The 118,628-nt window shown below is 41.1% G+C and overlaps 1 long non-coding RNA gene and 4 pseudogenes across 1 annotated transcript in view; 3 read left to right on the top strand and 2 right to left on the bottom strand.

The window, feature by feature from the left end:
• LOC147158231 (uncharacterized) overlaps nucleotides 1-4,399 on the bottom strand; it is a 5,697-nt gene extending 1,298 nt beyond the window's left edge. The window contains exons 1-4 of the long non-coding RNA XR_015090847.1: nucleotides 1,914-4,399; nucleotides 1,660-1,822; nucleotides 1,209-1,269; nucleotides 74-139 (exon numbers count right to left, since the gene is read on the bottom strand). This is a non-coding gene — a long non-coding RNA (uncharacterized LOC147158231). The remainder of the gene's footprint in view (nucleotides 1-73; nucleotides 140-1,208; nucleotides 1,270-1,659; nucleotides 1,823-1,913) is intronic.
• Nucleotides 4,400-15,747: 11,348 nt separating this feature from the next.
• Nucleotides 15,748-17,498, top strand: LOC147158230 (uncharacterized; annotated as a pseudogene).
• Nucleotides 17,499-17,527: 29 nt separating this feature from the next.
• On the top strand, nucleotides 17,528-20,576 carry LOC147158229 (uncharacterized; annotated as a pseudogene).
• Nucleotides 20,577-21,755: 1,179 nt separating this feature from the next.
• LOC147158228 (uncharacterized) lies at nucleotides 21,756-78,930 on the top strand (annotated as a pseudogene).
• Nucleotides 78,931-96,587: 17,657 nt separating this feature from the next.
• LOC147158227 (uncharacterized) lies at nucleotides 96,588-100,461 on the bottom strand (annotated as a pseudogene).
• Between the last annotated feature and the right edge of the window lie 18,167 nt (nucleotides 100,462-118,628).

The raw sequence follows: 118,628 nt of genomic DNA, 5'->3' as shown, positions 1-118,628 counted from the left end.
TTTATATATTGTGCTACGTCTTGCTTCTGAAAAATGTATTTCAACATCAACATTCAAAAACAAATCTAGTCACCTGGTCAACTTGGTCTGTGACAGCTACATCTTTAGCTATGTCTTCAGGTTGTGCTTCATTTGAAACCTGGTACACATGAAGAGAAAAATACATATAAAATTAAATTCTTAGTAACACGACTGTACCTGTGCATTTACACAGTTACAGTACATAAAGAACAATGAATAGGTTAAAGTATTGTGAATGCAAATACATTTTATTTGCTATTTGAAAAATAAATAATCCGTCAGCACTAGTGGTTTGTGTAAATTGGTGACGTCTATTTTTCACAATGAAACAATTAATAGAAAATACACAGTCCTCAGAGTGTCCATACCAGAGTATGAATTATGAGGACTGTATGTGTAACTCCAAACCCCTGAAAACTTATTTTACATTCGCAGTGTGTAAATACACTGTCCTCAGAGTGTCAGTTATTCACAACTACGACATTGTGAAGACTATGCACCTGTGAGGTCTGCACAGTATTGACAAAACATGCGACATGGGTGTTTTATACAGTGATGGAGATTATTTTGACATTGAACATGGACCTAATATATATATCTATATAATCTAATTAAAGAAATACACGTACGTGCAGAAAAATAATCATGCTCATTGTGATCTAGTCTTATCCAAATAAGTTATTTTTTGTTAGTAATGCTCCTCGATACAATTCTCTTGTATGGCGATGCGCAATTAATGTTGTCTCTGATTGGTCAAATTCAGACTCAAGTAGGGCCTGGCAATAAATCAAATTAATTGAATAAATTAAATTTAAATTGAATCGTTGAAAATTTGCTAAATCGTGAAATGTATTTTGTCTTCTGGATTATTAAAAGCTGTTGTTATGTTCTGTTACATCCAGATGTTATTGTGAGTTGTAATTTTGCACAAGTGGTGGCAGAATGCTGGATGGTTGGTTTAAAATACTTTTTATTTTATTTTTTGGCCATATCGCTTAGCCTCAGACTAAAGTATACAATTAATCCAATATTCATTTGTTGCACGTCTTTGCAATACACATATTGCATGAGTCATTCGTGCGGCAAGATATTTTCCACATATTGTGCAGCCCTAGTATCTCCACCCTCCACTAATGTCTTGCTTCGGAAAACTGATTTCAACAACATTCAAAAAGAAATCTAGTCACCTGGTCAACTTTGGCGCAGTCTGATAGCTGTGTCTTCATCAGGTTGTGCTTCAGTGGAAACCTGGGGCAGATGAATAGAAAAATACCAATACAATTAAATTCTTACTAAGACTAGACTGCTATAATATAATTTCATGTAATCATGAATGTGCGACCAGTAATTCTAGTATGTCACATGTATGACACAATATCCAAATGTCATAAGAAATCACGATATGATAATTAACATGATATTGTGAGGTTAGCGATACTCACGATAACTGTAAAAGTAAAATAAAAAAACAAGTCACAATATTGTAAAAAATAAAATAAAAAAATAAAAAAATTATATTGAGAAAAGAATGTACTTTTGCTTTTGAGTTTTAATTAATCTTTTATGTTTTGTCAAACCTTGCACGATATCCCCCCAAAAAAACAAAATTAAGTGTGACAACACACCATATAAACATACCATAGTGTTTTTCCATTGTAGCGAAATTCAAACATGAAAACCTTCCGGGCATCATGATACACTCTCAGCCTGTTTTCACGTTCCTGTTTGCTTAGAACTTCTCCTCGATATTCAGTAGGAAAGTCTCTCTTCTGAAAGGAGCAGGAACTGAACACTCCTCGACCTTACAAAGAAAAAAGGATACAACAGAAATATTTCATTATAACAATAATGAAAACTAGACCCATACTAAAGAATATTTTACCAATACTCACCTTTGAATTAATTAATATATTTTATGGTGAAGCCATTCTTGTCTTTACCTAAGGATGAAAAGTATGCTACCTCTTCTTTGGGTTTAACTTTTGCCCTCTGTGGCCTCATGACTGACATGTCTCACTGAAGATAATGATCTAAAGCTATAGAAAAAAATGAGTTTCAATCAGTTTGATAGGTAACTTGGTGCAAATGTCTTGAAGTTGACTTTCAGTGTACCATAATAGCCTGTGCAGTGTGCAGTAAATGTGCCAACGAAAATAAAATACAGTGGATAGCACAGCTCTGCTAAATATTTGCATAAATTAAATGTAATGAACACTAACAGACTTTACTGAAATATTTCTATTGAAAGAACAAATTTAAGTAAACACAAATGCAGCAATTTACCAATACTTCATTTATACTGTACTGGTAATACTAAGCCATTGTATATTTTCACATCAAAAACCAGCCTGTTATTGATTTCCTCTTAAAAATTGCAATTAGCATTCATCTTACTCAACAGACGGTTAGCTCTGCTATGCTAACCGTCGCTAACAGAAGCGTAGCAATTCTAAATAATTAGCTGCATCCATCATAATCAACAGATGGTTAGGTATGCTAACGTAAGCTTAGCTGCACTTACACTGGACTTGCATTATAAATCATTTTCGCGAAAGAGGGAGCAATGTACACAAGCGACCAACAACAACAGGAAAAATTCGAGCTTCAAACCTACCTCATTAGCACAGCTACACGCCATCACATTTCGTGAAGTAAATAGAGCCGGGGGCGGTTCTCTATCGGGGCTGCTAGATGACGTCACTTCCGTACTCAGGGCAATATAATAAATCTCGTTCAAATCAACAAATTGGTTCAGTCGTTGGATTATGAACTTTGTTGATAAGAGTGGCTATTGTTCTATGATTTACAGTGTCAATAAAAAAAAATAGATCACATTTAAAATGAACCCCAAAGGCTCATATATTAAATGAATTACCACAGACGAAAACAAAGGATATTATTGCTAGAATTATAGATCATTTTGTAATCATAAAATGTGATTTCAGTTTCAGTTTTTTAAAAAGGTTTTTTTTTTCATTAACGAAAATGTTTTTTTGCTTTAGTAAATAAAATAACCTTGCTGCTGTCATACAGTTGCTGTCCGAGGATGTTTTAGTACTATACTTTAGTAATGGATGCATGTGTTTTTTGGCAAAATTGTGAGCGAGCCCAATTCCTTGGCTGAGAAGCAACCCTGCAAATGAATGGTCACATGATGCTTTCCTTTTGGCATGAAGCAGGACTGATGGTAGCGCTCACCTTTTCTTCTCCAGACAAGCATTTTTCCGGATGCCCCAAACATTTGGAAAGGGGGTTAATCAGAGAAAATAACTTCAACTCTTTTTTTCTTATTTTGGTCTGTATTTATGGAATCCCCTTTTCACTGGTCACACCAGGCCATCCTCCAAAAGTCTTACTCCCTCACCATGGGTGTAGATGCACTCATACCTGCTTACTGCCATTCCTGAGCAAGCTCTACACTGGTGGTGATGTCCTTATCCCGCAGCTGAATCAACTTTGGGAGATAGTCCTGGCATTTGCTGGATTTTCTTGGGTGCCCTGAAGCCTTCTTCACTTAAAGTTTGTAAGGTCACTAAAGGAAATTACTTTAATTTTCATGGCAAATAGGGACTTTGCAATTCATCTAATCACTATAACATTCTGGAGTACATGCAAATTGCCATCATAAAAAAACAATAATAATAAGTCAGCACTGGAGATTTTTAGAAAATCAATGTCATTCTCAAAACATTTGGCCACTGGTGTACAGAAAGATGTTACATTGTAAAGGCAGGGTGGGATGTTAAATGATGAATCAATATACGGCACTGACAGTTTCTCTGTCTCTGCCTCCAGCTGTTCAAAGTGATGTGATAAACAGCTGTTAACCATTGTATATTTTCAAATAAACAACCACTGCAAGAATTAAATGCTGAAATATATAATTAAATGTCATAGTGTATTTCATTATTTAATTTATCTACTTAGGAATTGGTGGCTGCAAAAAAAAAAAAGGCTCTGCGTCTACAGACAAACATTCACAATACACAGCATTTTGAGAAAAAACGGAATTATGGGGACATGTGCGTAATTGTGGGGACAGGTGACGGTCAGCCAATCAAATGCTGTGAAATATACACTGGTGTGAATAATTCATGAAGTGGTGCATTACGAGGACCTTCCTACAGGGGGCGTCATCAAATACACAAAAATACACAAATTCATGTAATTATGGTTTACAAGGACATTGGCTAAAACTTTGGATTTAAGCCTTCTACAGCCCTAGAAGCACTTCTGCATTGAATGAATTATGAGGACATGGGCTGTGTCCTCATAATTCAAAATGTCCTCGCAGTGTTGCGTGTATTCAGGTGACATGTCCTCATAATACACAAAGGCAAACACACCCCCACACACACACACACACACACACACACACACACACACACACACACACACACACACACACACACACACACACACACACACACTGGGGGTGGGGGGTGTCTGGGGGATTGGGGACCTGGTGGCGGCTGGGGCTGGGTTGGGGTGGATGGGGGGCGGGGGGTCGTGGGGGGTGCGAGGGTTGGGGGCCGGTGGGGTGCCTGGCGGGCCTGCAGTGCCCCGTCCTGCTGCGTTGGGTCGGGGGCGCGGGCCGTGTTGGGGTGGGGGGCGCTCCTGCTCCTGGGTTTGCTCTCCGGCCGGTGGCCCTGGCGGGGCCCGGGGGTCGTCCTTTGGCGCTGCCGCGGCCTGGGGGGCCCTGAGGTGTTGCGCTTGCTCTGTCCTGGCAGGGGTCGACGGCTCCCCTCTTTGGTGGAGATTTTCATGCATGCCAGATCCACCACACCAGCATCTATCGAAACTCAGACACAATCTGCTTCCTCCTCAGGTCATTGAATCGGTGGAGGCTGGTGTCTGTGGATCTCACTCGGCTTTGTCTGTCCTTCCTTCCTTTCCTCAGTCTCTCCTTCGGTCTCCCTGATTTTTATTTTTTTTGGATTTGTTGGAATGGATGTTTCTGGGGTTGGGGAAGAATTCTGGTGGGTGGCCCGGTGGGTGGTGTCTGGTCAGTGCTGGATTTCATCTTCCTTGGTTTTCTTTGGTCCCAGTATCCGGGGGGCGAGCCCTATCGCCCTATCGCCCCTCGGGTCTCCTGACGGCGGTGTTCAGTTTAGGTGAACGATATGGGATTTTTTCTAATAGGTTTTTGGTGAGCTAACAAATACACGCACGCACGCACGCACGCACGCACGCACATACACATACTCACCCACATAAAAAAAAAATATATATATATATATATATATAAAAATAAAAAATAATTTAAAAAAATTGTTTTAATTAAAAAAAATAAAAAAAGAGCAATGATGATGACATTACCGAATGAACAATACTGAGCTCAAAAAAAATAATTATATATATATATATATATATATATATATATAACTGTGAAGAAGCCGCGTAGGAATCAAGTGGCTGTCCTCGCCGGAAAACAATGTCCGTGTTAATTACTGGACACGAAACAACACGACACTAGAATGAATCGTTTTAATTCCCAAACATCGTTGTTTACATTTTAATTCAATAATTGCCACAAAACCATAAACACAATTATATTGAAACTTTTGATCTACTCCATTAATTAAAATCTACTTGACCGAAGATTTAGTTTTTACAGTGTACACATCTACCAAGAAGTTCTTAGTTTTAAAATAGTTTCTTTCCCCTGGTGTACAATATAAAACTGTGCCTGAGAAAAAGGTAATATTTCTTAAAATAAAAGTTAGTTACTTGCGGCCATCAAAACTCTTGGGCCATAATATCAAGCTCTCATACACAATTCCCATATGAAATGGTTTGACAAGAATGAATGATGCTCAATTTGCCCTATTGAATATTTAGTTTTAGCATTAAGGCACATTTCATTACACAAAAACTGGTTTATGTCTGGTTTTAATATTTGGTTTATGCTAGTGTGGTTGTATCGTGTAATGTATTAATTTCTGATTTTATAATCAAAGTCATCTCTGATTATGTAGATTATGTTAAAGACAGTGTTTGGGATCCTGTTTTAACCACATAGAGCAGATGCAGAAAGATGTGCAAAAGCTGATACTAATATTTCTTGATTGTTGAATACAACAGACTGGCATGTCAGGACCATTGTCCGCCTGGAAGCATACATGAGGATGTAAGGGCACTCTATCCAGTTTGGCTCTTTGCAATTTGGTTTGTCCGAAGGTGCCCAAGAGCGTTGACGAATGGCGAATGACGGACCAACAAAATGTTGTCAATTGCCTGATCTCTGGGAAAATGTGTTACTGTCTGAAGTAAATACAAAAGAATGTTCGTAATTGTGTTATACGTTACACGTAACAATGTTCATAAGGTCTTTCTTCAAAGTGTATTAATATGTAGGTTTATTTACAGCATAAAAAAGCTTTAATTCACCTGACGTTTTGGCTAACTGCTGTTGTCATCATCAGAGGGTCATGTAATGTCATTGTTATGTTATAGCTGCTTTTTGCGAGTATTGTCATAATCGTGCTAGGTTTGTTTAATCTTTTCTACCTTTATGATGAAGCAACAAGCAACAGTATTTAGTCTGGGAGTAATTCAATACGTATACATACGACGGTGTTTTAGGGCCACGTATAAATCTTTTGTTTTGTTTCAAAGTTGCGACTTTATAAAGTGGCGAATTTCTGACTTTATAAAGTGGCAAATTTGCAACAAATAAACCTTCAGAAACTTACGAGAAATACACGTAGCGTAGCTATAGTCTAATGTGAGGATTCGTTGGTGGTTAATGGGACACTGTTTTTAAAATGAAAAGGCAGGATGATGGATTAATTCTTAATTTAAACTTTACTCGTCATACACGGCAGCTAGAGTGACAACACCTTATCAGCTGACTAACATTAACCAATCAGAAGCTATCATACTTTAGGTAAATGCAAGTGAAAGACGGATTCGACACATCAACTTAGCTACTTGTAAAAAAAAAAAAAAAATGTATAAATGTGTAAATAATTCTGGAAACATAAATGTACAAGTAAATATACATTTTAACAAATTAACTTAAATGCGGGCAGCACGGTGGATGACTGGTTAGCACGTCCGCCTCCCAGTGCAGAGGACGTGAGAGCGAGTCCGGGCTTCGGCCTTCCTGGGTGGAGTTTGCATGTTCTCCTCGTGCTTGCGTGGGTTTTCTCCGGGTACTCCGGTTTCTTCCCACATTCCAAAGACATGCATGTCAGGTTAATTGAACACTCCAAGTTGTCCATAGGTGTGATTGTGAGTGCGGATGATTGTTCGTCTCTGTGTGCCCCGTGTTTGGCTGGCAACCAGTTCAGGGTGTACCCCGCCTACTGCCCGAAGCCAGCTGGGATAGGCTCCAGCACCCCCCGCGACCCTTGTGAGGACAAGCGGTTAAGAAAATGGATTGATGGATAACTTAAATGCTTGATCCTCAGGGTCTGGCCCTTCACAAAGCGAGGCGTCTTTGTCGCTGACCGAACCCGACGCTTCAAAGAGCGAATACTTAACATCATATGGATAATATCTGCTAAAGCAATTACTATCTCCTTATTTGAAAACCTGACCGAAAAGTATTGGCAAAAACATCTGTGTATTTCTTATAAGTTTCGAGGTTTTTTTTCCCCCTCGCAAATCTGCGACTTTATTAAGTGGCAAATGTAGGGGGGGGGGGGGGGGTATTGCCTCCACCCTCTAAAAAATATATATTTATATGTGGCCCTAATATACTGTCATATATAAAATATCCCTGCCTCCTGATTTTTTTAACCACTTCACCTATTCATCAGTGAGAAGAATAATTGAAATAATAGTGTCTATTCATTTGAGTATTTTATTTAACTGAGTCATCAACCATACTTCACTTGTCAGGACCTGTTAACAGCTTGCAGGTGATTTGCTGTGGAGCAGATGCATGGATTGCATGCAAGTAATAAAGCAGAGCCTAACCTCCAGCCCATATGGCCTTGTCTGAGCTGCCCATTTCCCAACAGCCTGTCTCTGCAAAACCTTGTCCTGTCCATGAACCATCACTACTCCAATACCATCATGCCTTCCTTCTTTCAAACCACACGCACATTATTTTTAAACACTGGGAAACACCAAGAGTTTCCCTCTAGTTTATTCTTTGCAAAGTACAGTAACCATCTGAAAATCAGCACTCAATAAAAAAGGTATACATATTGTATTTTGTTTGGGATCCTTCTCACCTGAGCTATCTATTGGTTCCCAATTTTTCAGAAATCCCAGTGCTTTTCCACATCTAGTGCCTTATTAAGAGTCATACTGTTAAACCCAACAACTTCCTTGGTCAAAATTCCCAAGGTGGCATTGTTTGGCTTTCTTTTGATCCAAAAATCTCTTAAAGGGGAAGCCAACCTTTTTCTTTTTTTTTCCTATGCAGCCCCACTAGTTTAAATGTGGTATTCTGGTTAATATTGCGTTAGTGGAATATGAGTTAAGCAACAAAATCCAGCCGTTTTTATCCATCTCAGGGGGCGGCTATTTTGCCACTTGCTATCGACTGAAGATGACATCAATGTTGCTCGGGTCTCAGGAAACAACCAATCACAGCGGAGCTTAAAAAAACAGTTAAGCTCTGATTGGTTGTTGCCTGAGACCTGAGCAACATTGATGTCATCTTCAGTCGACAGCTAGTGGCAAAATGGCCGCCCCCTAAGATGGATAAGAACGTCTGGATTTTGCTTCATAACTCATAATGTAATATTAATCAGAATGTCATGTTTAGACTAGTGAGGTCACATAAAACATATTATTGTCAAGAAATGTTTAAGGTTGACTTTCACATTAAGTATTTTACCTCTGTCAGAAACATTTATTTATGTTATCATTTGTGTTCATATTTTCAGATTTTTCTGCACTTTGAATGGTGGCTGTAACATGTGCACAGTAAAAAGCAGGGTTGAAATGTAAGGGTCAGCCTCTCCCATATAGGGGGCTCTTACTAGCTTTTGCTGCACCACCGACACACGGCTAAAACTGGTCCATATCAATGACACAACTATGCAATTTTTTCCTGAACTGCAACCTACTGTCGACTGAATTAGACACACACACACAGATCCTACGACCTCAGCTTGTGAACGTAACGACTCACGTGTTTTCTAAGTTTGGTCACATGATGTTCTCAAAGCAAGACCTGTGGGCATTGTGACATCAGTTTCAGGCGACATAAGGGGACAGTACAGGACAAAATGACAGTGTTCCGAGATGGATAAAAACGTGGATTTTTAATATGAAGGACCAAAGTGCCACAATTAAATAAATACATACACCATTAAATGTGTCATGAATTCATTTAATGTCTCTTGTATTAATTAAATATGGAATTAAATAAATCAATACGGTTCGGATAAAGGAACACACACATAGCTGGACCTATGTAAGGCTTACAGGCAGGCAGTCTATATTTAGCCATTTGTACGTGGCTGAGGCCGAGGAAGACTATACTTGGTCTTACAGACAGTAATCTTTTTAAGTTTCTTGCAGGGTCTCTAAATATAGAAGGCATGAGGACAACCTGTGCTAAGTGTTATTACTGTATTCTGGAAAGCAACTGAATCAGGAATTATACACACAGTGTTTCCTGCTGTACTTCTACTACTAGAGATCATTGTGTCAATAGTAGTATTTTTACTTCAGCCATGTACATAGTAAATGTTGAGATACCAAAAATAAAAAACACCATGTAGTTACATACACTATTTAATGGCAGTTTTCCTTGCTTTATTTTTTTGCAAGTGACATATAACACCTGATATATAGGTTATATTATGGGGATTGGGGTTTAAGTGTGTGGTTTCTGCAAAGCATATACAATACAATACAAATCAAAGAGGAGCGATTGCATGGCTATAATACAATGCTACTCAGCTGGGCTACTTAGTGATACATAAAGTCCAAAATAGAACAAGTACCATTAACTTAAATGAATATATGACTTAGAATTACTGAGAACCTTACATTGAGGTACCTACCCGCGAATGCACGCACACATTGAGAAATGGGGATTTGCATCAAACCTTGAACATGTAGCGACTAACTTCGTCTGTCTGTCAGTTAGCGTGGGTCTTAACAAGCACCATAGGTGGCCAAGAACGTGCCTAACTATAATTGAAACGTGCCAATAAACTGACCAACAGAGGGCGTTGCAACCTCACAAACAGTTCAACCTGCCTTTTTCATTCATCCATCCATTTTCTTAACCGCTTGTGCTCACAAGGGTCGCAGGTGGCGCTGGAGCCTATCCCAGCTGGCTTCGGGCAGTAGGCGGGGTACATCCTGAAGTGGTTGCCAGCCAATCGCAGTCAACCTGCCTTTTTAACAAATAATAATAATAATAATAATAATAATAATAATAAAATGTCAAAATGAACAAAGCGATTTATAAATTAAAAACAAATTAAAACCACAGTTCACAGATACTTGAATTTACTGTACCACAAAAAACATGGCATGATTGAAAAGGAAGAAGTAGCCACAAAGAAGCGGAAATGGGCTAGAATAAGGAGAGTACGAATTTTATGAGAGGCTATTGGCAATAACAATCACCCTAATACACTGACTGCACCTGGGAATTTTGGTGGAAGAGAATGTTTGCTTTGTTTCAGCCACAGCAACATATTACATAATTAAGTTTTATTGTAAAAACACAATAAATATGTGCAGTATATATTGTATTATACAGCTTGCTGGCATAAAGGCGACTACAGGCTGGCTGGGTCTTGTTTACGCTTAAAACCTAGGGACATTTATCTTTGTTGCTGTTTTATTCCTCGCTAGATACCATAACTCTTCAGATCTCATTTGTTCTTAAAAATGGGCACTAGCACACTTCTCCGTGCTTCAGGCGTCTAACCACTCTCAAGAATTACATTGTACAACGAGGTTAAAAACTTCACAGCCACCTAGATGCGTACATGCATTGTTAGGTACAGTAAGCCATGAATAATTAACTTCCTTTCCCTTCTTTTATCCTTTAAACTGACTTTCTAACTTCTCCCTTGCTAACCACTGTTGCCACTGAACCATTTAATTGTACTAAGATATTCTAGTACAGCTATTGTTTAAAAAAAAAAAATTCTGGTTTTGTGGCTAATACAATGGGCTCCTGCAATAATGGTGGATCCGCTGATGGAAAGGGCCCTAGCTCCAGATGGTGTCAGCAGCAAAACAAAAAAACTATCCTCATTTTAGATATCAAAAGGGTTTTGTTGATCCTGTTTTTTTTGTGAGTTTTTTTTTCCTGTATGAAACAGGTTTAAATGACTCTTTGTCACCCCCCTTCACTATATGGATACTATACTTATACTGCCAGTTCATACTGCAGCGTACTCATTCATTCGGCTCAATTTTATCAGTGTGTGTAAACAGACATTCAATGCCATTTACAATGCCCCCCCACCCCAAGATTCCCTGTGAAAAATCTGTGGGAGGTATTTGTCACGTAGGCCTGTGCACCTAACATTATTTTTAGCCAGGCCGTGGGCCGTTGCTTCTTCCATACTGTTGCAGATTAGATTGACAATGCCCACAGCAATTTAGTAGCAACCAAGCCACACATTTTTCCACTTAGCAATCATTGCTTTGTTTCTTACACACGGCCATAATATAATGCTGGCCAAGGTCATTCAGTGGGTTCAACCAGATTGACCGCGCCAAGAGGCTCTTTGAGACCAGCCTAGAGGGCATCTGGGATGCTAGACAAAAGGTGTTGAGCAGTGCCGTTCAGGAGGACGGTTGGGAATCCAAGCCCATAGTACTCAGCAATGCCGGGTCGAATGGCAGCCGCAGACTGTGCACGCCCGCAGAAGACTCCAATGCCAGCTGCAGAACTTGCATTGTCAAACCGTTGGATGGCGATGTACGCCCTGGATCGTTTATATTGTCAGTTCTGCATTATGTATGAGACGATTGTAATTTTATTCATCAAGGGCCCACTGTGCTACTTGTTGCAATAAACAAGTGAATTAAATGTATGTAAAAATGTTGTAATGTGTTTTTAATAAGAAAAATAGTACTATAGTGTTGTTGTGTGTAAAAAAAAATACAGTAATGAAATAATTGATAGAATGGAAAGACCTTAACTGTTATGACCACTTTTTTTCTCTCTCTTTTATTTTTTGCTTCAGTTCAATGGACATTGTGCTGCTCCTTCTAATCATAAACATCTTGACAACTTGGGGTCAGCGCACTACAAAGAGATATCTTAAGGTACATGAAGGAGACTGTCACAATTAATCAGTAAGCAGCAGAAATTTTGGTCGTTCTTCACAGACGATCATATATGCCTAATTCCACTGTTATATTGTCTACATGTGTTGGTAGACTGTGTTCAAATAGCCATTGCTTTAACATTTTAATGTGCGACACTGTCATCTATGGCATTTTGCTTTGTTTGTTAGCATTAAGCTAACCAGGCTTATCCAAAGTATCGTGTAATTATTGGGGGGTGCATGATAATACTATTTTCAACCAATACCGATAAACCAATAATTTAGAAAGTGCCGATGTCGATAACCGATAAGTAAGATGATCATTGCAATGAAACATGATTATATGTATAGGTAGTGTTGTAAGTGTCAGCCCGCAGTGCAGGTAAATGTCCCAGGAATGGGGATATAATCGCTGCTGGTGTTTCTGCAGGTTGACGCTTTGTGGCCGTGATCGGATAAAAAAAAAAAAACTGGTTTCCACTTGGTCCACGTTCCACTGGTCCAAACAACAAACAAACAAACAAACAAACAAACAAACAAACAAACAAACTAACAAACAAACAAACAAAACCCTCTGAATATCTTTAATTTTATTTACAACCTCAAGAGAATACATAAAACTGATAAATAGTAATTCTGTGTTGCTAAGTAGTGAGCTGAGTTGCTCGAAACTTACCTTTTACAATAATTGACTCTGTTCCAGTACACACAACTCCCTTTGGTGACATGTCTAATGCTCAGATGGCCATGCTTGCAAAGAGATTATAGCAGGGTTCGGCAGAGAGTAAAATAGCCTGGCACATAATGGAAAATATCAATATTTAGTGTTTATACACCCAGAGTGGATGGTGATATTATTTGCTCTAAAACCAATATTAGCCTTTAGATGGGATTTGGGGCCTTCACTGAACTAAACTTGAACTCGCAAAGCTCCTCACCAATGGTTGAATAACATTCTCCTAGAGTTCATTGTAGAAACATAAGCCTGCATTACTAAGTCTGTTTGGGAAGCACTGGCCAGTAGTGGTATATCGTGGGTTGCCAGGGCCCAGGACGAGGCAATATTGCCAATTTTCTTCAAATCTGGGGCCATTTACAAACCCTTAGTCATTTTGAACAGTCCAGTGTTTAAGCCCTTTCCCACAAATTACATGCACATACACTTTGGACTAGGTGCAAGTCAATCACCTGGGAAAGCTAGAGATAGATACAAAGGGCCAACATCGGCAGATGCTAAGGGCTCTGGGTGGAGCCAAAAATCAGGTGAAAACTCAACTTCAAAAGGAAAAAATATTAAAATTGAAATTTATATTAAAATACATTAGGGAGAGGGAAGTCTGGGCTTCCCTGCTAAAGCTGCTGCCCCCGCGACCTGACCCCGGATAAGCGGAATTGAAGACGGAACGGAACGGAACATTAATACATTTTGTCCAGTACTCCTTGCATCACTGTCATGGTTCTCCTGCATTTGGGTCCTCAACCCCACGCTCAAATGATATTTTTTCTTGCAAGTTTGCGTAACCCCATTCGCCTACCAAGAAATAAGATGAAAAGAGCACCAAAGTAGGGGTAAAATACAGCAATTTCCTCAGGTTCACATTTATATTTTGCCTATGATGCCCCCCCCCCCCAAAAAAAAAAAGAAGCAAGAAAATAAAACTTTAAGGGGGAAAAGCCCTTTAATAAACTGTTTCCTTCTGCCATCAGGAAAACATTATTGTAATTTGAGGTGCAAAACTGCCAGAAGAGTTTTTATCCAACCGCCATAAAACTGCTAAATAGAAAATGAAAGGGACAAGTGCAATATACAATGAATGTGAAATTAATACATTTTAAGGTTTTTATTCTTCTTCTTTTTTTACTTACTGTATAGTTTTTTATTCTTTGTTTTTATTTCTGGCTGTGCATTTTTGACATTTCGATCGGTGACAACATCTGGGGTGTTATGTTTGCTGAATGACAATAAATTCTAGTGGGACACAAATCACAGGCAGCTAATAAGGACACAATACGACATAGATAAAAACAATATAAACCATTATATGACTCTATGACTCTTTGACTCTTTCTTAATGTCTTAAGGTTGTGGAATACATGTCAGTCTATTGATATTCTGCCCTATTTGCTGTGAAAAACAACCAACGTGCACGAATGATGAGTTTTACCATTTTCACAAAATTCTCCTTCCTTTAGACAAACCTTTTTCCACAACATAATGCATGCCAGGTTGGTTTGGACAAAATACAAAGCACATGATGAGGACTTCCTGTCACTGTTGTGTTCTTTACCTTACATCAGTAAGTGAGGAGTATGTGGCTACAGATTTTAACCCAATCAAAGAAAGAGCCCCACAGGTCAGGGAGGTGCTCATGGGATTATGTTTTATGTCTACATGCAACCAGAGCAATGTCACAGATTAAATTACCCTGTAATCACCATTTGACCTATAAAATATGCCGTTGTGGTGAGTAGGGGAGCAGGCTGACCTAGACTTTCATAGCTAAACCCTTCGAGTACTAGAAAAGGAATTTCAAGGACACAAAGGAATGCATTTTGTCAGAGCACACAATGATAATGACAATGTATCCTAATTGTCTCCCTTACGGATTAATATGCAGATGCATGGCTATAAACTCAAATGTTTGTGTCCCAATGATCCTATGAGCTAAGTTGTCCAGGGCTTGAATACCCTGTGAGAGCCATCCACGCCAAACAGGTAGGGATCAGACAAAGCACGGCTCCTAACCCCCATAACGACCAAAAACATTGGACTACGTGGATGTGGGTCAATGGGAGGCCCTTCTTCAGGGGCCATGCATGGAGGGGCTCAATGGCAAGCACCTGGGGCTGGGCTAAAACCCATTGGGCCCGGCCAGACATAGCCCAAAAAGACAATGTTGTTTCCTCTTCCGGTGGGCTCAGCAATTGTGGGAGGAGTCAATGGGATCAGTATATTATGTGTGGTCAGATCCCTGACTATGACATGTAGTCACATGACATGCAATTGGCTAGATTATGCTGCATTTGAGAAAGGTCAGAAGTCTGAATTATCCCAGTTGGATTTTCCTAGTTCTGACCTTAAAGTGTTGAGGTGAAAGTACACAACCAAAATGGGGGATAGCAGAGGTGTGGACTCGAGTCAGACTCGAGTCATGAATTTGACGACTTTAGACTCGACTTAACAAAATGTTAAAAGACTTGCAACTCGACTTGGACTCTACCAACAATGACTTGTGACTTCACTCGGACTTGAGCCCTTTGACTTGAGAGGACTTGTTTCTTGGGACACAGCGCCGTCATTCAGACATGTCAGGGCAGCCACAAAGGCGCAAACACACGCGAAGGATGGTTTCCGTCGTTATCGACCGCTGTGTGTTTGGTATCTTTGATGAAAGAGGCAGAGCTAGCATGTGTGAAGAAACGACAGTTGTTAGAAAAAGAAATACGGGGGACATATGGGTTGTCTCCAAGAGGGAGAAAAGTCAGACAAAACTGTAGAAAAGTGGATCAGATGATGGTTAAAGGGGCCAATTTGAATGTGTTTGTGTCGCCGACGGCGCCGCCACCATATGCTGAGCCGCCCACGGAAAATGTGTTTGAGCCCATTAACCCGTTTACTGATTCCCCATATGTAAATGCTATTCAGATGCTGCAAAATTTGCAAGCTCCCCTGTTAACTGTGAATGGGGGAAGTCTCAATGTTGACTGGAATGGTGAAAGCTCTGACAGTAACCCTCGGCTGCGAGAATCTGTAGTGCAAGCCGTGGCTGACGGCTTGGCAGCTGGTGTAACCGCCTCTGTGAGACAATTGGAGGAAAAATTGGACAAAGTGTTGCATATGAATGATGGGCCGCAGGAGAGACTGACTCAAGCCAAAGCTTTCGGCTTGGAACTGACTAGACACTCTGAAGTGCCCCAGCTAATTTGCAGCAAATGGCGTACAATTCTTGCCTGATTTGAAAAAGCTGCCGACGATGAACTGAAAGAACAAAACCGTATATTGAAGGCTGAACAAGATGAATTGTTTAGGCGACGAGAGCGAGACATGACTAATGAGACTTCTTGTGCATTGGCGAACAGCTATCGCATTGTAGATATTCAAAATCAGCTGGCCGACCTGAGATGTGCGGTCAGGACAGCTTCAGGGACACGCCCTGATTCTGCATTTGACCACACTCACGACATTAGTATAATCGGACGTCTCTCAGACAGTACTCCCCAAAAACCTGTGACGCGTTCTCGGGCAGTTTTTCAAGCCCCCATGTTGGCTAAGGTTGACCCCGCTACGGAAAATTCTGCCACGGTTTATAAACCCTATTTGCCCTCTGACTTGAGTGTGCTGTTGCAGAAACTTCCCCCGATGCAGGTGGGGGGTGAAAATTGGTTGAGATCTCTTCAAAGGGAGGTTACAGGTCAAATTTTAACTGCGGGGGATGTGCGCGCGCTCTTGACGCAGGCGTGCCCTCTTTCTCAACTTGAAGTGTTGATGACTAATTCAGGAATGTCCTCTTTAATGGATGGTGAGGCTCTATCACGTGATAATTATCTGACACTGTTTTCAGTGCTTGGCGGACTGTTTCCTATTCCTGAGGTTGTTATTTCTGACTTGATGTTCGCTCCAAAAGCTGACGGCATTCATTGACCGTGCCCTTGTGGAATATTCGTTGAAAACTGGACACTTGCCGACTGACTCTGCACTATATTCGCAAGTTTTTAGAGCAGCGGTGCTGAAAGGTGTCCCTAAGTCTGTTTTGCAGGCCATGGAAGTGAATCCTGATCTTCCTGGTGCAGACCACACCAGATGGCTGTCTCATCTGAAACACCACCTAAGGAGGTATGCTAAAGATATAGAGTCAAAAACTGAAAAACATAGGAATACTGAATTACAATTAGCAATTATGCAATTACAAACTTTGAAGAAAAAAGAGGAAAATATTGCTCTCCCGGCTTCTACTGTTGACCCATCACCTACTGTTATGTCTGAGTGTATTATGTATCAGTCAGGTCCATTCATGGGCCAAGACCAGTACTACAACTGTGGCCGCGCTGGACACTGGGCTAATGACTGTCGTCAACGCCCACAAGGCTGGAGAGGCAGAGGGGGCAGGCGTCAACAAAGAAGGCGCGGCTACAACCAGCCAAGAGGACGTGAGTCACAGAATGCTCCACCCCACCTGGCTCCACCCCAGCAGCAGTATCCGCCTGTGCCAAACCATCAGCTCCTGCCGCCACCTAGTGGACAGTTTCCGCAATGATGGGACCCTGAATTCACATGCCAAGGTCTGCAGGAACCTATGATTGAACTGACGGTAGGAGGAACTTCTTTATCATTTATGGTCGACACTGGAGCTCGTCACTCTACCATTATGACATTGCCACCTGAAAATTCCCTCACCGCCGAAGGCATTTCGTTGGTTGGATTCAAGGGAGAGTAAACTATCCTGCATATGACAACTCCTATACACACCAAGTGTTTCACACAAACTTTGTTGCACTCCTTTGTGTTTGCACCGGACTGTCCAGTGAATCTTTTGGGAAGGGATCTTCTCATAAAAACTGCTCCATTAATCCAGTGTGGGACAGACGGGCTCACTCTTCAGTTTCCAGATGGACATACTTATTACTGCGCTGGTGACTCCGCCTCCAACGTCTCAACACGCCATGACATGCACCACTGCTGACATCTACTGGGCAAAGATTGACACTGATTCCTCCGGCTGGAGGGTTGCTGAAACTTTTTGGACACTTTGGTCGTCTTGGGTTCGTAATCTCAGGTCATATGATATGGTATCTGACTGTATGCATTGCACTCTTTTCTATGACAGATGTGGTGATGAGATATACAGTGAAGCGTTCCGAACAATTGATGACAACGCCTGGGAGTTGCGTGTGGATGATCTGTTTGCAGGCAAACCCGGTGTGGCTTATTCTGTTGCTCTGACTGAAGAACAATCACGATGGTATAGGATGGCGAATCCACCTGATCCATCTATGCCTCCGTGCCATCCTCATCTTTCACTGATGGTGTCATCCCAGCACACGGCGGAAGATTTGGGTCCATTTGTCCTGGCCTGCACAAAAGCAACTGATTGGCAACACTCTTTACATACAGACTTACTGTATTCCAAATCTCTTGATGCCTATTGGATTAAATCTGATTTGTTTGTATCTATGTCTGTTTTAGAACATCAGCTTTTGGACCGACATCATGGAAGAGAGACATCTGACAGCGAGCTTGCTGGTGATATGTTACAATCCTTGCCTGCTGCACTGTGGTTTACTGACCTGACTGATGAGTGCCTATGTAATGTTACTCCAGTAACTTTTAAATTGAAACCCGACTCCATTTGGGTACCACAGTACCCCATGAAGGAGGAAGGACGACTTGGCATCTCAGTAACAATTGAAGGTTTGCTTAAAGCGGGGGTTCTTTGCAAAATTTATAGGTCTGACTACAATACTCCTATTTTCCCAGTAGAAAAGAAAAATACTGGTAAATTTTGAATGGTACATGATCTACGAGCTATTAATGCTGTAGTTTTGACCCCTACACTGCCGGTGCCAAATCCTCACTCGACTCTGTCGCAGATCACTCCATTACAAACTCATTTTACCTGCATTGATCTTGCTAATGCATTCTTTTGTATCCCTCTTGATCTGTCTATGCAGAAGTATTTTGCATTTTTTACGTGGAATAATGAGTGTTACTCCTACACCAGGCTTCCTCAAGGTTTTGTGTTGTCTCCTTGACTTTTCAATGCTTCCCTTCGACAGTTGCTGTCATCTCTCCAACTTCCTCCAGATGTTCTTTTGGTGCAGTATGTGGACGATCTACTCCTAGCTGCACCATCCGAGGCGTCCTGCCTTCAAGCTACACAGCTCCTTTTGAGCCATCTGGCTTGGGTGGGTTTGAAGTGCTCCAAAGGCAAACTCCAAATTGCCCGACCTCAGGTTTCTTTTTTGGGTCGTCTTGTCTCGAGACAAAGAACAGGTATGTCTCCGTCACACAAAGATGACATCTTGCACCATCCCAAACCGAAAAATGTCAAACAAATGTTGGCTTTTCTGGGTCTTTGCAACTACTCCAGACATCGTGTTCCGGATTTTGCGGAACCGACTCATTTTCTCAGACAATTAGTGAATGAAAAAGGAATGAGAAACCTATCACATGTTCTTTTTTGGACTCCAGCTGCTGAAAACTCTTTTGTTCTGCTTAAACAGTTCTTGTCATCAGCTGCGGCTCTTGTCATCCCTAATTACAACAAAATGTTCTTTCTGGATGTTTCTAAAAAAAACAGCAGTGTTTCTGCTGTTCTTTTTCAGAAAGGGGAAAATGGTAAGAGACATGTTTGCCTTTATGCATCAACGCCTCTTGAAAAATATGAACAACGTCATCCTCTTTGTGCAGCCTTTGCTTTAGCATTAGCTCGCCTGATTCAGAAAACATCTCATATTGTGTTACATCACCCGCTGACAGTACGTACATCACATAGTACAGTGCAGTACGTAACCAGCCAAGCATTTACTATGACATGAGAAAGATTGAATCAGTCCTGACACAACCCCACATTTTGTTTATACATGAAGGAATTAACATGGCAGAGGGCCTGTTGGAGGGACAACCCCATTGCTGCACTCAGCGAATTTTGGAAGAAAACTCACTGAGAAATGACCTTTACGACACCCCACTTGACGACCCAGACTTGACGTTAATTACGGACGGCTGTTGTTTTAAAGGTAATAAAGAACTCCAATCAGGTTTTGCGGTAACACAAATGATAGGAACAACTTTTGACCTGATAGTGGCAGAGAGACTCACAGGGCCACAATCAGCTCAACGAGCAGAAATAGTGGCTCTAACAACTGCACTAAAGATAGCACAAGGAAAGACTGGAAACATTTACACTGACTCTGCGTATGCACATGTGGTTGTGCACACCACCATGGCAGAATGGCAAATAAATGACTACATGACTGCAACAGGGACACCTATTAAACACCATCAAGACATCTTTGCTTTGAAAGATGCCTTACTACTGCCTAAAGCAGTAGCTGTGATAAAATGTAAAGGACATTCAAGAAATAATGATTTTGTGTCAGTAGGAAATAATTCAGCAGACAAGGCGGCAAAGGAAGCTGCGGGCTACAGCCCAACACTACAATTGATGGTGAGCGAAGGTGAATTAGGAGAAGGACAAGAAATAACCACAGAAACAATTAAGCTGTGGCAGGAAAAGGCAAGTCCAGAAGAAAAAAGTGTGTGGATGTCCAAAGGGAGAGAAAAAGATGGAGCAGTTATATGGCAGAAAAAAGGTAAATATATTCCATCCCAGAAACAATTGAAAAATCTCATTTCTGAAGCCCATGGAATATGCCATGTTGGTGTAGAGGAAACATTGAGACGACTACACACCTAGTGGCATCCCTACATGAGACAAATTGTTAAAAGTGAACTGCAGGACTGCAGTGTTTGCAATAAATATAACAGTATGCCTACATCTAAACCTCCTCTGGGCACTCACGATCCGGAAGTGACTGCTCCGGGGCAGGTGATTTCGATGGATTTCACTGACATGATAAAACCAGTGGCAGGATACAGATATTTGTTGGTAATAGTGGATTCCTTTTCAGGATGGCCTGAGGCATATCAATGCAAATCTGAAACAGCAAATGTCGTGGTAAAACATTTGATTAATCATTACATACCATCACATGGATTTCCCAGAAAAATTAGATCAGACAATGGAACCCATTTCAAAAATAAACATCTACAAGCAGTAGAAAAAGCATTGGGGCTAAAACATACATTTGGTTCAGTGTATCATCCCCAATCCCAAGGACAGGTTGAGCGAATTAATAGAAATATTAAAGAAAAATTGGCTAAAGCACTGGCCTCATCCAATTTAAATTGGCTACAAGCTCATGTTGCATTAATGAATGTGTGAATGTCACCAAACTCAGCCAAAGGTTGGACTCCGTTTGAGGGTCACACAAACAGACCATTTCCGGCTCCAATGGCACCACTGGGAGAGTCGCACCTTGCATTACCTCCAGAACTCAAACAGCTAGCATCTACGTTCTCCGAGCTAACAAAAAAACAACCAGATGCTCCTTCAGAAATAAATGATTGTGAATATGTATGGTTAAAAGTGACTAAACGAAAATGGTCTGTACCCAGGTGGACTAGACCCCACAAGGTGACGGAGAGGACATCTTGTGCGGTTCGCCTGCAAAGAAAAGGGGACACTTGGTTCCACATCTCGTCTACACGGCCCGCCAGATCCGCCTCAGGCTCAGCGATCCCACCACCGTAGGACCACCTGACGACCCGACCGGAAAACCACGTCTACTGATCCAGTGTCCAGTTTTCCCTATTGAGGACATCATTCAACAAAGATTGAGTCACATTTACGGGCAAAATAATCCCGGTGACCAATTCTAGGACCTCGGGCAGTCTACCCTGGGGTCATCAAAGAAGCTGACAACGCCATTTTCTTATTCAACAAAGAACGTTATCTCGAGATGGCTTCAAAAAGGGAACGCATCTCCATCTGCTGCTACATCACGACACTCTTTCTCATATTGATTTTTCTGCCAATCTGGTATCTCTGGAAGCCCCTCAATACAACCTTGAACGTAACCACAACACATCGTATTAAGCGAGGTATTGATTCTCCACTCTCCATTCCCTGGATCATATACTGGACTTATAATAACTCAATAACAGTGACAGTGGCCCCAAACACGAACACCTCTGTTAGAATTCCCATTAGGTCTTTGAAAGGATTTAGGAACACTAAGCAGACTAAAGGGAAAGACTGGGTAAAATACTGGTGGTATTTGACAGGACATGTTTTACGGCTAGACTGGAGTACTCTTATAACTACCCAGGACGGAAGTCACTGGCCACCGGGAACTAGTGAGGAGGCTATTTTCTTTAGCAAAAGGGTAACACTGAGAAAACTGGGAGGTCTACTCGAATTGACTTTTGCTCTTCCCAATGGAAATATACGGCCGCCTAATGCAACTCTATATAACACTTCCTGTTGGGGATTATTACTATGGGCATGGTTCTCCGGAGCTGACCCCTATTTTCCCATTTTAGTTTGTGTCAATAAGACTATGGGTAACTTAGAACAACCAAAAATTACTAATTACATGAAGGTGACCGGGGTGAAAGCTGTTAGCGTACCGCTCGATGGTGTATATGAGTGGTTCCGTGTTATGACAGGGTTGTCCGGCAGCAGTAACAATTGGCTACTGCTGGCTAACGAAGCGGCCTGTGCCACTAACGAAAACTGTGTGGTATGCGTAGGACCACGACCTCTATTACGAGTAATCCCTGCTAAAATAGAGGATCACTGTGTAATGGAACTTATGAATAAAACTGTCCCCAATGCCAATTGCTCTAAATGGGATAAGGTGTATCCCCTCGTAAAATGGCAGAAAAACAAACCAATATTTTCAGACAAAGTTGCGGATGGTAATTTCTCATGTATTAAAATGTCAGGAACAGGAGAACAATTGGGAGAACTAAATCACATCACTCACTGCATTTCGGCAATAGACGTTGGACAAATGTTCAAACCTCAATCGAGAGGGGACATGTGGTGGTGGTGTGGCGATAACAGAATATTTGATAAGTTGCCTTTGAATAAAACAGGATATTGTGCTCTCATCACCCTCCTACTGCCAGTACAAATCTACCCCAACTCTGTTGATAACCTTCTAAATATGATTGATAATTGGCAACCCAAATTTCCTCCTTCTTTTCGAAAAACCAAACGGTCCTCTTGGCAAGAGCAGAATGTTCCCACTTACATTGATGCAATTGGAGTACCAAGAGGTGTGCCAGATGAGTACAAATTAGCTGATCAAGTACTCTCAGGGTTTTAATCTACAATTTGCTGTTGCTGCACCATTAACAAAAACGTAGACAGAATTAATTATGTACATTATAATGTACAAAGGCTGGGAAATTGGACTCAAAGTGGTTTTGAGGCTGTACACGGCCAGTTGGCTGCCACATCTTTGATTGCATTCCAAAACCGAATGGCACTAGATATGTTGCTGGCAGAAAAGGGCGGAGTCTGCTCAATGTTTGGAGATCAGTGTTACACCTTCATTCCTAACAACACTGCACCTGATGGAAGTTTGACTATTGCAATTGAAGGGCTTCGTACACTCAATAAGAAAATGAAAGAACATTCAGGTGTGGATACTTATGTATGGGATAATTGGATGGATGTGTTTTGGGCGCTATAAAACTTTAGTTTCCTCTATTTTAATATATATCGCTGTATTTGCTGCTTTGTTAACCACATGCGGGTGTTGCTGTATTCCATGTATTCGTTCCCTTTGCCAAAGAATTATTACCACTGCTATTGAAAAACAGGACATACAAAATAAGTCTTCTTATATGATGATTGAGTCTATCGTTCCCCCAAAGGAGCCCACTGTTGCGACATCCGACGAAGAGGACGAAGATCCCGCTGGAATTTTTCTATGAAATGTTTATTATCAACATTCCCTCAGTCGGACTCTTTTGAGCCCGACTGAGGGAAAGTTGACATTTTATCATTTCAATTTAATTATAACTGTTTTGATTTTAGTTACAACTGTTTAGATGTAGTCATAACTGTATTAACTTACTCAGTATAGCTTGATGAGTGTACTAAATGTGACGGAACGTTTGAAGATACTTTCTTCCTCATATCTGAGGAAGAGAGTGTGTTAAGAAAGGTTTACTGTGCAAAGTTGTGTTTGATCTGTGGATGTGTCTGTGCTGTCACAATTTATGCTAATTTTTAAAGGACCTTGTCTGGTTCCACATCAATGGGCCAGTATCTGGGTTTAAACTCAATGTGTTTTAATGATATGCTGTAAAAATGTAAAAGTCTTATCTGCTTCCTTCTGTCTCATGTGTATTGAACTCAGGACTGGGAGAAAAGGTGGGGGCTTAAAGAAGGGGGGGGGGCTGTATCCTGTGGAGGGGTGAAGGAGGCGTTGTCGAGATAGTATAAGAATACTGGGAGTCCGCTGAAAGAGCACGCAAGCGAGGAGCAGTTTGTGCTTTTATAAACCCGCTGTGTCCAGAATATTCTGCAAAATAAATCCTTTGAAAGAAACCTGATTCACCGATCTCCATTCTGATTTCTGATCTACGAAACACGCGGAAAACTTAAGGATCGTTTTCCAACAGTGCCTAGTAGCTAACTGTTAGAGTTAGCATCGGGTGCCTGGCTATCAACAGTACCGGTAGTTTGACAGCTGTTTGGTTTGCTTGTTTTCTTTACTTTGTTCAATATTGTGGACCTATGTTACTTTGTAATCCACTCTCCCTGTTTAAACAACGGCAGAGTGCCTTAAATTGCACTTGATGTATTTTTCATGATTAAAAATAAATAAATAGAACTTTGCCTTCATTTATAATTATTTTATAAAACACTAGCTTTAAATAACAAAAAACATTCAACATGTCCAATATGGCCATTTGGATTTCAGGAACACAACTTCAAGTGCATTACAAGTGCAACGTAAGGCAGGATACCTCGTTATTTTATACATGGACTATGTATAAAATAACCATGTATCTTGCCTTATATTGCACCTAAAGTTGTGTTTCTAAATCCTAACGGCCATATTAGACATTTAGAGTTTATTTTATTTTATTTAATGGGCAAAAGTATTTGATAAAATAAATTAAGACATAAGTTAAGCTCTATTTATCTGATTTCAGTTTAGTTTTAGTTTTTTTAAACAATCCGATCCGTGACTTTTGTGATCCGTTGCACCACTAGTTGTTTGGGTACAAAAACTTCGAGGTGGTCAACAAAAAAATAATTGCAGTATGTCCAAGATTAGATCACTGACGGAGAGGCAACAACTTTAAACTTCGTTCAACATCTGAAGTTGCACAAAGAACGGTAAGTAAGCTAATGTCAGTTGTTTATCGGTTAATTATTGTTACTAGTTGCAAAGTTAATGAGCCTGTAAACTCACTGGTAACACATTGCAAACACGGCAATCTGTTGCATCACTCTGGGTTCACTCTCTGAGTCCCTGACTCCAACTTTGATGGTCACCCGAAATAATATAATCTGCGATGTTGTTAAAATGACTCGATAGGACTTGAAACTCAATGTGTAGGACTTGTGAATCGCTTGAGACTTGTCAGTCTTGACTCGGGATTTGTCAGTCTTGACTTGGGACTTGACTCGGGACTTGACTCGGGACTTGAGGGCAAAGACTTACTTGTGACTTGCAAAACAATGACTTACTCCCACCTCTGTGGGATAGTGACAAATTGTTTTTTATTTTGGTCCTCAAAACACATTTTGACCTCCAGCAAATTTACCTTCTCGTAATTTTGCTTCATTTATATATTTATCTTATTTCATAAGCATTCCTTAAAGTTTAGTAGTTTACTATATAATTTTATGCAAGGAGATAGTGGCATATTGTCACGTACGCTAGCTATCTAGTTTTATACTTGATTAAATTGTGTTTTACCATTAACAGTCTGTGTTTCCATAGTGGTCACCATTGTAGAGTGACGTGACGTTGAAGTCAGGGTGCTTTTTTTTCCGACTTTGCAAGTGGGATTTCCGAGTTCAAGGGGGCGTTGAAGTATGAAGAATGCAGCATTAGAACAACCTGGAAATATTAGGGCAATATGCTCCCAGCACTACAGATGATAATTTGGACTTGATAAGAGTGCTGTAGACTGCCAGTCAGCAATATGAATGACGGTTCAATCACGTCAGCAACAGCAGACTAAGTTTCACGCCTGCTAGAACCTCGTCTAACTATTGTTGCAAGAAGTGTAACTCGATGTTGGCGAATGGGTTGAGCTGCAGGCAGACCGATTCTGAGCTCCATGTGTGGTGGATGTCATCGTATTTCATTCATAAATATAACAGCTTGCATCAAACCCTCTGAATCATTGCAGAAATCATTGAGCACATTCCTATCATATGTATTATGAATTTTTAAAATCATCTAACTGGCCACAGCACAGCTCCGGAGGGTGCGCGCTGTGAATGAGGGTCACACGAGAACATGCACGATCTGGGGCAAAGGCAGTCCTGCCTCATGGGTCTGTGATCTACCTATTCTGAGTTTACGTCACACCTCAAAAATGAGGACCTTACTCCGTGAAATGACGCTCTCCGCTCATTGAAAAGCATTGGACTTTGGATTGTTGAAATTTGATTTGTGAGGATTATTTTGATTTCAAAAAAAAAAAATTGATGAACTGATTAATATAACAATCTGCCTGGTTTGTATACTAGTCACAGGCAAAAGTAATACAAACAGCCATTTCTATTGACCGTGTAAAGGAAACATGTGCATTGTGAAAATACCAGAACTGCCCGAATGTTCGGAATTGTCAATGGCCAACTTTTTATCATCTTCCCATTGACGGGAAAGGGAATGTGCCTCATTTTGTAACCGTGCGTACATACCACTTCGGCATACTTGCCAACTCTTCTGATTCAAGCGCTTTATGTGCAAATGTGTGTGTACATATGTCTAAAAATTACATTTTTAAATCAGCTTAATCTCATCTTTGAATTTTGATTAATCACGATCAATCACTTAATTAAAAAAAAAATTGCCTGCCAAATTTGACAAGTGTCTATTATGTATTAATTATTTCGGCAGTTAATGTTATGAGGATGTCTTCAACATTTTTTGATCCACTGCACACTCTCAATCTCCTCGTTTTCTAATCAGTTAATTACTTGCATAATTTAAAATAGAAAAAAAAATGACCCCAATATTTTGACATGACATATATTCTGAATGTCATATATTCTGAATGTAAACATTTATTAAATGCTTTACTTTTATGCATGTAGTTTGGTTGACCTTGAAAGGTCTCACATTATTCAACTTTTCAACATACTAAAATAGTTCTCAAATGTGTAAAAGACATGTCTGTGACATAATTCGTCAAAATTGACTTTGGATCTAATATTTTTGCTGTCCCTAAATCAGCCAAAAAACGCTCTGTTCAAAACAGCCTGTTTTAGGGGTGTGTCACTTTTATGTAAATAGCTGCACCAGGCCACGCCTAGGCCATACCCTTTTCTCTCGAAGGGGCAGTGATTTCGGTCATGGTAGCCATGTGCTAATGTTGCAAATCTGCCGCACACGTTATTTTGCCGTGAATGTCTCAGATTTGCCGTGAATACTTGTAGACATATACATGCGGTTATGAATAACACAAATGTGCACATTTAGGCACCTGCACGGTCACAACGTGCAAGCTGTCTCGTCGAGGCCACTTAGCGGCCGGTTAGCATCACAGAGTCATGTCAATTAGGTGGCGAGTTGCCAGTCACGGCAAATTAACCACCGCAAATTGTATCTTACAATACGCAACCGCTTCATATTATCCAACCACCATCTGCTTTATCATATCTGACCTCTTGTAACCAAACAACCTCCACACAACAAATGTAGCACCCACTTTAGGCACTAAAAATACACCAGTAATATGGTAGAAGGTGCACATCTCTTATTAGAAAGGATAGGAAGGAAGGTTAAATCAAAAATGTTAAACTTACATCTTTCACGTTTGTAGTCGTGTCACACTGTTGGGACCAATCCATTATATTTAAACGTGTTGTAAATCTAGCTCTGAACAGGCTTTCACTAACAAAACAGTCCTTTGAGAAATGATGTCGGTACACGTCCTTCAAAAATAAAATTAATCCACTGTCTTCTCAAAGACTTGGGACGAAGGAAGCAACCACTTTTTCCTGATCATTGTTTCCCCTTTACACGGAGCATTTGCGAGCAGGAGGAGAAAAAGAAAGGAGCAGCCAGCTTCTCAAATTTCAGTGGGCGTGACAAACCTTTACCAGAGGTGGTGCCACTAACCCGAGGGGGCTAGGTCGAGTGCACTTCCGTGTCTTTTTGGCGTCACTAAATCACGGAAATTTAATCTGCCCGTTTGAAGCACACAATAGAAGAAAAAAGATCTCGCAGTTCTGTAGGAGGTGCTCATGATGTTTATGGAAGACGGTCGTTAAGATTACTTTAAAAACATCTCTCTCCCCTCATTGGGCGGGTTCCGGAATTTGGTGTTCCGGAATTTGGTGTTTCGTGTTATGGTGTGGATGGATAGAACGGATTTCAATGACGACGTGCGCCTATGCCGCTGGATTGCTCGTTGCCTGAGGGGAACGGCCATTTCTCATGCAATGATATGGAACGTGCATGGAACGGCGGCCTGGGTTCTATACATAGTATTCACATGACGTCACTGACCCCCACCTATCGACTCAGAACGCCTTTGGTGTGGCAAGCAGCCAGCAATACAACACCAGCAAATGCTGAGGAGTTACTATGATTCATTAATTTTGTTCATTAATTCTGGATTTTCACAAACCGCTTCACAATGGTGCACACGTGTGCCATTCACAGGTGCAAAATTGGGCTAACAAAGATGTGAAATGAAACTTCTAGATAGTATTCACATGCCGTCATTTGCCCCACATTGTGTGCCGGTCCATGGAATGTCAATTTTTGAATATAAATTACAAAGATACATCAAAAGGATTTCCAAACGACAAAGTCTATCAAAGAGTGTTCTGACCATTTTGATTAAGGTAAGTGTCATTGTAAGGTGGTAAAAAATGCTTTTACCATAATGCGATTGTGACATATGTGGGCCGCTAGCCGTGGCTAGCTCAGGCTAAAAATAGATTCATGGTCAAGATGTTCGAGTTTGAGATCTCTTCAAATACCCTCCTCAAGGTCTCCTTGTTGTTGTAACATGCTAGCGCCAGTAGCTATAGCGCGGTCGGAGAACTAGCTAACTTGGTTTAAAAATAACCCGAGATTCTTCACCTCTAATTCACAAATGATAAATGCACAAAGCAACCAATAAAAGCCGAAAGTACAGAAGACGCAAGAATGTCTGTGTTTTGAGAGCCATTCTACCTTAGAGCATACGTTGCCATGTAGTCCGGTCCGGGCTTTAGTATCGGCAAATGTTTGTAATCCAATGGATTCTACTAACCAAACATTTCAACATGTACCGCTGCAAACAATCTTGAGCTAAATCTTCTGCATACGTCTTGCTTACACAAATAACGTTAGAGGAAGCTGGGGGTGACATTCATCAATACCAAAAGAACATTCGGTGTAAACACAATAGAAGCAAAGGTGACTCCCTGGAAAGTTGCCCCAACATGAGGGGCAGACTCGCGATCCCGTGACGTTAGTGAAGACTATGTTTAGCTATAAAGCTTTGTGCTTAAAAAGACTTGTTATCTCTTCAGGAGGCAGTTCAGACACGAAAGCAAGTGGTGTCTGGGGGCTTGGGGGCCTGGGGGCAGCTGGGGCTGGGTTGGGTGGATGGTGGGGGTGGATGGGGGCGGGGGGTCGTGGGGGGTGCGTGGGTTGTGGGCCGGTGGGGTGACTGGCGGGCCTGCAGTGTCCCGTCCTGCTGCGTTGGGTCGGGGGCGCGGGCCGTGTTGGGGTGGGGGGCGCTCCTGCTCCTGGGTTTGCTCTCCGGCCGGTGGCCCTGGCGGGGCCCGGGGGTCGTTCTTTGGCGCTGCCGCGGCCTGGGGGGTCCTGAGATGTTGCGCTTGCTCTGTCCTGGCAGGGGTCGACGGCTCCCCTCTTTGGTGGAGATTTTCATGCATGCCAGATCCACCACACCAGCATCTATCGATCTCACTCGGCTTCGTCTGTCCTTCCTTCCTTTCCTTAGTCTCTCCTTCGGTCTCTTGAGGTCTCCCTGATTTTTTTTTGGATCTGTTGGAATTTAGATGTTTCTGGGGTTGGGGAAGAATTCTGGTGGGTGGCCCGGTGGGTGGTGTCTGGTCGGTGCTGGATTTCACTTTCCTTTGTTTTCTTTGGTCCCCTCGGGTCTCCTGACGGCGGTGTTCGGTTTAGGTGAACGGTATGGGATTTTTTCTAATAGGTTTTTGGTGAGCTAACAAATACACGCACGCACATACACATACTCACCCACATACAAAAAAAAAAAAAAAAAGAGCAATGATGATGACATTACCGAATGAACAATACTGAGCTCTTTAGAAAAAAGAAAAAAAAAGAATATAAGTTTCATCATTATTCACAAATCTGTTTAAAACAGTGGGGAAATTAGCTTTTTGCAACATGGCCCTGGTTGATCTCTTATACTCTGTTGCCAACAGCTGGCCATTTTTTGTAATAACTACCATTGCTCTAAGCGACCTTTTCAGGTCAGAGGCTGCATCAAAGCCTTCTGTATGCTCTAGCATAAATAAATTAAAAAATTTAAAAAAATAAAAACATTAAAAAACGTAGAAATGCGTTTTTGGGGACCATGACAATATTTATAATAGAACGTTTTTATACGTTTCTCTCAAATTAGTTAGAACGATTTACATCATTATTATTGGGGATGGGCGAGTACCGATACCAGGTATCGGTATCATCTGTGCCAATACAGGCCATATTTTAAGGTGTTGGTACTCATGGAGGCTGTCTATACTAGTATCTGCCGACCTCTCGTGGCCATTTTACAATCAGATGCTAAAGGTATACATGTCTGACAGATGCGTATTAAGATGCAATTCTCTAATTATTATATGTTGTATAATTCTCTAATTATCATATGTTGTCAGCAAGCTTTCTGATGATACAAACCTTTTGAAAATATGATATACTACTGTAGATTGAAAAGTTATGAACATCTTTCAGCTGTTTTTTTTTTAAACTTATTTTTTCCTGTGCATTGCCTGAGATCCGTCTAACAGGTCTAACCCATTTTGAGGGTAATTAGGCACTCATTAGGTAAATTAGGGCACTGTTTTTTAGGATGAATTCTGATTCAGTTGTGCGAACAAAAAGTACACACGTGTCATGAATCCGACAGTTTTCCGCATGTACTCAACTTGTGCACAGAGTATGAACATTCCTACAAATGTATTAGTAAATGAGGCCTAATGAGAGGAGTTGCTTCAATTGGCAGCAAGACAAGTCAGCTGTCTTCACGCCCACAATCATAGAAATTATTATTATTTTTTTTTTAAATGCACCACATTACACCGTCTTTGGTCTTTATGGTATGCAAAAATACTACAACTTAATTTAGCCCGCCCCTGCGCAGATTTATACCGCACCCCGTGTCACACTTGCACTGGGCACGAAAATAGAGCCCAAGAGCTCAACAATTTAACACTAAATAGTTCTCACACTTGCACTGGACATGAGAATAGAGTCCTGTGTTTCTTGGATAGTTTGGGAATGCTTCTGGATCCCCTGAAAGAGCTGGATGATGTGGCTGGAGAAATTAAAGGCTAGTTTTTTTTAAGTTAGGCTTAGCGTGTTACATTGAGTATGCCCTGTTTAAGCTGTTGCCCTTGTGACCTGACCCTGGATAAGAGGATGAATGGGTGAATGAATTGATGAATTCATTTTGTGATTGTGATGCATTTTGGAAGCAAATTATGTTTGTGTTTATCTATTAGGTGTTTTAAATCAACAGAATGAATTAGATGTACCAGTGCATACCTGTGGTATCAGAGCCAGAACCCATTATATTTTCTGAATTGTCAGGTATTCCCTTCGCCTGCATTATGCAAACATCTCCTCCAGCTGTTAGCACAGTGTAGTTTTATTAACAGCTGTTTAGACTGGCAAGTTTAAAAATCCTTTATTTTATTGTCAAAAAAATGATTTAAACCATAACCTAATAAGAGATCAAACCATTCATTCATGGTGTGTGTGAGCCTTAAGCTGGGACAATGGTGACATCCCAGTGTAATGAAATAGTGCTCCCTTGTGATAGAAAGCAAGTATTACATTACCCTAAAATATTATGAAAGTTAATATTGATTGATTTTGTTCAGCCCCACATAAAATACACATTTGTACTTAAATTAAACAAATATTAAATAAATAAATAAATAAAATAAAATAAAATAAATAAATAACCTGTTGGGTAAATGTTGGATAAAGTACATATTTGTATTTAATTTGGTCTAGAAATATCCATTGTTGATTTGTCTTTATATATTAATCTCAATCGCTGATTCCTGCCCAAATTGTTTGTGCAAAATCAACCACAAGAATTGCAACATGGAATGTAAGGACACTATCAAACAGGGAAACTCGCCCAATTATTCAGAGAATTCAAACAATACCAATTGACAGCAATGGGCATTAGCAAAATTAGGAGGACAGGAAGCGGAAAAATAAATTCTGAAGAATTAACAATTCTTTACTCTGGACATGATGACCAGCATATGTACGGAGTGGGGATAGTGCTAAACAAAGAAGCTAGTTTGGCACTGATTAGCTGGAATCCAGTAAATGAAAGAATCATAACAGATTAATTCTATAAAAAACTTCAGGAAACAGTGAACAGGATACCAAGACATAACCTATTACTTCTGCTTGGCGATATGAATGCGCAAATAAATCAGGAAAGAGAAGGCTTAAAACATACAGTTGGACCATTTGGATCCTCCAAAAGAACTAATGACAATGGTGAAAGACTCATTTTATTTTGGAGTGTAAACTCATTAGTTATTGGTAACACCTTTTTAAACTCTTTTACTGCCAAATACATTAAAAGACGTTCACTATGTTTTTTTTTTTTTTTTTTTAAACGGGTGGAGGAAAGCCTTGGCCAGCTGTGCTGAAAGTATCAAGCAGATCTAGTTAATATAATGACTATTTTTGGCCCCTAGATGGCAGCGATGACTCTCTTTGGACAAGATTGGGTAGGCGTCAGTAGAAGACGTGAGGCGGAGCTAGAGTGTTGAGGGGAGAGTGGCTGATGAAGCGAAAATGGTGACCGGTTGCAAGCAGCTCACGCTTGAGCATTTTTTTCAAAGACGAAAAGCATCAACCAATGCTAAAAAGCACATTGATGACGACGATGATGATGATGGTGACTCCGAGCTTGACGCCGAAGTTGGAAGCGTTGACGCGGCGGCTATGATCACGTCATAAAGCCTCACCGGCTAGCAATGCTAACGGCGGAAAACGAGCACTTCTGCACAGGCGGACGTTCAATCAGACGATGAAGAGTAGTCGAAAAGCATCGACCAATGCTAAAGAGCACATTGGTGATGACGATGATGATGATGGTGAGTCCGAGGTTGACGCCGAAGTTGGAAGCGTTGACGCGGCGGCTATGATCACATCATAAAGCCTCACCGGCTAGCGATGCTAACGCCGGAAAACGCGGAGCACAACCGAGCACTTCTGCACAGGCGGACGTTCAATCGGACGATGAAGAGTACCCCGAGTCCAATGCATATTCATCAGAGGAGTGGGCACAGTCTGATCACGGAGAATACACTGGTTCTGGACTATGAATGGAGTGGATAAGATGGATCAGAACATCGACCACCCGGTATAGGAACGGAAGTACATGAGGAAGCCAGACGTAACACCACCGTAACGTAACCGTATCATGATCCTGATAGTAGACTTGATGGCAACATGGCCAAACACACACTGCAGTATATACTTGCTATTCCCCGGAAAAAAAGGCCGGCAAGAAAGTGTAGCGTCTGCACGCGAAGGGGCAATCGCAGTGAAACTAATCTGTTGTGCAAATCCTGCTGCGTCTCCTTGCACGTAGGGGAGTGTTACACAAAAAGAAAAACTGTAGTTGAAACATCCACATAATTATAAATAGTACCACAGTTGCACACATTTGTAAATAGTTTGCCAAATTGTGTCAAATTGTTACACTGTTGAATGTAAATAAACGTATTTTGCTATCAAAAAACACTGTTTCATTGTTGGTGGTAGTGTTTTACATAAGTAAAGCACTGTTTAGATGTTTGTGGCATCATTCATGGAAAAAATGTGTCAAATTCACTAGAGTGCATGAAATAATATCGTTTCACTAAAAGCTTGATTTCTCCGTATTTTGTTTCAAAACAGAGCATTTGGGTGAAACTAACCATTTTCTATTGTTGATTACTGAAAAACGGAATAAGGTAGAAACAAACTTTTTCTGATGAAAGATGAGAGTTCAATCTTTCATTTGGTAGTATGTGTGTTTCCATAGTCCAAACACAAAATTTTCTGTGGACCTTGAAAGATCAGTCAAAATGCTTAAATCGGCTGGCACCCACAGCATCCCTTTTCTGAAAACGTCTGGCAGTCAAAGAGTTAAGCATAAAAAAATACACAAGAAGACATGGAGATCGCCAGATCGAAATACATTCAATGAAATCGATTATATCTGCATCTCTAAGAGATGCCGTTCGTTGTTACAAGATGTCAGAACTTACAGAGGGAGAGCAGATATTTTATCTGATCACTATATTGTGATTGCAAACCTAAAACTGAGACTGAAAAAACAACCGTCAAAATTGTACTAGATTGAAAAGTTGAAAAAACAAGACGCCGTTGCAAATAAAAATTTAAAGCAAATTTGAAGTACTTGGAGATAATAAAGATATTGAAGAGAATTGGAGTTTGCTGAAAGTTTGTGAAAAGAATGTGCTGAAGAAACTATTGGTAGGAGAAGAGGACATTACAAAGAACGGTGGATATCTGAAGCAACTTGGAAACGGATAGATCAAAGGAAGATTTCGAAAATAAAAAGGGATAAAGCAATAAGTACAACCGAAAAATAAGAAACAATTACAAATGACAAATTATTGAACAGGGAGGTAGAGAAAAGCTGCAAAAACGATAAACAAATGTGGTTTGAAGAAAAGGGCCATGAGGTTACAAGGAACGATATGAAGACACTCAAGTGACTTTAGAAACAATAAAGGATGCATACTGTATCGTCTAGGGATGAGCAAGAACCAATACCAGGTATCGTAAAGGTGCCAATACCAGCCTTATTTTAAGGTGTCGGTACTCATGACGGTGGCCGATACCAGTATCAGCTAGAAACTAGAGGAATTGAAAATTGCCATTTATTAAATTTTAAGGAAAAATACTATATTGCGATCTATAGGTCTTTCTTTTAAATTATCTGTCTTTTTTTGGCGTGGGGGGGGGGGAGAGTTGGTTATGAACTAGTGGTATCGGTGACTAATCAAGACTTGAGTATCGGTCTGAAATTAAGTATCATCCCTAGTATTGTCTATTGAAAAATTTTGAAGATGAATGCGTTATTGAGGTAGATTTGAGTCAGACATTACCATAATTTAAGTGTCACTCTAAATATTGACTTCCTTTAAGATGTAACAACAGGATGCTGAAAAAGGCAAAGACAGAGGGAAATGCCCATTGCTAGTTGTGCTGGATTGAATGAGATGTGTGTGTGTCCAAACTTTTGGCCTGAACTGGATATACAGTACAGGCCAAAAGTTTGGACATACATCATTCAATGTGTTTGCTTTATTCTCATTACTATTTATATTGTAGATTCTCACTAAAGGCATCAAAACTAAGAATGAACACATATGGAGTCATGTACGTAACAAAAAAACCCCACCACTACTACCACAGAGGGGCAGCTCTGCCTACGGACAATTAATCAAAAGCTATGATTACAATTAAACTTAATAAATCAAGATAACACAATTGAAAGTACTACTACGGGCTAAAAAAAGTACAAATCTGTTCTGGGAAAAGTCAAAATTCTGAGGAAAAGAAGTCAGAATTTCTCAGATGCCTGACTTTTTTCTTTGTATTCTGAGACTCATGTCTGATTTCAGAATAAGAGGTGCCGTACTGCAAAAAAGGCTCACAAAAGAAAAACTGTTATACTGTATTATAAATACTGTATTATAATTTCAATAATTGCTTGTCTCTCTGAGAGCTGACCACCACTCTTTCAAGGATTTTACTGGAGGTCCGGATTTTACAATCTCTCTTTTCTGCAAATGTTAAAGTCTGGTCCATCTTTGAGGCGATGAAAGCTTGGCTGGGGGTTGTATTTTTTTTTCATTTCTTCAACCAGGAATTCTCTCTCAGCCTCCAAGTTCAGCCTCACTCTGCCCCTCAAGAACTGCTGTAGCCAAGTATTCTGAGTCCGCCTAATTGTATACTGGTTTATAATAAAAGAAAGGAGCCAAAAATGAAAGTCAGCCACAGCATTCCCTTTTTTTTACTCAGTGAATCAGCAGAAAACTTCCACCACTCCCCAAAATACAGAGCCCACTTTACGACACCTCTACTCACAGGCACATAATACAAAAAAGGTGATAGCCTAAATTAAACAAGTGAAAGTCTGTTACACTAAACAGTCCTATAAAACACAAAATGACAGAAAAACTCATCAGTGGCGGGGAAGTAGGCCTAAGCTGTCCAATAATAGACAGACCTGACACAACAAGCCCAAGGTTGAGTCGCACACGGCATCTCTTTGTTCAGGACAAGTCAAAATGCTGCGAGCTAGCGGGTGTTAACACCCATTGAGAAAAGGCCAATGTTTTCCTTGGCTTCTTTGTACAACGAGCATTACCGCCGCCTATTGACCGGCATGAATGAGTGTTTGCTATTTATTGTTGTAAGTGATCTTAACTTTAAATGAAGTAATCGTCACTCTTAAACACTAGTTACTTTGCATTTTTAAGCATGCAAGTTATTGTTACTTAATAAATAATAGTCATGAAGGCATATTTTTGATAACCTAGCATATATATATATATATATATATATATATATATATATATATATATATATATATATATATATATATATATATATATATATATATATTGTTCTGTTATGGACATGAGGAAATCTGATATACAGTATGCTGCAACTACTTGTGTCACTTGTACAATCCTCTATGTTTGTTTTATTTCATTCTGTACAGATTAACTGTTTTTTGCTTTGTTTTGTTTTTTTAAATCAGATGGGAAAAAAACAACCCCAAAAGCTCCTTCCACACTCCCACTGCCAAGTTCCCATAGGATATGACAGGCTGTGGACCCATCAGTAATGCAAATGAGAAATTCCATCATCTCTCATCATGCATGTGCATCAAAATCATTGTAACACACAGAGATCTGCATGTCTTTGTACTTGGCTGAGGGGCAAGGCTGCCTGAATAAATCATTCAGAGGGGGCATGCTATCAGACTCCTGTCAGACCGCTCAGCAGTCTCCTTTGGCTGAAGCCCTCGTCCCCTTTATGGCGAAGCAGCGTTCACCTCTCTGTCTGCAGTGTGTGTGTGGAGGGGAAGGATGCCACACATTATATCCCATTTGTCACAAGATGAGGTTGACAATTCTATTCAGGATTTACAAGTCTGGCCAAATATTGTGCTTTTTTTCCTGTCTATCTAATCTTCTTAAAATATAAAACGTAACATTTTAATAATTATCTTGAGTTGTGTAAAGTAAAAAGCGAAAGTAGCTTGGAGACGCTGTCCAAGATGCATTGATCTGAGAATATTGACATCATCGGAAAAATAAATACAGATAAACAAAAGAACAATTATTTTTCATGTACAATTATCACCTTTAAAAAGGCATTTTACCACTTGCTGTCAACTGAAAATGACATCACATGTGTTGAGGGCTCCTGCAACAACCAATTACGGCTCAAGGTAAGCCATAATTGGTTGTTACCTGACACCACACTTCGTAAGGCTATCACCAATGGCTACAAATTACTATTTGGAGGGAGTGAGCAGCTCGGTGAGCAGGAGCAAGCGGGAGCGGTTAGCAAGAGTGGCTAGCAACAACTAGCTGTAGCCGCTAACAAGACCGACTAGCGGGAGAAGCTAGCAAAAGTAAGCGAGAGCACATCAGAGGGAGACAAGTGGCAGGAGCCCGAATCACATGACTCAGTGATGACCACATGCAGGCCCCAGCTGTGGAAGGTAAGAGGCGGTTGACCCATTGGGTCCGAAACTAACTGCTAGCACCACCAGAAGCTAACTACGTTTGTGCAGTTTTTCTCCTTCGGGTATTAGAAGCCGGTAGCAGAAAGATGGCAGTGAAACAGGTCAGCCCCTTGTGAGACGCGGCACGACTTATGAAAAATAATTATTGATTACTTGACATATGATTATAGTAAAAATGTACGTTGATGTGATAGAGCATATCATTTTTGCATATTATTTAAATTAATAGCGTTTTTTTAAAATGAATTAATTATTGGTTCACAACCAGATGGCGCTAAATGATACACACTGTCTCTTTAAATAGTGCAAGTACAGTTTTTAAAGATTTCATAAACTTTTTAAAGATTTCATAAACTTTTTAAAGATTTCATAAACTTGAATATATCTAGTATTTTAATTAGTGCAACATGCATTTACATAAGCAATTAAATCTGTGTCACAGCAGGTACGCCAATACCAATAGAAAACCATTTCAGGCAGCCAATATTCTTTCGGCAATGCCGTCCTGTTTGGCTGCATTTGTGTGTGAGAGAGAGAGATGAGAAATGAGAGGTTACTCTCCAACAGGTGAACCAACAGCTGTTAGAAAATGGAAATTGTTTGTTTACATTAAACCATCAGCCAAGTGATAGCGACTGTGCTGAGGGAATACAACTCTGAACCTCCAGTATGACTAAGGCCCCGTCCACACGAAAGCCAGTTTCAATGTATCCTCACAAGTTCCTTACCGTTTAGGCTGTTCGTCCACACGATGGTGCGGTTTCGCAGCTTGAAACCGATCACTTTTGAAACCGGGCTCCAGAGTGGAAAGATTTCAAAACGCGCCCCGTACGTGTACGTCTTGACACCATATGCAGGATACTCCTTCAGTGATGACGTAATGGTCGCAGCTCGATGACGATGCATTGTCGCAGATTGATGACGTATGCGCCAATTCTCGCGTAACTGCGCGCAAAGCGTCAGTCTGTAAACAACAGATAGCCGTGTCGTAGTCATTTTGCGCAGCCTCCTTAGCTTGCTTATGCTTTTCCACCAAAATATTCCATCCATCCATTCATCATTTACTGCTTATCCGGGGTATGGTCGCGGGGGCAGCAGCTTTAGTAGGGAAACCCAGACTTCCCTCTCCCCAGCCACTTCAACCAGCTCTTTAGACAGGATCTTAAGGCGTTCCCAGGCCAGCCGAGAGACATAGTCTCTCCAGCTTGTCCTGGGTCGTCTCCGGGCCCTTCCGCCGGTGGGACATGCCCGGAACACTCTCCAGTGAGGCGTCCAGGAGGCATCCGAACCAGATGCCCGAGCCACCTTAACTGGTTCTTCTCAACGCGGAGGAGTAGCGGCTCGACACTGAGTCCGGGATCTTGTTCTTTCGGTCACGACCCACAGCTCGTGACCATAGGTGAGGGTAGAAACGTAGATCGACCGGTAAATAGAGAGCTTTGCCTTTCGGCTCAGCTCCTTCTTTACCACAACGGATACAGAGTCCGCATCACTGCAGACGCTGCACCGATCCGCTGTCGATCTCCCGCTCCAACCTACCCTCACTCATGAACAAGACCCCAAGATACTTGAACTCCTCCACTTGGGGCAGGATCTAATCTCCGACCCGGAGAGGGCACCCCACTCTTTTCCGACTGAGGACCATTGTCTCGGATTTGGAGGTGCTGATTTTCACCCCAACCGCTTCACACTCGGCTGCGCACCGCTCCAGCAAGAGTTGGAGATCACAGCTTGAAGAAGCCAACAACACCACATCATCTGCAAAAAGCAGAGATGCAATGTTAAGGCCACCAAACCGGACCCCCTCAACGCCTCGGCTGCGCCTAGAAATTCTGTCCATAAAAGTTATGAACAGAATTGGTGACAAAGGGCAACCTTGGCGGAGTCCAACCCTCACTGGAAACGGATTTGAATTACTGCTGGTAATGCGGACCAAACTCTGACATCCGTTGTACAGGGACCGAACAGCCCGTATCAGGGGGCTCTGTACCCCCTACTCCCGAAGCACCCTCCACAAGACTCCCAGAGGGACACGGTCAAACGCCTTCTCCAAGTCCACAAATCACATGTGGACTGGTTGGGCGAACTCCCATGCACCCTCGAAGATCCTGCCGAGGGTGTAGAGCTGGTCCACTGTTCCACACTACACTGCTCCTCCTGAATCTGAGATTCGACTTCCCGACAGACCTCCTCTCCAGCACCCCTGAATAGACCTTACCAGGGAGGCTGAGGGGTGTGATCCCTCTATAGTTGGAACACACCCTCTGGTCCCCCTTCTTAAAAAGGGGGACCACCACCCCGGTCTAATGGATCATCGAACTGCGGCCTAGGGTGCCCTTGTGCCAAGTGCACATATGGACACCCCTGTGTTTGAACATGGTGTTCGTTATGGGCAGTCCGTGGCGAGCACAGAAGTCCAAAGGCAGATTACAGCCTTGTCACCAATCAATCACAGGGCATAATTATGATGACGACTATGATGTTTATTTGTCTATTTTTATGTACAGAGCTTTGTTTCAATTGCAGTTGTTGTTGTTTTTTTTTTAAGCATTCTATAAATAAAGATGAGTAATCAATGATTTAGTTTATAAGATTCACAGTTTTAAATGACACATATCTAACACTGCTAAATATGATTACATTTTTTATTATTCCACTAAAAGAATGTTTCCCTTAGTTGCGATAACAGTGATAATCTGAATTGGGGGGAAAAGTGTGAATTTATTTTACTGGTTTAACCACCATCTGTCACTAGAGGGCAGTCACGTGTTATTTCGTGAATATCAAACTTCCGCTATGAGTTAAAACAAAGCTGTGTTTCCATTCAAAATGGTCATGAAGGAAGGACCTGATCTAATTTTATGGCCTCTTGATAAATCTTAACAGAAACACTTGAATAATGTTTTTGCACCATTAAATAAATTATGTAATTTCCAATGCAAACTAAATCTGACACTGGTAAAGGTCAGAATTTCTATTCAGTTTTGTATAGATATCTACAGTTGTGAGTCTTCCACTGGCCAGATGATGCCTCCATACTATCAAGTTGCTCTTGTCCATCCAATTAATTCTTACCCACGACCAGTCTCATCTCTTCCGACATGGCAGGACAGGGCCAGCCGTGATGGATTTGACATTAACGGGAAATGAAGCTGGGGAGATGCGACGCCCCAGTCCAATAGTGGCATTTGTCACTGGCTTGGTCATGCAGATTGGGCGAGCCTTGCTCAATGACTAAGATTAATGATGACGGTGGCTCCGTCTTTGTCTCCCTGTGTGGCTTCCCTGAGCACAGCCCAGTCTCCAATACGATCAGTCTCACATTAACCTCGCATCACAGACATAACATACAACTTGCTATCTAAATATGGCTTCTTCCTTGCGTTTGCATTAATACTGGGGTGACAGCTAAATGCAGGATTATGTTAATTAATCCTGAACATGGCTTCAAGTGAACCATAGCTTTAATATAGTGTACGTGTTCTGTAGGGGATGTTTTGTCTATTTGATTGGTTGTACAGTATTCTGGTGGGCCAGGTTTGTAATAAAGAAATTGAATAACCTTAAGCATCATGCACCAGTGCACAGAAAATGGCTTTTCCCTGACAGATGAGGTAGCCAGGGCAGGCTCAGATGGATGGTGGATTGGGCCGCTTGTATAAGACTTCAGGGATGCAGCACATTCTCCAGGTCATCCATCATTGGGTGACACATCCACTTACATCTGCACCACACATACATACAGATGTAATCCTCTGATTGATCAGCAATCTACTGATTCGAACACAGTGCACGATCAGGCCTGCAGTCTCTGCCTTGTCCTTCTGTTCTGTATGCTGTGCATGGATGCAAGTGTGATTTAATAGGTATTTAAGTGAAAGCTAATAGTTAAAGTTCACCTGAGTAATATTTCAAGAATAAGTTGGTGTTTTTCCTCAAATGTTCAATTACAGAACTAAAAAGCAAGACTAACCTCAACTCAATACTTAGTGCATTACTTTCTTTTCAGATAACCTGAAAAATCGCATAAATATGAACACAAAAATATTACCTTTACAAAATAACATTGCTACATTTTGGCACGGATGTGCCGAGGGGGTGGGCATGTATCCCCATTGCTCCCACCCCTGTCGACGAAAAATTTTAAATGGCGCTGACAGCTTTGTCTCAAAAATCTCCTGTTCGCAAACATGAACTTTGTCAATCCAAACTAGAAATTATTGCTGCTTTAAGAGCACCATTTATTTTTCTTCTATATCTTTTACTGGATCTTATCTGATTGTATTGCATCTAATGTGATGATGTGAAATGTGAGGGTGGAAATCTGAAAACATGTTTTAGCAATGAATTTCATGTCTGAGAGGCTATAGCCTATATGTATGTGTAGCTATTTTACAGTCTCACAAACATACTTAAATGTTTCTACAGAGGTAGCAGCTCTGACCTCTCAGGGTAAGGCATTCCAGAACACTGGAGCCCGAATCGAAAACGCTCTTGAACCCGCGGACTTCTTTTTGGCTCTTGGGATCACCAAAAGACTAGTGTGTTGCGAGTGAAGGTTTCGTGTCGGAACGTACGGTACTATTAAACCTTGAAATCGCATTTTTAGTGGACCGGAAGCCAATGCAAGTTGGCTAGTATCGGGGTAATATGATCGAACTTTGTCGTCCACGTCAAAAGTCTAGCTGCAGCATTTTGTACTAACTGCAGACTTTTAAGACTGGTCATGTGAAGACCAGAGAGTAATACGTTACAGTAGTCGAGGCGAGATATAACAAACGCATGAATTATAATCTCTGCATCACCATCAGACAAAATAGGACGAATTTTTGCAATATTGCAAAGGTGAAAAAAGCCGTTCTAGTAATATTTTTATGTGCATTTGAGTCATTTTGGCTAATAGGTAAGACAATTATCGAAGTTTGGAGAGGTGTTCGTAAACAGATGCCGATGACGAGCGGGACAGACAATCAACATCTCAGTTTTATCTGGTTTAAGGAACAAAAAATTGAATGACATCCATTGTTTAATGTCGGCGAGGCACGACTCCAGATTACGACAGTTGTGCGGATTTGTTATTTCTAGAGGCAAATACAGTATAATTGAGTATCGTCAGCATAACAGTGAAAGTTGATGTTATATTTACAAATAATATCACCATGAAACCATGTAAATGCTAAACAAGAAAGGGCCAAGTAGAGAGGTACGAACAAAATCCAGAGAGCGCTAAGCCTGAAATACCAATACAAGTTTGGAGGCGTTCTAGTAGTATGTTGTGATTGATGGTATCGAAGGCAGCGCTAAGATCGAGTAATAATAATATTGACGAGGTATTGGAGTCCATTGCGAGGAGAAGATCATTAGTCACTGTAGCAAGGGCTGTTTTAGTAGAGTGATCGGCCCTGAATCCCGACTGAAAAGGTTAATATCGATTGTTAGCAGCCATGTAATCATTCAGCTGTTACGCGACAACTTTTTCAACTTTTCAAGTACTCTAGCTGGATTCTTAAGCTTAATGTTACGAGTGATGGAGTCACCTATAACTAAAATGCGGGAGGCAGTAGACCGAGGTGAAGTAGGGCTAGCTAACGGGCTGTTATGCGTCTGAACAGGCTCATTACAGTTAGCAGGCCGTTTAGGGCTAATACTAACTGGACTAGTAGGTCTGCTACAACCCACGCAACTGTTATGTCCGCCTCATCTACAGTTACCAAATGAATCTAGCAGGAAAAGCCTCTCTGTGAGAAGGATGCAGTTGGTGCACGAAGTCGTACTTACATTGCATGAAGTCATACTCATGAAGGCCTATACTGTAGTCGGTCATAGAATTTGAGATCGAAGGCGGTTCACAAGTCCTCACAACCCTTAAGACATTTCTTTTTAGCAGAACCTACCCCTCTTAGATCTTTTTTTTATAACTAAGAAATGCACACCGCTTTCGTCTCTACTTTGTAGCACTTTGATATCTTGCGATGTAAAGGGCATTATAAATAAAATGCATTATTATTAATAATAATAATAATAATAATAAATAAGGCATCAGGTTCATATAACACTTCTCTAGACATTTTAGATCTTTAGATACTCTAGACACAGACACTTTACAATGGAATGAATACATTATTCAGGCACTCAAACATTCACACTGTGGTGGCGGTAAGTTACTTAAGTAGCCACAGCTGCCCTGGGACAGGCTCACGGAAGTGTGGTTGCCAATGTGTGCCTATGGCCCCTCCAACCACTACCAAACATTCGCAACTTCCATACACCAGTTCGAGTAGCATTATTATTATTATTACTTGTATATGTTCCGCTGTTGAAACTTCCATTCTGTATGCGCACCTGAGCACTCCCTATGTGCACCCCTGTGTAAAAGTAAAATTTACAGTATAATAACATTATAGAAGCAATATAACAAAAACAAGAAAACACATCATACACTGAGCAAAGCTTTAGCCCACAACTATAATGTTGTTGTAATCATGCTTATGCATGTAATTTTGACAAATGATTAGCAGGAAAAAAAAAATATTTGGTTGGATTACACACAATATATAAATAATTAACTTTGCATTGGTGATGTATGGACTGATTAAATTTCTGACTGTTAGTGTCACTGGCATTATTTAACTGTTTTCATTTGTGTATAATATGCTTAGGTTTGTTGTTTTGGCTTTGTGTCCTGTCTTGCTTGTTTTGGTTTTGTTTGCACCTGTACTGGTCATCCTGTTCCCTTATGTCATCCAATCATCTCCCCCAGCCACTTGTGTCTTGTCCAGGTGTCTCTTGTTGTCTCGTCAGTTGGCTTGTATTTAGTTAAATGGTTTCATTCAGTCTTTGTTCGATCATTGTCGCTGTCACACCCATGCCATGTCCTGTCGTCATAATGTCCTTGCTTAGCCGTGTTCCTGTTTAGTTTGTTGTTTTGACTTGTGTTTTGGGATATTGTCGATTTTGTTATTTTCGCCAAGTACCTTTGTTTTGTGGAAAACACTACTTCACCTTTATATTTTTATGCAGGATCGTGAGTAGTCGGCGGTAACAATGAATACACAGAGACTTGATATGCTTTGCTAGAACAACTGTCTTTTATTCCCCGCAAACAGCAATCAACATTTATACTGTGCTAGGATAATCGTACGTTTTATCCCCGCAAACAGTAATCAACACCTGCGCTGTGCTAGAATGATTATACCTTTCATTCCCCGCCAACAGCAACAATCACAACTCTATTTGCTTGAATTATTACACCTTTTATACCCCGCAAACAGCAATAATCACAACTTGCTTTGCTAGAATTATTGTACCTTTTATAACTCGCAAACAGCAATAATCACAACTTGCTTTGCTAGAATTATTGTACCTTTTATTCCCCGCAAACAGCAATCAATACACTACAACGGTAAGCAGCATAATATGATCATCATCAGCGCTTACCTTGACACTAGCCCGGGGAGCCTACGGTCCGGGTGAAGCGAGCTGCAACAACGGCTGGGCAATCGTACGTGTTCCACAGCTGACTCCGTCCGGACCGTGTGCCGCTCCGTCTTTTATTCGTTAGCGTGGAAAACCGGGCTAGCCAAGCCCTTTCTCAGACACTTTCAAAAACATGTTTTGCAAAGCAGGGAAAACTGTAGTAAAAACAAGGAAGAGTTCCCAGGCTGATCCCGCCCTTTATTTACAAATTGTTGGGCACCTGGATTCGTACAACAGTTCAGGACAAGAACATATCCTTATATAAGAGGTTACATGAGGACATATCAAACCATGTTTTTTTCCCCTTCAACCTTGTTTGGCTTTTTCTTAATTAAATCCCTTTTTTAACTACATGCTGCTTTTGCTCCCTGCATTTGGGTCCTCCACCAAACTCCACCCTCCTGACACCTCCTGACATTAACACAAACCAGTAACACAACCTGCTAATTAACAAGCAGATACAAATAATACATACAGTACTTTAGAATAAAGGCAGTGGATTTTGTGCCAAATTTTTTAGACATCTTTTCCTAAATTAGAACAACCTGGGGAAATAAATTTATTACTCTTATTTTAAATTATTTGTGAATCAAACTTTTGTTTTCTTGTTTAGTTCATGTGAGATTAGGAATCGGGGACACACTACAGCTGCTGCATGGTTGGAGGAGTCATTATCTTTTATGCATATTTGTAAACCAGCCATGCATTTGCCCAGCACATCCCAGATGCTGTTGGAGTCATCTGCCCAGCACACACCCTGCTGTGGCAAAATCTCTCTCTCTCTCTCTCTCTCTCTCTCTCTCTCTCTCTCTCTCTCTCTCTCTCTCTCTCTCTCTGAGGAGAATGACATTGTCTTTATATCGGGCTTCAGGAGAGGGTAAACAATGGTGCCTGCCAAGAGGGCCCAAGGGATGAGTCCTAATGTGACTCGGGTGGTGGATCAGAGCAGAGAGTTCCCTCTTTGTCCCTTGGGCATATGAATGTTAATTAAACATGTGCTCAGCCTTGGATATTGAGTAATTGGACGAAGAGCAAATGTCAAGTGTTTGTTAATTTTAGTGTTATGCAATGGTTTATACTGTGTGATCAGTGGAGGGCGGTGAGCTTGGGCTTTATGGTGTGTGTGACCTGGGCCGAGATTAACACACGTTGTCATGATCTGCGTTTTTCTGGCAAGATACGTTTTTGTTTGTCCTCATTTTTACAATGGAACAGATCATTTCTGTTTCTTTTTTTCTAGATTTTGTGATTATCTGGTTGTGAGTGGGTGTTTGTGTATAGGGGCCGGTCAGAAAATTAAGATGCGTTCAAGACTGCAGGCATATCTGATTGCATTCAGGTTCCTCCGGAGGCCGGCTATACGCAGGGGCAAGAGGGGGCACTGCCCCCTCAAATAAATGTCTTGCCTCCTCAAATCAGAAGTTGAGAAATCACATTTTTAATGTACGCGCAAAATTTATGTTACACGCAGACAATTACTGCTGTAGCAGAAATGTCAGCCAAAAATTTGACACAAAGACAATATAGTTAGTATCAGCTTCCTGGCTCAGTCTCATCTCTTTTTGCCTCCGTTGTGTGAATATTTACAAGTTTGTCAGTGCACACGCATACATACCCCCGTGCTGCCCGGCACGAAGCTATATCGGGGTTTAGAGAAACACAGATGGCCGCCGGCCAACCGCCATCAAGCCCAAAATAATAAATTAAGTACAAACATTTTGCATCAACACTCAGCCACATAAATAAAATATTGCGATCATGATTTTGCAACTGGCACACAAAGCATGCCGCTAAGCGTAGTGTCAGTGTTTGGCCGCCTGTCGTCTCTCCAAGTCAACGGCTCACTTCCTCACTCCCCGGCGTCCGAAACTGTCGTCCCTTAGGCAGGATTCACCACCGTTGGGCTGGGCGAGTAGCAATGCTCCGCATTGACAGCTCATTCCAATGAAGGGGCTTGGCAATGGATGCGTGCTCTCGTAAAAATCTTTACCATTAATTTCTTCCATTAGAACATATAGAATTGTAATTATGATTCAGCGTTGTTGTAAAACACTACAGTGAATCCTCGAGTTACGGACGAGTTCCTTTCCCACGCTGGCGATGTAACCTGAATTTCGACTTAAGTCGGATTTCACAGTTTAAGTCGATATTTACATCATAATACTTTGTACAGTAATTTAAAAAAAACATGTTTGTGCCACTCGGAAGATGCCAGAGCCAATATTTTGTGTTTCCACACGGACATTCATTGCTGACGGACGGCAAAACGGAGCTAATGATAGCTTAAACACGGAAATGTGACGCGCCTGATGGCGAGCTGACCTGTTCGATGGACCCCCATAGCTGGAGGTAACAACACAACTTTAAATAACTTTAAAATGGCCTGATTACTGTGAGAAATTTACAAAAAAGAAGGTGCTACGGACGAGGCACGGGCGCCATAAATTCGCATATCACTCGAGGACTTCCTGTATTAAGTTTATTGTATATAATTGTATTTGTATGACTTTTGTTACAACAGGTGGGGGCTTTCTTGCCTCACATAAATCCGGAAATGGGCGTGTACCGCAGCGTATCACTGTCGATCATACATGAGTCCACGTCCACTGTCCACATCCACTGCATGTGACAGACTGAAGACAAATGGCCGGTGTTTGAGAGACCCCTACGTAAAGCCCCTCCCCAGGCTGTTCTTTGCTCTGCTCTGTTTCTTGCCATGCAGAGTGAACCATGTGCAAAAATATTTTTTGGACCTCTCTAGTTCACTCTACAAGTTTTTTTCTGCACCACCATGTGTCCAAGAAATATGATGCACTAAATCTTAAAAGGCTGCTTGAAATCTGATGGACAAGCCACTATGGTAACTATGGCTTAAGGTGCCTTGTTGAAAATCAAGACCATATTCTCACTATCCTATCTGAGATGACAGAGGATGACGCTGCAGTTGATCTATGCACTGAAGCATCAGGCCTGCTATGTCAAATTAAGAGACATCACTTTTTTTTAGACTAGAAAGTTTCTGCCTGGTGTCTTGAAACCAGCAAATGCAATTCTAAAGTCTCAGTCTGTGGATATGTGCAGTGCTTCTGATGTTGGTGTCACACTGGAATCCCTAAAAAACATTTGGTCAAAGTGTGGTGCTCTCAACTTTGGGCCATACAGAGTCTGATGATCCTACCCATAATCCCAGTCAGTCTCTGGAATGAGCTCTGCTCAAATTCCTTCATAGGGCCATTTCAGAAATGGAAACTAGATTTTCCCAGAGGAATGTTGAACTGATGAAAGCCATATCTAGTCTTGCACCCAAATCTAGTGCATTTCAGATTCAACCCAGTTGCATCCTCTGGGTGTGCTGGCTGGCACGGTAGCAGACAAAGTAAGTCTGAAAAGTGAAATCCTTGTGGCAAACAAGATGTTTCTCAAGGAATGTCCAAATGAGACGGACCTGAACTGTGTGTAAACACCTGCAGTAGTACAAGGAAGCCTTTCCTGAGCTGGATAAATTGTATGTAACAGCCCTGGCAGTTGGTGTGTCTTCAGCAGCTTGTGAAAGTTCCTTCTCCACATTGTCACAGGTTCTAACCCCTTATCGTTGCACCATGTTACACAAGAGAAAGAGGAACTTGGTGATCTAGGCTCATGAGAAGTCCATAATAAATAACTTATGAATAAATTAGTTTGTGAGAGTTTTGTGAAGGGAAAAATGGAGATGTTGTTGTAGCGTGGAGTGGAGAGGAGTGAGAGAAATGAAGGAGTGAAGCAAGGGAAATGAAATAGTGAGAGAAATGAAAGAGGAGTGGTGAGTAAGATTTTAGAACTGTTTAACTGTTAAAAAAAAAGAGACAAAAAAATGAAAGAAAACATAAAATGTTTGTAACTGTTGTATTTTATAAATTCGTTTTGATTTGAGAAGTATATTTTGTTATTATTCATAAGACTATCTTTCAGTTTTGTAAATATTTATTATAGTGTGTGCAGTCTTACTTGAGGTTAAAATTGGTTTGAGAATTAGGCCATCCAGTTAAGATATATGCATTGTTGTTGGTTGATAAAATCTGGATGAAGGATATATATTTTTTATTTTTAAGTTTTCCCCCTTGAGCGATTGCCACTTTGCCTCAGTGACCTTCAGAGCTGTACTAGCAGGAGCTTAATCTTCAGGTGGGACACCCAAGTTGGACAGGTCTGAAGGTAGAGGCCTGACTAAGTGCAATCCACTTCTCTACGTTGGAGCTGGCTACATAGCTAACACCCCAATTCATAAACAAACAAAAAAAAAACAGTGTTACTATAAGCACGGGGAGAAAAAAGTTCTGGCACATGATATGTACATATGATGCCCCCTTCACATTTCTAACTGCCCCCTCAGATAAGCCTTCTTACAACCCTTCCCTTCTTCCTCAAATCTTTAGGGCTGACTGTCCAGGCTGTTTTTAGCATGTGTCCAAATCCGATCTAGCCCTATTCAGAGTGAGCCACATTATTGACCCATCTGACAGATTGCTGTAGCAATGGATGTGAGTGGAACATGTGCGCTGACCTCCACCAGCAACCACATTTCCCTTAGGATATCACATACAGTATACAACAGTCTGGTCAGACATTAGCTGTGTTTCCATGACCGTGTTTTTCGTAAAATAAAAGTAATATTTCTACTATTTCAATAAATGCTGAGATGTGCAAAATTAAGGCATTATGTGTCGAGCCAGGCTATTTGTCACAGATGTTCAGTATACTAGCATTATGGGTATACATGACCTGGATGGTCATGCTTTGTCGACTGTCTTCGGTTCCTGTAGAGGTTTTCTTTTCTCAACAATTCCCTAATCAACATTGTTTCAATGAATAATTTAAGTACCTTGAAAGAGAAGCTTGGGATACACACATTCCATCACCAGTCACTCTCTGAAAAAGCCAGATGCAAGTACTGTCAGGTCATTTTTTACCTAAAAATACACCGGTAAGTAGTGATGGGACTTATGGCTCTTTGACGGGAGCTGTTCGATCAGGAACCGTTCACTTAAAAGAGCCGTTCAAAATATAATATAATTATATTTTTAGCATTATTTTGAATTATCAATGTTTTACTCATGAAATCAACACTGAGGTTAGTGATACATAGCAATTCATGTCATAGTTAGTGTACAGTATACTTTAAGTGTGTAGTTAAGACATTAAACATCCATCCATACATTTTCTTAACCGCTTGTCCTCACAAGTTTGCGGGGGTGCTGGAGCCTATCCCAGCTGGCTTCGGGCAGTAGGCGGGGTACACCCTGAACTGGTTGCCACCCAATCGCAGGGCACACAGAGACGAACAGCCATCCACACTCACAATCACACCTATGGACAATTTGGAATGTTCAATTAACCTGCCATGCATGTCTTTGGAATATGGGAGGAAACCGGAGTACGCGGAGAAATCCCATGCAAGCACGGGGAGAACATGCAAACTCCACCCAGGAAGGCCGAAGCCCGGACTTGATCTCACGTCCTCTGCACTGGGAGGCGGACGATCTAACCAGTCATTCACCGTGCCGCGACATTAAACACGGTCTTCTAAAATATTTTAAGTTTTAATGACGTGGGTGGAATTCATGCATACATTCGGCATGATGGGAATTTTGCCAAACATTGCTTCATTTTGACATGGAATAGCCTGAAAAAATAACATTCAATAATGTTTTATTCTCTTAGAATATAAGAAATTATAAATATGTACAACTCTTTGCATACATTGGCCAGCACGTGTGTACACTGCACCAGAGATGTTTTGACTGTCTAGCTGTCACATCTATCAAATCTACCCTGTAACCACTCACTTCTACTCAGTCACAAGCAAGGGTTTTTGTTTTTGTTTTGTTTTTTGTTTGGGGGGGGGGGGGCAAATTGTAGATTGCAACAGTTTATTTGTGCACCTAAAAAAGAAAAGAAAAAGCAAAGCCAGAAGCCGGGCTGAATTTTCAGTGCATGTCCGCAACCTGGAGGACATCTGCCGTACATCATTTCTTGTCCTGGCAAGTTCCTGGCTTGCAATCCATTTCACTGAATCTTTAGCCCTTATGCGCTTTCCTGTTGAAAACTTCAACGTGTCCATCCACAACAGCTGTAAATTAAAACACACACATAAATAATATCACAGATTAGTATTACATGATATGTATGTGATGTCTGCATACATTTGCATTTAATCTTCAACAGTTGGCTTCTTAATATTTATTCAGGTGCATTTTTTTATGTGCAATACATTTTATTTCAATCATTATTGGAGTACATGTTATGTTCTTATACCTAAGCGCAGTGTCTACAGTTAAACTCTGCATATTACAGTGGATTACAATAACTTCATCCATCCATTTTACAAGCAGCTTATTACTTGATTTGGCTAAATTGTTTTTATGAATATTTGGGGTCCATATACAGTAGGTGGTGAGTAAAGCTTTTTTTGTTTTGTAAGTAGGTAGCTTTGCCATCAGCCTGCTATTGCTTTATGTAACTACAGTGGAACCTCGGAGTTTGAACGTCTCAGAACTCTTACAATTCGGACTTCAACCCAAAAATCGGAGTAAAAAATGCCCGAGTGTTTGAGCTCATTTTCGGAGTTCGAACACCCAAGCAAAGCAAGCTAAGCCGAACATACCTTGAAAACGGTTAAATTGATGCACTACTCATTTCCAGTCAGATCGTGAATACTCCCGAAGGTGCTCCATACTCACGAGTGCATTTTGATTTTTCCACGACAATTTTCTTCGCCATGGGCCCAAAAGAAAGACAACAGTGCCAGTGGCAGCAAAGAAAAACATACATTGCTACAAACCACAGTTGAATTAGGAAGCAGTGGTAACTACCGTGACTACTTCTGTAAATACTGGCACGAGCACCCCCCTTAGCTGCTTAGCAACAACGTGCCTGACATTAAACAATGCACGCAAGGACCGCTTAGTAGTCTAACAATATGCCCAATGTAAAATACACAAATTCAGCACTGAACTAAATCAAGCATTAACATAGTATTTATCATCCACTGACACCACAAAAAAAAGGTAATGTATTTATTTTATTGTTTAAATACTGTACAGGGTGTAAATGTAAAAAACATAAATAGAAATTAAAATAGGAATTTTCCGTTTTTGGAGCTTAGGAACGGATTAATTGCATTTACATCATTTCCTATGGGAATTTTTTTTTCGGAGGTTGAACAATTCGGACTTTGAACACTTCGCAGGAACGAATTATGTTCAAACTCTGAGGTACCACTGTATAAAGTGCTGCTAATAATTGTTATACCGGTAAGTAAAAACACAAGTGTTTGTGTGAATAATTGAGTGGTACTTTCTTAAATTAATCCTTTTACAAATATTTAGGTTAGACACACCAAGTGTTGTTTTTTCACGCCAAGTGGAATAAGATGATCTTTTGCAACGTGAACCGTGTTTGTAACTGGCAATTCATCATCAAGCGTTACGGAGAGTGGAATAAGATTAAATTTTGTTACGTTAACGTGACTTTGCGGTGCTAACGCTATTGCTAATGCAGCGCTAAGCTAAGTCCCGGTGAGGTGTTTGACTGGACAAAACGGCCGTCACGGCGTCGTTGCAAACTGAACGTGGACATTTCTGTTATTCATATGCGCTTGTAAATGTCTATAAACAATCGTGGCATTCCCGGCAGGGCAGGCCAAGAATTTGTTGTTCCGATTGTTCACGGCAAAATAACACAAGAGATTTTCCGGTCGCGGCAAAATAACTACTGACTAAATGACACAGTTACACAATTAAGATGCTGGCAAGCGCCACACGAGGTAGTGAACTAAATGACAATATTACAAGTATTTCTGTAAGATTATTGTCGTATTTACCTTCTTCTATCTGTGGTGAGCTGACTCCGGTGTCCATGAGCCGTGACGTCGAATTGGCCGTCCCATTCACTCGTCAGTCATTTCCAGCTGCTGCTGTAGTGATTCATGAGCATTTTATAGTCTTTGGTGTAACTTTGCAGCTTCTACAGACTTTTTGGGGGTCGTGTGAGCATTTCCCCCCGTGCAATTCAGGGTACACACCAAGTCAAGTCAAAATACCCTCTTCAGGCTTAGGAGCTTAGGTAGTACCGCTCAGCACCCCCCCCCCCCCGTGAATTACAAAGAACTGGGAAAAAACTACTAAGTACAGTAACAAAGTATTTGTACTTCGATACTTCCCATCTCTGCCCAGAGCACTTCACTTAGTACAGTGTCTGAAGCACATAAAAGAAAATGTGATCAAGTCAACCGGAGATTATGGGCAAGGCCAGATTGGGCAAGGCATGCCCACTTTTTTCATACTTTTGTGACAGTTTTGTTTAGCGGTGTGCTCTGACCTTTTTCGAATTGAATCTAGGTGTCTTGAGTCAATAAAAGTTGAGAAACACTACTTGGACCATTGTTAGTGACCCAGACTTTGATATTTCGTTTACATGTTCTTTTTTTAGGTAGGTAAGGAATATTTTCCTCTCAAATGAATAGTTGTCTGCCGCTCAGAGATTATAGCATCTCTGTCATTAGAATTATTTTTGCTGTAATGCACTAAGAGTGAACCCTGGGATTGTTGTATTACTCCCAGACCTGACAGTCCAATCTAATGAGCATCAGCTCCGTCTAGGGATGCTAACCGAGTCTCCCAGCTCCCCTTTGTGTGGCTGGACATGTGTCTAACTGAATGATGAATGACCCTGTTTCTCCTCTTATAATTGGCTCCTTGCTGCTTGGCCTGAGACTGGCTGCATGTCTGCTGGGCAGCCACATCCATCTGTCAATCACCAACCTGCTGCTGCCTGCCTGTACCTCTGATAGCTATGCTAATTCACAGCCCCTGAGTCTCATTGGCTGAACATTTGCTGGGCCAAGCTAATCCATTAAAGCTGTGACAGTAATAATCTCTCCCCAAACACAGGGTTCCCCGTGTGCTAAACGTTATTTGACCGTTCCTGTCACATTGCTCTTTGCTGGGCACAGAAGTTAGGTGATGGATGAGTCCTACCCGGGCTTATTCATTCATCACGTTGGGACTTGCATGTGTGTGTGTCTTCTATATTTGAAATGTTCTGATGGTAATTACTTTCAATTAAAACACAACAGAACTTTCTGGTATTTCAATTGGGGTACAGTGTTCTTTTTGACTGTATTATTTATTTTCTGTTATTTTGTATGAATTAATACATGCATTTATTTCCCCATTGCATGACTATTAAATGCTTATTTTGACACAATATCAGTGGTTGACAAATATATTGTCAAGTATAGATGCTTAGTGGAGTGTAGGAGTGTTTGTTTATATGTAATTGCACTGACTCCAAGTGATTGATGTCATCAACCTGACCATATATGCACTCTGAAGCACACCCCATTACCCTTGGTGGTTTATTTTACTTTCTTGTTAACAGCTGTGGAGGTATAGCATGTTAAAGGAGTCTGCTCACCATATTAAGCACCTAAGTACTTAATTCTGTAGTGGGATCTCTAAAAGCTAACATAATTCTGTTCTGTGAAGATCACCAATTTGTTCAAATTCACAATGCCCATATATCTCTAATAGAAATAATCTGTTAATGGGTCAGACTGTCAGCATTGTTAAATCTTCAATACATGTGCAGGCAATGCTTAAATAACATTTAAACATTCTTAGCGGTCAAACAGGTAAAACAATTGTTAACCCCTGTTGATAGTAAATGTAGAAATAATAAAATGTCATATTGTAGGCTACTGAGCAGCCAGGACAGAGACGTGTGTGCTACTATCTGAGCTATCTGAGCTAAAAAATGTAAAATAGCCAAACTCAAAGCAAAGCAAATTTGTGGAGTAGATACTCACTGATTTGAATTGTTGTGAGATTTGTGTTATGTTTCAGAGCACTGCATTAACTCTCACACTTGGAACTCCGTTTTTGTGCATATTGTATTGATATATTTCCTAAATACCAAACTTTGCAACTTTTGCGGAATCTGATTTGCCAGTGTAGAATGTTCAGTTGGATTTTATTTTTTTATGCAAACTACTCCACATGTAACTTCATTGCAGGTATTTCGAATATGCCAGGCTTTTTGGTTTGAAGGCGTGCAAAGACATTTTCCATTTGATTCAACATCCAAAATGTTTCATATTCGCCATTTCTATCTCAAAGGAGCAGTCCACAGGATCTAACTTTTCTTCTATTTGACTTTGACCTTTTATTCTCTTTCCTGTCATAGAAACTGAAATTATTCCGATCTCTATAAAAGAATAACATATGATGTGACCTCCATCAATCCATCCATCCATTTTCTTAACCGCTTGTCCTCACAAGGGTCGTGGGGGTTGCTGGAGCCTATCCCAGCTGGCTTCGGGCAGTAGGTGGGGTACACCCTGAACTGGTTGCCAGCCAATCGCAGGGCACACAGAGACGAACAACCATACTCACAATCACACCTATGGACAATTTGGAGTGTCCAATTCACCTGCCATGCATGTTTTTGGAATGTGGGAGGAAACCGGAGTACCCGGAGAAAACCCGGATTTGATCTCACAACCTTTGCACTGGGAGGCGGACGTGCTAACCAGTCAGCCACCGTGCCGCATGATGTGACCTGTAATACTAAAACAGCAACAGACAGCCACATTTGGTTGGACCAACACAAAAACATAGGTCACAGCAAATTTTGCTCAATATAATCACCCCCAGATGTCATCCTATTGTCTCTTGTACCTTGCGTACAAGTATATGCTAGTGGCACATGCCTGGCAATGTTTGATTGTCTTTCAGCGTTGCAAGAAATGAAGACAAATAACAAATAAACAAACAAACAAAAAATATGTTAAACACATTTGTTGGGGCCGGGGCATACTGTCAGATTATTCTTAATTATATTTGTTAAGCATTGCACAGCACCAGAACTAACCCAGATTAACTGCAATCTAAAAACGGTTGGGTCAAAAAGGGACCCTATGATTAACCTAAATGTTTTGTTAATCATTTAAACCAAAAAGTTGGGTCAAATGAATAACACACAAAACAACCCCAAAATTAAGTTTTGGATTATTCTTTTGACCCAAATTCTGCAGGGTTTTTCCTGGCTCAAATTGAGGCAGAGATGGTACCATCCTGACATAATGGGTGATTACCGATACCAGGTCTTATTTGAAGGTATTGGTACTCGCGGCCGACACCAGAAATTATATGAATTCACATTAATTTCATGCAATGTTAAGGAAAAATTATATTTTGTGGTATAAAGGTCGTTCTTTAAAATCATCTGTCATTTTTGGGTGGGGAATTTTATTTACTAGTGGTATTTGTATCTGGTATCAGTATAGGTGACTACTCAAGAGTTGCGTACTGGTAGGAAAAAAGTGGGAAGGATCGTCTCCTGTTTTTTCCAGGATTCAAAATATGAATTTCCATTGCATGATATGGCGACTTTTTAAAGTATAGTCCATTAAATGCACATAAGCTTTGACATATAGATGAAAAATGTATTTCCAGGTTTAACCAGCAAGACAACGAGACGCCCGACAGCCAGCCAGCGTCATGTCAAATATGCACGATATATATACAGACGACAAACATTTCTATTTCCACCGTGGATGAAATATTGACACTACAGGCACGCAAAGCTCACCGCGAGTGCTCAAATGGAACACAACCACCAGTCTCATTTATTTTGACCGCGAAGAGTCAACGGCTAGGCATGACCGCCGGCCGGCCGAGCGGAGGCTCTGTGCTGCGGCTTGGCTGGAGCGCTGATTTAAGTGGATGGCTGTGTTTGCGTCGGCCACAACCCGCGGCATTTTTATTTATATTTTTTTTAACTACGATCAGTAAAAAGTCATCACTAGTAAATATTGTTCAGCGATGTTGTAAAACAGTATAATGTTTATTGTATATACTGTGTTTTATGACATTGGCGATGGATGGAGAGTGCCACCTCTGCATCAAAACCAGGAAATGGCCGTGTGCAACGGTTGCTCCGTGATGAATCAAGTGGGAGATGGGCCAAGATGGCGCCGTGAGAGGACGCGTTTTACCGAGCTCTGCTACCAACGCTATTTCTGTATGGTAAAATGTTATAGATCATCTGCCCCTGGAAAGATAGAACGTTAGAAAGTTGACTCTGCTTGTTTGTGTGTAAAATGATGAGTAAGATGCCAAGCTTGGGCACTGAGTAGAGGAAAACGCGTTCTAGTAACGAGAAGGCCTTGACATCCTGCAGCGAAGAAGTTTCAGCTAAAGCGGCTAATACTAATCACAATAATCTCATGGACAGTTGCCACAATTATGCGTTGAAAGAAGATTTGTCCCTCAAGGTGATGGATGAAGACGAATTTGATGCGAATCCAATTACCCCAAGTAAGTCACCTCCTGTTAAAAGAGGCAAATGTGACGACGTCAGTAGTGAATTCGGTGACTCCAATGATGTCCCAAGTATCATTGCTTCACTTGTACAGCTGATTAACATGAGGTCCGATAAGCTTGAGTCACTAATTCAAGAAAACAAAGTTGAAATTACGTTGCTGAAGAAGGAGGTCCGCTCCATCGGAGAGGAAATTAACTCAATGAAAAGTAAAGTTGCTCAGGTTGAGCAGCTCTACCAAGAAGAGAATAAACGTGCTGACAGTTTGGAAAGGAGAGTAGCTGACATGGAAAGATATTCTCGGCGCTGGAACCTGCGAATCAACGGCATAGCGGAATCCATTAAGAATCTGCAGGTCCGAATGGAAGTGATCAAAATCTGCCAGGCTGTCTTGCCCGAGGATAAAAAACAACTGCCAGAAGTGATTAACATTGTCCATTGCATTGGCTCCAAGAATTCATCGAGGCCCAGAAGCGTGATTATCCAGTTTTCATCTCGGGTTCATAGGGCGGCGGTGTGGAAGGCTGCTAGAACTCACGATACCTGCGCGACAACGGCCTGCGTTTCGCTGAGCACCTTTGCAAGATCGACAGAGAAAACCAGAAGAAATTGTGGCCAATGATTGAAGCGGCTCGCAAGGAAGGAAGAGCAGCTTACTTTATTGGTGGCCGTGGTTTCATTGAAAATGGGGAAATCCCCCCCCCCACCTTGACAATGTTTGGACATTGGGATTTCGTTTTTGATTCTATAAAACCTAATGGGGGCATGTTCATTCTATGAATAATAGGCAACTTTTCTCCAGATGGGTTGGGTTTCATTTGTTTCTAGTCTAGATGTGAAAGCCTTAGTGATAATTTTAATATCAGTGTTAATTAGTGAAATCGGACGGTAACTTGATGGAAGAGTGGGCTCTTTTTCTGGCTTTAATAAAAGTTTAATTGCTGCTGTATTCATGTGTGGGCGTATGTAACCATTAGTTTTAATTTCTGTTACTACTCTTAAGAATAGTGGAGCAAGCATTAACCAGAAGTTCTTAAAAAATATAGCCGGATAACCATCCGGGCCAGGTGCTTTGCCATTAGGCATACTATCTAGAGCACTGTACAACTCGTTTATAGTAAGTGGCGCATCTAACATATCTTTATATTCAGTCGTTAACTGAGGTATATTTAAGCTACTGAGGAATGCCTCAATATGCTCAGAGTTAGGCTTGTTAGTTTCTGAGTATAGGTTGCGATAATAGTTATACAAAATTAGATTAATTTCTTCTGGTGATTGTGTGCATTCACCAGTTTCCCGATTGCGTTGAAGTTGGTTTGCAAGAAATTTACCTGATTTGTCATATTCAAAGTTGTTGTATCTCAATTGTTGTATTATAAACTCTGTCTTTTTAGTTAGCATATCGTCTAACTGTATTTTTGTATTTTATAAGTCAGTCCATATTTGGTTATTTGGGTTTATTGCGTACTCCGTCAGTTGTTTAATTTTATCTTCCAAGTCTTTTTCTAATTTTTTATCCTGTTTCTTTTTATACGATGAATATGATATAATTTTACCTCTAATTACTGCTTTCCCAGCTTCCCAGATAAGAGATGGAGATAGGTCTGGAGAGTTATTTATTTCCAAAAAGTCTGCCCACTCTTTTCTTATAATTTTGTCAAACTCTGCGTCGTTTAGCAGTGAGATGTTAAAACGCCATGTCGGTGGTGGTTTAAAGGTATAATCAACTTGTAGGGAAAGGGAGACTGGTGCATGGTCACTAATAATAATATGATGTATTTTTGTAACAGTTTTATCAGCAATAGAGTTATTTGTAAGAAAAAAATCAATTCTTGAAAAGGACCGGTGCACAGCGGAAAAATAAGGTAAATTCCTTCTTATTTAGGTTTTTAAGTCTCCAGCTGTCGACGAGGCCAAAGTCATCCATATATTCCCCTATTACATTTGTAGATTGTGATCGCCTTATACATGTTGTTTTATTAGAACGATCTATTAATGGATTTAAGACTGTGTTAAAGTCTCCTCCAATAATAATAGTAGAGTTCGCTGCTAATTCAAACAGCTTAGAAAAAAATTCATGGAAAAAGGCCGGATCATCATTATTAGGGGCATATAAATTACCAAATGTATATATTTTATTAAATATAGTCACCTGAATAATAATGTATCGGCCCTCTGGGCCTGTTATTGTATTATTTAGTGTAAATAATAAATTCTTATGTATGAGTATACAGACTCCTCTTTGTCTACTGTTATAAGGGGCAGAGTACGCTTGGCTTAAATTCTTATCAATAAGTAATTTTTCTTCAGATTTTTGTAGGTGGGTTTCTTGTAGGAGGCAAATATCTGCTTTTAATTTTAAGAGATGGTCTAAAGTTTTTATTCTTTTTGCCTGTGAGCGAGCACCACAAACATTCCAGGAAACCAGAACTAATTTATGCATACAAACAATATAGACTCAGTCCTGTGTATATATCTGTATAGGCCATTTGTCAATACTGGCATGTTATCAAAGTGGTTAGGTGATTTATGTAATTTGTGTAAAATATGAGGTAACGTGTAAGTAAATATAACAGTGAAAAAACGGGTAGGGAGGTGAAAGTGAAGGAAATTAGCAGGGGATTAAACATAACAATACACCAGTAACTGGTAACCTAAGCGAGATTTTTTGTTTAAATATACTTTAGATATAGTTGTGTATTAATATTATATTTATAATATAGCCTAAACATAATGAGTATTCATATTTTAGGTTTTATAATCACATATACAGTATATGTATACATCTAATAATCAAACTAAGTTTAGTTCCACCAATGCCAATTAGAACAGCCAGGGAGTGGAGTTGGGGTTCCGGAATAGTTGGCCATCGATATATAACATATCAGCGGTTATCGTAGTCCGTTTACCCTCCTGCCTATTTTGTCTCATTATAGGAAACGGTACCTTTCGCCGCTCATTAATCTCTCTCGGGAATTGATCATTCATTCCAAATGAGATCCCTCTCTCTCGCCTGTGCTACTCCTCCGCCTGTGGCTGGCCTTGTACAGTATTTTCCCTTTGACCTTGCCCGCTTCCTCTCGCTCTCTCCTTCTGGCAAAGCGTGTCTCGACAATCTGCGTGTTATTTTTAGGCCCCCTCTCCTAGAGGAGATTATTTCTATCGTAACATCGCTTTCTCAGAAATCACCTGATTGTCTATCTATTATTGAAAAAGAAACACTTAAAGAAAACCAAAGTAAGCTTGACAACTTATATATGCTTAGAGCAAAAGGTGCCTTTATAAGATCGAGGCAAAAATGGATGGAAGAGGGGGAGAGAAATTCGGCATACTTTTTTAGATTAGAAAAGTCACAGTCTCAAAATAACACTATCCGACAACTTAAAATTGACAATGTTCTTTGTGATGATCCTAGACGAATTACTACATACTGTTCTAATTTTACCTATATACCTATTTACCAATACTTCTCAGTATTGTAATAGGAGTGCATCTGACTTTTTAGATTCAATTGAGGTGAATAGAATTGATATCGCAGATAGAGGGATGTGTGATGCTCCTTTGACTCTTCTAGAAATTACGGATTCTATCAAAAATCTTAAACTAAATAAATCTCCTGGGGTCGATGGAATAGTGTCAGAATTCTATAAGATATTTGCTGAGCAAATGACCCCCTTTTTCTTAAGTGTTCACAGAAAGTATTAATAATGGATCGCTCCCTCCTACTTTAACCCAAGGTCTAATTACACTTATTCCTAAACCAAAACAAGATGTGCTTTTTCTTGATAATTGGCATCTGATTTGTCTTTTGAATAATGATTATAAGATATTAGCAATTGCTCTTGCCAAACGACTTAAATTATATAGATGAATCTCAGTCCGGGTTTATGAATAATAGGCATATAGCTAATAATATTAGGCTGGTATTAGACATTTTAGATTATTCTGAATTGATTAATGACAATAGTTATATTCTATTTCTGGAGTTCTATAAAGCGTTTGATTCAGTGGAACACGAGTTTATTTTAAAATCCTTAAATAAATTTGGTTTTGGTATTTTTTTTTCGTAAAGCTATTCACACACTATATGCTAATAATAACTGCTCTATTAAATTGAGTACTGGTACCACTCCTCGTTTTGACATTAAACGGGGAATCCGACAAGGATGTCCAATTTCTCCTTACCTCTTCCTCATTGTTACGCAACTTCTAGCTAACCATATTAAGTCAAGCACTTTAAAGGGAATTAAAATTGCAGAGCGAGAAATATTTATTAGTCAATTAGCCGATTATACCACTCTTTTACTCAGAAACTCTGACCAGATAGCGTCTGCTCCGGATATCATAAATGTGTTCTCTAGGACTTCTGGACTATACCTGAATGTAAATAAATGTGAGCTTATGGCAGTGAAAGACTCTGCTGTTGGCTCGATTTTGAACATTCCTGCCAAAGACACGGTTACATATTTAGGAATAGCTATCATTAAAGATGAAAAACACAGAAGTCCCCTGAACTTTGCACCGATTATTGAAAAAACTAAAAAAATATTTAATATGTGGCTTCTTAGAGATTTATCTTTAACAGGTAGAACCTTGATAAGTAAAGCAGAAGGTATTTCCAGACTTACTTATGCTGCCCTTTCATTGTATGTAGATAATAAGACCATTAAAGACATAGACCAGATGCTTTTCAATTTTTTATGGAAAAAATCTGTGGTTATGAATACGTATGAGAAAGGGGGACTTAACTTCTTAAATTTTGACTCCTTAAATAATACATTTTAAATTAACTGGATTTGGTATTTTCTGAATAATCCTGACTCAATGTGGAACTGTATTTCGAACTATGTTTTTTCCAAAATTGGTGGATTAAGATTTCTGTTGTCATGTAATTATAAAATTGAAAGGATCCCCATTCGCTTATCTAACTTCCATAAGCAGGCATTGCTTTCTTGGTCACTCATCTACAAGCATAACTTTTCACCACACCACTACTCTATTTGGAATAACCAAGACATTTGTTACAAGAACAAATCCTTTTTTTTTTTTTAAAGACTTGGTTTGATCATAAAATCATCTGGGTGAATCAATTATTTAACAGCAAAGGAGTGTTATTTACTTATGAGGAATTTCTTCTACACTTTCTGATGCCTGTGATGCCTAAACAATTTGCTGTAGTTATTTTTGATGCTATTCCTTCTGGTGTATTAATGCTGTATAGGGGTCACATTGGTGTTGTAGCTGACACTCCTATTGCTGATATCACTGAATCACCAATTGGTAGATTGTTTCAACCCTTCTTGTCATAAAAATATTCGCAAAATCCGTGCTCTTTTCCAAGCTGATAGTGTGTCTGTGTTACCTGCAATATCATACTGGAACTGTCGTGTAAAGAAACAAATTTGGACCATGCCTCAAAAATTATTTTTAGTGAACAAGGTAGTGTCTTTCAAAATTATTCGTGGTTGTTTTCTTGTGAAATCCTTTTTTTTAAATTTGGTTATGATATGGATCTGAACTGCTCCTTTTGTAGCTCCCAATCAGAGACTCTTGTGCATCTGTTTTGGAAATGTTCTTATGCTCGCAAGCTATGGCAAGACATTTGCAAATTTATTTTGGACAATATCTTTTGTAATTTTTGTGCTTTCGTTACCGAATGTTTTGCTTGGATTTTTGAACTATGACAACTCATTTGAAAAAGACTATCATTTGATTAATCTTTTAATTTATCTTGCTAAGTTTTATATTCATAAATGTGAATGTGTAAAGTCGAAACCTATTTTTTTTTCTGTTTTTGAAAGAGATGGATGTATATTTACAGTCCATCTCTACTTCCAAAAATAAGAAGGCTATCAAGACCTTAAATTTGTGTTCTCATTTTGGTGTTTTTAATATTTCTTAGTTTAAGACATATTTTTCATTTTATTATGGGCCTGCTGTGAAGCAGGCACATATTACTATCCTAGAAAATGGGTTTATTGTTGTTTTTTTTATATCATCTTCCACAGATTTTTCCGCTAAAATGCGGCCCGTACTGTAGATCGCACCGGGACAAATGAGGTATCAAACGATGCGGCTCGATCTGACTCGCTGCGCTATTATTTTTCTCGGAATTCCCAGTTACCATGGCGACACTATTCCCAAAAAACTCCCCAAAAAAGTCCCATTGGAATGAATGGGAAACCGAAAATGAGCACATCAAATTGACTACTACTAAAATTACTACAAACGACAAGTCCTACTAATAATACTGTCTCCAACATGTTAAAGTCCAATGTGTGTGCGTGAATGTGCATGTTTCTTAAAGTGACAGTAAGATACTTTTAGTTTATGTTGATTATGGTTAACTTCCACATTTCTTGACCGATTTCAATCGTTGAAATTTTAAATAAATTTAAATGTTCAGCTCATTTACATTGAATTTTTTATTTTATTTTAAAGACACATTATTATGGGCCTGCTGCGAAGCAGAAGGCACATATTACTATCCTAGAAAAAGGGAAAAATGGTTATTATTTTCCGCAAAAATGTGGCCCGTACCGTAGATCGCACCGTCACAAATGAGGTATCAAACGATCTGACTCGCTGCGACATTATTTTTCTAAGAATTCCAAGTTACCATGGCGACGCTATTCCCAAAAAACTCCCCCAAAAAAGTCCCATTGAAATGAATGGGAAAAGGAAAGACAAAATCACACATCAAGCACCTTTTTCCAAGACACGCTGCGCGCGCATACGTTATCCAACCGATATGAATTTTAGCTTATTTTGTTGCAATTTTTCCCATCTTTAGCTCACTGTCAAAAAAAATGTAAGGAATGAAAGCTCTCCCCCCTGTGCGGGTTCAAAGACATTGAGCGAAATAGCCTTTTAACATTGGTGTGTATTGCGTTGGCTTGAGTGGAGCAATTAGCCTTTGAGTGGCGGGAACTGTTAACATTGTTAACATTTTTTTACTGTTTCAATTTATATTTTAACCGTTTTGAACTTAGATATAGTTGTGTAGTAATAAGAAAACAGTTAATTCAAATGTTACTCGATGTATAGTGTCTTTGTCTATTCCCTGGGAAAGGAATGTCTAATAAGGTGACTGTTCTTATCTATAAAGGGGTATATGTTTAGAAGAGTGCAAGACTGTTCATAAATCATCAGGTAAAGGGGTCAAGAAAGGGCCGGAACTAATTATTTTCCTACATCTGAAGTGGACTAAGATACGAGCTGAAGATTTATTATCTGTTTTTTGTATTTCACTCTTCCCACAAGGACAGGAGACAGGAGGGGGAGACTATTTTCTGTAAACACTGTTTTTGTATAAGTTGGGATGAGTCCAGAAGGGGGGACATTTAGGAACCACTTCTGATTCAGTAAGGGTCCTTTATGACTTCAGACATTTCTGAATAAAATCTCTTGCAAGAAAGCCTCTTCACAGATCTCAACTTTGAGTTTTATTTCAACACGCAGAAAACAAAAAACGTTTTCTATCAGAACCAAAACATCTATTTCCAAAAGTTTCACTTCAACTCGTCACCATGGCCACAATCTTTGCTCACTAGACATCAAATTCGCACATTTTGTAGTCACAAGGGTCTGCTTTCAGACAAACCCACTTTTATTTGGCTAAGGTGTCATTTAGTACCTTTATTTCACTTTAAGCGAGGAGAAGTCTGACTTTTTCGCCTACCTTTTCCATGTTAATTTCGGCGCCTTTCTCTCTTCATTTTTTATAAATCATAAGTTTTCAACCTGCTCTAATTTGGTCATTTTTCATCCGATTAAAAAAATGAGAACATGCTCGCGTTCCCCAAACCCTTGCCGTTCTAATCTGCATCTTCAACCGTTAAGTTGTGAGAGGCTTTTGTTCGAGGTGTGCATATCTCATGCTTTTGTGTTGAATGTGTGTGCGTGATGTCTCCATGTTCAACACCAATGTGGTGCGTGAATGTGCATGTTTCTTAAGATACGTTTAGTTTATGTTGATTATGGTTAACTTCCACATTTCTTGACCGATTTCAATGGTTTAAATTTTAAACTGTTCAGCTCATTTACATTAAAAAAATACATTGAAAAAAAACGCAACATTATTATAATTTTTTTTAAAGGCAATTGAACGGACTGCTATTTAAATAGTGCTTTTTTAGCTATACTGCCTGGTCTCTCACGTCTGCATAGCAACTGCCTCAACCAATCATCTCTCTTACTGTTGAGCTCAACTCTCCCCCTTTTTTTCTTGGTGTACTCAAGGCTTGGCCTATGTACGACTACTACTATTGCAAATACTATTACTACTACTACTATCTTGGACATATGATTAGGTACGCCCAGGATTCTGGTCAATTAATTAGGTACACCCTGGATTCTCGCCACTCCGCCCACGCAGGGCGGCGGCCATCTTGGCCAATTAATTAGGTACACCAAGGATTCTCTCCCCTCCGCCCACCCAGGGCGGCGGCCATCTTGGCCAATTAATTAGGTACACCAAGGATTCTCGCCACTCCACTCGCCCCGGATGGCGGCCATCTTGGCCAATTGATTAGGTACGCCAAGGACTCTCTCCCTCTCGCCCACCCGGGTCGCCGGCCATTCGACTACTACTAAAATTACTACAACTACTAATACTACTACTACTACGAGTACTTGCTACTACTATACTACTACTACTATTGCTCCAAGTATTGCGTCTTTCCACCTTGCAAGAGTCAGCAGGCCCATTCAAAATTTTCGCGGACATTTTTCTAGTTATTATTATTATTTTTAAATGAAATGGAATGGACTGCTATTTAAATAGTACTTTTTCAGCTATACTGCCTGTTCTCTCACTTTTGCAAAGCAACTGCCTCAGCCAATCATCTCTCTCACTGTTGAGCTCAACTCACCCCCTTTTTTTCTTGGTGTACTCAAGGCTTGGCCTATGTACGACGACAACTATTGCAAATACTATTACTACTACTACTATCTTGGCCAATTGATTAGGTACGCCAAGGACTCTCTTCCCCTCGCCCACCCGGGTCGGCGGCCATCTTGGCCATTTGACTACTACTAAAATTACTACAAACGAAAAATCCTACTAATAATACTGTCTCCAACATGTTAAAGTCCAATGTGTGTGCGTGAATGTGCATGTTTCTTAAAGCGACATTAAGATACTTTTAGTTTATGTTGATTATGGTTAACTTACACATTTCTTGACCGATTTCAATCGTTTAAATTTTAAACTGTTCAGCTCATTTAAATGTTTTTAAATACATTTAAAAAAAAAAGCTTGGCCAATTGATTAGGTACACCAATGATTCTCTTCCCCGCGCCCACCCGGGGCGGCGGTCATCTTGGCCAATTGATTAGGTACACCCAGGATTCTCGCCACTCCGCTCGCCCAGGGCGGCGGCCATCTTGGTCAATTGATTAGGTACGCCAAGGACTCTACCCTCCTCGCCCACCCGGGTCGGCGGTCATCTTGGCCATTTGACTACTACTAAAATGACTACAAACGACAAGTCCTACTAATAATACTACTACTACTACAAGTACTTGCTACTACTAAAAGTCCTACTACTGTACTACTACTACTATTGCTACAAGTATGGCGTCTTTCCACCTTACAAGAGTCAGCAGGCCCTAGTTTTTATTAAATTTTTTTCCTTTATTGTTATTGTGAGATTGTTGTGTACTGTGATGATGTTTGTTTGCTTAATGTTTGCCATGTTTGGCTTGTGATTTCAATTTGTTCAATTTGTAAAATAAAAGACACAAAAAAAAAAAAAAAAAAAAGGTTGCTCCGTGATCTGTTTCTACTTCGGTACAATAAAGTAAAAAAAGAAAGAAAAAGAAGCTGTTTCTTCTTTGGTTGTTGCTTCAAGTCTTTCCGGTGCACTGCTGTTGATATAGTGCCTCCATAATGGCGCAACGCTGCAACTGCAGTTGAAATACGTTGCTGCCAAGCTGGAGCGCTGCGGCTGTGTTGAGCCATATTATAGCGTATTTCCACTGGAGCCCAGCACTGCACTGCTCAGCTTGCTGGCGGGTGAGCTCAGCCCAACCCACGCACGCACTGTGTTTCCACCTCCAATATGCACCTGGGACGCTGGGCGGAAGTAGCGCAAAACCGGCTGTGATACAATAGTAGAGCGCGGGAAACAACACATAACAAAAACACGGAAGCCATGGAGGACGACGCTGCCCGGTATTGGTTTCTCGTTCTATTTTTTGTGGTGCTTCAGATGTGGCGCTTCTTCAGAGCTCGCAACGCAAGGAGGATCGCCGCCACAAAGAAAAGGACAATGTTTTATCGTCGGAAGGCCCTCGAGGCTATACACGCTGATAGCAGTGGGAGCAAAGAAGAAGGTGAACACTTGTCGAAAAGGACACGGCTGGTAAGTAGTTTTTTTCCCCCTCGCCGATGTCCATTACTGATGGCATTACAGGACCGACCGCCCAATCAACTGCCGTGGTGTTTTATGTCATGGGGTGGGCTCACTCTGAGCTCGCTCTTGCCCAACGTAGGCGTAGGGCCGCGAGCAGCTCAGCACGGTGCACTTCCGACACGGTCAGCTGTAATGGAAACGCTCTCCAACACCATGCTGGCTTCGCACGGTGCGGTGCTGGGCTCCAGTGGAAATACGCTATTAGAGGAGGAAGTCGCTCACGAGATGCTGTGACTATCGCGAGACCTACAGCGAGACCAGAAACCCTAACATGGCGGCGCCCTGCTGCTAAGATAGAACTAGCTCTATTATACTAAACTAATCCAAATTTAACCATCATATATCTTGCCTTTTCTCTTCTCTCTTTCATCCGGCAGATCTGCAATACCACCCAATGTGGAGGACCTTGAACGTTTCATCGACGGATATTTTTACAGCTGCGCGATGGAGGATCCTGCCGTCGAGAAACCATCGAAGAAACCCTCTTCGAAGAAGAGGAAAAACGATTCAGCGACGGACACGGACGACCTAACCACCACCACTACGGACGTTTCGGTCAGTGTGCTGGAGTCCATAAATAAAAAACTTGACGTCCTCGGCCTCATCCTCGAGGACGTCAAAGAATTAAAAGTAAGTATGGAATTTATCAGTCAGCAGGTAAGTGTCCTTAAACAGGAAAATGCCGAGTTACATTCTACACTCACGACTGTTTCAGCCGAGCTGGGAACTATGAAAAAAGAAAATAAAACGCTAAAAGAAACAGTTTTAGATGTACAATCCCGTAGTATGCGGGAGAATTTAATATTCTCAGGTATATCTGAGAATACCTCTGATAACCCAGAGGTTGAGATAAAAAAATTTATGACGAATTCATTAAAAATTCCTCAGGAGACGGTAAATAACATCTCTTTTGACCGGGTACATCGGCTTGGAGCCCGTAGAGGCAACAAACCCCGTCCTATTATTGCCAAGTTTGAGCATTTTAAACAGAAATTATTTGTTAAAAGTAAAGGACGGGAGCTTAAAGGGACCTCATTTGGAATGAATGATCAATTCCCGAGAGAGATCAATGAGCGGCGAAAGGTACTGTTTCCTATAATGAAACAAAATAGGCAGGAGGGTAAACGGACTACGATAGCCGTTGATAAGTTATATATCGATGGCCAACTATTCCGGAACCCCAATTCCACTCCCTGGCTGTTCTAATTAGCATTGGTGGAACTAAACTTAGTTTGATTACTAGGTGTATACATATACTGTATATGTGGTTATAAAACCAAAAACATGAATACTTATTATGTTTAGGCTATATTATAAATATAATATTAATACACAACTATATCTAAAGTATATTTATAAAAAACAAAATAAAAAAAATCTCGCTGGGGTTACTGGTGTATTGTTATGTTTAATCCCCTGTTAATTTCCCTCACTTTCACCGCCCTACTCGTTTTTGCACTGTTTTATTTACTTACACGTTACCTTACACGTTACCTTACACGTTACCTTACACGTTACCTTACACGTTACCTTACACGTTACCTTACACGTTACCTTACACGTTACCTTACACGTTACCTTACACATTACCTTACATGTTGCCTTATACGTTACCTCATATTTTATACAAACTATATAAATCACCTAACCACTTTGATTCTATCCTATAACATGCCAGTGGTGGCAAATGGCCTATACAGATATATACATAGGACTGTGTTTATATTATTTGTATGCATAAATTAGTTCTGGTTTCCTGGAATGTTTGTGGCGCTCGCTCACAGGCAAAAAGAATAAAAACTTTAGACCATCTCTTAAAATTAAAAGCAGATATTTGCCTCCTACAAGAAACCCACCTACAAAAATCTGAAGAAAAATTACTTATTGATAAAAAATTTTAGCCAAGCGTACTCTGCCCCTTATAACAGTAGACAAAGGGGAGTCTGTATACTCATACATAAGAATTTACTCTTTACTCTAAATAATACAATAACAGACCCAGAGGGCCGATACATTATTATTCAGGTGACTATATTTAATAAAATATATACATTCGGTAATTTATATGCCCCTAATAATGATGATCCGGCTTTTTTCCATGAATTTTTCTCTAAGCTGTTTGAATTAGCAGCGAACTCTACTATTATTATTGGAGGAGACTTTAACACAACCTTAAATCCATTAATAGATCGTTCTAATAAAACAACATGTATAAGGCGATCACAATCCACAAAAGTAATAGGGGAATATATGGATGACTTTGGCCTCGTCGACAGCTGGAGACTTAAAAACCCAAATAAGAAGGAATTTACCTTCTTTTCCGCTGTGCACCGGTCCTTTTCAAGAATTGATTTTTTTCTTACAAATAATTCTATTGCTGATAAAACCGTTACAAAAATACATCCTATTATTATTAGCGACCATGCACCAGTCTCCCTTTCCCTACAAGTTGATTATACCTTTAAACCACCACCTACATGGCGTTTTAACATCTCACTACTAAACGACGCAGAATTTGACAAAATTATAAGAAAAGAATGGGCAGACTTTTTGGAAATAAATGACTCTCCAGACCTATCTCCAGCTCTTCTCTGGGAAGCCGGGAAAGCAGTAATTAGAGGTAAAATTATATCATATTCATCTTATAAAAAGAAACAGGATCAAAAATTAGAAAAAGACTTGGAAGATAAAATTAAACAACTGACGGATGAGTACGCAATAAACCCAAATAACCAAATATGGACTGACTTACAAAATACAAAAATACAGTTAGACGATATGTTAACTAAAAAGACAGAGTTTATAATACAACAATTGAGATACAACAACTTTGAATATAATAACAAATCAGGTAAATTTCTTGCAAACCAACTTCAACGTAATCGGGAAAAATCGCTTATAACGGCTATTAAAGGTACAACTGGTGAATGTACACAATCACCAGAAGAAATTAATCAAATTTTTTATAATTATTATCACAACTTATACTCAGAAACTAATAAACCTAACCCAGAGCATATTGAGGCATTCCTCAGTAGCTTAAGTATACCTCAGGTAACTACTGAATATAAAGATATGTTAGATGCACCACTTACTATAAACGAGTTGTACAGTGCTCTAGATAGTATGCCAAATGGCAAAGCACCCGGCCCGGATGGTTATCCGGCTATATTTCTAAAGCACTTCTGGTCAATGCTTGCTCCACTATTCTTAAGAGTAGTAACAGAAATTAAAACTAATGGTCACATACGCCCACACATGAATACAGCAGCAATTAAACTTTTATTAAAGCCAGAAAAAGACCCCACCCTTCCATCAAGTTACCGTCCGATTTCACTAATTAACACTGATATTAAAATTATCACTAAGGCTTTTACATCTAGATTAGAAACAGTAATCCCGACAATCATTCATAGCGACCAAACAGGCTTTATTAAAGAGCGTCACTCTACTAATAATATTAGAAGGCTCTTTAACCTTATTAGTATGTCACAGCGGCATGATAAAAAGGCAGTTATTATATCATTGGATGCAGAAAAAGCTTTTGATAAAGTTAACTGGTCCTTCCTCTTTGCTGTTTTAAATAAATTTGGCTTTGGGAAGTCATTTATTCACTGGGTGTCAGTATTATATGATTCTCCTAAAGCTACTGTTACTACTAATGGGATTATATCTAAGAGTTTTACTCTACAGAGAGGCACAAGACAGGGATGCCCACTGTCGCCTTTATTATTTGCAATATTTATTGAACCGCTTGCATTAGCCATACGCCAGGAAAGAATGATTCAAGGAATTCACTCTGGGGTAACAGAACATAAAATTAATCTATATGCCGATGATATTTTACTTTATTTAGAAAAGCCTGCTATTTCATTAGGGGAAGTATTTAACTTAATAACTAAATTCTCACAGTTATCAGACTATTCTATTAACTGGACAAAATCAACACTTCTACCTATTACAGAAAATTCATGGAACCCTGCAAGCCAGGACCCATACTACTCATTTCCTATAGGTAATTTAAAATACTTAGGCATAAAAATCTCACCTAAATTAACTGATTTAGTTAATTTAAATTTCACTCCACTTCTGGATAGCATTTATAGTGACTTGGAGCGCTGGAATAATCTTCCTATTTCTCTAATAGGACGAATAGCCACTATTAAAATGAAAGTTTTACCCAAAATAAACTATTTTTTCTCAATGATTCCATTTAAACCTACGGCTAACTGGTTCCAGTTGTTGGACTCAGCCGTTACAAAATTTTACTGGGAAAAAAAAAGAAGCAAAGATTAGTCTATCTACTCTTCAGAAAAATAAATCCAAAGGAGGTCTAGAGGCACCAAATTTTATGCACTATTATATAGCCAACCAGCTACAATACATTATTTTATGGGCACAACCCAATAGAGATACTAACTGTTGGCTGGAACTAGAACAGAAGGATTGTAATAACCTCAGACTCCTAGATTTACTCTTTATTACAACATCGATTAAGCGCCATAACTGCTTTAAAAATCCAATGATTTCCGCCACCCTGACTGCCTGGTGGAAGGCACTAGAAATGACAAAAGCCAAAGTGGAGCCCAGCGGGCTTTCTCCCCTATGGCATAACCCCGACTTTCAAATTAACAACCAATCGTTTTATTTGAATGTGTGGGAGCAGAAAGGAATTACACATCTCCACCATCTCTTCTCAGATAATATGTTTATATCATATACATCCTTGCTCCAAAAATATAAAATAAAAAACGGAAACTTTTTACATTATTTGCAAGTTAAAAGTATGATAAAGAAACAAATTCCAACACTCCAGGGTACGCTCCAACCGCCTGTTTTAGCTAAAGATATTACCAAGCTTTCTCCGACAACAACAAAAAAACTCTCAAAAATATATAAGTTACTTTCATATACTGATAAAACGTCTTTACCCATCTCAAAATGGGAAACAGACTTGTCTATAGCTCCGGAATCTGTCTTTTGGATTCAAGTTTGTGAAAATGTTTTTAAAATGACAAAACACACAAATTTACAACTTATCCAATATAAAATTATTCACAGAACATACATTACTCAATATATGATGAAGAAAATGGGACTCTCAGACTCCGACATTTGTCTCCAGTGTTTACAAAACACTACAGACACTTATTTTCATGCTTTATGGTTATGTACTCCGGTTATGTGTTTCTGGACTAAAGTCTTAGAAAAACTTTCCGCTGTCTTGGACTGTAGGATACCGTTCTCTCCAAACTTGTGTTTGCTAGGTGACTTAACAACAATTGACTTACCACATAAACAATTTCAATCTATACTTGTAGCCCTTACTATCGCAAAAAAAACAATTCTTGTTAACTGGAAAAATAAACAAACTTTGAATATCGACCAATGGTCTAACCTCCTCATAAATCATATTTTAATGGAAAAAATATCTGCCTCAAATAAAAACCAAATGTCAAAATTTAAAGAAACATGGTCTACGTATATAGAATTTTTTAACCTAAACTTGGATTTTAATTCTGCCTGTTAGCGAGAGCCACAGCAGCGTTATAACTTGCATTGATGTTTCTGTATTAGGCAATTTGTAACTAATGGTTGTGTTTCTATAGTCAGGAACCCGGCTGCTGCCAGCGGGATCGAGCGGATTCACCTCCGATGGGCACCAGGGGTTGATATTCGGATTCACGGCATGCCAGTGGGTTAATTCTGTGGGTGCTGTCCCCCCTGGCGGGGAGTGGGCGGGTCTGCCCCTCTGTTGGCTGCTGGGTGGCGGCTGCGTCTTGGCCGTTCCCTGGGTCTCTTGGGGGGTGCTGCGTTGCGGGGCTTTCCCTGGTGTCGGGGGCGGCGCCGTTCCGGCGCGGTCCGTCGCTCTGGGCCCGGCGACGCGGTTCGGGGCCTGTGGGCCGCCGGGGTGCCCGGTGGTTCCCTCTCCCCTCCCCCTTCCTCCCCCTTGCTGCCTCTCCCTCCTCGCCTCTCCCCGCCCGTCCTCCGCCTCCCTGTCCCCTCTCCCTCGTCGCCCTTCCTCCTCCTCTCCCCCTCTCCTTGCGTCCCTGCCGCTGCCCCCTGCCCTTCTTGTCGTCCCCTTCCCTCCTCCCTTCCCCTTCCCCGGTACGCCTTCCTTCCCCTCCCCTGGGCCGGGGGCTCCATCCATGGCCCGGGTCTCGGTGCTATGGGGGCCGGCGGGGGTGGCTGGGGTTTGGTGTCGTGCCCGCCCCGCTCCGGTGGGCGTCCTGACACCTCGGGCGGGACCCAGTATCCGGGGGGCGAGCCCTATCGCCCCGCCGGACGGGTCCCATATGCCCGCCGGGGTCCTGGTGGGGTGGGTGGGGGCTTGGTGGGCCGGTGCGCCTCCTGCCCCCGCCCGGTTGGGGGGGGCCCCGCTGGTCACACCTCTTAACTCACTACACTAGGTTTGCACAATACACTTTTATAGACATATAGGGCACATAACACACTTTGGGGGGTGGGGTAGGGTGGAAACACCGTCTTCACCCTACAACTCCCCTCCAATTTTAATACACCACACAACTTGTGGGTGGGGGGGGGGGCTTGTGGGGGTGCCATCGGTTGGGGGCCGCAGTATAGAGCAGTGCTGCGGTCCCCTGTCCGTGTCGCCACCCGCCCATCCCCCCCCCCCCCCCCGCCCTATCTATTTTTTTTAATGCACCACATACACTCAGCAACATGCTTGAGTGGCGGGTGGATCGGAGCGTGGGAATATCATTTCCATCGGCTCCGGTTCACCTGCTCCTAATTTTAATGCACCACACACACACACTTGTATATACACTGGGTGGGGTCACATTCACGGTTTAGGGGTAGAGTTCGCCAGTCCGCGAGCTGGCGGACTCAGTAACAGGGGTTAATTTTCACAAAGAACGCTGGGGTGCCTGGTGGGCCTGCAGTGCCCCGTCCTGCTGCGTTGGGCCGGGGGCGCGGGCCGTGTTGGGGCGGGGGGCGCTCCTGCTCCTGGGTTTGCTCTCCGGCCGGTGGCCCTGGTGGGGCCCGGGGGTCGTCCTTTGGCGCTGCCGCGGCCTGGGGGGCCATGAGGTGTTGCGCTTGCTCTGTTCCGGCGGGGGTCGACGGCTCCCCTCTTTGGTGGAGATTTTCATGCATGCCAGATCCACCACACCAGCATCTACCGAAACTCAGACACAATCTGTTTCCTCCTCAGGTTATTGAATCGGTGGAGGCTGGTGTCTCGGATCTCACGCGGCTTCGTCTGTCCTTCCTTCCTTTTCTCGGTCTCTCCGTTGGTCTCTTGAGGCCTCCCTGATTTTATGTTTTTTGGATTTGTTGGGGTCTGGATGTTTCTTGGGCTGGGGAGGAGTTCTGGTGGGGGGTGTCTGGTCGGTGCTGGATTTCACCTTCCTTGGTTTTCTTCGGTCCCCTCGGGTCTCCTGGTGTTCGATTTAGGTGAACGGTATGAGATTTTTTTTCTAATAGGTTTTCTGGTGAGCTAACAAATACACACACGCACGCACGCACGCACGCACGCACATACACATACTCACCCACACACACAAAAAAAAAAATATATGTATGTATGTATGTATATATATATGTATATATGTATGTATATATGTGTATATATATATATATATATATATTTAAAAAAAAAAAAAAAAAAAAAAAAAAGAGCAATGATGATGACATTTCCGAATGAACAATACTGAGCTCTTAAAAAAAGAGAAAAAAAAAAGAAAAAAAAAAAAAAAAAAAAAAAGGAAATACGCTATTAGTCGCTCAGGCTGGAGGCGGCGAACAAATTAGGTGGTGGTGGCCGCCTCCAAATTTTCTACGTAGAAAAAACCCTGTTCTGGTTTATGCATAATCCAAAAAGTTGGGTCGTGCTAAAAATAAGTAAAGCAAATAATATAATAATAAAGAAAATGAATACATAAATACATGTTTGTTCAGTGGGTTAGTCATTTGACCAAACTTTTGGTTTGCAAAGTAAATAAATAACCTAAAACATTGGGCCTGCCACCCCCCTCCCTAAAATGGGTTGTTATGTGAATTTTTTGTTTGACCCAACTTTTTGATTGACATAAATCAACAAAAACACTGACTACGTTTACATGCAGGCAATATTTGGGTTTCTGGAACGGAATAACACGTTTACAGCCGCAAGATGACAGAGTTACCCCTGTATACATGCCGTTTGGAATAACCCGATGTAAAGGACCAAAGCACGGACGACGTCATGGCAGATATAGACGTCGTTTCCACTTCTAACGGTCAATAAAATACATTATATTCATGTCACTCACCACGCTGAATAAGTAGTCCGTTTCCTACTCGCGCCAGAAGTGCTGTTCTTGTCGGTACACACCAGAAGCACGGACTTACTCGTTTGGATAAAGTGTGTGTGCCATCTAATGTTCCTACACGTGTATTGGTGAACACTGCAAGCTGGTAACAAACATTGTTTAAGCTTTACGAGTGATGTCGTGTCACAAACTGGCATTTTCGTCATAGAGGCACAATATAACGTGACAACGCCGCAGAGAGATCAATGTATTCAAGCGAGGCCCGTGTAGGACGTCATTACTACAAAGACCAAGATTCCTTGCGAGTAAAAATAAACGAAGAAGAGGAAAAGGAGACGAAGAAGAGATTGTGAGCATGCGCACAACAAAAAGCAATTCCCCGTTGATTCAAGGTATTCCGATTGTGTTTATATGAACCAGTATTCAGGTTATGAAAGCCAAGGGGCTAAATCGGGTTTTTAGAAACCCGAATAAGAGCATATTCCGGTTATTGCGCATGTTTCAAAAGGGTTTTTAAAGGGTTATTGCCTGCATGTAAACGTAGTCATTGTAGCGGTGCCTTTTTGACCCAATTTATTTTAGACCTTTTTTTTTCATGCTCAACCCAAAAAGTTGAGTCGCCCCCCAAAATAATTGTTTTGTTACAAAAAAAAGAAAAGGAAAAAAAAGTTGTTTGGTGGGTTATTCATTTGACCCAACTTTTTGGTTTAAATAAATAAACCAAAACATTGGGTCGGTCCCTTTTTGACCCAATTAGGGTTATTTTTGGCCCATCTGTTTTTAGTGTGTATGCCAAACTTTTAAACAATGCATAAATAAATAATTATTGTATAAAATTACTTTTTAAGGGAAAGGGATGTCCCATATTTCTGTAGCATGTAACACATGCGCTTTATGTGACGAGAGTGCTTTGAGGGCAAGCTTCCAATCTGCAATGACCCTGTCAGGCCTCATTGCAGGCAAAGGCCTTTTCAACCTGTCACAAATTCTTACCAAAGTAGTTAATTCCATCCCAAAAAAACCCTCTGTCATTGGGCCTAATTTTTTGAAGAAAAGTCAGTGCCTGAGTAGTTCTGAGTTAAAATGGATGTTTCTACATATCAAAATCAAACCATTTGCTGTTACAAGACACCCTAAATGTAATCTAATAAGAGCCATGGATTTGGTAACACTTCAGTTTTAATGCTATCACACTGATGTTGCTCTCCCTTTGTCAAGGCAGGCTGACATGATGGAAATCACAGTTGTAATCTGAGGCCAAAGGGAAATGGATGATTGTATGTATACAGTCTGACCATGGAAGTCATTTCACATTTTTTTCAAGCCTCTTTTTCAGAGGTCTGCACTTGACCGAACATCCGTAGCCTGGTGTTGTCCGAGAGTTGGTTGGACAACCACATGATCAAAGGGTAGGAGTGCTAGAGTATATAAGCTTGAATGTGCCGAATCCTTTTTCTTGACGGTGGGGGCAAAAGCAAGCCAGACATGCCCGGTATTTCATGACTGGTCTGGACCCAGTGTAGTAGCACTAAGTTTAATAAATGAACCCATTGTCCCGCGTGCAGCCCGCGTTGCGGCTGCGGCAACCTCAAAACCTCTCCAGCGCGCCAAACGCCTCTCCAACTCGGGGCACCACGCGGCTCCCGGTGGAGGACGGTATATTCCCTCGCACACCTGGACAAGGCGGTGGCAGATCCCTCCCACCGCCAACCGAATTAATGCTGAATTTAAGGACATTACTAAGACCTGGTCAGTCCTAATTGTTAATAAGATGTTCTGGGTGAAAACGATCAGCTCTCAAAATAGTGTGCTCATTATAGTATAAAACATTATAAACTGAATACTATTTCAACAATGTTGACAAAATGCAATAAAATAAACTGCATCAGAATATTCTGAATTAGAAAGCCAGGAACTCCAGCCTGGTCACGTGATCTGGCTTCAAGGATGCTCACAAACAGGACACTTTTTTGCCTCTTCTGCTCAAGACGATTTCCAAAGATGAACTTGTCACTGGCATGCATAAATAATTTTGTGCTAGTTTAGAAAGTCGGGGGTAAACCTTGTGCAATTCCCCCCAACACCAGTCCTCTGGATCCAAAATGTTAGATTGAAGGTAGGACAAAAGCATCGGTTTCATCGTCTTCAGTTGTTAGTATGGTGTTACTGAGCAGGTGGAGGGTGGGTTTGATGAAAGAGCCACTGATGTATGTCTCTTCTGAGAGAGCACCAGTGACCTCTACCAGTGGAACAAGTGTCTTGTTGATGGACTGTAGCATATCTATGTCCTTCCATATGCGGATGTAATGTCTGAGCTTTTTGTTTGCAGGAAGAACCTGGGCAATGGCTTTCTGCTGATGCAAGATGTGCAGTAAAATGCCGAATTTGACCGAATAACAGACATGCTATTTGTCTAAACATTGAGACCTTTTCCTGTAGTCTTTTTGTTTTGTTTTTAAGGTATCATATACATAAACAGAGTCAAAGTAATTTGCCTATGTTAAAATTAAATTTAATATGCTGAATGTTCAAACTAATTTAAATGACTACTGTTACATACTAGTACCTGTTAGAGTAGACAATATTTGTATTCTACTCTTTGCGTGTTCAATTAACTGAATGGTGAGATTCTGGTGAAGAAGTCCCTTTGCAAAGGTATCGTTATAACAGAAGCTTCTGGTCACACAAATGAAGTCACCCAAACAGTGTTCTGTTCAAAAGTGTGCTCCTCCTTCAGCCCACAGTACATTTATTTGCAACTCAGTGAATACAAGAAAATCCCCCCTTCTGTTCCCATCAGCAAGTTCAGCAAGTTCCCATAGGTATAAATCAGATTAGAGAAAAACAATAATACATCAGCCTGTCCCTCCCCTCTTCCGACTGAGACCGGTACTAGACTACACTCCCTTCTAGATAACAGTGGAAGAGAAACCCGTTGCCCTTTTCTTCTCAGGCGAAAGAGACAGATAAGAATACAATACTATTCATTGAGCCATACTGAGTTAACATAATTATACCTACATCTACACAGTTATAACTAAATTCAAAATGGTTAAAATATAAAGTAAAACAGTAAAAATGTTAACAATGTCAACATTCCTTCAATTGGGCTCTAAAAAGAGCCCAAAACAAACATTTTTACAAAAAGATGCCAGCAGGATCCTCGTCCCTCTCATTGGATGCGATAGAAGACACGTATGATTTAGCAGAAGCCACCATCATATGAGAGGACTTATTTTGTACATCATGTTTTTCAATAGCAGTGGTAATAAGTCTTTGGCAAAGAGAACGAATACATGGTATTAAACAACATCCACAAATTGTTAATAATGCAGTGAAAACAGCTGCAGATATCAAAATTGAGGAAATCAAAGCTTTATAGCGGCCAAACACATTCATCCAATTATCCCATACAGAAGTATCTACACCGGATTGCTCTTTCATTTTCTTATTGAGTGTTCGCAGCCCTTCAATTGCAATTGTCAGACTTCCATCTGGAGCAGTATTGTTAGGAATAAAAGTGCAACACTGATTTCCAAACATTGAGCAAACTCCGCCCTTTTCTGCCAGTAACATATCTAGTGCAATTCGATTTTGGAATGTCATCAAAGATGTAGCGGCTAACTGGCCGCGTACAGCCTCAAAGCCAGACTGAGTCCAATTTCCTAGCCTTTGTACATTATAATGTATATAATTAATTCTATCTACATTTTTGTTTATGGTGCACCACCAGCAAATTATAGATTCGAATCCTGAGAGTACTTGATCAGTTAATTTGTATTCATCTGGCACACCTCTTGGTACTCCAATTGCATCAATGTAGGTGGGAACATTCTACTCTTGCCAAGAATGTCGTTTGGTCCTCTGAAAAGAAGGAGGTTTTGGTTCCCAATTATCAATCATTTGTAACAGGTTATCAATAGAGATGGGGTAGATTTGTACTGGCATGAGAAGGGTTATGAGGGCACAATATCCTTTTGTATTTAAAGGCAACTTATCAAATATTCTGTTAACACCGCACCACCAGTATATGTCCGCCCTGGATCGTGGTTGGAACTTCTGTCCCACATCTACTATTGACACGCACTGAGTGATGTAATTTAGTTCCCCCAACTGTTCTCCAATACCTGTCATTTTAATACATGAAAAATTACCATTTGCAACTGTGTTTGAAAATACTGGTTTAGTTTTCTGCCAATCGACGAGGGGATACACCTTATCCCATTGCGAGCATTTGACATTGGGGACAGTCTTATTCATTAGTTCCATTACACAGTGATCATCTATTTTAGCCGGAATGATTCTCAATAAAGGACGCGGACCTACACATACCACACAGTTATTTTTATCAGAGGCTCGAGCCGCTTCGTTCACCAATAATAGCCAATTGTTAAATCCTGTTGTAACCCGGAACCTTTCAACTATTCCATCAGTCGGTACGCTGACCGCCTTCACTTCGCTCTCCATTGTGTAGTTAGTCATTTTTGGCTGTTCTAAATTACTCATTGTTTTATTTACGCATACTAAAATGGGGAAATATGGGTCATATCCGGAGAACCAGGCTCACAACAGAAATCCAAAACAGGAGGCGTTATCAATTGTTGTGTTAGGCGACCGTAATTTTCCTTCTGGAAAAGTAAAGGTCATATAGAGTCGACCCCCCATATTACGCAATGTTATTCTTTTGCTAAAGAAGATTGCCTCCTCACTAGTTCCCGGACGCCAGTATCGTCCATCCTGTGTTGTTATTAGAGCATTCCAATCTCGTTGTACATGTCCTGTCAAATACCACCAGTAATTTATCCAATCCCCCCCTTAGTCTGTCTCCCCTACCAAATCCCTTTAAGGATTTAATAGGAATTTTAACAGAAGTGTTTGTATTTGGAGCAACTGTCACAGCAATTGATTTATTATAAGTCCAGAATATGACCCAGGGATTATATGGAGAATTAATACTTCGCTTAATACGATACGTTGTAATTGCGTTCAAAGTTGTGTCAAAAGGCTGACAAAAATACCAAGTCAATATGAGAAGAAATGTCGCGATGCAGCAGACGGATATATGTTTCTGCTTTGAAGCCATCTCGTGATGAAGTTCTTTGTTGAATGAAAAAAGTGTCGCAATAGTTCGTCTCTTCTTTTAAGGTCTCGGGTAGACTGCCGAGACCTTCGATATGTCACCGGGATTATTCTGCCCGAAAATGTGACTCTTCGTAAAATGATTGCCCAGAAAAAGGCACTTGATTTGATCTTAGTTGACTGATGTCCTCAAACGGCTGATGTCCTCAAACGGCAGCTCCGGAACCGGGCACGGATTCAGCTGACGTGGCTCCCAGGTCGGGACATCCGGTGATCGCAGGTCGGATTGCTGAGCCAGCAGGTGTCCCGGCCGGCCTGGTAGATGACAGGTGGTACCAGGTGTCCCCCTTCTTATGCAAGCGCACTGCACAAGACGTTCTTTCAGTTACCCGGTGAGGGCCCGTCCATCTTGGGAAGAACCATTTTCTCTTAGTCACCTTTAACCACACATATTCACAATCATTTATTTCTAAAGGAGCAACTGGCCACTTTTTTGTTAGCTTAGAAAATGTAGATACTAATTGTTTTAGTACTGGAGGTCCTTCAATGTGTGACTCTTCCAGCGGCGTATTTGGAGCCGGAAATGGTCTGTTTTTGTGACCTTCAAATGGAGTCCAGCCTTTAGCTGAGTTTAATGACATTCGCATTCATTAGTGCAAAAGGAAGGGCTTGTAGCCAATTCAAATTTGACGAGGCCAGTGCTTTAGCTAATTTTTCTTTAATATTTCTATTCATTCGCTCAACCTGTCCTTGAGATTGAGGATGATACACTGATCCAAAAGTGTGTCTTAGCCCCAATGCTTGTTCTACTTCCTGTAGATGTTTATTTTTGAAATGAGTCCCATTGTCTGATCTAATTTTCCTGGGAAACCCATGTGATGGTATATAATGATTAATCAAATGTTTTACCACAACCTCTGCTGTCTCAGATTTACATTGATATGCCTCCGGCCATCCGGAAAAGGAATCCACAATTACCAACAAATATCGGTATCCTTCCACTGGTTTAATCATATCTGTAAAATCCATTGAGATTACTTGTCCTGGAGCAGTCACTTCTGGATCATGAGTGCCAGGAGGAGGTTTGGATGTCATTTTACTGTTAAATTTGTTACAAACACTGCAGTCCTGCAGTTCATTTTTAACAATTTGTCTCATGTAAGGATGCCACCAGTTACATAATCGTCTCATTATTTCCTCTGTGCCAACATGGCACAGTCCATGGGCTTCAGAAATTAGATTTTTTAGTTGTTTCTGCGATGGGATATATTTACCTTCTTTTCCGCCATATACCTGTTTCATCCTTTTGTCCGCCTTTTGCCAGCCACACACTCTGTTCTTCCGGACTGGCCTTCTCCTGCCACAGCTTATTTGTTTCTATGGTTAGTTCTTGTCCTAATTCATCTTCGCTCACCATCAATTGAAGTGTTGGGCTGTAGCCCGCTGCTTGTTTTGACGCCTTGTCTGCTGAATCATTTCCTTCTGACACAAAATCATTCTTTTTTGAATGTCCCCTACATTTAATCACAGCCACCGCTCTAGGCAATAGCAAGGCGTCTTTTAGATCAAAAATATCTTGATGGTGTTTGATCGGTGACCCTGAAGCAGTCATGAAATCATTTCTTTGCCATTCTTTTATGGCTTTGTGTATCACTATATGTGCATACGCCGAGTCAGTGTAAATGTTTACAGTTTTATCTTTTGCTATCTTTAGTGCAGCTGTCACTGCCACTATTTCTGCTCTTTGAGCTGACTGTGGCCCTGTGAGTCTATCTGCCACTATCAAGTCAAAAGTTGTTCCAATCATCTGTGTTACTGCAAAACCTGACTGGAGTCCATCATTACCCTTAAAACAACATCCATCAGTAAATAACGTCATTTCTGCGTCGTCTATCGGGATGTCGTAAAGGTAATTTCTCAGTGAGTTTTCTTCCAAAACACGCTGAGTGCAGCAGTGGGATTGTCCCTCCAACATGCCTTCTGCCATGTTAATTCCCTCATGTACAAACAAAATGTGAGGTTGTGTCAGGACTGATTCAATCTTTCTCTGTCGTCCCCCCGTCATAGTAAATGCTTGGCTGGTTACGTACTGCACTGTACTATGTGATGTACGTACTGTAAGCGGGTGATGTAGCACAATATGAGATGTTTTCTGAATCAAGCGAGCTAGTGCTGAAGCAAAAGCTGCACAAAGAGGATGACGCTGTTCATATTTCTCAAGAGGTGTTGATGCATAAAGACAAACATGTCTATTACCATCTTCCCCCTTCCGAAAAAGAACAGCCGACACACTGCTGGATTTTTCAGAAACATCAAGGAAAAACATGTTTTTGTAATCAGGGACGACAAGAGCCGCTGCCGATGACAAAAACTGTTTCAGCAGAACAAAAGAGTTCTCAGCAGCTTGTGTCCAATTTAGAACATGCGACAGGTTCCTCATTCCTTTTTCATTCACTAATTGTCTGAGAGAGTGAGTCAGTTCCGCAAAATCCGGAACATGATGTCTGGAGTAGTTACACAGACCCAGAAAAGCCAACATTTGTTTCACATTTGTCGGTTTGGGATGATGCAAGATGTCATCTTTGTGTGACGGAGAAATACCTGTTCCACGCTTTGATATAAGTCGACCCAAGAAGGAAACCTGAGGTCGGGCAATTTGGAGTTTGTCTTTGGAGCACTTCAAACCCACCGAAGCCAGGTGGCTCAAAAGGAGCTGTGTAGCTTGTAGGCAGGACTCCTCAGATGGTGCAGCTAGGAGTAGATCATCTACATATTGCACCAAAAGAACATCAGTAGGAAGTTGGAGAGTTGACAGCAGCTGTCGAAGGGAAGCATTGAAAACTCCAGGAGACAAAACAAAACCCTGTGGTAGCCGGGTATAGGAGTAACACTCATCATTCCACGTAAATGCAAAATACTTCTGCATAGACTAGTGAAGAGGGATACAAAAAAATGCATTTGCAAGATCAATGCAGGTGAAATGTGTATGCAATGGAGTAATTTGTGACAGCGCAGAATGCGGATTTGGCACCGGGAGTGCAGGTGTACTTTAGCATTAATAGCTCGGAGATCATGCACCATTCGAAATTTACCAGTATTTTTCTTTTCCACTGGGAGAATAGGAGTATTATAGGTAGACTTATCAATTTTACAAAGGACCCCCGCTTTCAGCAAACCCTCAATTGTTACTGAGATGCCAAGTCGCCCTTCATTTTTCATTTTATATTGTTGCACCCAAACGGGGTCATGTTTTAATTCAAAAGTTACTTGAGCAACATTACACAGGCCCACATCAGTCGGGTCAATAGACCACAGTGCAGTAGGCAAGGTTCTCAACATGTCACCAGCAAACTCGCTGTCAGATGTCTCCCTTCCATGATGCCGATCCAAAAGTTGATGTTCTAAAACAGACATGGAGGCAAACAAGTCAGATTTAATCCAATAGGCATCAAGAGATTTGGAATAAAATAAATCTGTGTGTATAGAGTGTTGCCAATCAGTTGCTCTTGTGCAGGTCAGGACAAATGGACCCAAATCTTTTGCCGTATGCCGGGATGACACCATCAGTGAAATATGAGGATGACATGCCAGCATAGATTCATCAGGTGGCTCCGCCATCTTGTACCATCGAGATTGTTCTTCAGTCAGATTAACAGAAAATGCCACGCCGGGTTTTCCTGCAAACAAATCACCGACACGCAACTCCCAGGCGTTGTCAACAACTGTACTAAAAGCTTCACTGTATATCTCATCACTTCTCCTGTCATAGAATAATGTGCAATGCATACAGTCAGAAACCATCTCATATGATCTTAGATTTCTCACCCAAGAAGACCATAGTTTCCAAAAGTTCTCAGCGTCCCTCCAGCCGGAAGAATCAGTGTCAATCTTTGCCCAGTAGATGTCAGCAGGGGTGCATGTCATGGCGTTTTGAGGCATCACTGCAAACTGGGTGGAGACGTTGGATGCGGATTCACCATTACAGTGATGAGTGTGTCCGTCTGGGAACTGAAGTGTAATTCCGTCCGGTCCACACTGGATCAATGGAGCAGTTTTTATGAGAAGATCCCTTCCCAAAAGATTCACAGGACAATTCGCAGCATAGACAAATTTGTGCAAAAAAGTCTGTGAGAAGCACTGTGTGTGAATCGGAGATGTCATATGCAAAACAGTCTGTTCTCCCTTAAATCCAACGAGCGAAATACCATCCGTGGTGAGCGTACTGTCAGGTGGCAACTTCATAATGGTAGAATGTCGAGCTCCAGTATCTACCATAAATGAAAAAACAGTTCCGCCTACCGTCATGTCAATCATTGGCTCCTGCATGCCATGACATGTGAATCCAGGATCCAGTCATTGCGGAAACTGTCCACCAGGTGGCGGCAGGAGCTGTTGGTAAGGCACAGGAGGGTATTGTTGTTGTTGTGATGCAGTCGGGCGTGTGGAAGGGCCCCATGAGCCACGTCCCCTTTGCCGGTAGGAGCCTCGTCCTCTCTGTTGACGCCTCCCCCTTCCTCGCACACGTGGGAACTGCCGGCAGGCATTTGCCCAGTGCCCAGAACGGCCACAACTGAAACACTGGTCTTGGTAAGGAAAAGGCTCTGACTGATACAAAACACACCCTCCCATGACATTATCAGATGATGACATTCCAGTAGAAGCCGGAGGAACAAAATCCTCCTGTTTTTTTAAAGTCTGCAATTGTAAAATCGCCAATTGTTTTTCAGTACTTAAATGTTTTTCAGTTTTTGATTCGACATCTTTTGCATACCTTCTCAAATGGTGTTTCAGATGAGATAACCACCTGTCATGGTCGGTTCCAGGCAAATCCGGATTCGCGTCCATAGCCTGCACAACAGACTTAGGCACACCCCTTAACACCGCAGCTCGAAATATTTGTGAATACAGTGCAGAATCATTTGGCAAGTGACCAGTCTTTAAAGAAAAGTCCACAAGAGCACGGTCAATAAACGCCGCGGCCTCTTCGTCAACTTTGAGAGCAAATATCAAGTCAGAGATGACAACTTCCGGGAGTGGGAACAATTCACCAAGTGCTCCAAACAGCATTAAATAATTATCACGTGATAATGCCTCACCGTCACTCAAAGATGACATCCCTGAATTAGTCATCAACACTTCGAGTTGAGACAGAGGACATGCTTGTGTCAAAAGCGTACGTATATCTCCTGCAGTTAAAATCTGCCCAATCACCTCCCTCTGTAGCGACCGCAGCCAATTCCCCCCCCCCCCCCGTCTGCATCGGAGGAAGTTTTTTTACAAGCACGCACAAATCAGATGGCAAATAGGGTCTATATACAGTAGCCGAATTACCGGTGGCTGGATCCACCTTTGTCAACATGGGCGCTTATGGGAGTTTATCGGATGCGCTAAGGCCACGTTGTCCCATGACGTAACCAACAGCACATGTCAGATCAGCTAACTGTTGTCGAATCTCTACAATTTGACAGCTCTTCGTCAATGCATCAGAAATTTCATTAGTCATATCACGTTCATGTCGTTGAAACAATTCATCACGTTCCGCCCTTAATAAGCGGCCTTCTTCTGTCAATTGGTCGTTCGCAGCCTCCTCAAAGCGAGAAAGAATCACACGCCATTTGTTACGAATAACCTGGGGCACTTCAGCGTGTCTAGTCAGTTCCAATTGAAAAGCACCCGCTTGGTTCAATTTTTCTTGCGGAACATCCTTCATCATCAATATTTCGTCTAATTTACTCTCCAATTGTTTCACAGAAGCGCTTACGCCAGCTGCTAAGCCGTCTGCCGCGGCCTGCAAATTAGATCGAATTGGCCGAGAATTTATATCACATTTTCCACCATTCCAATCCACATCGAGATTACCACCATTCACCTTTAAAATCGGCGCTTGCAAATTCTGTGGCATTTGAACCGCAGTTTTGTACGGTAATTCAGTAAACGGGTTAATAGCTTCCACAGGAGCTGGAGTCATTTTAGCATCATTACCAGCATTTGCTAAGGCCCCCCGAGCGGTTTTTACAGAACTACCCAAAGCAAACAGTCTAGCATTGCACATCAATTTATCCACTTTTTTCCGATTTTGTCTAACTCTCCTTCCATTCAAAGAAAATACAAAAGTCTGACGTACCATTTTGTCCAGCGAAAGCCGTTTTTTCACGCATGCAAATTCCACTGCTTTCATCAAAGCTACCAAACAAACAGTGGATGTCAAAGGTGGAAACCACCCTTTGTCACAGCCCGCCGTTATCCAATCCATTATTAGCTTTTTCATTTTTTGTCGATGTTTTTCGGGCATTGCTTCGACAGCAACATCAAATGCAGTCTTAACTTGTATATCTAAACACAAATTCCGGCTATGAACCGGAAGCGCATTCAGGTCAAACCATTCTGTATCTGTATCTGTGTCAAAAACGCCCTCCATTTTTTTTGTAGTTCTTTATTTTTTACTTTCGGTTTCTATTCTACGCAAGTAGTATTAATATTTATCAATACAGTGACGTCTCACTTTTAGTATAATAGTTCAATAGGTTAACACCGATGGCCACACAATAGACACACATAAGAATCACGTGACCTCTCGTTTATACACAGCGGTTATCCAATCCCGCTGAGCTAAACTGTTCTCAATATATTGCAAAATTTTTGCAAGGCGCTCATTTTCAAAATAACTCGTCACGCGCTATCGAATTAAACCGTAGAACAAAAGGAATTCATACGGTAATCCTGACCTCAAAACTACAAAAGTAGGAGCGCCAAAATTTTAACTAAATCACGTAATCTCTCGATTGCAAATACAGTGACACAAAATCCAATTATCGCTGTAATCAACCTGGACCCCTCAATACTGTTCAATTTCAAACAGGCACTTTTTCAAAAAACATATTACATGTAAATAGACGTTCTCAATAAGAGTCATGAGCAAATATCGATATTAGTCCCCAATCGGCCAAACTGCTAAAAAAGCAGAGCGCATACCATAATCTTCGCGATCCTTAGTAGAAGAAAGACTTCTTACGTCATCCGGCAACCCTTTTATTCAATATATATTATGGTCTAAGGATTCTTCGTAGCGAGACGAAAACAAAACAAAACAACAACAAAAACCACTACTTCATCCTGCACAAAAAAAGCTTTTTCTCTAGGTCTGCATTTACGTCACTAAAAAATGCACCACCCCACGACGTGTCCAGTTCAATATCGTAGGAATTATCCCAACTCACAATAGAACGACATCAAACTACAACTTGTTCACACAGATCTCATTTAAATTTTTAGACAATTTAGAAGACGAAAAACCGGCTATAGCGCCTCCAAACAGACAGAATTTCTCTACGTGGATAAAAATCTCCACTTACCGGAATTAATATGGCGCCAGAAATTCCGCCCGTCCGGGAACGCCGCAGCTTTGTTAAATCGTCAAAATACCACCATCCGTTAGAATTCAGCGTCGGGGATCACCATTTGTTAGAGTAGACAATATTTGTATTCTACTCTTTGCGTGTTCAATTAACTGAATGGTGAGATTCTGGTGAAGAAGTCCCTTTGCAAAGGTGTCATTATAACAGAAGCTTCTGGTCACACAAATGAAGTCACCCAAACAGTGTTCTGTTCAAAAGTGTGCTCCTCCTTCAGCCCACAGTACATTTATTTGCAACTCAGTGAATACAAGAAAATCCCCCCTTCTGTTCCCATCAGCAAGTTCAGCAAGTTCCCATAGGTATAAATCAGATTAGAGAAAAACAATAATACATCAGCCTGTCCCTCCCCTCTTCCGACTGAGACCGGTACTAGACTACACTCCCTTCTAGATAACAGTGGAAGAGAAACCCGTTGCCCTTTTCTTCTCAGGCGAAAGAGACAGATAAGAATACAATACTATTCATTGAGCCATACTGAGTTAACATAATTATACCTACATCTACACAGTTATAACTAAATTCAAAATGGTTAAAATATAAAGTAAAACAGTAAAAATGTTAACAATGTCAACATACCCTACACATAACTTTTAAATTACCTCTTAATTGTGAAAGCACTAGACAATATTACAATATAAATAGCAATGATAGCAATAATATGCTTGCAAAATGCATTTAAAGTAATTTTTAACAAAATTGACATGACATAATGTTGTATCCACAAGAAATTTAGAAACTTTTTGTTACTTGCGACTGCCACCTCTGGCCTAAAGAGTATCTGGAGCCTCTGTGTCAAGCTCATGCATGGTGCACTTGAATAAACTCTTAAATTTTTTATTTTTCTTGGAGTCTGAGCTGGAGTTTAGGCTCGGCTCAAAGAACGCACCCCGCCCCCCGTTTTCATCCTAATTGTATCGTACGTTAACACTAAATATCCGCGGAGATAAGCATGAGTTCACCCTCTATCTCGCCACCCCTCCCCGCCCCCAAGAAACTGTGGAATGTTTGCCCCAAAGACTACACACTGAAGGGAAAATACAAGCTGATAGGCGCAGTAACAGTTAAAAAAAAAAATAAATAAGGGTAATTTGTACTTGTTTGGGCATAGGTGGAGCATCATAATGTAGAAATAGCTAATATTAAAATGTTAAACTCCACAATGCACTTTTAAGTTAAGGCATGGGGGCACAAGCCAATGTCTTCTTGTGCCGGTCCCAAGCCCGGATAAATACAGAGGATTGTGTCAGGAAGGGCATCCGACGTAAAATTTGGGCCAAATCAAACATGCGAATCAACTGTATGACTTCCATACTGGATCGGTCAAGGCCCGGGTTAACAACGACCGCCATCGGTGCTATTGACCTACAGGGTGCCGGTGGAAACTGGACTACTGTTGGTTGAAGAAGGAGATGAGGAAGGGGTGTTCGTAGGAAGAAAGAGAAGAACACCAAGAGTAGTGACTTTGAATGTTGGAACTATGACAGGAAAAGGTAGAGAGCTGGTTGATCTGATGAAGGTGGACATACTGTGTGTTCAGGAGACCAGGTGGAAAGGGATCAAAGCTAGAAGTTTAGGAACAGGGTTCAAGTTGTTAGATCATGGTGTAAATGGGAAGAGAAATGGAGTAGGAGTTTTTTTTTAGTTAATGGTTTTATTGAACATATAAACATAAATAAAACACAAAACAAGTATAAAATATAAGTTGAAGTAAAAAGAAAAACAAGAATAGGAAGAAAGAAAAGAGTTTATATGTTCAAAAGGGGTAAGAGGAAGTTAAAAACGTATCGAGTCCTACCCCTTATTTGTTTTATGTTGATACAATGATAAGGTCAAGTCGTTCCTGTAACGTAACGTTTTTGCACAGCCTCTACCTTGGATCCTGTCTGAGGTGGTAGACTCAGGCCTCTATTGATCTTGTGTTTAGGGCCTCTTCTTGTGGCGTCAGTTGCAAATTGAGACGCACACACCAATTACAAATTTGTGTGTCGGCAGGCGAGTGTACAAGGTATCCTGGGTGACCTTATTTTCATTTCCCAAAAAAGAGGACACTCAGCCTGACCTCGAGTACCTGATACAGTGGAACCTCAGAGTTTTTTTTCTTTTTTTCTTCTTCTTCTTGAGAGCTCAGTATTGTTCATTCGGTAATTTTACCAATTCGACATGTCATCATCATTGCTCTTTTGTTATTTTTTATTTTGTATGTGTGTGAGTATGTGCATGTGCGTGCGTGTGAGTGTGTACTCATTAGTTCACCTAAAACATATAAAAAAATCCCATACTGTTCACCTAAACCGAATACTTCAGAATCCAGCTAGAGTCGTGTTAGGAGACCCGAAGAAGGATCAAAGAAAAGAAAGGAAAGTGAAATCCAGCACCGACCAGACATCAACCCACTGGGTTACCAACCAGAGTCTTTCACCAACCCCAGAAACATCAAAATTCCAACAAATTAGGGAGACCTCAAGAGACCAAAGGAGAGTCCGAGTAAAGGAAGGAAAGATAGATGAAGCAGAATACGATCCACAGACATCAGCTTCCACCGATTCAACGACCAGAGGAAGAAGCAGATTGTGTTTGAATTTCGATAGATGCTGGTGTAGTGGATCTGGCATGCATGAGAACCTCCACCAAAGAGGGGAGCCGTCGACCCCGGCCAGGACAGAGCAAGCACAACCCCCCAGGGCCTCCAGGCCACAGTAGCGCCAAGGGACAACCCCTGGGCCCCGCAGGGGCCACCGGCCGGAGAGCAAACCCAGGAGCCAGGAGCGCCCCCCACCCTAACACGGCACGCGCCCCCAACCCAACGCAGCAGGACGGGGCACGGCAGGCCCGCCAGGCATCCCACCGGCCCACATATGCCTCGGAGTTTGAACTCATTTTCGGAGTTTAAACACCCAGGCAAAGCAAGCTAAGCCGAACGTACCTTGAAAACGGGTAGCCGAGTGAAGCCGAGCAATGCTCAATTCTCACGTTGCGGTAGTTGAGACGATGCACTGCTCATTTCCAGTCAGATCGTGAATACTCCCGGAGGTGCTCCATACTCGCGAGTGCATTTAGATTTTTCCACAACAATATTTTTCGCCATGGGCCCAAAGAAAGACAATGCCAGTGGCAGCAAAGAGAAACATACAGTGCTACAAACCACAGTGGAATTAAATCAAGCTAGCAATAACAATGCCAAACACCATGTGAAGTGAAACAGCCAGTTAATTGAAGCACATCCACAAAGCCAATCTTTCCTTTTGCACCATTCTTTGTGAAAAGTACGAATAATTCTCTAGTCATTTTTAATTGGGATATGAAAATCACCAAATGTTGTCACTTGTAAACCTATAGGTAGTGGAGGCTTTCTGAAATGAAATAAATCGTAAAAATAAATAAATAAATAAATTTAAAAAAGCCAAACGGTTTCAGCTTTCATTTGAGCCTGGGGTAGGCAGTGCCTACCTTGCCTATCCTGACCGCACGTCACTGGTCACAAGGTGTTCTGCTCACATTATCTAAGGACTATCAGACCCTAAGACTCCCAGAAGATGGTCGTGATAACCACAACTATTCATTTGTCAGAGAGGGAGAACAGCCATATTCAGCAAATCACCAGCAACGCAAGAGGGCTCCAGGTGGCGGAGTGGCACATCGCTTGCCTACGATACAGGTTGCCGTGGGTTCGCTTCCAGACCATGTTTGTCTGTGTGCGTGTTTGTGTGAAAGACAGCTGTAAGCTAAGAGAACTGAGCAATTTGCTGTTGGAGTTCAATTCTGCAAAGAATCAAGGATATTTGCATGGTCTCTCGTACCTCGTACCGGTTCACGTTACAAGCAGGTAAAAGGTGACTTTCCCCCCATTCGCATTCTTTCTGGATTTTGTTGAAACACAAGCAAAGGCAAGCAACGACCCAAGTTTCAATCTACAAACGCTGGTCACCACTTGAGTTAAAAAGAACAAGAATCTTGAGAGTCAGAGTACCAAAGTACCAAATTATCGCAGAACGGTGTCGGTGCACAAAACTAATGTTACTACTCCCACCTGATGAAGGACCAGACAAACATTGTCTTGTACATAATAAACCACATGCTTTACAAGAGTGCAGGAGCTTCACAGAGAAACCTTTTGAGGAACGCGAGAGCGTACTAAAGCAACACATCTGTTGATGCAGTAGTAAAGTGTGATGCAGTAGTGACTGTGATGCAGTAGTAAAGTGTTCAGAATGCAACAGTGATAGGCACACACACAGCCTTGCACTTTGACACACCTCTTCCCCCTAAATTCCCCCAACCTTCAGTTGATCACGGCAGGGAGAGTCGAGAAGGACAGAAGGAAACAGTTGTTTCGAGTTGTACCGAGGTGTGTGGAGAGGGGTTCACTGGGAAGTCATGCTCTAAAATATGCTTCGTCTACCCTGCCAGTGACTCCAGTATGAGTAAAAGAATGTATGGCATGCTGGTTGACCATTAATTGAGTGCAACATAATACCGAACAAATGAGACAAAATTCCTACTCCAGCTGCACCACCTGCAAGGCATCACTTGCAAGGTACCCTAGACAGCAATGCTGAGATTCTGCTACTCCTCGGACAAGACATACTAAGGGTTCATAAAATACGCAGTCAAATCATTGGCCCTCACGATGCACCATATGCTCAGAGATTGGATGGGAGATACTCATAAACCTCCACAAGTTACCTCTCTTAAAACTCACATCCTATCAAATGGGAGGCCCACCCATTTCCCACCATGTGAAAATAAATTTGCTGTCAAAGTATACACTCATCTTTCAAAGGGACAACTGTCAGGTACCAGTATTACAAATGTGAAAAGCAACACACAAAGTGAGACAATGGGGAACAGTGTCTTCTGCCAAACCAAAAACGACAACAAGCTTGCACCGTCAATGGAGGACCTTGAAATTATGGAAAATTTGTTTTTCCTGGATGAGACACGAAGCTGAGTTGCGCCCCTGCCATTTCGCCAGCCGAGGGCGTTGCCCAACAATTGCCAGTACGCAATCAGCCCCCTCCACTCACTGGAACGCACTCTTGAGAAAAAAAACCCTGAGATGAAGGCTCATCTTATGGATTTTATGTGGAAAATGTTGGACAGTGGACATGCAGACCTTTCACCCCCAGTTCAGGATGGCAAGGAGTATTGGTACTTACCATAATTTGGAGTGTACCATCCACAAAAGCCGTCACAAATGAGAGTGGTGTTCGACTTTAGTGCACAGTTTGAAGGTACAGCCCTCAACACCGTACTTAAACAATAACCTGTTAGGTGTGCTCATGAGATTCAGGAAGCATCCAATCACAGTCACTGCTGACATCCAGCAGATGTTCTATTGCTTCTTGGTGCGGGATGACTGCAGGGATGGAATAGACAAAGTCAGTTTCTACACGGATAGTAAAGTAGTCCATGGTTATATCCACAACCAGTCCAGGCGCTTTTATGTTTATGTAAACAACCGTGTCCGCCGTATAAGAGAATCAACCACCCCTGAGCAATGGCATTTTGTTGCAACCAACCAGAATCCGTTCAGTCCCAGCTACTTCGCTACAAAGCACATCGTGGTTCCATCAGTTATAAAAGAAAAATAAATACAACACACAGGTCAGTCATACATAGAAACATACAGAACGAAAAGGCATAGGCTGAAGCTTATTTTCGCCTACCCTTTTAACAAAATCAGACCACACAAAACGATTAACTCAAATATCACACATAAATAAGATTAACAAAAAAAAAAATCCACATTCTCATGTTTTTCAATAGCTTTACTTTTAAACAAAAGTTTAAAATTAAAAATGGTCTCACACCCTTTTAATTCATCATCAAAGTGATTCCATACCTTCACACCACTTATAGTAATACACTGATATTTTAATTTAGTCCTAGATTTTATTCTTTCAAAATGTACCTTCCTTCAGAGGTTGTGTCTATATTATTTTATCTTAAACATATTCTCTATATGACTAGGGAGCTGTTTATAACACAATTTATACATTAAAAGTGCAAATTTATAATTAACCAAGTCCTCAAATTTCAAAGCTCTTTACTTAATAAATAAATAAATCCCCTCCGTGAGCCGGCACCTTACCGTGGTGGAGGGGTTTGTGTGTCCCAAAGATCCTAGGAGCTCTATTGTCTGGGGCTTTATGCCCCTGGCAGGGTCAACCATGGCAAACAGGTCCTAGGTGAGAAGCCCAGGCAAAGCACGGCTCAAAAGACCCCTATGACGAGTGAAATAAATGGACTGTTGTGGGGACGGGTCCTGACTGTTGTTTGTGCATGTGCACCAAACAGCAGTTCAGAGTACCCACCCTTTTTCGAGTCCTTGGAAGGTGTGCTGGAGAGCGCTCCCTCTGGGGACTCCCTCATTCTGCTGGGGGACTTCAACGCTCACAACAGCCGCCGCCCCCCCCCCCCCCCCGATCAGAACCCGAGTGTTTTTTTGTTATTTGTTATTGGACTTCTGTGCTCATCACAGATTGTCCATAACAAACACCATGTTCAAACAGGGGTGTCCATATGTGCACTTAGGCCGCAGTTTGATGATCAACTTTGTAGTCGTGTCATTGGATTTGCGGCTGCATGTTTTGGACACTCGGGTGAAGAGAGGGGCGGAGCTGTCAACTGATCACCATCTAATGGTGTGTTGGCTTCGATGGTGGGGGAAGATGCCGGTCAGACCTGGCAGACCCAAACGTATTGTAAGGGTTTGCTGGGAACGTCTGGCGGAATCCCCTGTCAGAAAGAGTTACAGCGCCCATTTTCGGCAGAACTTCTCCCTTGGAAGGCGGGGGACATTGAGTCCTAATGGGCCATGTTCCGCGCCTCCATTGTCGAGGCGGCCGATCGGAGCTGTGGCCTTAAGGTGGTCGGTGCCTGTCAGGGCGGCAATCGGTAAGGGATGATGTCAAGCTGAAGAAGGAGTCCTATCTGGCCTTTTTGGCTTGTGGGACTCCGGAGGCAGCTGACAGGTACCGGCTGGCCAAGCGGAATGCAGTTTCGGCAGTCGCTCAGGCAAAAACTCAGTCATAGGAGGAGTTCGGTGAGGCCATGGAAAACGACTTCCGGACGGCTTTGAGTAAATTCTGGTCCACCATCCCGCGTCTCAGGAGGAAAAAGCAATGCACCATCAACACTGTGTATAGTAGAGATGGGGTGCTGCTGACCTCGACTCGGGACGTCGTGAGTCGGTGGGCAGAGGACTTTGAAGTCCTCCTCAATTCTACCGACGTGTCTTCCTTTGAGGAAGCAGAGTCTGGGGACTCTGAGGTGGGCTTTCCTATCTCAGGGTTTGAAGTCACTAAGGTGGTTGGAAAGCTCCTTGGTGGCAGGGCCCCGGGGGTGGATGAGATCTGCCTGGAGTTCCTAAGGGCTCTGGATGTTGTGGGGCTGTCGTGGTTGACGCCTCTACAAAATCGCGTGGACTTTTGGGACAGTGCCTCTGGATTGGCAGACCGGAATGGTGGTCCCCCTTTTTAAGAAGGGAGACCGGAGGGTGTGTTCCAACTATAGAGGGATCACACTCCTAGGTCTATTCAGGGGTGCTGAAGAGGAGGGTCCGTTGGGACGTCGAATCTCTGATTTAGGAGGAGCAGTGTGGTTTTCGTCCCAGCCGTGGGACAGTGGACCAGCTCTTCACCATCTGCAGGGTCCTTGAGGGTGCGTGGGAGTTCGCCCAACCAGTCTACATGTGTTTTGTGGATTTGGGGATGGTGTTCGACCGGGTCCCTCGGGGAGTCCTGTGGGGGTTGCTTCGGGAGTATGCGGTACCAAGCCCCTTGATACGGGTTGTGCCAGAGCTTGGTCCGCATTGCCGGTAGTAAGTTTCCATTGAGGGTTGGACTTCGCCAAGGCTTTCCTTTATCACCGATTCTGTTCATAACTTTTATGGACAGAATTTCTAGGCGCAGCCAAGGTGTTGAGGGGGTCCTGTTTTGTGGCCTCATCATTGCATCTTTGCTTTTTGCAGATTACGTGGTGCTGTTGGCTTCATCAAGCCGTGATCTCCAACTCTCACTGGAGTGGTTTGCAGCCGAGTGTGAAGCGGTTGGGATAAAGATCAGCACCTCCAAATCCGAGACCATGGTCCTCAGTCGGAAAAGGGTGGCGTGCTCTCTCCGGGTCGGGGATGAGATCCTTCCCCAAGTGGAGGAGTTCAAGTATCTTGGGGGTCTTGTTCACGAGTGAGGGCAGAATGGAGCGGGAGATCGACAGGCGGATCGGTGCTGCGTCTGCAGTGTTGCAGATTCTGTATCGGTCCGCTGTGGTGAAGGAGCTAAGCTGAAAGGCGAAGCTCTCGATTTATCAATCGATCTACGTTCCTACCCTCACCTATGGTCACGAGCTGTGGGTCAAGACTGAAAGAATAAGATCCCCAGTTACAAGCGGCCACAATGAGTTTCCTCCGCAGGGTGTCCGGGCTCTCCCTTAGAGATAGGGTGAGAAGCTCGGTCATCCGGGAGGGACTCAGGGTCGAGCCACTACTCCTCCGCATTGAGAGGAGCCAGCTGAGGTTGCTCGGGCATCTGGTTCGGATGCCTCCTGGACGCCTCCCTGGAGAGCTGTTCCGGGCATGGCCCACTGGCGGGAGGCCCCAGGGGACGAGCCAGGACACGCTGGAGAGACTATGTCTCTTGGCTAACGCCTTGAGATTCCGCCGGAGGAGCTAGTTGAAGTGGCTGGGGAGAGGGAAGTCTGGGCATCCCTCCGAAAGCGGCTGCCCCCGCAACCCGACCCCGGATAAGCGGTAGAAGATAGATGGATGGATTGATGGAAGGATGGATAGATGGATAGATGGATAGATGGATAGATGGATAGATGGATAGATGGATAGATGGATAGATGGATGGATAATTAAAGAAATAACACATTTGATGGTTCTCTACTATTTGACTTTTTTATTATTCTTGTAGCTCTTTATTGTAGAATAAATATTGACCTTGTATGTGTGGGATATGCATTCCCCCATATTTTCAAAAAATATGTTATGTAAGACAAATCCAAAGAATAATACAAAATATACAACGCATGATGATTCAAAAGATTCTTCGCCTTATATAATATGGCAATTGATTTTGCTGTCTTTGATTTAACATTATATATATGCATTTTCCATTGCAATTTGTAATCCAAAATAACACCTAAAAATGTCATATCAAAAACTCTTTCAATTTCCACTTCCCCTATTCTCAATTAAACTGTTGAATCCATTTTACGATTACAAAATATCATACATTTGGTTTTACTTGTATTTAAAGATAACTTATTCAGGTCAAACCATTTTTTAACCAATTTCATTTCACATTCAACATTAGTAATCAAATCATTTCAGTGGGTCCCAGAACAGAAAAAAAGTTGTGTCGTCAGGAAAAAGAATGCAATTAACAAATAAACAAATTTAGATACAAAAGATACATCATTCAAATACCAAATAAACTAGAGCTGCGGACAGCTATAAAGAGCCCTCACAGCCCGGGCCACTTTGGGGAATGTGCAGGTTGGGGTAGTGGCACGTTGGGGTAGTGGCACATTGGAAGCAGAATTGATAAAATCTTGAAATTAACTTTTTTTAAAGAAATATTTTAGATGAAATAAGTTTTTTTTTTTTACATGTCATGATGTTTTTAAGTTTTAAATTGTATGGTAAATTATCTTGCTTCACGAAAGAAACCAAGCTTTAATTGAGACTTTATTGGAACTGCAGGTCAAAAGCTTTTCCCAAATGAAAGCACAGCACCATTCATTAGTGCAACAATTGATGGAATGCATATTAAGAGTGACATGCAATTATGTCGGCGAGATCATACTTCACTGGATTGTACATGCCATTATTAAAGTTAACATAATAATATGGCGTAAAATCCACACAGTTATCAGTATTCACAAAAATATTCGCTTGTGCAAGGTGAGGAATCTCTACTTCATAAGATAAATACTGTTCATTCTAACCAATTGTAGAGAGAGGTTGGCATACAAAGCAATACACTGATTCATTTATAATTAAGTGCAAACTCTGGGGTATTATTGAAAACATTAGAAATAACCAAAGATTTTCCACATGCCTGTTTATTCCTATGTTGCACAATCCAATGGGCAGACACTAAGAATTATTTTATCTTTCCCTCTACATAGTGAACATTTTTCACTTCAGATGCTGGGCCTATTTCAATTTCATTACAAAAAATAGGGTGTTTCTCATGTACATTCTGACTACATTCATTGTAGTAGTTGTGCTTCACGAGAGATTTACAAATATTCTACTTTACTTTTTATAGCCCACTGCTTGGAAAAGCAATGGTTTGATTCAAAGCGCATACACATATCCGTCACAGTAGGACATTTGGAAACAGCTGTTTGAAATGCCTTAAATGCTCCTCAATTAATTGTTTCAGCTTGGTAAAAGTTGAGAGTGCAATAATAGGTGAAAAATGAATTTTAACTATCTCCAACAACTTAAGTAACAATTGTGTGTGAGCATTTTCTCCAGTTGTGTTGATGAGAAATGGCAGAATATTTAACATAACCAGCATCTGCCCTGCTGATTGTTTAAGTTTATTGTCATTTGATGACAGTGTAGCAACAGATATAGGGCAAGGCTTGTCCCTCATATCTACAGGAGAGTAAGGGAAACCAATAATTCCACTATTAAATGTGCCTAAATCTATGTCCAGAAAGTACAAGATACTTCAAAACACATTTGATTTCATATGGGGCAACACTTTCAAGAATTACATGCATGATGTATGATTAATGACATCAAAATGGGGACATTCTGTCAATTTACTTCTCCTGGTTATACCAAATGTTGTTTTTAGATGTTCTCTTAAGAAATCAGTACTTGCTTTTTCAATGTCACTGCCTTGACTATTATGTCTTGCTATTGTCCTTTTCACAAACAAATCTTCATTAAATTTAGTTTGCATTTCTTCGAAGTTGCATTCACACTGCCTACATTTACTGTAGGCAAACCCAACTCCTTCCTTAAATCCAGCCACTGCATGTTGTCTCCGCACACAGACAAAAGTGAGCCATAAATTGTCCTCTCACCATTTGAAGTATGAACCTGAACACCATTATACAGCTCATTCAAATCATGGTTAAACCTCTCAAGTATTTTATCAATACCACAATGGGAAAGATCTTTTGATTTTACCATGGCAAGCAGACGAATGGTAGCAAATCTTGATCTGTATTTAGGGTTAATGTTACCTAAAGAGACTCAGGTCCCTTATTGATCATTTCAAGAATTTTAGAATGTGAAAGCAGTTGCTCCAAACTTTTAACAAATGTTATGTAATGAAAACAATGTTCTCTTAGCTCAAGAACTCTGGAATCTCCACGCTTCACATAAGAGACTGTTTGTTTTGCAGTAACAATTTCTGGTTCAACTGGATGTAACAGTTCTTTCATGGTCTTGTCCTGTAAATGGGTTGTAGCAACAAACTGGTCAAATACCCTAATTGCATCACTCTTTAGTTGGTCCAGGTCTTCAGAATGACTCTCAAAGATGCTCTTCATTTTAAAATAAATATCCTTTAGATAAATAACAGGCAATTATGTAATGTGGCCATTAAATTGTGAAATGTGTTAGTATTATTATGAAAAGTGCTCATGCTATTCTTTAATATGTAACTAATAGTTTATTTTGATTAAATATTTCATAATGATTATTTTAACGTCATACTTTTTAATAAAAATCATATTAAATTTATTTTCCAAGGTTTTATAAGATAAGAAAAGTTTTTTTTAACAGTCTTTCATAATGTCCTTTTCCGCAATGGCCTTTCTATTATATAAAACAGCCGTTTTACAGCCGAATTTCTTGGTGTTGTCAATCAAAGTCAGTGGGTTGGGCCTCCTGTTTGATCCTCTACGATCAATTAGTTTTCCTAGACACGGGTCATGAAGGAACGATGGCGGACTTCAGCGGTATTTCTGCAGCTCTGCTGACTCGAGCTGATCAAATAGATCATGATAACTTATCACGAGATGATATTTTGACTCGTTTGAATACTATTTTTGAAATGCTCAGAATGGTAGTTGCTGTTCAGGAAGCTGACATCAATGACAACATTTTTGAAAGTTTGAGAGCAACTGAGCACCGGGTGCATATAGAATATGCACATGTATTGCCAACTTTCAAACTGTGACACAGCCTCATGCTTCAACCCTCTCTCCGGTGAAGGCCTTAAGACGTTACGACCCGATTCCAAAGGATTTGCTACTTCTCGGAGTACTTCTGAAAGTGACTTATCTCCCGCAGTGAGGAGTTCTACTGGAACCGCACAACCAAGCCCTTCACCTCCTCCTTGGCAAGCCAGACAGCACACCTCCTCACTGATACACGCACCTGCATCCGCCACACTGTCGCAAGTCATTAGAGAGCCCTTCATACCTCCTCCCACTCCCTACAACGGAGACTTGGGGTCTTGCCGGGATTTTCTTGTGCAATGTTTGCTGGTTTTCGAGCAGCAAGCACGCACTTATAGTTCGGACAGAGCTAAAATAGCTTACCTGATCGTCTGTCTTCGGGGAACCGCACTAGCTTGGGCGTCAGCTGAGTGGGAGCATCAATCAGCAGTGTGTTCAAATAATTCCAACTTCACGGAGGAAATGCGCAAAATATATTCGATCACCCTGTACGCGGAAAAGAGGCAGCCAAAAGACTGAGGTCGCTCCGTCAAGGCAGAATTCTGAATTGAATTCAGAACCCTTGCTGCCGAGAGTGGGTTTAACAAGGAGGCGCTTCAAGAAGTATTCCTCCGCGCTCTCAATGAGTCCCTAAAAGACGAGTTAGCCTCCCGAGACGAACCATCAAATCTTGACCAACTTGTCGACTTAGCCATTAAGATTGATTGTCGTCTTAGAGAGCGTCAGAGACAGCGACAATCAGCCCCTCCGACTAGGCCAAACTCTCTTGTGAGCGCGCAACCCAGTCAGCCAATTCTCCACCCCTGTTGGTGCAGTTTTTTTCTTTGTGAGTAAGAAAGATAAGTCCTTAAGACCTTGTGAAGGGAAAATAACCATGATGTGATATGTCCTCATGTAACCTCTTATATAAGGATATGTTGTTGTCCTGAACTGTTATACGAATCCAGGTGCCCAACAATTTGTGAATAAAGGGTGGAATCAGCCTGAGAACTCTTCCTTGTTTATATTGTAGACCTAAACATGTTTTCGAGGGTGCCTGGGAATTCTCGGGTTGTATGCCTTGTTTCTCACGCTCACCTCTCTTTGCTAACGAATAAAAGACGGAGCGGCACACGGTCCGGGCAGAGTCAGCTGCGGAATACATAAGATTGCCCAGCCGTTTTGCAGCTCGTTTTACCCAGACCGTCGGCTCTCCGGTCTAGTGTCAAGGTAAGCGCTGATGATGATTATATTCTGCTGCTTAGCGTTGAAGTGGGTTGATTGCTGTTTGCGGGGAATAAAAGGCACAATTATTCCAGCAAAGTATATCAGTCTCTGTGTATTCATTGTTGCCGCCGACCACTCACGATCCTGCATAAAAATATGAAAGTGAAGTAGTGTTTTCCACAAAACACCTTGTATAGACTATCATGGGCTGAATAACATACCAATAAAAAACAAATACCCCATCCCCTTGATCGAGTCAGCATTTGCACCTCTCCATGGTGCTGGTGTCTTTTCCAAGCTTGATCTGCGCAACGCCTATCACCTCGTCCGCATCAGAGAAGGTGATGAATGGAAAACGGCTTTCAACACACCACTAGGGCACTACGAGTACCTGGTCATTCCTTTTGGGTTGACAAACGCCCCCGCCGTTTTCAAGGACCTGGTCAATGACGGTCATCCTCCGAGACATGATTGACAAGTTTGTGTTTGTATATCTCGATGACACTTTGATTTTTTTCACAGTCCCTGCCCGACCATGTGAGACATGTGCGGCTCTTACGGATCTTGGAGAACAAGCTTTTTGTCAAGGCCAAAAAGTGTGAATTCCATGTTCCCAAAACCACGTTCCTCGGCTATGTCATTGCTAAAGGTGAGCTGCACAAGGTGACTGCTGTCTCAGAGTAGCCTAAACCTACCAACCGCAAGCAGTTGCAGATTCATTAAGAACTATAGTCGTGTTACAGCCCCCCTTACAGCCCTCAACTCCATTTCCGTCCCTTTCCGCTGGTCAGAGGAGGCTGACACCTCAAGAACCTGTTCACGTCTGCTTCTGTCCTTGTTCATACAGACCTGTCGAGACAGTTCATTGTGGAGGTGGACGCATCTGAGGCGGGAGTGGGGGTCGTGCTCTCCCAACGGCTACCTAAAGACGGTAAGGTACATCCATATGCCTTCTTCTCCCGTCAACTCTCCCCAGCAGAGCCCAATTACAGCATCGGTGACAGAGAACTCCTGGCTGTGAAAATGGCACTAGAGGAATGGCGCCATCTGCTGAAGGGTGCAAAACATCCATTTGTGGTGTGGACGGACCACAAAAATCTGGAATACCTGAAGACGGCAAAGAGACTAAATCCAAGACAAGCTAGGTGGGCCCTCTTTTTTGCTCGTTTTCATTTCACTTTGTCGTATATTCCAGGGCCTAAGAACACCAAGCAACATCGCTGGCTTTTCACCGTGTGAGTTTGCACTGGTCGATCGCAGCAGCTCCCAGGGTCATTGCGCACACCGGAGGAGAGGGGCGTCGCTTGGTGTACAACATTTAAGTGGGTCGAAAAAAGACAGAACTGCCGTGTACTGTAGTACAGGTGAGCAACTCTCCCGCAGCGCTTACACTTTTTCACCGGCATCCCATTGGCCGTGCTAAACATTTTAGCTAATGCTAGCACTATTGCTATTAACAGTTTTAAACACGGAAACCCTTAGTGCTATCTCCGGGTGGCGACAGACCTGTACAAGGACGCTGTGTGTGACTTTGCAGTCCGTTCCTGAAGCCGATTAGCTGGTGCGAACAAATGTATGTATTTATTTTTAAACGTTGGTAAATATGTGAATGTGCCGATTTAAAGTACAGCGCACCTTGTCCCGCCGTACGCATCCGTCCCCACCTGTGCGAACTACATTGACCATAAGGTGCAATCGCACCTCCAGAAAATGCTCATTTTGTCATGTCTGGGAAGATCTGGTTTTGGTTGAGGGTCCCGATTGGTCTTGAGTGGGTTCCAGCCCTTCCGGGTTGACTAATCCGGGCCCTCAGCCACTTATGCCTGGCCCCAGGTGTGGCTAGTTACCCAATTAGTGTGAGTGTATTTAATTCCCGGGTGGTGATCAGTCAGCGTGGGATCATTGCCGCTTGTCACGGTCACCCCCGGAGTTCTGTCTGTCATTTTGATTTTGTATCTTTTCAGTTTGTTGTTTAGTTAGCATTAACCAGTACCCTGGTTAGTGTTTTCTGTCAAATAAAGCACGCCAGTTTCGCACTCCTGCTGTGGTTCTCCTGCCTCCCTGCATTTTGGGTCCTCCACTTCACACGCCGACAGACACCACGCCGCGCCGTAACCACACCGTGACACATTTGGTGTTTAATGTAGTATGTACCATTGGCCAACATGCCTGCGGTGTGGGCACATTTAAATTTGCATTGTGCTTTGTTAAAATGCCAGTGCTAAATAAATATTTTATAATAATATTATAATTTTAATTAATTACAATAAATGCAATGATAGTAAAAATTGGCATAATTTTATTTTGGCGTTTCGGTTTCGGCCAACCATTTTCATTTCGGTGCATCCCGAGTCTGAATCCATCCTGGCGTCTGAGACTTATTGTGTGGAAGTGTTTAACTACCTGGATAGCAGAAAGGTTCTGTGAGGCCAGTACAGGCAGTGTTTTATAATGGAGGTCGAGGTGCGGGGCTTTGACCACGAGAACGCCTTCCAGCTTTTCTGGAGAGGAGAGAGGAGAGTGCGGCCTGTGTTTTTATCGACATATGACCTTGTCGCGTTAAAACCACCATGTTTGAAATTACTTTATACATCATGTCATGCTAATTTAGCAAACGTGTCAACTGATTTACAACAGAAACATTAACACTGACTCCATAAGGTTATATGTAGAAAAAAAAAAACTTACAGGCGGTTTAGGGGTTCCTGGTGAACTTGTATCCATGAGTCTCTGACTATTTCCTTTCTCCTCTCCTGAAAATCTGGAAGGCGTTCTCGCGCTCAAAGCCCCGCCCTTCCCCTCCACGTTAAAACACTGCCTGTACTGGCCTCACAGAACCTTTCTGCTATCCAGGTAGTTAAACACCTCCACACATTAAGTCTCAGACACCAGGATGGCTTCAGACCCTTTCTTTAACTTCGCTCCACCCCTCCACGTTAAAACACTGCTAATTAGGTTAAACTGAAACAAAGAGAAGTGAAACTGAAAACTAGAGAGTTGAAGCTGAAAACCTGAGTGTAAAAAACCCCCTGCAGATTAGCATTGAAAAATACATCATAACATGGATCTCACTCGGCTTCATGTTTCTGGGGTTGGGGAAGAATTCTGGTGGGTGGCACGGTGGGTGGTGTCTGGTCGGTGCTGGATTTCACTTTCCTTTGTTTTCTTTGGTCCCCTCGGGTCTCCTGACGGCGGTGTTCGGTTTAGGTGAACGGTATAGGTTTTTGGTGAGCTAACAAATACACGCACGCACGCACGCACGCACGCACGCACGCACATACACATACTCACCCACATACAAAAAATAAAATAAAATTATATATATATATATATATATATATATATATATATATATATAAAAAAGAGCAATGATGATGACATTACCGAATGAACAATACTGAGCTCTTTAAAAATAAGAAGAAAAAAAGAAGAAAAGAAAAATACATCATAACAAAAAAAACATGCTTAAAGAAAATAGTGGGGTTTTTTATGTCTGTACTTTACTTTTCAATATAATCTTTTACAATGCCAATACTTGTTTCAATGTCAATGCAGCTTTTTCCACAATGACAGCCCCAGTCACTTACTAGCAGCTCAACCTCAGTGAAAATGAAGCAGTTTTCACTGCTTTTCACTTTTCATTTTTCTTTGAATAAGTCGTTCATAAGGTGCTGGAAAACTTCAGGGATGTGAGTGAGTTCAAAGTGCATAACTAGACATTCAAAATGGCCTGTGGGAGTGTTGTTGGGAGTGCAGTTCTCCATTCACCGCCATCCAGAATGAGATGATAGGCGTTATGGAGGTCCAACTTGGTGAAAATCTGATCTTAACAGACGTATGAGAGATTGATGAGGGGCAAATGGTACTTGTTCTTTTCAAGAGTACTTTAACCTTTAGCTTTATTCCTTGCCACAAATTAATATTGTTTGGCCATAATTTTCTGTGCAGTGGAATCCAGCTGCGGGCACAGCAGGAACACACTTGTCAGACACGTCATTTCCGATATACACAAAGTACACAGTCAGTGTAATGTCTCATTTAGAAAGTACGTTTCTGTATGGTTTTTTTGACTCCTCTTCCATGTGTCCCTTTTCTTTCGCTCTAGTTTGAAGAAGCGTCAATCTATTCTATACATTTTTTCAACGCTACATTTGTCAGGCTATTCCCAAAAGAAGGTCTTATTAGTGTTACTAATGTAAATGGCTAAAAGTCAAATGTAGAAAGAATAGGAGCCTTTGTATATAAATATTTGAATATCACTTAGATTTTATATAGCGCCACTGGAAACTATGCACAAAGTGATGCATTTCTCTACCATGTGGAAAAAAAGAGGAGGCCTCAGATTGAAGGACCAGTGATCTTGGGGTCACGGTGATGTGCTAACTATACTGCGAGGGTTGTCACGTAGGCAGGACAATAGTGCCGACAAAAATGTCAGGTAAAAAACCTGGGACGACATGTGTCACTTTAATTCTGAAAGAGAGGCCAGTGCGGGAAGTTCTGTGTCTAGAGTGTCTGTCTGAATCCTCCTCACTTTCCCTCTAATCTGAAGGAAACCATTTGTGTCCAGAGCCAAATGTAGCTGCAGGGGGAAAAGGGGCAGCCTGACAGAAAACACTGATTTCCCGAGTAAAACCAAGGGAATAGGACACTTTAGGTCTGGGATAGTGAGACACTCACCCTCTGAGACAACGCTGATTTACAGGATGACAATTACAAAACAACAGATTAAAATGGAAAATAATCTAAATAGGCCTTCATTCAACTGATTTTTTTTCATTATTTTAACTTTTTGTTATTATTTCTAGTGAAATTTAAAAAATCAACTCTTAACATCTCAACTCCATGCATGCCTGTCCTTTACCATATACTACACTGTGAAGGTGCTTTTTAGCCAAATTATCCCAATTATAATAAACCTATAAAACATCATCATTATCATTACATTTTGCATGCTCATCCGCAAAATTATTTCAAAAAGCAGCTCTCAAAACTGCTTGTTCAGGGGTTTTTGCTTTAGTTACTTTTGGTTTGGTTTTATTTTGTCTATTGTACTAATTATAATCCCTCATGTGAAAGGGAAATTCATTTTACATTCTGCTGTATTACACAATTTTGTTGCACACCCTATATCTAGAGTAACCAGATTTTCAAAATTACAAACTGGTATGCTACAATTTTGCTCAAAATCAAATATACAATAAATTCTCACCAGGAACTATTTATAACAAGTGTATTTAATCGCTAGTCAATATGGTGATCGGTGGTTGTGTGATCACTTTAGCTATTGCTAAGTGCTCTCTTGGTTGACAGTTCAACAGTGCTAAACAACACAATGCACTCACCAATATCCAACCTTTTTTGCTCGGTCGACTGTGGTGTTTCCCTCATGTTGGTCCTGCATTGTAAGAAAAGCTGCAGCTTGCATTGGGTCTGACTGGCAACTGCAGTATTACTAGAACTATATTTCCAATGATTCTTAGACAGAAGCAGAAAGTAGTCCTAGTTCTGGTATGACGAAAACATGCCTGCTAGCGGATGAGAATAAGAACGCAAATATGAACGTGAAAGTAAATAGGAAGGAATATTAATTACAGTTAAATTCATTTGTAATTGGTTTATTGTATGAATTGCTATGACAACTGTGTGATTGACATACACGTGGTCCAAATAATTGGATTAAAAAGTGACACGCTGGGACAAGACCTGCGTAAAAGTGGTACAAAACAGTGTGGCTGGCAAAAATCCGCTGGGACTTGGGACACATGGCTCAAAATGAGACTGTTCCTGTTAAACTGGGACTTCTGGTCACCATAACCATATCATACATAGAAGCATGCAATGAAAGATGTCAGAGTGGGTTGAGAGGGGGTTGTGCCCTGGCGCTGCCGAGGCCTGGGTGGCCCCGGGGGGTTGTACTTGTCCTGGCCGGGGTCGACGGCTCCCTTCTTGGGTGGAAGTTTTTCATGCATGCAAGATCCACCACACCAGCATCTACCGAAATTCAAACACAATCTGCTTCTTCCTCTGATCGCTGAATCGGTGGAGGCTGATGTCTGTGGATCTCACTCTGGTACATCTACCTTTCTTCCTTTCTTTAGTCTTTCCTTTGGTCTCTTGAGGTCTCTCTAATTTGTTGGAATTTATATGCCTGGGGTTGGTGAAAGATTCTGGTTTGTAACCCTGTGTGTAGTAGGAGGTGTCTGGTTGGTACTGGATTTCACTTTTCTCTCTTTTCTTTGATCACTCCTCGGGTCTCCTGACACTATCAGGATTCTGAAGTATTCGGTTTAGGTGAAGGGTATGGGATTTTTAATAGGTTTCAGGTGAATTAATGAGCACAAACTCACACGCACGCACATATGCACACACACGCACGCGCACAAAAAATAAAGAGAGAGAGCAATGATGATGACATGTTGAATCGGTAAGATTACCAAATAAACAATACTGAGCTCTCTCAAAGAAAAAAAAATTATGACAATTTTTATTGTTATTGCATTTCTTATAATTTATTAAAATTATAATATTATTATAAAATATTTAGCCCTATTTAGCACTGGCATTTTAACAAAGCACAATATAAATTGAAATGCTTCCACACCACAGACATGTTACTGAAGTTCGCACCGGCGGGCACGGATGTGTGCGGTGCGGTGCAGATGACACATTTGTAGGCTATTTGGAGCGGGACATGGTGTGGTGCACTTAAAATCGGCACATTCACATGTTCACCAATGTTAAAGAGTAAACAAAAAAATTTCTTTGCACCAGCCAATTGGCTTTGGGAACGGACTGCAAAGTCACACACGGCGTCCTGTACAGGTCTATAGTCACCCGGAGATAGCAGTAAGTGTTTACTTGTTTAAAACTGTTGATAGCAATAGTGCTAACCTTAGCTAAAGTATTTAGCATGGCCACCAGGATGCAAGTGAAAAAGTGGAAGCGCTCGAGGGGCTCTCATCAAAGAAAAAAAGGAAGGCGCTGCTGGGAAAAAAATGGCTCACCTGTAATGCAGTTCTCAGCAGCGACGCCCCTCTCCTTCTCCGGTGTGCGCAATGAAGCTGCCGGTACTCACAAACGCCAGCGAGCAGCGAGGCGGACAACTCACCCCTGCCTTTGGTGTTTAATTCAAACAGATGCTTGATGGCAGCGTTTTTTTTTTTTTTGCTTGCGTCAACAACATTCTCTTTCGGCCATATTCTTTCATCTTTAATGTTATTTCGTCCGGATGCCGAAAATGCATATTGTTAATCTAGATTAATTAATTACGCGCAAATTAGTGCGTTAAAAAAATAACGCAATTGATCGTGTAACGTGTGTACCAAATCCAACCTGTTGCGAGGGTATACGCTCTATGCCTAATAATCTTTGGCATAGTGCTGCGTTCGGTCATGCGGTCATGTGACTGCATGGACCAATAAGAGCCGCCTATGGGCCGGAGTACGGAATCAGCCAGGGCACGCGAGGGGGAAATGTTTGTTGCTGCTCGAGGTGGGTTTTTAGAAAGTTTGTATCTTAAATATCGCTACTATGGCCTCAATACTTAAATGCCTATTTGTTAACTTGTAGAGCCGACTGCCAGTGCTGGACTGCCTCGATTGACCGTCGCATTTATTCGAAAAGTCGAGTGAGTTATGTTTTTAACATTAGCCGTTCCGATGGTATTACACGGGTCCAGATGCATTTGCTTCGACATGTTTCTCAATCACAGAAGTGATTGATGATTTTAATGATTCATCGTTAATAATTATTGTATGCGTTTTTAGCCAGCTTTGATTGTTTGAAATACAATGAACACTGACAGCACTTTTTACTCAATGAATGTGTTAATTTTGACATTTGAATGTAATTGAACTGTACTGTATGTGTTTTCTGTGGGAGTTCGCCCAACCAGTCTTCATGTGTTTTGTAGATTTGGAGAAGGCGTTCGAACATGTCCCTCGGGGAGCCCCCTGATACGGGCTGCTGGGTCCCTGTACAACCGGTGTCAGAGTTTGGTCCGCATTGCCGGCAGTAAGTCGGATTAATTTCCAGTGAGGGTTGGACTCCGCCAGGGCTGCCCTTTATCACCGATTCTGTTCATAGGTTTTATGGACAGAATTTCTAGGCGTAGCCTAGGCGTTGAGGGTGTCCAGTTTGGTGGCCTCAGCATTGCATCTCTGCTTTTTGTAGATGATGTGGTTCTGTTGGCTTCATCAAGCTGTGATCTCCAACTCTCACTGGAACCGAACCAGTGTGAAGCGGTTGGGATGAAGATCAGCACCTCCAAATCCGAGACCATGGTCCTCAGTCGGAAAAGGGTGGCGTGCCTTCTCCAGGTCAGGGATGAGATAATGCCCCAAGTGGAGGAGTTCAAGTATCTTGGGATCTTGTTTTAGTTTAATGTTGCTATTGTTAATTTTGCACAACTTTAGCACTTTCATATAGTACTTTATAGCTTTTTGATAAATGAATTGACATGCTTAACAGATTTATATTGTACAATATATTGTACAATACTGATGATGGATTAGAACTATTTTCTATTTATAATGCGATTAGTGTTATTTATGCGATTAGTTTATCTCATGCCATCCATACACCGAACCTCAGCTTGTGGAAGTTTAGATTAATTTTTGTTCACTTTTTTTTAAACAAAATTGAAATTTAGATTATCTTTTAAAATAATGCCTGGCATAATTGTTGATGTGCTTAAACTTTTTCTTTTAAATTACATTTATGAAGCGCACTTCAACAATAGAAATGTGGATTTAAAATCTTCTCTTCTTTGTGTATTCAATTGATTAGTCATGCACTACAATTTTGTAATGTCCTATAATTCTAATTCTTTATTTGGGGACCTTTAGCAGATATGAGATTAAAATAGATTAATTCGATTAATTAATCTCGGAGGGACTCGGAGCAGAGCTGCTGCTCCTCCGCGTTGAGAGGAGCCAGTTTATGGATGTAGTTAAAGAGAACGTGAAGGTAGTTGGTGTGAGAGCAGAGGATGCAGAAGACAGGGTTAGATGGAGGCAACTGATTCGCTGTGGCGATCCCTGAAGGCAAAAGCCAAAAGGAAAAGAAGAAGATATAAAGGTCTTGGTCTTGTTTTGGACTCAACCTCCTAAAGTCTTGGTCTTGTCTCGATACTCTCTGGTCTTGATAATGTCTTGGTCTTTGTTGGTGTGGCACTTTGAAGGTAGTCAGGAAGTAGAATAGCAGAGGAAAAAGTTGCCTTTTTTTTTTTATATCTGCAGCGGGACCCTCCTGTTCCAAAGTCCTAAGATTAATATCTTCTCTGCTGCTGTGCTGGTTTGCTGAAGTGATTGATATTATTAAAAATTGAGTGAAACTCCAATCCATTATGCTGCGAACAGCAATTGGCTTGTAGACTGTCCAATAATAGCATGAACAGGGCTGACCATTTCTGGTCATTAAGTCAGATCTTGCAGGAAAGCAATGGGGCACTGCAAAATACTGTTATATTAACATGCCAATGTACAACACCATACCAGAGCCCTGTTCGAACCATTTTGACTGCCGAAGTGGCGTCATGACCATGTTCAGAAAAACTGTTAATGCGGTCGAGGGTGGCACAAGCGCCCAAAGCAGCTGCGCCTAGCAGGAAGAGGGTCAGGAGCCAAGGTTGGTTACGGAGCTAAAGAGGGTAGACTTCCCCGCCGTAGTGGCAGGAGTCCCACCACAAGTCAGGAGACTGTGAAGCAGTCAACTAAAGAAATGCAGGAAAATTACTTCATGCATATTGTCAAAATCTTTTTGACAAGGAAGGTCACCTGGATCATTCTCCCCCAAGATAGAAAATAACTAGGTTCAAGCATTGTGTACATACACAGGTGCCTTACCACATGAGCAGAGGAGGCAAATCCAGTTTAAACAAAGAGATCTAATTAACACATTCGCTCTGCTCTCAGTAATGTGAAGAGAAAACCCCCCCTCTTGCTCAACTGGTTTTGTAAAGACAAAGGAATTTATTTAACACATTCGCTTCACACACCCACATCACCTTAAATTCTCCCACAGAGACATACTGAGTAAATTAAAGCAATTTTGTCCACTTCTAAATAGTAATATTATAAATCAAACAGTTATAATTAAATTAATTCATTTCACTAACTATCTATCACCTGAGAGTAAAAACCCTGCCACAGTTTGGCTTTAACTCCTGATTCTGCCTACTAGCTAGTGTTAAGTTATTAACATTGTTTTTCAGTTTCAATTTATATTTTAGCCGTTTTGGATTTAGTTAACTCAGTATGGCTCAAGGGAGCATTCTTATGTGTCCCACACTCTTTAGATAATAAGGGAGTATATGTGTCTGGTATCTGTCTCTTTCGGAAGAGACAGGCTGATGTATGATTGTTTTTCTCTAATCTGATTTATAGCTATGGGAACTTGCTGAACTTGCAGAAGGGAGGAGAGAGGGATTCTCTTGTTTATATTGAGTTGTGGCCGGGTGTGTTGTGGGCTGATGGGAGGAGACTTCTAGTCTCCCACTTTTCTGAATAAGTATTGATGCCCCACGGGGGACGAGACAGACAACCTGATAGAACACGGCTTTAGTGTCATCAGCTTTTTGTCCTCAGAAGCTTCTGATAATTATTCACCTTTGCAAAGGGACTTCTTCACCAGAATCTCACCATTCAGTTAATTGAACACGCAAAGAGTACAATACTTAATATTGTCTACTTTAACACTAGCTAGCTCCCATGCAAGTAAACAAGCACCATGGGAGCTAGCTAGGGAACTAGCTAGCACCTGGGACTAGAGCCAAACTGTGGCAGGGTTTTTACTTTCTGGACTTGGATTTGCCACCTCTACACACGAGTAATCAATTTTGAGTTGCTATTAGTGCCATGAATTGAATTCTGAATGACATATTAAAAAAAAATCACAGACTTGTAAATAAAGCCATTGAGTTCCTTCAATGTTGGAAGGAGTTTTGAAGGATTTACAATCTGAAACATATCGCCAACATATCACAACCCTGACCACTTTTTCACCTCTGACCTTTTACCTCCTGAACCTCTTGCTTCTGACATATATGCTTCTTCCTACATATGATTTCCATCCATCCATCCATCCATTTTCTGTACCGCTTGTCCTCACAAGGGTCGCGGGGGTTGCTGGAGCCTATCCCAGCTGGCTTCGGGCAGTAGGCAGGGTACACCCTGAACTGGTTGCCAGCCAATCGCAGGGCACACAGAGACGAACAACCATACTCACAATCACACCTATGGACAATTTGGAGTGTCCAATTCACCTGCCATGCATGTTTTTGGAATGTGGGAGGAAACCGGAGTACCCGGAGAAAACCCACACAAGCACGGGGAGAACATGCAAACTCCACCCAGGAAGGCCGAAGCCCGGACTTGATCTCACAACCTTTGCACTGGGAGGCGGACGTGCTAACCAGTCAGCCATCGTGCTGCCCTACATATGATTTATCTTATTTAAAATGTAAACAGTTTGCATGCTAAGGCTTGGCCATCCACGTAGGAGGTAAACATCTACCAAGTTGATGAGGGCTCAAAGAATCGAACGAGTCACTTAGAAGGCGTGGACATACATACATCAAATTGTGTTTGACATAGTCAACCCCAAAGTTGGGTCACGCCATGTCTCGTATCATCAGTTCTGCTCCTTTTGCCTGCCACCAAATGCATGGTGAAGTGATCATGGAGCATGTGTAACTTGACACTTTCCAAATGAGTTGATTACTGCCATTAATGTTGGATTTGACTTACTTGCCTGGGCTATGGAAACCATGGAACACCTAAAACCAAAATTTAGGTATAAACACATTTATGTTGGATTTAGCTCATTTTATCATTTTATTATCCCTTTTGTTTCATGTTTTCTCCTTTTTTTTCTTCTTTAAAAAATAAATAAAAATAAGATTATAGCTTTGTTTTAGGATACAGAGTTATTGTATTGATTTGTATGTAATAATAATAGTAACGTTGTTACTTGTGTACACCTGCTGTAAATGGTTAGAGTACAAAAGGGTTAAAAAAATTGGGCAAACATTGTCCATTTGGCCAATTATTCGGCCGATTAATTGGCTGGGCCCTAATATATATGATCTATTTGATTTTTGATATATTAAAACAGTAAACAGATCTTTCTTTTTTTCACTTCAAAAATACAAAGTACTGTATACTTAAGTCAATTTTATATCATTATGAACTACACCGCAAATAATGTGGCACTTGCCAAGATTTAAAATCTTAAATATAGAAACTTTTTTATTATTTACTCTTTTTTTTGGGGGGCTTTCTATTATGATCATAAAATGAGCATAAACATGTCAAGGTTGTCTCAATTAGTCTGGATATTGGATAGCTTAAAATAAAGCAAATTACTTATCAAGTTACACTGGTTCTCTCAGCAAAAGTCTCATAAAAAATAATCTTATTTCAAGATTTAATACCAAACACAAGTGGCTTGATCTAAGAATCACACACTAGGCATCTTTTGCATTTATTAAACAGATCTTAGGTCTTTGACTCGAATGCATGTAGCACATTTCACATTATTGACACAGCCATACAACAACAAAATGTGGATGGCTCTGCTTAATCAGAACCAGGGCTGGACTGGCCATCTGGCATACAGGGCAGATGCCCAGTGTGCTGGTGTCTTTTGGGGCTGATGTGATGCTATTTAATTATTATTTTCCTCCATTTTATCCCAAGAGACGGCCCACACTTTAGAGGGAGCAGCCATTAATCCCTTTACAATATAGAGAGCAAATTGAACCAATACACATCAGTGGTAGAGCTACGTGTTAGCCAAGGATGGTCAGGAATCAGGCTGGGCTGGTGGGCCTAAATCAAAATGTCAGGGGCGATTATTTGTGCCAGCCCAGACCTGATCAGAACTGCACTACTCACAATTATGCTGCTTGCTCGATCTGACTCGGCGCGGCATTATTTTTCTAAGAATTCCCAGTTACCATGGCGACGCTATTCCCCAAAAAGTCCCAAAAAAAGTCCCATAGGAATGAATGGGAAACAGAAAGAGATCAAATCCAATCAAGCACCTTTTTCCAAGACACGCTGCGCGCGCATACGTTAACCGACCGATATGAATTTTAGCTCATTTTGTTGCAATTTTTCTCATCTTTAGCTCAGTGTCGAAATTTTTTTTAAGAAATGAAAGCTCTCCCCCCTGTGCGGGTTCAAAGACAGTGAGCGAAGGGGTGACAAATACCCTTTTAACATGGGTGTGTATTGGGTCGGCTTGAGCGGACTAATTAAGGTTTGAGTGGCGGGAACAAAAAAATCTATTTCCAAAAGTTTCACTTCAACTCGTCACCATGGCCACAATCTTTGCTCACTAGACATCAAATTCACACATTTTATAGTGACAAGGGTCTGCTTTCTGACAAACCTAGTTTTATTTGGCTAAGGTGTCATTTAGTACCTTTATTTTTACTTTAAGCGAGGAGAAGTCGGACTTGGGCGCCTATCTCCTCCATGTTAATTTCGCCGCCTTTGTTTCTTCATTTTCGAAAAATCATAAGTTTTCAACCTGCTCTCATTTGGTCATTTTTCATCGGATTAAAACACTGAGAACATGCTCGCGTTCCCCAAACCCTTGCCGTTCTAACACGCCATTTCTGGAATCTGCATCTTTAACCGTTAAGTCGTGAGAGGCTTTTGTTTGAGGTGTGCGTATCCTATACAAAATCAATGGAATGTTGGTGCGTAACGTCTCCCAACAAGTTACTCAAATGTGTATGCGTTCTTAAAGGGACAGTAAGATACTTTTAGTTTATGTTGATTATGGTTAACTTCCAGATTTCTTGACCGATTTCAATGGTTTAAATTTTAAACTGTTCAGCTCATTTAAATGTTGGTTAAAATCAAATGTGTGTGCGTGAATGTGCATGTTTCTTAAAGGGACAGTAAGATACTTTTAGTTGATGTTGATTATGGTTAACTTCCACATTTCTTGACCGATTTCAATGGTTTAAATTTTAAACTGTTCAGCTCATTTAAATGTTAGTTCAAATCAAATGTGTGTGCGTGACTGTGCATGTTTCTTAAAGGGGCAGTAAGATACTTTTAGTTGATCTTGATGATGGTTAACTTCCACATTTCTTGACCGATTTCAATGGTTTAAATTTTAAACTGTTCAGCTCATTTCAATGTTAGTTAAAATCAAATGTGTGTGCGTGAATGTGCATGTTTCTTAAAGGGGCAGTAATACTTTGTTGATTATGGTTAACTTCCACATTTCTTGACCGATTTCAATGGTTTAAATTTTAAACTGTTCAGCTCATTTCAATGTTAGTTCAAATCAAATGTGTGTGCATGAATGTGCATGTTTCTTAAAGGGGCAGTAAGATACTTTTAGTTGATCTTGATGATGGTTAACTTCCACATTTCTTGACCGATTTCAATGGTTTAAATTTTAAACTGTTCAGCTCATTTCAATGTTAGTTAAAATCAAATGTGTGTGCGTGAATGTGCATGTTTCTTAAAGTGGCAGTAATACTTTGTTGATTATGGTTAACTTCCACATTTCTTGACCGATTTCAATGGTTTAAATTTTAAACTGTTCAGCTCATTTCAATGTTAGTTAAAATCAAATGTGTGTGCGTCAATGTGCATGTTTCTTAAAGGGGCAGTAATACTTTTAGTTGATTATGGTTAACTTCCACATTTCTTGACCGATTTCAATGGTTTGAATTTTAAACTGTTCAGCTCATTTTAATGTTAGTTAAAATCAAATGTGTGTGCGTGAATGTGCATGTTTCTTAAAGGGGCAGTAAGATACTGTTGATTATGGTTAACTTCCACATTTCTTGACCGATTTCAATGGTTTAAATTTTAAACTGTTCAGCTCATTGAAATGTTAGTTAAAATCAAATGTGTGTGCGTCAATGTGCATGTTTCTTAAAGGGGCAGTAATAACTTTAGTTGATTATGGTTAACTTCCACATTTCTTGAGCGATTTCAATGGTTTAAATTTTAAACTGTTCAGCTCATTTAAAAGAGTCAGCAGGCCCATTCAAAATTTCCGCGGAATTGTTCTAGTTATGGGCCTGCTGAGCGGAGTTCCTCAAAAATAAATACATAAAATAAAACGTTTTTAAACCCACACCATATGTAATTGTAGCTTGAATAAAGTTTACCAGATAAAATAACACAACTTTGCTTACGGTCCCATTTGTTTGTTTACCTGATTTTAAGTGAGTCAAAATGCTGTGATTTGTTTTTAACAGTTAAATTATTTGGAGTGTAATACTAAAATACTGCCGTACTGCTCTCCATTTTAGCTGACAAGGATAGTCTGCTTAATCAAGCTATACATTACTAAACCTAGCAAGAAATGTGTAAGAAGCCAAATCTGAACCAAGACAGTGTCCCAGATTTGAGATGTTCAGCAAGAAGGAAGGTGAGCATTGACTGGTCCGTAAAAGAAGACACTAGAGCTGTCCTTATAGGCATCATTAATGTATTTTGAGATTTATTTATTTAATTTTTTTATGAAACATGTTTTGGTGTTAGGTGTGCAGCGTAGGATTTTGGATCCACAAAATAAATTCATAAATCAAGTTAAACAGAGATTAGAGGATTTCTGCTCAATGTCTCAGTTCTGCGGCATATCAAATAATGCAATGTCGCCACCAACGACAATGGATCGAAGTAAGTATTATACATTTAAAAATATATTCTCATCCTCCGAAATGGAGGTCTGAAGGTCTGTTTTATGTGTTCTAGCTGAAGCCCACATTGCGCTGATAAAGGTCCTTGCAACATCTTTCCCTCTCCAGCCCTTCCACCAAAGAAGATATACCTCTTCGTCAGTGAGGCTTTTCTTCATGTTCTAAAGGTAACAATTGCATTTTATTTCCTTTAGAAACATGGACTTGAAACATAATCAACTAAGTTGTGGGGGTAATTGAGGGTAGTAATTTATCATGTCCTGTATTTAAAATATGCACAGCTCACCTAAAAACTAAAAATAAGATGCTTTAAAAAAAAATACAAATTTTAATAAATTAATGGTACCAATTGTGTTTGTTGACCATCATCGATAATTGCTTCCATGTATAAGTTCTTTCAAACAATGATAAGCGTCCAAGATGAGAGGGCAGCTCTATTCTTTTATCAAATACCGGCAAAAAGCAAAGCTTGACCTGTCTAGTTTTCGTTTTCAATGGCAGCAAGTGTGTCATTGCTGTTGGTAATATGCCAGTTACA

Source organism: Leptonotus elevatus, chromosome 18 (genome assembly GCF_054856555.1).
Source record: "Leptonotus elevatus isolate MCC_2025b chromosome 18, RoL_Lele_1.0, whole genome shotgun sequence".
NCBI lineage: Eukaryota > Metazoa > Chordata > Actinopteri > Syngnathiformes > Syngnathidae > Leptonotus > Leptonotus elevatus.
This window is presented reverse-complemented; position numbering and strand designations above follow the sequence as displayed.